At 38.0% G+C, this 139,862-nt stretch overlaps 3 protein-coding genes, 3 long non-coding RNA genes, 1 other non-coding gene and 1 pseudogene across 11 annotated transcripts; 4 read left to right on the forward strand and 4 right to left on the reverse strand.

Moving 5' to 3' along the window:
* Positions 1-19,590: 19,590 nt before the first annotated feature.
* Positions 19,591-20,738, forward strand: LOC147549041 (uncharacterized). Its single transcript, XM_086668187.1, has 2 exons — positions 19,591-20,293; positions 20,338-20,738. The coding sequence occupies exons 1-2, from the start codon at positions 19,591-19,593 to the stop codon at positions 20,736-20,738; spliced, it is 1,104 nt and encodes a 367-aa protein (XP_086524313.1).
* A 4,851-nt stretch (positions 20,739-25,589) lies between these two features.
* Positions 25,590-27,356, forward strand: LOC147549042 (uncharacterized). Its single transcript, XM_086668188.1, has 2 exons — positions 25,590-25,671; positions 26,908-27,356. Exons 1-2 carry the CDS (start codon positions 25,590-25,592, stop codon positions 27,354-27,356), a joined length of 531 nt encoding a protein of 176 aa, XP_086524314.1.
* Positions 27,357-65,354: 37,998 nt separating this feature from the next.
* Positions 65,355-66,312, forward strand: LOC147549043 (uncharacterized). Its single transcript, XR_015237957.1, has 2 exons — positions 65,355-66,106; positions 66,197-66,312. It is a non-coding gene; the product is annotated as an uncharacterized LOC147549043 (long non-coding RNA).
* Positions 66,313-67,174: 862 nt separating this feature from the next.
* Positions 67,175-69,097, reverse strand: LOC147549044 (uncharacterized). The gene is made up of 3 exons (XR_015238154.1): positions 68,789-69,097; positions 67,762-68,659; positions 67,175-67,684 (listed from the first exon to the last, which is right to left on the reverse strand). It is a non-coding gene; the product is annotated as an uncharacterized LOC147549044 (long non-coding RNA).
* A 7,768-nt stretch (positions 69,098-76,865) lies between these two features.
* On the reverse strand, positions 76,866-95,926 carry LOC147549045 (uncharacterized). Of its 4 annotated transcripts, XR_015237325.1 has the most exons (21): positions 95,590-95,900; positions 93,998-95,365; positions 93,799-93,897; positions 93,068-93,135; positions 92,510-92,950; positions 91,563-91,958; positions 91,334-91,419; positions 89,777-89,867; positions 88,330-88,401; positions 88,195-88,239; positions 88,028-88,107; positions 87,621-87,676; positions 86,910-86,953; positions 86,407-86,448; positions 85,754-86,307; positions 84,485-84,512; positions 84,271-84,361; positions 84,048-84,099; positions 83,926-83,974; positions 83,542-83,843; positions 83,195-83,448 (listed from the first exon to the last, which is right to left on the reverse strand). It is a non-coding gene; the product is annotated as an uncharacterized LOC147549045 (long non-coding RNA). The 4 variants fall into 4 exon arrangements; XR_015237326.1 differs by lacking the exons at positions 83,195-83,448; positions 83,542-83,843; positions 83,926-83,974; ... (3 more) ...; positions 85,754-86,307; positions 86,407-86,448 and having other exon boundaries at positions 86,492-86,953; positions 88,195-88,401; positions 91,334-91,409; positions 91,563-92,950; positions 93,068-95,926; XR_015237327.1 differs by lacking the exons at positions 83,195-83,448; positions 83,542-83,843; positions 83,926-83,974; ... (8 more) ...; positions 88,195-88,239; positions 88,330-88,401 and adding an exon at positions 76,866-77,536 and having other exon boundaries at positions 91,563-95,926.
* Positions 95,927-105,650: 9,724 nt separating this feature from the next.
* Positions 105,651-106,253, reverse strand: LOC147549046 (uncharacterized). The gene has a single exon (XM_086668189.1). It carries the CDS (start codon positions 106,251-106,253, stop codon positions 105,651-105,653), a length of 603 nt encoding a protein of 200 aa, XP_086524315.1.
* An 11,001-nt stretch (positions 106,254-117,254) lies between these two features.
* LOC147549047 (uncharacterized) lies at positions 117,255-121,091 on the reverse strand (annotated as a pseudogene). Its single transcript, XR_015237396.1, has 3 exons — positions 120,337-121,091; positions 119,549-120,085; positions 117,255-119,512 (listed from the first exon to the last, which is right to left on the reverse strand). The product of XR_015237396.1 is annotated as an uncharacterized LOC147549047 (transcript).
* LOC147549048 (small nucleolar RNA R71) lies at positions 120,517-120,623 on the forward strand. The gene has a single exon (XR_015239028.1). It is a non-coding gene; the product is annotated as a small nucleolar RNA R71 (small nucleolar RNA).
* Positions 121,092-139,862: the final 18,771 nt, after the last annotated feature.

Here is a 139,862-nt window from a genome sequence, read left to right on the forward strand (position 1 = left end):
GTGATAAGAGAATAAAGCAAACAAGTAAAATAAACTAAACTAAACAATAAAAGTAAACGGGCGAAAGAGATTCGAGAGAAGAGTCGAAGGAACAAGAGTCGGGAGACGGTAAGACTCGATTCGGGCAACAAATAAGTGAGAGAGGTGTCGAAGTCCGGGAATCCATAATGATAAACCTACGACTATGTGTAGTCCGATTTGATGTGTCGAGGTACAATCGATATTCGACTCCTAAAGTAGATGTCTCTAAGTACTATGTATATCCGGAGATCATACTTAGTCAAACAAACGTCTAAATCGGTTAATCCCGAGTCATCGAAAGTGTCGTCTAGTCGCCTAACTATGTGAAGTGCTTGACAAGACACATGAAAATACGATCAAAACGATAATCGAAATAAATGAACATCAATTTGTAATCAAAACATCAAATCATATTAAACATAATCACGAATACATCACATTTCATTTCATATAATCGACACACTAAAGTTAGCTAAACATGGTGATTAAATAATATATTTCGAGGTAGAGGTGGGAATCAGTTCGGGTCAGTCGGTATCGGGCTCTAATTTCATCGGATCGGTTGGTTTCAGACATAAAATGTTGGTGACCACCTATTAACTCGGGCGGTCTTGGACTGTCACTTTCAAGAATTATTTGTCCATTGAAGACCGTTTATTTTGTCCAGCCACTCGAACACCGGACGGTCTCGGTCCAGACATTCAATTAAAATTTTGTAGAAACTTAAAAATATGGTGATGGTGGTACCCGGAGTTGGAGCGGGAGAATAAGCATATGCACATATTCTTTGGTGGAAAAAAAGATATCACATATGTTATGGGATTTAGACAAATGCCTTTGACAGATCTAGATAAGATCATAAGAACAAGCACATGTAAAATTTCGTTGGGAAAAAGTAATGAATTTTTTTTTTTTGTAGGTGTAGTGTGAAGGTGTGGAGCAAGGGCAATTTTGTGATTAAGGTTATTTGCACGACCCATTTTCTAGGTGTTAGTTATCCCTTAAATAAAGGAAGAACTTAGCTGTATGTCTGTAACCAATTATGGGCGTAGTGAAGGACGTGTATTAGATTCTCTTGTATCTAACGGTGAACAAGCTCGAGCCCACACCCCTCTGTGTGAGCTCGAGCTCATTAAATCACGGCCCCGTTAAAGTCTTCTGATTTATGCCAAAAAAAAGAGCCGTTACTTACCCTTAATTAACGAACAGAGCTTCTATGTTTCGTTCTATTTTTTCTTGCTCGTCTGCAAATCTCTTTCTCTCTCTCTCTCTCTCTCCCTTTAATCTACAGTGTAAATTAGGGTTTTGTGTGAATCAGATTTGAACGCTACAAGAAAAGATTAGTTTGATTAGGGTTTACTGGGATCGAATTGGAGAAAGAAGGAGTCGAATCAAACAAAAAAAACCCTTGTTCGTTGGCTGGATCGTAATTTTAATTCATCCTTTCTTCTCTAAATTCTCCGTCGAGTCTTGGCCAGATTTTGCAACTTACAGAAGCGGGAGATCCGGTAAGAACAACTCTTCTATCAAACTGCGAAGGTCTGCCAAGCAATAGATGACAAGCATCCATTGGAATGACATCACAGATTACCTCATCATGGTAGTTCTTCCCAATAGAAAATGAAATTGCTACCTGTTTAGAAACCTACAACTTGCTTCCATTGGTCAACCACTTCAGCTTGTAAGGTTGTTAATGCTTTATAGTTGGCAAACTCAGCTTCTCCACAAGTGTACTAGATGCCACATTAGTACAACTTCCACTATCAATGATCAAACTGTAGACTTTTCCTTTGATTGTGCACCGACTCTGGAAAATAGCTTCTCGTTGCTCTTCTTCTGTATTAGGAACAAAATGCAACACCCTTCGAGTCACCAACAATTCTCCTCGATCAGGTTGCTCAATGACTTCATCATCTTCCTCATGAACTTTCTGATCAACAACTTCTAAATCATGAGATTCCTGCTTTAGCTCTTCCTCAATCTCCTCAATTTCTTGAGTTGTCATAACTCTTCGAGTAGGACATTCAGCTTGAAAATGCCCAAACCCTTAACATTTAAAGCACTTCTTCTTCAAATTCACATCCATAGGCTTTGATGAATTCTGAATTTCTGTCTTTTTGCTACTGCTACTAACATCACCTTTAACAACTCCTTTTGAAGACGAAACAACACTATAGGGTCTGGTGTAATACTTATTTCTCGTCTTAATGTGCTTCTCCACCTTGAATTTGCTTCTCCACCTTGATTGCAAGCTTTTTTGCATCATCAAAGTCCAGAAAGGTTGAAGCTCGACCTTGGTTGAAATCTCATCATTCAAACCATGTACAAAGCGTACAATAGTCCCCTCTTGGGGTTCTTGAATATCACAACGTAATTGCATAAGATCAAACTCCCTTGTATACTCTTCTACTGTCTTCTTCTCTTGCTGCAAGTGTGTAAGCTTTAGGTACAAATCTTGTTTGTAATCGTCGGGTAAAAATCTCCTCTTCATAAGTCATTTTAGCTTCTCCCAATACCTGATTCTAGTCTTGCCTTCTCTTAAACGTTGCGACTTAAGAGTATCCCACCAAAGGCTAGCATAACCCTTTAGCCTTAAGGTTGCTATTTTGTACTTCTTCTCATCATTATAAATATTATATTCAAATGCACGTTCCATTGATCTTAACCAATCTAGAAAGTCATCTGGATTTAGAATACCTCCAAAATCAGGAAAATCAACTTTGAATTCTTCTTGCTGAGTGTGTTGTTGATGTGGTCGATTAGCTCTTCTTCTCCCACGTCCGGAACTATCGCTATGATCATCATTAGAACTAAGAGAAACACGTCTGTCTTCATCAGAAGATGAATGGTTATCTCCAACACTTTGTCTTTTTGGCTGCGCTTGCACATTCATGCCATTAAAAGCCTGAACCATTTGTTGCATTTGCTGCCTCATTTCCTCCGTTTCTCTACCAATACGCTCAGCGTATGCTTGGTCGAGAGTCAATCCTCTTGGAAATTCTATATTATCAAAACAAGGGATTTATAATGTCACTTGATACAACTTGAATTATAAGCTTCTGAATTATAATTTCACTCCACCAACCTGAATTAGAGCTCTGATACCACTTGATGCGTTTTCCCGGAAGCGTGAGTACGGAGTGAAAGGGGAGTATCGTAACAAAGTAACCAGGAAGATCCGGATCACCACACTTTGATAAAGTTGCCACCACAAAGTGATAAAGAAACCGGTTGAGCTAACACCAAACCTAGATAAAGTTGCCACCACCAGATGATAAAGACGCTCGAAATCCACCACCAATGGCTCTTCCAAAACCAGAGGATAAAGGAGTTGATCTAAACAGATCCAAAGTCACAAAGACTCTATAATTTCCAATTCAATATTCTCTAATTTTTCCATTCATAATAAGCCTCATTATATAGAGGAGAATACATTAAATGGGGAAATAAAAACTAGTCTAAATGCATAGAAACTAGATACATTGGAAACAACTTAGTTTAAATGCATGAATATAGAAAGACTAGACTAAACTTAATGTTGATTAGTAAAACGCAAATGATCCTGCAAGTCTTCGAGAATCTTCTTTAAAGACCATAATTAGCCATTTGATTGGTCCAACTTTAGTAAAGTAACGCTCGAACCCCGGGTAGGAATATCGTCGTATCCCAGCGCTGCTTGTTCCAGACCTGTTTCATGATCCAGAGCTGTTTGGGTCAACTCGGGTTGATCTAGCTCCGATGCTCCCGCATCATAGGGTTCCATATTTCTCTGTTCTTTCCTCATTGTTAAATCTAAGGAATCCTTTTTTAGATTTCTTAGTATCCAAAATAATCTATCGTAAACATGGTGCTAATGCGTAACTAGGAATGAACTGTTTGAAGATTAAAAGATGGTGAACCCTAGTTGTAGAAGATATTATGGCAAAAAGAAACTCAGTCCAATTGGAAAACTGAACTAAGGGATGGTGGTCATCTATTGTCGTTCTTTATCACCATTGCTTCTCTAATTTGCCTATGATACATAGAGTACACTGACTTTTGATTTTAGGGTTGACGTGAATTTGGATATTTCGTTATAGGTCACCTGCTCATAATATTTTACGGATTATTACTGGTTCTGAAGTATAATTGAAGTTAGACTAGTTTTGTGCCTTATTTGCCCTAGCATGAATAACGCACCCCGGTGACCTATTTCGCAGTCTAAACTCTTCCTGAATTTTTAAATTTTGAGAACCACATACCAGTCTTCGTTGTAGAGTTGTCGAAATGATGTCAAGGGCCTAGGCTCAGAGATGGTTTTATCCACCAACTTTTCAAACTTACCTATTAATAACAACCTAAACCCTAAATGGTAAGTTATGTTATACGTACTGATGTAATGATGTCTTAATTTTAATTTTTGGCTGCTGAAAAAGAATAAGAAAAGAGAGCGAGGCACAACTCTGATTGTTATTTTATTTGGTAATTGTTTGCACCAGGTTACTACTGCATTCTGATCATGTATTTGACTTTCTTTGTTAGGGTTGTTAAAGGACTGTGGTGGGTGATGTGACACGAAAATATCACATTTGGAGAGCCTAACTTAGACTAATTAGTCCCTTTTCAAGTGTTATCAATAATATTTTATGTGTTTTTCATGTTAGGTACCTATTTTGGAGTTAAACATGTAAATCGGAATACAGGAAACGAATTGTCACTATCATTTCATGTGTCGAAAAGAGAGAAAAAGACTTCAACCAAATCAAATGACAAGAAGAGTCAAAGACGAGTCCAACGGTGAAAAAGGAAGTCCATTCCGAGTTCGGACGGGGAAGTTGTGAAAGAAAGAAGTCGAGGTTCGGTCTTAAAACAAAGATTCTATGAAGGCACCCCCCTTGATTTCCAAGTGTAGATTAAAGCCTAAGTCTAAAACCCAAGAGCCTAGATATGAAGGAATAAAACCCAAGCCCAAAGAAGATGAAAGAAGGAAGAGATTTTGGAGGCACCCAATGGACCCAAGTTTGAGTCAAAGTCAAGGTTGACTAAGTCTAGGGTTTGAGTCAAATACACTATTCATCTTCTTCCTCATTCATCATTGAACAACCAAGAAAGAGAGAGAGAAAAAGAGGCAAGGGGCTAGGGTTCTTCATCACCAAAAGAAGAGCTTGAAGAAAGAGGGAAAAAGAGAGCAAGAGGAAGGAGGAGCCGGCCCAAGCATAGGCCGGCCGAGCAGCAGCTCGGGCTGCTGCTCGAGCAACTACCGGAGCACGGGATCTGCAGCACGGGAAGACAGCCGCATGCAGCAGCTGCAAGACACGCGCACACGAGCAGCAGTTGCGGGAGCTTCCTCAACAGCTCGGGTGGAAGCTTCTCGGTTACTCGGGCGTGCACGGCTGCAGCTCGGACGGTACTAGGGACGCGCACACTTGCACGGGACAGCAGCTCTTGGTTCGGGACAGGGTGCTCATGGCCGGATCTTCAAGCTTTTGGCCGGAAACACACCCAACTTGGCCGGATTTTTTATGACTTTTCCGGCAACCTTTTTGATCCGAAACTTTAGGGCTTTTACTCCCCATGTCTTGATCTATCTTCCCATGTGATTTGATTTGATTTTGGACTACAAATTTCTAGAGAGAGAAAGCTAGGGGTAGCTTTAATGGAGGTTGTGTTCTAAATGGAGAAGATGATGGTGGTCGCTATGGGGAACCCAGAATTTGGTAAGGGGAGATCGGCTGAACCTTAAAGACTCATATTTTCCGACGATCTTAGCCTCGAACCACATCGAAAAAGGGGGATTCTCTCATCATCTTCTTTCCATTTCTTATTTAATCACCATGTTTAGCTAACTTTAGTGTGTCGATTATATGAGATGAAATGTGATGAATTCGTGATTATGTTTAATATGATTTCATGTTTTGATTATAAATTGATATTCATTTATTTCGATTATCGTTTTGATTGTATTTTCATGTGTCTTGTCTTGTCATGCACTTCACATAGTTAATAGACGAAACGAGGTATTCGATATCGATCGTAGTCTAAGTCATAATTTCATGTGTCTTGTCATGCACTTCACATAGTTAGGCGACTAGACGACACTTTCGATGACTCGGGATTAACCGATTTAGACGTTTGTTTGACTAAGTATGATCTCCGGATATACGTAGTACTTAGAGACATCTACTTTAGGAGTCGACTATCGATTTTACCTTGACACATTAAATCGGACTACACATAGTCATAGGTTTATCATTATGGATTCCCAGACTTCGACACCTCTCTCACTTATTTGTTGCCCGAATCGAGTCTTACCGTCTCTCGACTCTTGTTCCTCCAAACTCTTCTCTCGAATCTCTCTCGCCCTCTTACATTGATATTTTAGTTTGTTTTACTTACTTTATTTTCTTATTGCTTATTCGATTATAAACCTCACATTTCCTTCTTTTATTTCCGCTTTTGTTTAAGTAAGCCTCTAATATCTAGACTGAGGGATAAAACCCTTCGATATCCAAACTACCTTCCTATCCTTGGATCGATCCCGGCTTTGCCGGATTACTACTTGATACCTCCGCTTGGGTGTGCAACCTTTTCGGGTGCATCAAGTTTTTGGCGCCGCTGCCGGGGATAGGTTTAGTAGTTTAGATACCGTTTGTTGTTTTGTTCATTAGTTTAGTGTTATTTGCTTTTTAGACGTTTTTGTTTTGTTCGTTTTTGTACTTTCTTAATTTCATTTTCTTTTAGGTACCATTATAAGAAAAGAGCCAAAAAGAGACATAAAAACGAAGGAAAAGGAACGAATCGAGAGGCTAAAGAGGAAAGACGAACGAAACGAGAGGAGCACTCGATAGTATCACATTCTATCTCATCCTTTTTTACTTGTGTGTGATTGTTTAGTTCTTTAAGTGTTAGCTCCCATTTTGTGATCGTGTGTTAGTATCCTTGAACATTGTGAGATCATGGCAAGTTGGTCATTTGATGAGAATGACCTTATGCGAACCCTTTCCAACACTAGTCGACCATCTACAAGTCAGGACTACTCAATTTTTTATAGGAATGTTACGACTAGTGATAGGAATAGGCGAGTTGAGTCTGACCAACCTAGGATGACCATGGGTGAATATCGACGGATGTATGGAGTCGGTCAGACTCGTCATGAACATGGTTTTAGGGATTATGAGCATGAGGGTAATCAACCCCGTAAGAGTCTTCGAGACTATCGACAAGAATTTGGGATGACCACACCTTCATGTATGAATTTGTCATTTGATGAGGACCGTAGTTCTATTAGTATTGATCGACCACGTCGAAGTCTTCGTGACTATCGACAAGCATATATGAACGGTTCATTTAGTGATGACAATTCTCGACTCGATGATTCCACTCAAAGAGTCGAGTCTAGGTATCTACATGAAGGTAGTGGAGAAAGGACCATGGAGACCATTAGCCCGGTTTGTGCTATTTGTGCGAGCTTAGACCATTTGACCGACTATTGTCCCATGATCCGTGTTCCGCGAGAGTCTTCGTCTAGTTATACTCATGTGCCTTATTACGAGGAGATGTCTGAAGAGACTCTCCAATTAGTTTTAGAGTACCAAACTAGATTCAATCGAGAAATAAAAGAGATCACGGAATGGATTATCAATATTGTTGATAGAATCGAGTCAGAGCCTATCATCGACGAGGAAGGGGTTTGCGCATCCCAAACTCAAGAGGAGACTATGAATGATGGTGAGGGTAATACACCTAACTCTAGTCTTAAGTTAAATGTCGAACAAGCTCCTGATAGACCCTTTGAGATTGAATTGACCGATGACCCTCATTGCTCACTCCCTCAACCATTGTCATCTCACCATAATAAGACTACACTAGATTTTGATGTTCAGGATGATAGCTCTACGAGCAAGTTTGGGGATCACACGATGTTGAACTTTCCAACTTTTACCACTTGTGATTATTTGGATGAGTTATGTAGAATGGAAGGTGTTATGCCTAACTTTGAGGCTCCCGATGCCTTTAAGGATGTCGATAACATAGTAGTTGAAGAGATAGCGAATAGCTTGTTGGATTATTTATCTAAGGAACTTATGGACCTTGACTTGGTCCCCGAGCCTATTGCCTTACCCTTAGAGTCTAGTTCGACCTTCCACGTGATCTCAGACTCGGCTGTTGACCCCTTCTGGGACACTTCAGACGACTTCCCTGGCATGTCTAGGGACTTAATGGATATTCTATCCACTAAGCTTGAGGATGACTTCTTGTCTTCGACTGACCTCCTCCCACTTCACTTATATGTCGACCCTTTTGACGACTTTTTAGTCGTCGCCCCTAGCATTTATGCGTACTTAGTGGACCGTGCATCCACTAAGTTTGGGGATGGCTTCTTTTCGCTTTTCGTCTCACTTGCACGTTATAGCTTGTATATATTTGTGAGACGATTACCATGTATATATAGTTTTCTTTGGGTTGACCCCCAAATCTTTCGTCTTTTGCTATATGATCGTTAGGCCGACTAAGATGGTCCTTGATGTTTGTGGGTAACATCTCTGGAAACCCTCCGCGAGACATAACTCGTGCTCTTGTGTGAAAACAAGATAATCAAAGGCTAATTGCATAGCTCAATGCAATCGTGTATACCCGCGTTAGTGGTAGAGTTCTATATGGTCATGTTTTTTATGTGCTTCATTCTCATTATATTTTTGGATATTTTAGGAGCATCTCTTATATGTTTTACTTCTAAGGCGTGGTTTGTTCCAAGTTTGGGGATGGCGCGAGCTTAACATTAACTTGGAACCTCTTTATACATGAGCATTGGTAGTATCATCCTTTATCTCCTTCGGTTATGGTAATATCTCTCCACTTTTCTCTTTAAATTGATGTGCCTCTTTATCTTTTGGTGAGTGTATGCTTAGAACATTGAGGACAATGTTAGTTTTAAGTTTGGGGATGCGGGATATGGCCATAACCAATGCATGACCATGGGTTTCAAAGACAAAAGGGTTTAAATTAGCCAAAATTTGAAAATTTTGAACATTTTGAGTAGATTTGCATGTGATTGTAGTGATGGTTTTAAGAATGTTGATGCATATGTGTCGAGTTAATGAGTTTTGTGATTGCTAATGGTCTTTGCATGAAAGTCGAGTCTTTGAGTGTTTGTGTCATAATATGGGAGTAACATCTTAGTGAAGAAGAAACATCTCTAAGAGACCTAGAGTAGTCATTAGTGGAGACTTAACCCATGTGAGAGCTCAAAGCCTAAATTGTCCTTCGAGTGTACTCTTCCGCGCTAACTACGAGTAGAATGAAGAGCTACTCAACCTCGTAATTATTAAAAGAGCTCATTTGATCTCGTGTGCTCAAATTCCTTAGCCACTAGGAGTGACATTAGGATAGCGAATTAACCTTGTCCTTGTAGTCTATGAAACCCGATGAGAATGCCAACTAGAGGGAGGCGGATACTCCATTACCATCATCATCTTATATCCCGAGAATGAAGACATGAGAAGAAAAGAACGAAGAATGTCAAAAGCAAGTATGAAAGAAAAAAAAAAGTTGATTGCACGAATATAGTATTGAGTGAGTTATGTTTGTTTTATGTGATGTTGTGTTGTGAAAAAAAAGTGAAAAAAAATGAAAAAAAGAAAGAAAGAAAGACAAAAAGAAAAAAAAATGAATGATGAATAAAGTTGTTTATGTTATGTTTTGAGCATGTTAGCTCTTTTGTGTGAGTGATGTGATTGTATATATGTGTGTTTGTGTGTATGTTCATGAATAAGTATTCGAAGCAAGAAACGAATGTGGAAATGCTTAAGAGGTTCTATCATGAAAAGTTTGACATTCTCGGGAATCCACCATCATCATCCATTTCTAGTATCTGTTAACCTTTCGAAGGCATTCTTAGAGGGTAGAATGGGTGAGAAGGGTGAGTGAGCTTCCTCACTCCGTTTAGTGGCTAATTCCTTTTCGAAGATCATTCGTTCCAAAATGTTGTCCTCACCCCTTTTTGTGTGTTGAGTCCATGTTAGTGATCACACTCACACATACGAGCGAACCATTCTTGAGTGATTTCATATTTAGAGTGTATGCCCGTGAGGCCAAAGTCGAGGCGAAATGTACTAACTTAGGAATCAAGGTTTTGTGACTTCGGGACATAGATGTTGCTCATTATGGTATGGCGCTAGCACTTTAGGGTAAGATCATTAGTGAAGGGGTCTTTAGCTTTTACAAGAACTTATTTACTTGATTCATTATGTGTTGACATGCTTAAACCCTTTACTATATCAATCATGCTTATCTATGATTTCGACGTTGGGCCCTTGTGTATTTGAAACCACGATGTTTGTGGGTGTCATCTATGGAAACCCTCACGAGACGACACTCGTCCTCTAGGGGCAACCTAGGGGTTTAACGGCTTGTTGCATACGCTAAATGCAATCGGGATGCCTCCGAAAGTGAGTTAGGCTTTTATTTTGTTTTATTTGCTCGAGGACTAGCAATGTTTAAGTTTGGGGATCTTGATGTGACACGAAAATGTCACATTTGGAGAGCCTAACTTAGACTAATTAGTCCATTTTCAAGTGTTATCAATAATATTTTATGTGTTTTTCATGTTAGGTACCTATTTTGGAGTTAAACATGTAAATCGGAATAAAGGAAACGAATTGTCACTATCATTTCATGTGTCGAAAACGAGAAAAAAAGACTTCAACCAAATCAAATGACAAGAAGAGTCAAAGACGAGTCCAACGGTGAAAACGGAAGTCCATTCCGAGTTCGGACGGGGAAGTTGTGAAAGAAAGAAGTCGAAGTTCGGTCTTAAAACAAAGATTCTATGAAGGCACCCCCTTGATTTCCAAGTGTAGATTAAAGCCTAAGTCTAAAACCCAAGAGCCTAGATATGAAGGAATAAAACCCAAGCCCAAAGAAGATGAAAGAAGGAAGAGATTTTGGAGGCACCCAATGGACCCAAGTTTGAGTCAAAGTCAAGGTTGACTAAGTCTAGGGTTTGAGTCAAATACAATATTCATCTTCTTCCTCATTCATCATTGAACAACCAAGAAAGAGAGAGAGAAAAAGAGGCAAGGGGCTAGGGTTCTTCATCACCAAAAGAAGAGCTTGAAGAAAGAGGGAAAAAGAGAGCAAGAGGAAGGAGGAGCCGGCCCAAGCATAGGCCGGCCAACACACTAGGCCGGCCTAGCTTTGGCCGGCCGAGCAGCAGCTCGGGCTGCTGCTCGAGCAGCTACCGGAGCACGGGATCTGCAGCACGGGAAGACAGCCGCATGCAGCAGCTGCAAGACAGCAGCTCTGGAGTTGCTGGACGCGCACACGAGCAGCAGCTGCGGGATCTTCCTCAACAGCTCGGGTGGAAGCTTCTCGGTTACTCGGGCGTGCACGGCTGCAGCTCGGACGGTACTAGGGGCGCGCACACTTGCACGGGACAGCAACTCTTGGTTCGGGACATGGTGCTCATGGTCGGATCTTCAAGCTTTAGGGCTTTTACTCCCCATGTCTTGATCTATCTTCCCATGTGATTTGATTTGATTTTGGACCACAAATTTCTAGAGAGAGAAAGCTAGGGTTAGCTTTAATGGAGGTTGTGTTCTAAATGGAGAAGATGATGGTGGTCGCTATGGGGAACCCAGAATTTGGTAAGGGGAGATCGACTGAACCTTAAAGACTCATATTTTCCGACGATCTTAGCCTCGAACCACATCGAAAAAGGGGGATTCTCTCATCATCTTCTTTCCATTTCTTATTTAATCACCATGTTTAGCTAACTTTAGTGTGTCGATTATATGAGATGAAATGTGATGAATTCGTGATTATGTTTAATATGATTTCATGTTTTGATTATAAATTGATATTCATTTATTTCGATTATCGTTTTGATTGTATTTTCATGTGTCTTGTCAAACACTTCGCATAGTTAATAGACGAAACGAGGTATTCGATATCGATCGTAGTCTAAGTTATAATTTCATGTGTCTTGTCATGCACTTCACATAGTTAGGCGACTAGACGACACTTTCGATGACTTGGGATTAACCGATTTAGATGTTTGTTTGACTAAGTATGATCTCCGGATATACGTAGTACTTAGAGACATCTACTTTAGGAGTCGAATATCGATTTTACCTTGACACATTAAATCGGACTACACATAGTCGTAGGTTTATCATTATGGATTCCCGGACTTCGACACCTCTCTCACTTATTTGTTGCCCGAATCGAGTCTTACCGTCTCCCGACTCTTGTTCCTCCGAACTCTTCTCTCGAATCTCTCTCGCCCTCTTACATTGATATTTTAGTATGTTTTACTTACTTTATTTTCTTATTGCTTATTCGATTATAAACCTCACATTACCTTCTTTTATTTCCGCTTTTGTTTAAGTAAGCCTCTAATATCTAGACTGAGGGATAAAACCCTTCGATATCCAAACTACCTTCCTATCCTTGGATAGATCCCGGCTTTGCCGGATTACTACTTGATACCTCCGCTTGGGTGTGCAACCTTTTCGGGTGCATCAGTGGGAGGTACTCAATTGCGGCGACACTTTAATGGTAATTATGCTTTAAACTTCAAGCAGGTGTAACTACTCATACTTTAATATTTCTTTCCCAAACTGAAGTTCTAGACTTACAGGAGGATAATGGTTTGCTGATAACTTTTTTTTTTTGAAAATTCAGCAGACTTTAAGGGGTCTGAATCCAAATACAAATCAATTCTTAGAAAGGACCATGCCTTTACTAAGACAAAAAGAATAGGCATAGCAGCCTCCCTACAGTCAACATGGTTGCCCCATTTACACCCATACAACACAAGAGCCATTCACAAACATATGAATGTAACAACAGTATAATACAACAATTATGTTGTTCGCATTCTAATTTTTCCCATTCTATCATCATATACTATATTGTTCAGTTCATCACCAAGTTTGCTGATAACTTTTGGTATGTATATTACGTAAATTATTTGTTTCAGATCAACCAAATGCTAACTATTTTCTCAGCTGCCCATCAGATTTTCTGTGGTGAATTCCTATTTTTCTGTTGTTGTTCTTACAATATCTGAAAACATGTGGTGGTAGTGGATGTAGTTCCTTAAAAATCTCTTCATTTAAGTTCCAAGTTTTAAAAACTTGTGCAAAAATATATTCTTAATGACTTCTTATTAGTACCAAGTCTTGAAAAGTATTTGTTTTTGGTAAACAAAGAGTTATTAGTGGGCCCATATTGTCCTCCATTGTTAGTTAGCTACGCTTTCAACACTGGACCATGGTGGTTACTGCACCACTTCATGAGTTGCGCGAGCATCATTGTTAGCTAAGTTATTGCTATTGCTACTTGAACGATGGGGGATTTTGAGATACCTTTACATTTTCTAATAATAACTTGTTTGAGTTTCGAAGTCAAAAAATGCTTATTATATGAGTTTTTACTAATTCATATGTTCTGAAAGTATCTACTCGTAAGCAAAATGACTTTTTTTTCGTTAGACCTGTATTTTCCTCCATTGTTGGTATTGCGAGATTTTTTTACACTGAACCATGATGTTGACTGGTTTATTACACAATCTCCACCATGAGTTGCGTGAGCAATATCGTTTGCTACACTAAGTTGTCTAATAATATACTTTGGTTCCTACTTTGGTTCCTACATTTAGTTGTCTAACAATTCTTGAGTTTGGAAATGAAAAGTTCCTAATGAGTTTCTACTTGAAAAGTATTTACTTTTGGTTAACAAAAAGAGTTTTTGTTAGGCCCATATCATCTTCATTGTTGGTATTTTAATTATGCTATCGACCCTGAGGTGTTGACTGGTTTATTGTGCCATCTCCACCACGAGCAGTATTGTGAGCTAAGCTAGTGGAGCAACCATGGGGGATTTGTGGTTCATGTATTTTTTTCTAATAATTTTTTATTTTAGTTTGGAAAAAAATAGCTTATTGAATGACTTTCTACTGGTAGTAAATTTTGGAAGTGTCAACTTGTAATATGAATATATTAAAGAGGAAAAATATGTACAAAAGGGGAGGCTACGAAATCGGAGACTCTCACGACATCCAGGTTTCCCAGTTAGCAACTACATCGCAAAAAGAAATTGACTTAAAAATAACAATTCTTTTCGCCCAAAAGTAAATGACCCCTTTAACATCCTCGACAGTTTTTTTCTCAAAAAGAAATTGATGCTTAACCTTCTGGGGTTTTCTGGTTCTTACCGTTTTTTCTATCAATATTTTTTCTGAGTGCGGAAGCAAAAGGTTGCTTATTGTGTTTGCTCGGATCCTGCATTATGTCTTAGAACTTGCTCATAGTGAAAATGCCATAATTTTCTGCAAAACTTTTTCTGTTTATGTAATTTTGGGTTGTAGTTGAATGGTTTTGTTAGAAGTGACTCGAATATGGATTGGTATCGAACCCGGTTAAACATACCGAAGCTTGGACCAATTAGCGGAGTTGATTACTGAGACAGAGCTGGTATGTGAAGCAGTGCTCTGAGGCAAAGCTGGACTCCGAGACAGAGCTGGAATGCGAAGCTAGGCTTATGTCGGTGATTAGTGTTTATTCGTGTATAATGTCGGTTGTAAAGAGTCGGTGAGGCGGTGGGATTAGGGTTTAGTGGCTATATAAACTAAACCCTAAGGAGATATCAGTAAGACACAATCTCACAAATCTCTTGTGTAAACTTATTTGCTTATCATAGTGGAAATCATCGCGCCGTTGTCGCCGTGGAGTAGGTCTCACCAACCGAACCACGTAAATCTATGTGTTCCGTTCTTGATTGTTCTTTACTATTCCTATTGCTTGTCTTGGCTTACTCGTATTGTTCACATTAACCCCGGGCACAACAAACTGGTATCAGAGCTCTGGTTTTGAGGTTTCTGTGGTGGCGAAATACGAGATAGAGAAGTTCGATGGAAGTAATGATTTTAATCTTTGTAAGATTAAGATGCGAGCAGTATTAGTTCAACAGGGTCTCCTGAAGACGTTAAATGGGAAGGCTGCACTCGCTAAATCACTTTCAGAAGCAGAGAAGGAAGATCTCATGGAGAGAGCTCGTGGTCAGATTCTACTCTATTTGAGCAATGAGGTCTTGCGGGAAGTAGCGACGGAAACTACAGTCGATGGGCTATGGAGGAAGCTGGAGACAAGGTATATGACGAAATCTCTAACTAATCGTTTGTATCTAAAGAAGAAATTATTTAGTTTACAGATGTTAGAAGGTGAATCGTTGAAAGACCATATGGATGAACTCAACCGAGTATTCTTAGATTTGGCAAACATAGATGTCAAATTCGAAGAAGAAGATAAGGCAGTACTATTGCTTGCATCCCTGCCTCCATCATATGAAAGCTTTGTTGATTCTTTTATGTCTGGAAAAATAACTACAACCTTTGAGGATGTTAAAGCAGCACTGAATTCGAAGGAGTTGAGACGGAGGTCAATGGAAGAAAGCAGCTCAAGTGATGGTTTGGTGGTAAGGGGAAGGTCGCAGCATGTGGTCGATGGGAAGGGTCGTTCTCGGTCTAAATCGAAACAAAAGAAGTACAGATGCTTCAACTGTAAGATGGAGGGACACTTCAAAAGGAATTGTCCTGAGCTTAGGAAGAAGCCAGCAGGGGCAACAATCATCGAAAAAGATGATGGTAGTGTCTTGGCAATCATTAAAGAATGTGATGAAGTTATGGTTCTGGAGATCAATGCCTGCTTCGCAGAAGATAGGTGGATTTTGGATACTGGTTGTACATTCCATGTATGTCCTCATAAGGAATAGTTTTCTACTTACACAGTAATTAATGGTGGTAAGGTGTTAAATGGGAAACGACGCTCCTTGTAAGGTGGTTGGAATTGGTACTGTTCAGATCAAGATGCACGATGGTGTTGTGAGGACTATAACAGACATCAGACATGTTCCAGATTTGAAGAGTAATCTAATCTCTTTGGCAACTCTGGCTGATAATGGTTGCAAATATATTGGTGAAGGTGGTGTTCTTCGGATTTCTAAGGGGAGTCTTACAGTTATGAAGGGGTTGAAAAAGAATGGTCTATATGTGCTACAGGGTAACACAGTTACCGAATCTGTAACGGTGTCATCATCAGACAAGGAAGTTGAGACTACCAAGCTATGGCATATGCGACTAGGGCATATGAGTGAAAAGGGGATGGCTATACTGAGCAACCAGGGTTTACTCTGTGAGCAGAAGGTTGGAAAGCTAGAATTCTGTGAACATTGTGTCTTCGGGAAGCAATGTCTGGAAAAGTTCAGTACATCGGTTCACAATACCAAAAGAACTCTGGATTACATCCATTCAGATCTTTGGGGTCCCTCTCGAGTCAGCTCACATAGTGGGGGTAGATACATGTTAACCTTGATAGATGATTTTTCCAGGAAAGTATGGGTCTACATATTGAAATACAAAGATGAGACATTCGTCAAGTTCAAGTAGTGGAAGACCTTGATCGAGAAGCAGACTGGAAAATCGATCAAACGCTTGAGGACTGACAATGACATGGAATTTTGCAGAAACGAGTTTGTAATAGGTTCTGTGTAGACGAAGGGATAGTGAGACACCATATGGTCAGAAAGACCCCACAGTAGAATGGGGTGGCGGAACGTATGAACAGAACTCTATTGGAACGAGCTCGTTGTATGCTTTCAAATGCAGGGCTGCCGGAGGTGTTTCCAGATGTTAGCCTTAGCAGGGCTGGAGCGACGATGGCTCAGAGGCGCTGAGCTACGATGGTGGCAAATCTAAGTCAAGAGGAGCATATTCAAGTCAAGGTGGAGAATTGTTAGAAGTGACTCGAATATGAATTGGTATCGAACCCGGTTAAACCTACCGAAGCTTGGACCCATTAGCGGAGTTGATTACTGAGACAGAGCTGGTATGTGAAGTAGTGCTCTGAGGCAAAGATGGACTCCCACACAAAGCTGGAATGCGAAGTAGGCTTATGTCGGTGATTAGTGTTTATTCGTGTATAATGTCCGTTGTAAAGAGAGAGTCGGTGAGGCGGTGGGATTAGGGTTTAGTGGCTATATAAACTAAACCCAAAGGAGATATCAGTAAGACACAATCTCACGAATCTCTTGTGTAAACTTGTTTGCTTATCATAGTGGAAATCATCGCGCCGTTGTCACCGTGGAGTAGGTCTCACCAATCGAACCACGTAAATCTCTGTGTTCTGTTCTTGGTTGTTCTTTACTATTCCTATTGCTTGTCTTGGATTACTCGTATTGTTCACATTAAGGGGCACAACATGTTTTTTGCCTGAAGAGCTCTCCTTTTAAACCAAAAACATGGTTCTATTCGAGATTAATGTCGGCAATCAATTTCTTTTTACGGTTGGCTCGTGTTTCCAATTTAAAGGTAAATGTGCATGTCACAATAAGCTATCGAGTGATGTGGGAGGATATTGGATATTTGGATCAGTTGGATTTGTTCAAAACTTCCCGGGCAATACTAATGTGTTGTAGCTGTATGCATATACTTGCATCTTTTTCTTTCATTGTTTACGGGTAACCTTCTATTATTTTATTTTGTTATTTGTACTTCTAAACAAATTTGTGATTTTAGTAAGTTCTTGTTGAAGTCAGACTATTAGCAATTATGGGTTTCAATGCTTGATGCATTTTGATAAAGGGTATGAATTCAATGTTTGTTTTCTTGATATCCAAATGGCCGACTCCATAAAACTAAAAATAGTTCACATGGTAGTCTTAGTGCACGTTTGATTCCTGAAGAAATGGCGAATTTCGTTGAAGATATTTAGTCCTTTACGTGGTCGACACATTGAAAGGGATGTTTCCTACCAAATGAATGACAATATAACACACAAAACCTTATTTGTATAGTCTTGTTATAAGTAGAATTATTCACTAACAGGTTATAACTTATTTGCATTGTCTTGCAATTATTTGTTGGAAAGTAGTTGGGACCTCAAAAATGCAATCATTTGTCTCGAAATTGTCGTTAGGCACTAATCATTTCATGGTTATGTTTGTTGCGGTGATGCTTGTATATACACTTGCACTCATTTACGGGTTCCAATTTCACTGTTCTTCCCCTCATTTCCTCTGATAGAGTTTGTTACGTTTTAAACCGTCGAGTCGATGTCTCTTTCTCTCTCTCCTGTTATAATTTTTTTCACTACTACTGCATCCTTTCTCGATCATGAAAATGACTTTCTATGTATTTTTTGCTAAGGTTGTTACGGGACCTTGGTGGACTACCCCGGGATGGAGGGACTCAGTTGCGCGCGACACTTCAATGATGCTTATGCTTTAAACATCAAACAGGTGGAACTACTTAATATTCCTTATCTAAACTGAAGTTCTAGACTTATAGGAGGAAGGTGGGTGACTTGTCAAAATTAGAAAATATCTGGAATGCAAAATTTTCAAGGGTGAAAAGTAAAAAAAAATGGCCGCAACTGTGGGTAATAAAGAAAAATCTCAGAATAATAAAAATTTTCTACAAAATTGACTTTTTATTTCTATTTGTTGCTATAGGCTTCCAATTTGGAGTTAAAAATAAATAAATTTTTAGAATATCTCATAAAATAATTTAGAATGAACTTTATAAACTTAAGCAAAATCTTTTTAGGGATCTAAACCCTAAAGTCCTTCTAAGTGTTTCTTCTTTTCTTCATCTTGTTCTCCAAAGTTTTGTTTTTTAATCAGTAAACCATAAAAACATAGAGAACAAGCCTAATATGTTTGGAAGTGATGAAAAATATGTTTGTAGAGCTCAAAATTAACTGATTTCTAAGGTTTAGAATGTGTTTACCTCTCTTGGGGGATTAATGGATGAACAAACTTGTTTTGGACGTCCCATGGAAGATATATTAGGAGCTTCAAGAGATTTTGTTTGAGGATTTCTAGGTTTTAGAGTGTTTTTCCCTCTTTTTCTCTCTAACTTTGTTTAGAGAAATAAGGGTAGTAGGGGTTAGAGATTTGGGGAAGATAAGTAAGAGAAGTAATGGAGAAGAAAGAACAAAAAATTTGGCTAGAAATTATGGAGGAGATGAGATGGATGAGTTTTTTTGTCAAGAAAAGAAGAAAGATGAGATGGATGAGTTTTTTTGTAAAAGGGGGTTAAGAAAGGGTTGTCCTATGTCCCCCTATTTATTTGTTCTTGTTATGGAGGTGTTCAATGTGTTGGTGCTCAGGAGGTTGGCTTAAAGCAGGTTTAGTTTGCACCCTAAGTGTTTTAGGCTTGTGGTTACCCACCTAGCTTTTGCTGATGACTTGTTGGTTTTCTCTGAGGGAGACATGAGCTCTGTAGAGGCCTTACATGATTGTTTGAATGATTTTCATGCATGTACTGGGCTTAAAGTAAATATTGGGAAAAGTTCTTTCTTTACTGGTGGTCTGACTAATGATATTCTGAGTCAAGTAGTTACTTTCTTAGGTTTTGAGTCTGGTTCCCTTCCTGTTAGATATCTTGGAGTGCCATTGGTGTCCACAAGGCTAAAATACTATGATGGTTTGCCTCTTTTGGATAGAGTCAGAAACAGATTCAAGTCTTGGAAGACTAAACTTCTTTTCTATGCTGGTAGAGTGGTGGTCATTAAGTCTATTTTGTAGAGTATGGTGTTGTTCTGGTTTAGTGTTTTTGATCTTCCCAAGAGGGCTATTAAGGAACTTGATGCTATGCTTAGTAGGTTTTTATGGAATGGCGCTGGGGATGATTTAAAAAGAGCAGCCATTGGTTGGAGTAAAGTCTGTCTGCCTTATTCTGAGGGTGGTCTTGGTATTAGGAATCTAAAACTTCTCAATATTGCTTGTTGTTTAAGGCATATGTGGGATATTTTTAGTTCCAAGCAGACTCTGTGGGTGGCTTGGGTGAAGGCTAACCTCATCAAGAAGAAGGAGTTTTGGCTTATGGGTATTCCTGCCTCTTCCTCTTGGGTATTGAGGAGACTGTTGCAGTATAGAACCTTTGGGCTGAGATTTGCTCTTCATGTTATTGGCAATGGTAACTCTACCAAACTTTGGAAGGACAATTGGCATCCTTTGGGGATCCTTGACCAGTTTTTTCCTGACATTTTTAGACATGACAGCAAGTTACATGCTGAGGCAAAGGTTAGTGCCTGTATTTCTAATGGACAGTGGGTGCTTCCTTGGCAATTGACCGAGTTCATAGAATCCTTTGCTAGTTTACTCCATGATGTTCCAATTGATGAAGGCAGTACAGATTTTTTAATCTCGAAGGCTAGTGACTCAGGGGAGTTCTTTTTGAAAGAAACTTATGAAGGCCTGAGGCAGGTTGGTGCCGAGACTCCTTGGCATGGTTTGGTTTGGTTTTCCCATAACATTCCTAACACAACTTTATAGCTTGGCTAGCAGTGAAAGGTGGTCTTAAAACTAAGTGCAAGCTTCTCTTTCGAGGAATTGAGATAGATCCTTCTTGTTTTTGTTGTGGCCATGGTAGTGAGGATGAAGATCATTTATTTCTTCAGAGTTCTTATGCTAGCTTCATTTGGAGGAAATTATTTCACATGCTTGGGCTTATTAGAGTGAGCAAGGGAGATTGGAAGGAGGAAGTTGCCTCGTATATCACAGTGGTGAAGGGGAAGGATGGGATAGCCTTGTTGGGTAAGCTTGCTTTTTGCTCCTTCATTTACCACATTTGGTGGGAGAGGAATCAGAGGTTGCATAATAATAAACATTTAAGCAGAGAAGCTGTATTCCATCAGATTGTTTTGGATGTGAGATTCAAGGTGGTAGCAGTTTAGTGCACTATGGCTAATAATCCAAGGAATAGACAGTTAGCTTCTTCTTGGTGTGTTGATTTGTGCCTTGTTCCTCCTAAAGTGGTGGAGTGTCAGCGGCAAGGCCCTGAGCCAGGCAGTGTGCTTATCAACACTGATGAAGCTTTCTCCACTACTGAAGCTGGGTATGGTTGTATTCTTAGGGATTCTGCTGGGGTGGTTATTGGTGTTGCTCATGGCAAGGCTGTTCCTAAGTCAGTTATCTGTCATGAACTTCAAGCTATTGAGTTGGGGCTGAGATTGGCTCATAATTTTTCTTTGCCTAATGTGCTGATTGCTACAGACTCCAAGTCTGCTAGAGCCTTGTTAGTTGCTGATGTTCCTAGGCCTCCTTGCAAGGTCAAGAACTTATACATTAGAATCAAGGTGTTGATGGGTTGTTTCAGAGTTGCACTATTCAGCATGTCTATCGAGAAGTTAATTGTGCTGCTGATTGCCTGTCTAAGCACTTGCCAAGCAGTGGAGAGAGGATTCTTAGTGCTGATGAGCTTCCTTTGGAGCTGCTCCATATTATTGATGAGGACAGGAAGGGTACTATTAGAGTTAGACACAAATGATTGTAATATCTGCTTTTGATCTTTCTTTCTTTTGGGCCTGTTGGGCTCTTTTAGTTGTTTTTGAGCTAGGGGTGAGTTTCCTCCTAGTGGGATTGGTTGATTTTTGCTTGTAGTTCTTTTTTGTGGGTCAGACTCCCTTCGCCTGCTGATTATAGCAAGAAAAAAAGATGAGAGGAAGAAGAAAGAGGGGGAAAGGACTTAAATTTTTTTTAAAAAATATTTACTTAAAATTGATTTTATGAATTGTAAATATTTTCTGTATGCTCTGTTGGAAAATATTCATAGATTTTAAAAAGAAACATGGATTCCCTAAAGAATTTATTCCCCAAAGATTTTCTTTATTCCCCAAAGTCGCGGCTAAAAATTAGCCAAACACACACTCTTTTGTTGTCGGCAGAGAGTCCCGACTGACTCTTGGTCGGCTACGGCGGACAACGACTCTCTCTTCTTTCTCTCTTTCTCTCTTTCTCTCTTTCTATCTCTCTGTCGCTTCCTCCTCTTTCTCTCTCTCTCTCTCTCTCTTTCTGTCTCTCCCTCTTTCTCTCTCTCTCTCCATCGCACTCCCTGCTTCTCTCTCTAAAGTTCCCTTCGTCCGGATCTGGAAGAACCAGATCCAGAAGAAGCAAACTCGTCTGATTTTTGAAACTTCTCCTCTAGAAATCCAAACGAGCTTCCGTCAAAGGGGACGGCCCCTTCGTCGGAATTTACAAAGTGCGAATAAGAAAAAAAGAGGGAGAAAGGAAAAGAAAAGTGAAAGAAGAAGAGGAGACGAACTTGCTGGTGGAAATCACCGGCGTCAATGGTGGTTGACGTCCTAGTATAATGGGGGTCGCTGGAATTTTTCGTTGAGGAAGAAGAAGCTGAAAGGTTGAAGTGTTTGGAGGAAACAAAATGTTCCAAAAAACTTTTGTTTCCACCCAAAACTTTGTACCCCGAATAATTTTCTTGTTTCCCCAAATCACCGACCTACCATAAACTACAACTTGTGCAACTTTCTTCCGTCTGAATTACATATATTCATATTTTAAAGAGGTTCTGCAAAGTAAATTGACTCTTGTTATCTGGGTATTTATAACGGCCATATTCACGAACCCGTTACATATACCTAAATGTAGCTTCACATTGGGCTCAACTTATGTGGGTTGTTGGTGCCAACTTATTTGGGTTTTATGACTTTTGCCTTCTCTCGGCCGTTCACAAATACATGTATGATTGTTTGTGTTTCTGAAGTCATTACAATAGTGAAATATTATAATGATTTATCGGTGTCATAACATCCCGAACTAAGAGAAAAAAAAACACCAACCTTTTACGTGTTTTTTTCTTTGGTAAGGACCCTTCCCACAAGCCATCATAATAGATTTTATATGACGACTTTTTAGTCGAACCGTTATACATAGGTTATTAGTAACAGTTTGGTTGGGTCTGTGATAAATAACCTGTACTATTGACTATCATTTTTGTAGTGCAAAGATAAAAGTAAACTAATGGGTAACCTTAGTTCAAATCGTAATACTATTTTATCAAAACATAAAATTTTAATATCTGTTTATTGACTATCATTTTTGTAGTGCAAAGATAAAAGTAAACTAAACGGCAACCTTAGTCTCGAATCGTAATACTATTTTTATCAAAAAAGAAAATTAACATCTGTTTTATACATTGAAACTCTAGATGTGATCACTCTTTCAACATATCATCACCTCTCCCACTGAAGTCATACAACAAATTCTTACTTTCCCTCGAATAAATCAACATTTGAACAAATCTAAACGGAAATTCTCGCCGCGATAGCAACCTCCTACCCATCCTTTTTTAGAAATTAATGTAGATGCTTCCTTTACAAATATTAACAGTTGCATTGGCATCAACCTAACTTTTCATGGTCATCATGCAAAATTCATCGAAGCTAAAGCAAAAACTATGCGAGCCCGTTCGAGTGAGGAAAGTGAAGCACTAGCAATTCTGACAGGTATTCAATGGGTAAAGAAATACAACTACAAGCACTTCATTATCGAAAGCGACAATCACAGCATCATTCAAAATCTGACAAATCACAGGCATACAATTCAATGGAAATCGATGAATCATATACAACAAATAGAGATACTCCTGCCAAATTTCGACAACATCAGATTTACACATATTCCTAGAGACCAGAATATCCCAACGAACAGACTAGCAAAATGGGCTAGAACAACTCAAGCCACTAGATTTTGGAAATATATCCCTAATATTATATCCAATTTGTATTGTAATTATACTCTACCTACTTAATCTTATTATCCATTTCAACAAAAAAAAAAAAAAAAAAAAAAATGAAGTAGGAATCCCACAATTCCAACTATTTAATAATGAAAAAAATACTAATATTTAGAATAGAGGCTCGTTATAATCGACCTTAACAATGTTTCACAATTATTAGAGGCACACACACTATGCAAAACCAAAAATCAACTTCGCCCTATAACCGACAGCGAAGTAGAAACCAAACCAAATTATAGTGCATATCCATAAGTAATTAGATATATTTTGTTTTTCAGAGATATTGTCAAGGTTCATTAAAAGAAAAAACTACTACTAGTTCCATATAATACATCTGAGGGCACAGATCTATTGACAGAAAGTGTTTGTAGGTATACATACTATAAAATCAATCCAAACGAAAAATACATTTTGATGACTTCTAAATTTATAAAGTCTTTACTTAACCATCTATGTGGGATATACTTATTTTGTCCCATTTTATTTGCTCATTGGGGAAGTCTTTACATATATTTTTGTTCATTTCCTTCATTGGATATGTTTGTTTTCTTCTAGAAATCTAACAATTCCACTACTTCACTAAACAAACTCAGCATTCACGACAAACTGTAAAATGTGCAATTCTGATCTTACACCAGTGTAATAAATGAAGAATGAAATTTCATTTTGTTTTTGAAGAGTTAGAATAGAATAAACTGATCAGACAACGTTCGTTTTACTTTAGGACAGATTGAAATCTGACTTTAATTCACTTCAGATGCCAAATATGTGTTTCACCTGTCTTATCAGGAAACCTGATTCAGATTGATTTCAAGATCACTTGAGTGACGCGTGCTAAATTCAGAAGAGTCACCTTTAGACAAAATCAAAACCCATTGTCACACTTACTACTATAAATGAGAAGTTGCCAACCGACTGAGTACAAATTAAAAGCTGGAAACAGTAATAGCAGCTCAGAGCATATATACTGAAGAGAAGAACAATTAACCACCTAAAAGATTTTCTGAACAGTCATTTCTAAGAGAAATTAAGCTAAAGAAAAATGACAGACTTCTCAAAGACAAACTTCTACAACAACAACAAACTACTTAGGTGTGTGGAATATCCTCCTCCTGATGATGCATAAAATGTCCACACGTTGACTAACGTCAAGAAAGGACCTGAAGTCCAACGGGTCAACCCGACTTCAGACAAATAGAATGGCTACACTTCGTTACCTACACCCATAACTGGGAGGGCAGCCTAAGGTATAACCCTATTTCGTCCTCGACACGAACAGATCGGCCCTGGGGTCTTTAAAGGAATGAGGGGGTCCTCTCTAGAAAGAAGAGCTCTGGTGCTCTCCAGCTTCATCCTAAGTGCAAAAACCCTATGGTAACTCATCTCTGCTTGCTAATGATTTAATGGTTTCTATGAAAGGGGACAGGGGTTCAACTATTGCTCTTAGGGAAGTTCTTAATGAACTCTATACTTGTATTGCTCTAGCTGTTAATTGCAGGAAGATTTCAGTTTTCTTCTCTTGTGTAACTAATGAGAACAAGAGTTTATTGCTTCACTTTTTGGGGTTTCAAGAAGGCTCTCTCCCCATTAGATACCTTGGGTTGCCTCTTCTATCCACTAAACTCTCTTATACTGATTGTGTTCCTCTCATTCAGAAGATTTCTAGTAGAGCCCAGTCTTGGAAAGCTAGATATCTCACTTTTGCTGGTAGGTTGCTGGTAGTGAATATTGTCCTTAACAGTATGTTAATCTATAGGATGTCTGTGTTTGTCCTCCCAAAAAGAGCTTATAAAGAGATCAATAGCATTCTTAATAAGTTCATTTGGTCTGGTATTGAGTTGGTCTCTAAGAGAACTACAGTTAAATGGTCTGTTATGTGTTTGGCCAAAGCTGAAGGGGGTCTAGGCATCAAGGATATTGAAACTCTGAATGTGGTTATGAATCTTAGGCATGTTTAGGATGTTGCTTCCAAGAATGACACCTTATGGGTTAAATGGGTTCAGCAAAACCTTGTGAAGCACCAGAACTTCTAGCTTATGAAGACTCCAAAAGACTGCTCTTTGTGTTGGAGAAAGGTGCTTGAGAGCAGAGGCTGTGCTCAGCAGTTTGTCTTTCACATTATTGGTAATGGTGAAGGATATGATGCCTGAAGTCTGAAGGAATGGTATCCTTCCGAAGGAGTGTCCTTCGACCAAGGATGCAATGTGTGCAATTTGGCTAATAGGATCTTAATGACCTTATTCGGAAGATCATTAGTCCGGTCCAATTAGGGGTCGTAATGCTTAGCTAGAAGCCAACTACGATCGTCGAATCAAGAGTTGATTCGCGGCTAACATAGACCGGATCCTACAAGGGTTACACAACAGAGTAATGATTTGAACGGAGAGAATTGACTAGATGGATAATGGCAAATAAGTGGATTGGATCCGTTATTGGTAAGTCCTGAAAGATTCGGAGAAGTCCAAAGAGATAAACATGTCCGGGCCCAAAAGGGAGGTCCGGAATGGCTTTAGGGAGGCCGGCCATGTGATGGCCGGCCCAGGCAATGGGGCCGGCCATGTGATGGCCGGCTAGGCCCTAAGTGGGCCGGCCAAGGAAGCCCAATGGAGGGTAGTTTGGGTGTTGCCTAATAATTAGGTTTATGGAATCCTAGTCTGAGTCTAATACCTCTTCTAGGGATTTCTATATATACCTAATTATACAACCTAAAGAGGGAGACATACAACTGAGTGTCTGAAAGAGTTTCAGAATATACATCTCAGAGAGAGAGAGAGAAAAGGAGTTTTCTCAAGTATCTAGTCAAGAAGAAGGAGTTCTTCATCTCAACCTTCAAGAAGGTCCTATCTGACTGAAAGAAGGGAGTTCAAGTCATTATTCGGTGTCTCAAGTAGAGGAGCTACACTTGGAGCTCTTATCTTCCGAATACTGGTCGGGATTTAGTTCGTGGGAAAGCGATTAAGAGGTAATCATCTTTCCAATCTAGTTCATTGGTATGTTCATGTATAGATCCTGGAAACTAGTGTTAAACGTATGATGTTTGAGATTCCGCTACCAACACTAGACAATTAGGTGTATGAGATACACTAGGTTATTCCCCTACAAATGGGGCTAACACCTCCTTTTGGGCAGATAATTGGCATCCTTTGGGGCCCTATCTGAGCTTTTTGAGCCTCACTTTAGGTACCACTCATTTTTAAACCTCCATACTGTCAACAACCTTTGGTCCGAGTGGTAAGAGGTATAGTCTTCCATCCTAGAGGTCAAGGGTTCGAGACACGCTGAACAATTAAAAAAAAAACTCCATACTACAGTTGCTGATTTTATTAGTGATGAGGAATGGAAAGTGCCTGAGTTCTTGTTTTATGAGATTCCCACTGTATTTTCTAGTCTCCATGAGGTCCCTTTGCAGGTTGAAGATATGGATAGGGTGGTTTGGAAGGCTAATACTAAGGGAGTTTATTCTCTTAGGGAAACCTATGATGCTCTTAGGCATAGGGGGTCAGAAGTTATATGGAAGCATCTGGTTTGGTTCTCTAAGTGCATTCCTAAGCACTGTTTCATTACATGGCTTGTCTTGAACAGAGGTCTTAAGACTAGGGAGAGGCTCAAGTCATGGGGTATGCAGGTGGAGGATACTTGTGGCATCTGTGGTTTGGGTAAGGAGTCTGAGTATCATCTTTTCTTTGCTTGCAGCTATGTTGAGGAGGCTTTGGCTTTTGGGTGCTTTGGGATTTCAAAGGCAGTGTTTGCATCCTGTTGAAGCTGAAATTGAATGGTGAACTACTCATTTTAAAGGGGAGTCTCTTGGTGCTTATGTGGGTAAACTTGTGCTAAATGGATTCTTCTACCATGTGTGGCAGGAAAGAAATCACAGGGTCTTTAGAGGTTAGGCTAAACCCACTGCCTCAGTGTTTAACCTCATCATGGATGAGATTAAAATTAAATTCTCTGCTTGGAAGGGAAGGTTTGAGGATACTGAGCAGAATTTTACCTTTGCTTCTAAATGGAATCTTAATATTAAGCTTGCTAGGCCTCAGCTCAAAGGTCATAAGTGGGAACCCCCTCCCAGAAGTTGGGTCTTGATTAGCATTGATGGCTCTCTTGACTGTAGTACTGCTGGTTATGGAGCTGTGCTTAGAGATGAACATGGGAATGTCTTGACCTTGGGTGCTGGTTCAACTCCTATTGCTATAGTGGTTGTGCATGAACTGCAAGGGGTTGAATTTGGCTTGAGACTAGCTAAATCTAGAGGATATAAGCAGGTGTTAGTGGCCACTGACTCTATGACAGTGTGTTTATTGCTCACTAGCTTTGAGAAGCTTGCTCCTTGGAATGCTTGGTTAGTGTGGCTGCGCATCAAAAAGTGGTGGGATTCTTTTAGTCATTGCAAGGTGAAGCATGTAATTCGTGAAGTAAATCAGGCAGCTGACTTTTTGGCCAAGATGAAACCTGATGGGGAGGTTGAGCTAGATCCTTCAAGTTTGTCTCCTGAGTTGTTTGTTATTGTGAGAGATGATTCTAGAGGCAGAGTGAGACTTAGGAAATTTTGGGACTGATTGTATAGTGTTTTCCTGTGTTTTTTTTTTGTTGTTTTCTTGCTTGTTCCCTTGTTTTGGGTCTGGGCCCTTTAATCCCTGCTCATCAATGCAAAAAAAAAAGTAATAGCACTGTTCCTCGCCGGGAGCTTTGGAGGGACCTTGATTTTCTTATAACAGGTTCTGAGGCTCCGTGGCTAGTGCTAGGTGACTTCAACACCACGATGCTAGCAAATAAGAAAAGAGGTGGTAATAACTTGTCATCTCAAGGTTCCAATGAGATGTTCGACTGTGTTACCAACTTGGGACTGTTCGATTGTCTATATACAGGTTGTTTCTTTACATGGTCGAACAGGCAGATGGGAGATGCTAACATCAGTACCAAGATTGATCGGGCTCTTATTAATAGTGGGTGGCTGAACTAGACTTTCCACCCACAGGGGATTCAGATGACTCTCCCTTTATCATACCGCTTGCTGCTCCCAACTTACATTGAGGTACTCCGTTTCGGTTCTTTAATGCCTGGACGGAGGTTCTCATGTTCAGAGATCTTATTGCTGAAGTATGGAAGGTGACAGGTAGAGGTAACCCGATGTTTCTTATTGTGACAAAGCTCAAAGCTTTGAAAGCTCGGTTGAATGAAAGGAAGAAAGATCGGTTCAATGGGGTGACGAATCAGGTAACCACTAACCGGAATTTTTTACATTCAGTGCATGTCCGATTGCAGGTAGATCCAACAAACCCGATTCTATGGAGGCAAGAGAGTAGCTACTGAAAACTATAGCAATGTTGTTCGGGGTGAAACAGCTATGCTCCGACAACGTGCTAAAGTTGAATGGCTAACTCTCGATGACAACAATACAACATATTTCCATAATTCCATCAAAGAGAGGAGGTCTAGGAATGCTATAACCCGACTCACCAAGGAGGACGGTTCGGTGGCAGAGGACCAGGCGGAAATTGCTACCATGTGTGTGGATTTCTATCAGAACTTATTTGGTCGAGAGGATGAGGATAATGAAGCATTGGATTACATATCTAATGTGGAGTTCTCACACCCGCTCATGGAAGCCGAAGGAGCTATTCTCACTATGAGGGTGGCCAAAGATGAAATATTTGCAGCTTTAGAAACTAATGGTTCTGATCGATCGCCGGGCCGGATGGGTTTTCTTCCCACTTTTTTAAGGCTTGTTGGGGGGATCGTGGGAGATGACTTTGTGGATGCTATTCAGAATTTCTTCAGCTCTGGAAAACTTCTCAAAGAGGTAAACTCTACATTTGTGACTCTTATTCCTAAAATCAATAATGCTACTTCAGTGTCAGACTTTAGACCAATATCTTGTTGTAATGTGTTACACAAATGCATTACCAAGATACTTACTATTCCGCTGAAGGGAGTCATTTATTCGATGATTAGTCCGAACCAATCAGCCTTTATTTCTGGCCGCACGATTCAGGACAATATCATGCTAGCCCATGAGATTGTTCGGAATTATCATCGACCCACTGGTCTAGCTCGGTGTACGGTTAAGATTGACCTTAAGAAGGCATATGACACAGTCCGTTGGTCTTCACTATTCTCAATCTTTGGTAAGTTTCATTTTCCAAGGATTTTCACAGAATGGATACAGGCCTATGTCACTATGTCTAAGTTTTCTATTCTGGTCAACGGTGAAGCCCATGGTTATTTTGAAGGGAAGCGGGGTTTACGGCAAGGCTGTCCGATATCTCCATATCTATTTGTTTCAATGATGGAGGTATTTTCAGTTCTTATTGATCGGGAGGAAAGAGCAGGTCGGGTTCTGTTACACCCTAAGTGTCTAGCTCCGAAAGTTACTCACCTTTGTTTTGCAGACGATCTCATGGTCTTCTTTCGAGGAGACACGGGTTCGGCTCAATCTTTAAAAGGTGTTCTAACTGGATTTCATTGGGCGACCGGGTTGCAGGCCAACATGCTTAAGAGTACCATCTTCTTTGCTGGTCTTACGACTCAAGGTTAGAGTGATACCACTACCATCCTGGAAGTCGGCACTGGTTCACTGCCTATTCGATACTTAGGTTTGCCTCTTATATCATCTCGTCTCACCTATAGTCATTGTATCCCATTGCTTGATAAAATTAAGGGACGAATCCAATCTTGGAAGAGTCGTTTTTATCATTCGCGGGACGTGTTGTCCTCATAAAGGTGGTATTGAATAGCATGTTGTTTGATGCGGGAGCATCAGAGCTAGATCAACCCGAGCTAACCCAAACAGCTCTAGATCATGAAACAAGTCTGAAACAAGCAGCGCTAGGATACGATGATATTCCTACCCGGGGTCGGAGCGTTACTTTACTGAAGTTGGGCCAATCAAATGGATAATTATGGTCTTTTGTGACTTTAGATCTGTTTAGATCATTTCCTTTATCCTCTGGTTTTGGAAGAGCCATTGGTGGTGGATTTCGAGTGTCTTTATAATCTGGTGGTGGAAACTTTATCCAGGTGTGGTATTAGCTCAACCGGTTTCTTTATCACTTTGTGGTGTTAACTTTATCAAAGTGTGGAGATCCCGATCTTCCTAGTTACTTGTTACGATTTTACCTTTCACTCGTTACTCACGCTTCCGGCGCATCAAGTTGTATCAGAGCTCTAATTCAGGTTGGTAGAGTGAAATTATAATTCAGAGCTTATAATTGAAGTGGTATCAAGTGAAATTATAAATCCCCTGTTTTGATAATATGAAATTTCCAAGAGGATTGACTCTCGACCAAGCACACGCTGAATATATTGGTAGAGAAATAGAGGAAATGAGGCAGCAAATGCAACAAATGGTTCAGGCTTTTAATGGCATGAATATGCAAGCACAACCAAGAAGACAAAGCGTAGGAGATGACCATTCATCTTCTGATGGAGAAGGACATGTTTCTCTTAGTTCTGATGATGATCTTAGTGTCAGATCTGGACGTGGGAGAAGGAGGAGAGATAATCGTCCACATCAACAACAACATTGTCAAGAAGAATTCAAAGTTAATTTTCCTGATTTTGAAGGTAATCTAATCCAGATGACTTTCTTGATAGGTTAAGATCAATGGAGAGGGCATTTGAATATAATACATATGACGATGAGAAGAAGTATAAGATAACAACATTAAGGCTGAAGGGTTATGCTAGCCTTTGGTGGGATACTCTTAAGTCGCAACGTTTAAGAGAAGGCAAGACTGGAATCAGGTCTTGGGAGAAGCTGAAACGACTTATGAAGAAGAGATTTTTACCCGATGACTACAAACAAGAGTTGTACCTAAAGCTGACACACTTGCAGCAAGAGAAGAGGACTGTAGAAGAATATACAAGGGGGTTTGATCTTTTGCAATTACGGTGTGGTGTTCAAGAACCACAAGAAATGACTATTGTACACTTTGTACATGGTTTGAATGATGAGATTTCAACCAAGGTGGAGCTGCAACCTTTCTAGACTCTTGATGACGGCAAGAAGTTTGCTATCAAGGTGGAGAAGTAGAACAAAGTAGGGAAGAAGCAATACACCAGACCCTACAATCTGATTTCTTCGTTTCCAAAAGGAGTTGTGAAGAGTGATGTTAGTAGTAGCAGCAAAACGCCAGAAATTCAGAATTCAGCAAAACCTATGGACTTGAATTTGAAGAAGAACTGCTTTAAGTGTCAAGGGTTTGGGCATATCCAAGCTGAATGTCCTAATCGAAGAGTTATGACAATTCAAGAGATTGAAGAAGAACTAAAACAGAATTCTCATGATTTAGAAGCCGTTGATCAGAAAGTTCACGAGGAAGATGATGAAGTCATTGAGCAACTTGATCGAGGAGATGTTGGTGATTCGAAGGGTGTTGCATTCTGTTCCCAATACAGAAGAAGAGTAACGAGAAGCTATTTTCCAGAGCCGATGCACAATCAAAGGAAAAGTCTGCAGTTTGATCATTGATAGTGGAAGTTGTACTAATGTGGCATCTAGTACACTTGTGGAGAAGCTGAGTTTGCCAACTATAAAGCATCAACAACCTTATAAGCTGAAATGGTTGACTGATGGGAGCAAGTTGCAAGTTTCTAAGCAGGTTGTGATTTCCTTTTCTATTGGGAAGTACTACCATGATGAGGTAATCTGTGATGTCATTCCAATGGATGCTTGTCATCTATTGCTTGACAGACCTTGGGCGTTTGATAGAAGAGCTGTACATGATGGGTACAAGAACACTTATTATTTTCGTAAGGATAAGAAGCATATTACATTGGCACCTTTATCACCTACTATGTGTGCTAAGTCTGCAGTAAAGAAATGCAAGGAGAACATGCTTTGCTGGTGGTTGAAAAGAATGAGCTGAAGTGATTTCTCATCCATTGATGCTGGAATTGATGAATGAGTTCGGCGGTAACGTTTTCCCTAAAGATTTACCACCCGGACTACCTCCAAACCGAGGTATTGAGCATCAAATTGATTTACTACCTGGTGCACCTTTACCAAACAGACCAGCTTATAGATGTAATCCAGAAGAGGCCAAGGAGTTGCAGAAACAAGTGCAAGAGCTGATTGATCGAGGGTATGTCAGGAAGAGCATGAGACCATGTTCTGTACCAGCTTTGCTTGTACCAAAGAAAGATGGTTCGATGAGGATGTGTGTGGACAATGGAGCTATTAACAAGATAACTATCAAGTATCGTTATCCTATACCCAGGTTGGATGACATGCAAGATGAGCTGAATGGATTAAGATATTCTCAAAAATTGACCTAAGGAGTGGATATCACCAGATCAGAATGAAGGAAGGTGATGAGTGGAAGACTGCATTCAAGACGAAGAATTGTGTTTCTTGGTTATATTATTTCAGATAAGGGCATTTCAGTTGATGAAAGCAAAGTTGACGCTATAAAGAGTTGGCCAGTTCCGGCAACCCAATCTGATGTAAGAAGCTTTCATGGACTTGCCTCATTCTATAGACGCTTTGTGAAGAATTTCAACACTGTCGTGGCACCTATAACCGAATGCTTGAAGAAGGACAAGTTCGAATAGAGCAGTGCTGCCCAAAAGGCATTTGAAGTGGTAAGACAGAAGCTATGCGAAGCACCTATTTTAGCACTTCCAGATATTAATCAAGTGTTTGAAGTCGAGTGTGATGCTAGTAGAGTTGGTATAGGAGCTTTTCTTATCCAAGGACAACGTCCCATAGCTTATTTCAGTGAGAAGCTTATAGGAGCACAAAAGAACTACTCAACTTATGACAAGGAGTTTTATGCTATTGTAAGAGCTTTGACTCATTGGAAGCATTATTTGAGGCTAGGTCAGTTCGTTTTACATTCTGCTCATGAGGCACATAAGTTTATAAACAACCAGCACAGGCTAAACAACCGACATGCTAAATGGGTAGAATTTCTGCAATCCTTCTCATTTGTGTCAAAGTACAAGGCTGGAAAATTTAATATTGTTGCTGATGCACTCTCAAGAAGGTATGATGTAATCTCTATTCCGGATTCTCGAATTATGGGATTCGATTTTTGAAGACTTTATATGATGAAGACTTAGACTTTGCTAAAGTCTATAATGAGTGCAAAAAGGGAGTTACAAATCAGTACCATTTGCAAGATGCGTTTCTTTTTAAAGGGAACCAGCTCTGCGTGCCAAGGAGTTCTGTTCGGGAGTTGCGGATTCGTGAAGCACATGGCGGATGTCTTTCTGGTCATTTTGGGATTAACAAAACATTGGACATTCTTCAGGATCATTTCTATTGGCCCAAGATGGTAAGAGATGTTCATTCAATCATAGAAAGATGTGCAACGTGTCAACAGATGAAGAGTCATTTCCAACCAGGTCTGTACACCCCTTTACCTATTCTGGTACAACCATGGGATGATGTGAGCATGGATTTTATTGTGGGACTACCAAGAACTCAAAGGGGAAAAGATTTTATCATGGTGGTAGTTGATAGATTCAGCAAAATGGCACATTTTATTCCTTGTCACAAGACTGATGATGCTAGTATGGTTGCTGATTTGTATTTTAAGGAGGTTGTACGCCTTCATGGTATTCCTAAAACCATTGATTCTGATCGTGATTCAAAGTTTCTAAGCTATTTTTGGAAGACTTTGTGGAGATTACTTGGTACTAAGGTCCTTTTTAGTACTTCTTGTCATCCACAAACTGATGGTCAAACAGAGGTGACAAACAGAACCTTAACTACTCTTTTTAGAGGCTTGATAAAGAAGAACTTGAAGGAATGGGATTTGAAGCTAGCTCAAGCCGAGTTTGCTTATAATAGGTCAATAAGCTACACGACAAGACGTTCACCTTTTGAGATCGTGTATGTCGTAATCCACTTACTCCCATTGATTTGATTTCACTACCTTTGAGGTCGAAGGCAGATTTTGAAGCAAAGGCAAGGGTAACTACAATGAAGAAGCTACATGAGAATGTTCAAGCAGAAATTGAAAGAGCCAATGAGAAGACAAGAAAAAGGCCAACAAAAACAGAAGAGCTAAGTCATTTGAACCAGGTCTGGTCTGGGTACACCTAAGAAAGGAGAGGTTTCCAAACAAACGCAAGTCGAAGCTGATGCCAAGGGCAGAGGGTCCTTTTAAGATACTTGAGAAAAAGGGTGATAATGCTTACAAACTAGAGCTTCCAGGTGACAATGGTGTTTCGGCTACATTCAATGTAAGTGATCTTTCTCCATATTTTGAAGATGAGGAGCTATCAGATTTGAGGACAAAACCTTTCCAACCCGGAGAGTCTGATGCGGGAGCATCGGAACTAGATCAACCCGAGCTGACCCAAACAACTCTGGATCATGAAACAGCTCTGGAACAAGCAACGCTGAGATACGACGATATTCCTACCCGGGGTCCGAGCGTTACTTTACTGAAGTTGGACCAATCAAATGGATAATTATGGTCTGTAAAGAAGATTCTCGAAGACTTGAAGAGCCATTTACATTTTATTAATCAGCATTAAGTTTAGTCTAGTCTTTCTACATTCATGCATTTAAACTAAGTTGTTACCAATGTAACTAGTTTCTATGCATGTAGACTAGCTTTTATTTCTCATTTAATGTATTATCCTCTATATAATGAGGCTTATTATCAATTAAAAAAATCAAAAAACGAATTTGAGAAACATAGAGTCTTTTGTGACTTTGGATCTGTTTAGATCATTTCCTTTATCCTCTGGTTTTGGAAGAGCCATTGGTGGTGGATTTCGAGCGTCTTTATCATCTGGTGGTGGAAACTTTATCCAGGTGTGGTGTTAGCTCAAGTTGTTTCTTTATCACTTTGTGGTGACAACTTTATCAAAGTGTGGTGATTTGGATCTTCCTAGTTACTTGTTACAATTTTACCTTTCACTCATTACTTACGCTTCCGGCGAAACGCATCATTATTATATTGGGCAGCGGTGTTTGTTATTCCCAAAAGAGTTATGAATGATATCAATCCCATCTTTAGTAAGTTCCTGTGGTCTGTGGCAGATATGGGGTGTAAGAGAGCTCCCATTGGCTGGGAAAGCCTATGTTACCCTACTGATGAAGGGGGTCTTGGTTTTCGTAATATCGAGGTGTTGTTCGAGGCGTCGAATCTTCGGCATATATGGGACTTGGTTAGTGGTAAGACGACTCTGTGGGCTGATTGGGTGAGAAATAACCTTATCATGGATCAGCATTTCTGGACTTTATCAGCTCCGAGTACTAGTTTTTGGTGTTGGCGTCGGATTCTAGCCAGCAAGCTGACTGCTCAGCGACTCATTTTCACTTCTTTGGGGGATGGTCATGACACCAGATTCTGGACTGATTTATGGCATCCTCGTGGACTTCTTTTTGATGCATTTGATGAGACGCATAGATATGATTCACATTTTCATTTAGGTGCACGGGTTTCTCACTTTATTGGGCCGCCAGGCTGGATTGTTCCTACTCATATTGCAGTTATGTTAGGAACTATCAAGGTCGAGGCTAGAAAGGTGGTGGTTGATTGTACTCTTAGAGATGAGGTGATAGCTAGCCAGAATGGAGAGTTTACTCTCAAAGATACGTATGAAGCAATTCAACCTAGACGAACTCGGTTGAACTGGACTTCCTTAGTATGGGCACCGGGTGGTATACCTAAACATTGTTTTATTACGTGGCTTGCCTTTCGAAGACGCCTCAAAACCAGATCTCTTCTGGCAAGTTGGGTATGGTTATAGACACTACATGTGTATTCTGTGGAGAGGATGAAGAAACGGATTTCCACCTTTTCTTTGGTTGCTCGGTAACAAAGAATATATGGGAATCGCTACTACTGAAGATGGGATTTCCAAGAGTGTGTGCTATTGATTGGGAAGAGGAGTTACAGTGGTGTATTAACCACTTTTGTGGGCTTTCTATTGTTACCCGAGTGGGTCGTTTACTTTTAAATGCATATGTCTATCATATTTGGAGGGAGCGAAATAACAGGGTATTTAGAAGCAATGTCATGTCACCGGGGTTGATTATCCACACTATTTGTGATGAAGTACGGATTAAACTGAATACCGTTACCAAAAGGTTTGAAGAAATAGAGGAGAACTGGAGGACTATTGATTGTTGGAATCTTACTATTTCTCTTCAGAAACCGGTCTATACTTCTTGTAAATGGACTCGGCCGATGATAGGGAAATACATGATTAATACTGATGGGGCACTAAATGAGGTGGATGCGGGTTATGGAGTTATTATTCGGGATTCAGAGGGGGATGTTGTTAGGGCAGCCACTGGTCAGGTTGATCGACAGACTATCTTTATACACGAGTTGCAGGGTGTTGAGTTGGGTCTGGAGTTAGCGATTGGTGCCGGGTTGCAGGAAGTTGAACTTGGTCTCGATTCGATGAATATCAAGTTACTTCTTGCAAAACCACATCTGAAATTATCATGGAGAGCGAGGCGTTTGTGGAAGAGAGTTCATAGGCTTCGGAGCTAGTTTCGGAGTTTTCGGGTGTTCCATGTCTATAGGGAAGCCAATCAAGCTGCTGATTACTTGTCGGAGATGAAGCTCGGCCCGGGTGTCAATCACTGGAATATTAGTCACTTACCGGTGGAATTAGTTAACATTGTCATGCGGACTCCAGAGGGACAGTGAGAATGAGGAAAGGGTGGGGCTAATGTAATGAAATGAAGTAATTTATGATTTTTTTTTTTCCTGTTTTTTGCTTTCTTAGTTCATTGTATTCGGTTCGGGCTTCTCCCGCTTATCATTATAAAAAAACTACCATGGAGGGCAAGCCATTTGTGGAAGAGAGTTCAAAGGCTTCGGAGCCAATTTTGGAGTTTTCGGGTTTTTCATGTCTATAGAGAGAAGCCAATCAGCCTGCTGATTTCTTGTCGAAGATGAAGCTCAGACCGGGGGTAACTCACTTGAATATTAGTAAACTTCCGGTGGAATTAGTCAATATTGTTAATGCGGACTCTAGCGGAACAGTGAGAATGAGGAAAGGGTGGGGCTAATGATATGATGTAATTTGATTTCTTTGTTGTTTTTTGATATTTTATTTCTTTGTATGCGGTTCGGGCTCCTCCCGCTTATCATAATCAAAAAAATTTTATCCAAGTGTGGTGTTAGCTCAATCGGTTTCTTTATCACTTTGTGGTGGCAACTTTATCATACTATGGTGATCCGGATCTTCCTAGTTACTCTGTTACGATACTCCCCTTTTACTCCGTACTCACGCTTTCAGGAAATCGCATCAAGTGGTATCAGAGCTCTAATTCAAGTTGGTGGAGTGAAATTATAATTCAGAGCTTATAATTCAAGTGGTATCAAGTGAAATTATAAATCCCCTGTTTTGATAATATGAAATTTCCAAGAGGATTGACTCTCGACCAAGCATACGCTGAGCGTATTGGTAGAGAAATGGAGGAAATGAGGCAGCAAATCCAACAAATGGTTTAGGCTTTTAATGGCATGAATGTGCAAGCGCAACCAAGAAGACAAAGAATTGGAGATAACCATTCATCTTCTGATGAAGACGGACGTGTTTCTCTTAGTGCTAATGATGATCATAGTGTTAGTTCTGGACGTGGGAGACGAAGAGATAATCGACCACATCTACAACACACTCGGCAAGAAGAATTCAAAGTTGACTTTCTTGATTTTGAAGGTAATCTAAATCCAGATGACTTTCTAGATTGGTTAAGATCAATGGAACGTGCATTTGAATATAATATTTATGATGATACAAAAAGGTATAAAATAACAACCTTGAGGCTAAAGGGTTATGCTAGCCTTGGGTGGGATACTCTTAAGCCACAGCGATTAAGAGAAGGCAAGACTAGAATCAGGTCGTGGGAGAAGCTAAAACGACTTATAAAGAGGAGATTTTTACCCGACGATAACAAACAAGATATGTACCTAAAGCTTACACACTTGCAGAAAGAGAAGAAGACAATAGAAGAGTATATAAGGGAGTTTGATCTTCTGCAATTACGTTGTGATATTTAAGAACCACAAGAGAGGACTATTGTACTCTTTGTACATGGTTTGAATGATGGGATTTCAACCAAGGTGGAGCTGCAACCTTTCTGGACTCTTGATGATGCAAAGAAGCTTGCTATCAAGGTGGAAAAGCAGATTAAGACGAGCAAGAAGCAATACACCAGACTCTATAGTGTTGCTTCGTCTTCAAAAGGAGTTGTTAAAGGTGATGTTAGTAGCAGCAACACAAAGACAGACATTCAGAACTCATCAAAGCCTATGGATGTGAATTTGAAGAAGAAGTGCTTTAAATGTCAAGGGTTTGGGCATTTCCAAGTTGAATGTCCTAATCGAAGAGTTATGACAACTCAAGAGATTGAGGAAGAGCTAAGGCAGGATTTTCATGACTTTGAAGTTGCTGATCAGAAAGTTCATGAGGAAGATGATGAAGTCATTGAGCAACCTAATCGAGGAGAATTGTTGGTGACTCGAAGGGTGTTGCATTATGTTCCTAATACAGAAGACGAGCAACAAGAAGCTATTTTCCGGAGCCAGTGCACAATCAAAGGAAAAGTCTGCAATTTGATCATTGATAGTGGAAGTTGTACTAATGTGGCATCTAGTACACTTGTGGGGAAGCTGAGTTTGCCAGCTATAAAGCATCAACAACCGTACAAACTGAAGTGGTTGACTGATGGGAACAATTTGCAAGTTTCTAAACAGGTTGTGATTTCCTTTTCTATTGGGAAGAACTACCATGATGAGGTGGTCTGTGATGTTATTCCAATGGATGCTTGTAGTCTATTGCTTGGCAGACCTTGGGAGTTTGATAGAAGAGTTGTACATGATGGGTACAAGAACACTTAGTCTTTTCGTAAGGATAAGAATCACATTACATTGGCACCATTATCACCTACTATGTGTGCTAAGTCTGCTGCGGAGAAATGCAAGGAGAACATGTTTGTGGGTGAAACCAAAATCATGAAGAAGATGGGTAAGGGCAAAAAGGTCTTTGCTTTGCTGGTGGTTGAAAGAATGACGGAGCTGAAGTAATTACTCATCCATTGATGCCGAAATTGATAAGAGAATTCAGTAATGTTTTTCCTAAAGAGTTACCACCTGGTCTACCTCCAAACAGAGGTATTGAGCATCAAATTGATTTACTACCTGGTGCACCTTTGCCAAACAGATCATCTTATAGATGTAATCCAGAAGAGGCTAAAGAGTTGCAGAAACAAGTGCAAGAGCTGATTGATCGAGGGTATGTCAGAGAGAGCATGAGTCCATCTTCTGTACCAGCTCTGCTTGTACCAAAGAAAGATGGTTTAATGAGGATGTGTGTAGACAACCGAGTTATTAACAAGATAACTATCAAGTATCGTTATCCTATACCCAGGTTGGATGACATGCTAGATGAGCTGAATGGATCAAAGGTATTCTCAAAAATTGACCTAAGGAGTGGATATCACGAGATCAAAATAAAGGAAGGTGATGAGTGGAAGACTACATTCAAGATGAAGAATGAACTGTTTGAATGGCTAGTCATGCCATTTTGATTATCCAATGCACCCAGCACTTTCATGAGACTTATGAATTAGGTCCTGCGAGACTTAATTGGAAATTTGTTGTGGTCTATTTTGATGATATTCTTGTCTATAGCAAGAATGAAGCCGAGCATGCTATACACCTCAAGGGAAGTTTTCAAGGTGTTGAGAAGAAACAAGCTACATGCTAAGACAGGGAAGTGTGAGTTTTTTACTTCTAGAATTGTGTTTCTTGGTTATATTGTTTCAGATAAGAGCATTTCAGTTGATGAAAGCAAAGTTGACGCTATAAAGAGTTGGCCAGTTCCGGGTACCCAATCTGATGTAAGAAGCTTTCATGGACTTGCCTCATTCTATAAACGTTTTGTGAAGAATTTCAGCACTGTCGTGGCACCTATAACCGAATGCTTGAAGAAGGACAAGTTCGAATGTGTTGATGTCAAAAATTGGCTTTCCGTTATATCCGCATGAAAAGGGAGTTGATGCATGGCAGCCTCCGTTATGATCGAATATTTTGTCTAGATGATCAGTATTCATTTGATTCCCGATCCTTATCTTAGAAATCTGAGGGGAAAACCTGCAAAAAGAAAGAAAACCGCTCCGACGCTCAAGCGAGTCAGATTGCTCTTTACAGTAAAAGAATGAATATTGAATGATCCTTTTGGGGGGGTGGAGTCAGTTAGGCTTGTTCAGCTTACCTTGAAGAAGATGATATGAGACCCTTTTATAGGCCGAATTAGGGTTTCCCTTCGTAGTTATCCTGTATCTAGGATAAATAGAAATATCCTAAGTTTAAGGATATTTCGTAGATATCCTGCCGAGGTGATAGATCTTCATGAAGACATTTCCTCCCTTAAGACTCTTGAAGCACAAGCTTGCTTAAACACTTCCAGATCTGTAACCGACTGAGATCCTTCTGGAAGATTCTGGATTAAGTCGGTAGATCGCCTAGCGCTGCTGCCTCCCCAGTTCTGGGCGTGAGACATTGGCCGGATCTGTTTGGACCCACCTTACTCCTCTAAAGACCCCAGGGCTGATCTGTACATGCCGAGGGCGTTACAGGGCTGGTTTCCTCTAGCCGACCTCCCAGTTAGGGGAATATGCGGATTGCCAAGGATTCAGCGGTCCTGTTGCCTTAAGCCGGGTTAACCCGTTGGACTTCAGGTCTGATATTGACTCTTCAGACGTTAGTCAACGTCTGGACATTTTTATGCATCATCATGAGTCCCACCACTCCTTAGTCGAGAGTATCGAGACTGTGGAGTAGAAGTAACTCTCGTGTTTCTTAAACAGTGAAGACCCTGAAGACAAAAGGGTTTTACCTGGACCAGAGCTGTTCCGTGAAGCTCGGTCTTCTTTTTGATTTCTCAGAGCTCCGCATTCCAGTGGTAATCTGGACTGAGTTGTATAGAATATCTTCTGAGATTTCCTTCACTATCAGTACTGATCCAGTTTCTCTTTACCTGGCTGCTTGCGCCAGAGCTGTTTCGAGAAGTCTTTTTTCCCACTAGTGCTGATGAGGTTTTCCTTACGGTAGCTGTATTTGCTAGGGCTGATTGACGTTGGGAATTTTCCTGCAAACACGCAACATTCTGAATTAATGCTGAACAAACTAATATTAAACTTTTCCAAAATAGAAAATTATAAAGATGTTAATAGGCTAGCAAAGAAGATATATAACAGTGATTAAAAATCGTTAAGGAACCATGTGGGAGCTAAGTGGTAACATTCAAATGTAGTTTGGTTTGCATATAGGAGAGGCGATGACCTATATGACCACTACGAGACTAAAAGTTATGTCCAGGAGAATTGTTTATGGGGCAAGTCCTTAAGTTATCGTGTCCGAGAGAAAAATAAATAATCATCATAAAATTAGGTAATTAATCTAAACGAGAAAGAAACACTTCCTGATTGACGTGCTTTTGTGATGAACAAGATACCGTTTTCTTTGAACCTCTTTTTCTGCATAATAATTCTAGCTTCAAAAAAGGGGGTTAGCGGGTTAGTGTAATCCTAAGCTTACTAATGCAAGTTCCCTAGCTTACTACGCATGCTCCGGATGACCGCACCTGCATAACAAGGAAAAGTTAGACTTGTTCTATCATAACCTAGGCTTATTAATTCCCTCTGCAAAATAGAACCCAAATTAGCCCTATATAAAAAGTTTTGAGTACTTCCTGAGTCTGGGTTCTGCCCCTGGTTGTGGCTTTCGCTCCCAGGGTGGTTTCCGTCGGTTTTGCTCAACCTAGTTTAGCTTGGACTTCTCCTTGGACCTCTAGTTGTAGCTTGAGCTACCAGAGTTGGTTTCGTTGGCTTGAGCACAACTAGTTTAGCTAAGACTTCTCCTTAGACCCCTAATCGTTGCTTTCGCTACTAGGGCTGGTTTCGTTGGCTTGAGCATAACTAGTTTTCGCCGGGACTCCTCCCGTACCTCTGGTCGTAGTTTGGGCTACCAGAGCTGTTTTGCCTGCTTTCGCCTGACAAGCTTCACAAGGACTTCTCCTTTTCCCCTCGGTCACCTTCGTCAGGGTTGTAGTTTAACTAAGGCATCTCCTTGGGATCCTCAATGGGGACCACGTTTTACTCGAGTAAAGATTTTAAGTTTAACTAGGACTTCTCCTTGCGAGGCCTCGGGTCGCAGCCGTGACTACCGGAGCTACCTCATTTGCCGACTTGAGCCGATCAGTTTGACTAGGACTTCTCCTTAGGACCTTGGTGAAGGGTCAGTTTTACTCGAGTAAAGTTTCAGTTTAACTAGGACTGCTCCTTAGGGCCCTCGGTTGTCGCCATAGCTACCGAGGATGTCCTGTCCCTGGTCGTGGATTTCGCTAGCAGGGTTTTTTTTAAATTAGGGTCCTTAGTCGCTGCTTTCGCTACCAAGGCTACCTTTTGGGTCTCCTGGTCGCAGCTTTCGCTATCAGGACTACCTTAGGGTCCCCCGGTTGCAGCTTTCGCTATCAGGGCTACCTGCTCAGTCAGAGCGAGTTTAACTAGGACTCCTCCTTGAGCCTGCGTAAGCAAGGCTATAGTTTGGGTGTCTGAGTGGTTGAGAACCGTCAGGGCTTTTGCATTAGGGGCCTGCTTCTGCAGGACTTACATTGTTATACTTCATGGGGAGCCTTCAAAGCAGGGTTTATGTAGACAGTTGTGCCTGACTAGCAGGACTTAGTCTGTGACTTTTTCGAGGCAAAGTCGAGTTTGTGCCTAACAGAGTAGGGCTTAATATGTGACTTTGTCGAGGCAAAGTCGAGTTTGTGCCTAACAGAGTAGGGCTTAATCTACAATGAGAATATGTTATTGAATTCACAAAGTGAATTTGATATGTATGTGTACCTTAATGGCCCTTTTTGGGTCCTTTCGTCGAGACTTTCTTTAAGTATTCAACATTCTTCGATTGAGGTAAGATGTGTCCTCCAACTGAGACTTTCAGTTTCTTCTTCGAGTTTGCCGAGTTGAACTATTTCATCCTTTGAGTCTGCCATAAACGGTTTCAAAGCAGTCATTTAGACTTTCAGGAGTTGTTAATTTATCATTAGCTAACAACGAGAAGATCATTGTATAGACTTAAATCATGACAACACAAAATCATGTATTAGGTGTGTTAACCTATTTGTGTCATTGACGTATTTACTTGTTTCATATCATGCAAAGTTAACATGGAAAATATTCACATATACTTTTCAGTTCATGTAATAACAACATGGTTCGTATGACAGATAGATACTCAGTCGTTTTAGAGTTATATATAGATACTCAATTGTTTCAGAGTAAATCTAATATATTCCAAGTCTATTTCAAACATAGAGCGTGTATGTTCATGTGACGTCAATGAATTGTGTCTTGCATGTTTTGAGTATAAGTACTCTTTTGAGCTTTCTAGCATGCATTGTACTAGTAATATAGCATGTAGCATGTTTAGTTTGTAGTGGCAGTCAGTTGTCTACATACTTCATCGATGAGTTCATATGCATTGGATCGTTCCTACTTGTCATTGTTTTCAATGCAGCATATGCATATATACCCCCCTTAGTTTGATTTTTAGTGAGAGTAATGAACTAATTATCAAACTAGAGAAGTATAACCAATATCAGTAAGAGTTACTTTCTGTTTTCATGTCCTTGCTCCGTCACTTTTGACATGAGACCTTTGTCTGAAGAGTTTTGCAATGAGTGAGGAGTTCAGTCTTGCATTTTCGTCGGAGTTATTCGTCTTTTTGTGTTTAGAGTGTCCTGCATAACACCATCCTAAAAGAAAAATATTTAAGAGTTTTTTTTTTTGCATTGATGAGCAGGGTTTAAAGGGCCCAGACCCAGACACAGAAACTAGCTAAAAGCAACAAAGAAGCAAAAAAGCAACAAAGAAACAAAAAAGCAAACTATAAAATCATTCCCAAAACTTTCTTAATCTCACTCTACCTCCCCTGTCTTCTTCCACAATCTTACTCAAATCAGGAGGCAACTTGGTTGGGTAAAATTCAACTTCACCACTAGGCTTTCATCTTGGCAAGGAGGTCAGCTGCCTGGTTAACCTCCCTAAAGACATGCTTCACTTTGCAGCATTGAAAGGACAACCAGAGTCTCTTAATTCTCAACCAGATAGACCAAGCATTCCATGGAGGAAGCTTATCAAAGCTAGATAGCAGCAAAAACACAGCCATAGAATCAGTGGCAACAATAACCTGATCATGCATATATGACTTAGCCAATCTCAACCCCAGCTCCACCCCCTGAAGTTCATGAGCCAAGACAGAAATAACAGAGCATGAACCAGCCCCCAAGGCCACAACAATACCAGCCTCATCCCTGAGAAGAGCACCATAGCCAGCAGCCTTCTTGTCCAAAGAACCATCTGAACTGAGAAGAACCCAACCACTATGAGGCCAAGACAAAAATATTGAAGAGTTAAAAGACTTTATATTCTTTTTTAGAAGAATCCTGATCCTGTGCTCCCGTTAAGGAAAACTAAAGAGGTTCTCCTGTTTATATTCAATACCGTTATTCGGTAATGAAAGTTGTTTCTCTAATCCAAGCTTATGAGTTTTCAGTCGGGCTAGACGTTATGTCAGCTTTTCACCGGTTGATAGCTTTATAATATAAGATAATTAAAGCATTTATACTTATTAGAGTCCACGCCAAGATATTAAAGTCAAAGCTCATGCTTGATTCAGCGATTTGGTCACCGAGTCAGTCGAATGATAAAGTTTCGATTTCGCACAAGTTGTGATTTTTTTCATCCAATAAGTTTCATGTGCTAAAAATCCATTCTATATGATGATTTTGGGGTTTTACCTCAAAATCGACCCCCCAGATTGTAAAAGAAACTGTAGCAATATGAAACTGTACCAAACTTGTAAGGTTTTGCTGTGAGGAGAGAGAAAGTGACGCGAGGAGAGAGAAAGTGGTGTTTTCTAGGGTTTTTCTGTCTGGAAAGCTTGCTGTCCGGTTTGGTTTAATCTCTGGCTATGAGTGAACCTAATCTGCGTGATGGAAGGGGGATAGGGGAAGGATGTTATTTGCTGGCTGGGAATCGTTTGCCTAGTGAAGATGAAGAAGATGAGATGGAAGAAGAGTCTGAACCATGTTCAAATGATAAACAATCAAACATGGAACAAGAAAAATCAGACCCTGTTGGTCTTCGATTTACAGCAACAGCTAAAACAAATCTGGTTAGTTCGAAACCTTCTACACGAGTTAATAATTCTAATGCTCAAGCTACTGTTAGTGTTCTTGAGGGACGAACTAGTGGTGCTGTTGGGAATCGTTTGGTCATGGGAAACAATCGTTTAGCAGATTCAATAAAAAACAACATGTTCGCTAGCGTTCTTTGAAACCCTAACGCTGGGATCACCATGAACAAAGAAACTCCGGCAAGGCAACAACAATCGACGGCAACAGTACCACTGCATGAAACCGGTATTAGGGTTCCGATAGGCAACACAAGTACTACTGCTGCTGGGGCAGTTCCAATTGCTGGCCCAGAGAGGGTGGGTGCCTCCAAAAAGACGAACTGGACAGACCTATTCAGTTCACAAAAAGCACCCACGGGAGCTACTCTTAGTTATATTGCACCTACTAAAGTGAATGGTCGTTTGGTTGCTAAAGTTAAGGTCTCGGACTTCACAAATGAGATCAAATCTTTCGACAACATTCTCATTGGCAGTTTTGTGGGTGAGAGACTTGCTTATGGCTTAATATACAGTGTCTTAATGAAGAAGTGGAATCCGAAGGGTGAGATGAAGCTAACTGTCCTTGGAAACACAACCTATGTAATACATTTCTCGTCGACTGAAGATAGAACACGGGCACTGGATTTCGAGCCTATATTTATAGCAGGGAGACTCTTCGTAGTTAGGCCATGGAGATTTAATATCGAAAAAGAGTTGCAAGAAATGCGAACTGTTCCACTTTGGGTTACATTGCGTAATATCCCTCTTATCTCTGGAATTCAATAGGAATCTCACACATTGCTAGTGTGTTGGGGGTTCCATTAATGCAAGATAGCCGATCCGAATTGAAGGAACGAATGGCATTTGCTCGGGTTTGCGTAGATTTAAGGGTTGATACTGATTTACCTGACGAAATAAACATTTGTGCTGATTATGAAGGCACGGAGCATGAGGTTTTGATCCAAGTCGAGTACTCATGGAGGTCGGCCAAGTGTGGTACTTGCCAAGTGTTAGGGCATGATGACGAAATATGTCCAAAGCAATCAAAACCCAACAAAGATGTTGGTGCAAATGTCGGGGACAGATTGCAACCAGATTTGATAAGCAGGAGGTAAACAAACCGAACCATCGACTGGGCACGAGAGGGCAGGTTCCGGCTAACCAGAAGCCTAATGACCATGAACGACATGATGGTACTCAACCTGATCGAAGAAACGGTTCTGGCCGACAAAGAGGAGTCAGGAAACGACTTGCTATGGTTAATGCTAGAGATACCACGTCACAAGTGTTGGAAGAGGACCGGCAAAGAGAAAAATGGTGGTCGGTGGTTCTTTCAAAGTCTAATGGTTTCAAAATAGGAGCAGGCCCCGTGGAGAAACCTGACCAACAACGACTTAAGGTGGCAAGACGAAATGATAGGTCACATGGTAACCCATTGTAACAGGGACTACTCGCAGGTAATGCCTTCTCGGTTCTATCTAATTCTGAAAATTTAGAATCAAATGTTTCTGGCCGACTATATGAGAATGAATCCATAATGAGTGACCAGAATTACCATGAGGAGGATAATGTTGAGAAACCTAGACCACAGACAGTCCCAAACTTACATGCTACTGTTTTGAGATCAGATTGTCGTATCGAGACCCCCAAGGAGGTCGAAACATTATCCCAATAGTTTAATGATAAATCTCGCATGTTGGAATATGAGAGGTCTTAATGACACTCTCCGTATGAAGAGTGTTAGCGATTTTGTGAGATTGAATCGTATTGGGTTGTGTGGTTTTTTAGAAACTCATGTCCAGGAAAGGAATAAGACTCGTATTCAGCGTAGTCTTAATTATAGCTGGACCTTCATTGATAATTATGTGGTTGTTCCGAATGGACGGATTTGGATTGGATGGGACCCGAGTAGGGTTGATTTCACGGTGTCCCATATTGGAGGACAAGTTATTGCAGGTGGAATTCGGTTCTCAGATGGTTCGGGTTTTCTTTTAGCAGTGGTGTACGGAAGCAATAGTACTGTTCATCGCCGGGAGCTTTGGAGGGACCTTGAGTATCTCATGATGGGTTCTGAGGCTCCGTGGCTAGTGCTAGGTGACTTTAACACCACGATGCTGGCTAATGAGAAGAGAGACGGTAATAGTCTACCATCTCAAGGCTCTAATTAGATGTTTGACTGTGTTACCGATTTGGGATTGTTCGATTACCCGTTTACAGGTTGTTCTATACATGGTCTAACAAGCAGATGGGTGTTGCTAATGTTAGTTCCAAGATTGATCGGTCTCTCATTAATAGTGGTTGGTTAAACTGCTTTCCCTTAGCTAAAGCAGATTTTCCACCACCTGGGGATTCAGATCACTCTCCTATTATTATTCCGTTTGCTGCACCTAATATACACCGGCGTACTCCGTTTCGGTTCTTCGATGCCTGGACGGAGGATTCCACGTTTCGAGCTTTTGTTGTTGATGTATGGAAGGTGTCAGTATGGGGTAATCCGATGTTTCGTATGGTGATAAAACTCAAAGCTTTGAAGGCTCGTTTGAATGACTGGAAGAAAGATCGGTTCAATGGGCGACGAACCAGGTAACCATTAACCGGAATTTCTTACATTCAGTGCAGGTCCGATTGCAGGTAGATCCTGCTAACCCGGTTTTACGGAGGCAAGAGAGAGTAGCGATTGGAAACTATAGCAATGTTGTACGAGATGAAACAGCAAGGCTCCGACAACGTGCTAAAGTTGACTGGCTCACTCTCGATGACAGCAATACAGCTTATTTCCACAACTCTATTAAGGAGCGGAAGTCTCGGAACGCTATCACTCGACTCACTAGAGCGGACGGTTAGGTGGCCGAGGATCCAGCGGAGATAGCTAATATGTGTGTGGACTTCTATCGGGACTTATTTGGTCGAGAGGACGAGGATAATGAAGCATTAGATCCCATAAATAATGTGGAGTTCTCACGCCCTCTTACGGAAGCTGAAGGAGCTCTTCTCATTACGAGGGTGACGAGAGATGAGATCTTTGCTTCCTTACAGACTATTAGTTCTGATCGATTGCCGGGTCCGGATGGGTTTTCTTCCCATTTTTTTAAGGTGTGTTGGGACATTGTGGGACATGATTTTGTGGAAGCTATCCAGAGGTTCTTTAGCTTAGGAAAACTTCTCAAAGAGGTAAACTCTACTTTCTTAACTCTTATTCCTAAAATAGATAATGCTTCTTCGGTGTCAGATTTCAGACCGATATCTTGTTGTAATGTGCTGTATAAATGCATTACCAAGATTCTTACTATACGGTTGAAGGGAGTTATTTATTCGATGATCAGCCCGAACCAATCAGCCTTTATTTCTGGCCGTACTATTCAGGACAATATCATGCTAGCCCATGAGATTGTTCGGAATTACCACCGACCAGACACCTCGGCTAGGTGTACGGTTAAGATTGACCTTAAGAAGGCGTATGACACAGTTCGTTGGTCTTCCCTATTCTCAGTCCTTGGTAAGTTTCACTTTCCAAGGATATTCATAGAATGGATACGGGCATGTGTGACGATGTCTAAATTCTCGATTATGGTTAATGGTGAAGCCCATGGTTATTTTGATGGGAAGCGAGGTCTACGGCAGGGTTGTCCGATCTCTCCATATCTGTTTGTGTTAATGATGGAGGTATTCGCGGTTCTTATTGATCGAGAGGAGAGAGCAGGTCGGTTTCTGCTACACCCCAAGTGTCGAGTTCCGAAAGTTACTCACCTTTGCTTCGCGGACGATCTCATGGTCTTCTTTCGAGGAGACGTGGGTTCGGCCCAGTCTCTCAAAGGTGTGTTAACTGGTTTTCATCGGGCGACGGGGTTGCAGGCCAATGTGCTCAAGAGTACGGTTTTCTTTGCTGGTCTTACGGCCCAAGGTCAGAGTGATATTACTAGAATTCTGGAATTCGGTATTGGTTCTCTTCCTATCCGATACTTGGGATTGCCTCTTATATCGTCTCGTCTCACATATAGTCACTGTATTCCGCTGATTGATAAAATCAAGGGACGAATCCAATCTTGGAAGAGTCATTTTTTATCGTTCGCGGGGCGAGTTCTCCTCGTAAAGGTGGTTTTGAATAGTATGTTACTATATTGGGCAGCAGTGTTCGTTATTCCCAAGAGAGTAATAAATGATATCAACTCCATCTTTAGCAAGTTTTTGTGGTCTGGTGTGGATATGGGGTGTAAGAGAGCTCCCATTGGCTGGGAAAGCCTTTGTTACCCCACTGACGAAGAGGGACTTGGTTTTCGTAATATCGAGATGTTGTTCGAGGCGTCAAATCTTCGTCATATATGGGACCTGGTTAGTGGTAGAACAACTTTGTGGGCCGAGTGGGTGAGAAATAATCTCATCAAAGATCACCACTTTTGGACTTTATCAGCTTCAAGTAGAAGTTCTTGGTGTTGGCGCCGGATTCTAGCCAGCAAGCCGACGGCTCAGCGACTCCTTTGCATTTCTCTGGGGGATGGTCATGATACTTATTTCTGGACTGATTTATGGCATCCTCGTGGTCTTCTTTATTATGCATTTGAGAAGACACAAAGATACAGTTCTCACCTTCACATAAATGCACGGGTTTCTCAGTGTATTGGGCAGTCAGGATGGGTTTTTCCTACTCATATAGCAGCTATGTTGGGGACTATCGAGGTTGAGGCTAGAGAGGTGGTGGTAGATAGTACTCGCAGAGACGAGGTGATCTGGATGTCCAGCCAAAATGGAGAGTTTACTCTCAAAGAAACGTACGAAGCAATTCGGCCCAGAGGAACTCGGTTGAGCTGGACTTCCTTAGTATGGTCATCGAGTGGTATACCCAAACATTGCTTCATCACGTGGCTTGCCTTTCGAAGACGCCTCAAAACCAGATCTCTTCTGGCTAGTTGGGGTATGTTTATAGACACAACCAGATCTCTTCTGGCTAGTTGGGGTATGTTTATAGACACTACATGTGTTTTCTGTGGGGTAGATGAAGAAACGGATTTCCACCTATTCTTTGGTTGTTCGGCTACGAAGAATATATGGGAATCGCTATTACTCAAGATGGGATTCCAGAGAGTATGTAATGTCGATTGGGAAGAGGAGTTACAGTGGTGTCTGAATCACTTTGTAGGGAATTCTATTGCTGCCCGGGTAGGTCGTCTGCTTTTAAATGCCTATGTCTATCATATTTGGAAGGAGCAGAATAACAGGGTATTTAGAAGTAATGTCATGTCACCGGGGCTGATTGTCCACACTATTTGTGATGAAGTGCGGATCAAGCTGAATACCGTTACCAAACGGTTTGAAGATACCGAGGAGAATCGGAGGACCATCGATTGCTGAAATCTTATTATCTCTCTACAAAAGCCGGTCTATACTTTATGTAAATGGACTCGGCCGGTGGCAGGGAGATATATGAGTAATAGCGATGCACGGAATCACCCCTATAGCCAGCTGCAATTAACCAACGGGAATTGCCTAAAATATGGGAATCTCTCCTTTACAGTTATCTCTTTCTTTCTCTCTCAACCGTCCTCTCTTGTTTAACCATTATAGTAAGTCGAGAGATTGAGATTGAAGGCTGGAAAGGCAAGAGAGAGAGAATCATGAAGATCTTCTCTCAAATTAGTATCTAAAACAGAGAAATCTGGATAGAGATGATATGATATTAATCTAGAGAGAGGATTGATTGATCCAGTAGATTGAAGATAATATTTTGATGAAGATAGAAAGAAATCAGAGAAGATAACCAGAGAGAAGATTTGATAGTAGAGAGGATTTGATTGGTATACTTAAGAGAGAAATATATTTTCAAATGGAAGAAAAGATTGAAGAAGATGGATTCGGTTTAGCTAAAGAGAGATTTGGAGATATCTTCTATCTTCTGGGATCACAACTATTTATATAAACAAAGGACAAGAAGAGTGAGGAAAATATCTCGGTTGGGGGTAAAAAAATCAGCCTCTCGAGCTCACCAAACCAGGAAGATCAGAGAGAGAGAGAGAGAGAAAGAGACAGAGAGCATTTTTTTATCATCATCTTCTTCTTCTTCTTTTGGTTTTTCTTGTATTTTTAGTGAGAGAAAGGGAAAACAGAGAGAGAGAAAGAAAGAAACAGAGAGTTAGAGAGAGAAACATAGAGAGATTCAAAGAGAAATGTATTCATGATCATAAAATTTGTTTTTTGGTTGATTTCATCAATATAGTTTCCTTCTTTTCAGTTACATTAGATATAGAGAGAGAAAGGAAGAGTTATATTAGAGAGAGAGAGATTACAGAAAGTTAGGGAGAGAATTCAAGTGGGGAAGACGAGAAAATCCATGGGAAACTTATTTTGCCACAGAGAAATCGTTTTCGAGAAGATGAGAAAATCGATTTCCCTAAGGGTCTGTTTGTCTGTAAAACAGTAAAATCAGAAGGAAAACTGCTCCTTAGGGTGCGTTTGGCTGCCAGACAGGAAATCAGCAAGAAAAGTTCTGTTTTCCTTCCATTTTTCTCTCGTACTTTTCGTATTTATTTTAATCTCGTATTATAACTGAACATCTAATCTAGGGCTAGGATGAAACCATGTTCAATCTTTTAATCGGGGTTTTAACGAAAACATCTCCCGGAATTAGGATAGTTCATTATCCGAAATTCTGAGTTATAAAAAAAGAGATTTAATTTATCTAATTATTGGTTCTTCAACTGATTGTATGTGGTGAATTCAGAAACCTTAGTCTCTCTCCCATTTCACCTCCCCCCATTTGAGTTCCTTGTATCATTTGTATTTTCTTTCCGTAATTTTATTTTAATATTTTATTCATTTCAAAACCAAAACCAAATCATTTTAAAATCTTATTACTTCCCAATTTCTAGAATAAGTTTAACTAGTCTCTGAGGAACGAACCGGTCTTTCCGGAAATATTACAACTTGACACCCGTGCACTTGCGGGTGTAGACCTATTTAGGAAACTTTCTAGGCCCACCGTTAGACATGAGTCGATTAATGATGAGTCGAAAAAAGGCCAATCTTCCAAACACTTTCTGGGATTTATACTCAAACACGGTCGTTCTTCCTACCTAACCACATTCCGTCGATAGCTGAAAAGACACCATAAGAGTATGGGATTGGAATGGTTCCAAAGAGGTCTTTTTCTCAAGGTCTAGAGATATGAAACTAACGTAAAAGGTTATCGAGAACCAAATTGTCATATCAGACAAAATATTTTATGCGATAAAGAAATACTAGGGATTCTTCCACAAACAATCAGAGAATAAGGTAGTTGTTGCTCATGATGGTTTCTTGCTTGAAATAAGAGTTATTTCCAAGAAGACAAGTGGGAGAAATTTAAGATATCGAAGAAATTCGATCTGAGCATGCAACAAACAGACAGTGATGTATGAATGTCAATAATCGAATTAGATTCGCAAGAGAACCCTCAAGAAGTTGAGAGCGTCTCAAAGTTGTTCAAACCCCTTTTAGACCTTAAAGGCTCATAGATCTGTCTCAGAGGATTGGAAACATGCTGAAGAAGAAAATGAGCTACCTACACAGAAGTTGTGACAGAATCACTCCAAAATATGGCTTAGAGCCATAAGATCAGAATGGAATCCACGTCTGAAATCAAGTTCGGAACTTGATCTATTTGCTTAGAGGAATAGTTCCTGTTAAGTACAAATAAGTTTTTCATAGTAGAAAAACAGACAGGGGTGGAAACATTGGTGTTTCCCAGAGCAAGACTAAGAAAGACAGTCTCAGAATTCGTGGTATAGACCACGAAAAGACCATCTCTCATGTCACGAGGCTTAAAGACCATACTGATCAATCACTGTCAAAAGAATGTGTACATGACACATTCTAAAAACTGGTGAAAATTGCAAGCTTCAGAAATCCGTCTATGGTTGAAGCGGGCAAGTAGGAGTAGGAATCTTCGCTTCAGCAAAGTAACCAAGAGTTGGTTTCTTTGAGAATGAAGAGAAATCTTGAATTCAGGAAGTTCAAGAAGGTTAGCGGGAGTGACCCAGTTTTCCTTGGTCCGCTATGTAGACGACATACTAAAGATTGAGAATAACATTCTGATGCTAAAAACAATTTAGAATTGATTTAATAAAAGGACCACACACAAAGGTGAAATGCTTTTGGGTATCAAAGATCTATGGAGATAGATCGAGAAGATGATAAGAGTTGTTCAAAGAAAAGTTCTTGAAAAGGCTAAATGAGAAAAACTCAAGTAGAGTATTTCTACCCAAGTCTCATGGCACACAGCTTAGCAAGACTCAGCATCCCAAGGATTCTGATGAGCAAGCATGAGAAAGATGGTTATGCTTAAGGCATAAAATCGGTCATGTTGGACATGATTAGCATTCGCCTCGACATCTCAAAATACTTGGAGTATCTATGGTCGTCACCAATCAGATCCAGATAAGCTGATCTGGATTGCACAAAGTTCTTGAGAAGAACTTGTTCTCGGTAAGAAAATAAAAGGTTGAAAAGTTATATGTTGCAAACCTCCAAAATAAGAGACAATATTGACTTGGAAGAACGGGAAGCTGGAAGGGTTCCAAGCGAAGACTGTTGAAAACTTTACAAATAAAAGAAAATAGTCAAAGCTTGAGAAGCTTTAATTTAGTATTGGAATACTAAAGTTCATAGCCCTTTTATGGGCTTCCTTGGCCGGCCCACTTAAGCTCCAACAGGCCATGAGATGGCCGGCTCCTTGCTTAGGTCGGCCATCACATGGCCGGCCACCTTAAAGCCTTTCTAGGCCTCCCTCTCGGGCCCGGATGTGAGTGTGTGTGTTCGGACTCCTTCGAACTAATTGGACTTACCAATAATGGATCCAATCCACCTATTTGCCAATCTCCCACTATTCAATTCTCTTTGTTCAAACCATCACTCTTATGTGTAACCCTTGTAGGATCCGGTTTATGTTAGCCGCGGATTACGAAAGTGATCCGACGATCGTAAGCGACTTCTAGCTAAGCATTACGACCCCTAATTCGACCGGACTAGATGATCTTCCGAGTAAGGTCATCAAGATCCTATTCGTCAAATCGTACGCATTGACATCTTGGTCGAAGGACATTCTATCCATAGAATACCATTCCTTCAGACCAAGGGAATATATCCTTCAGATAACGGTCGGGATTTCGCCACTCACATCATCTTGCTTTCACTTCATAATGGGTTCAGTCAGTTCAGAAGGTACTATAATATGTATGGATGGGATAAGTCTGTGGAGGAACTACACGCAATACTCCAGACAACCAAGGAGAATATTGCAGTGAATGAACCAAAGAAAGAAGTTCTAATGGTTCAAAAGGATAAGGGATTCAAGAGGGACGGGAAACAGAAGAACAAGAAGAAGAAGTTTGGCAAAGGAAAGAAGAAACCTGTTGCTAAAACCAAGGGAGTTCTTGCTGATTCCAAGTGTTCCCACTGTGATGGCACGCGCCATTGAAAGAGGAACTGTCTGAAATTCCTTGAGGACAAGAAAAACGGAACCGTGAGTTCTGTTTCAGGTATAATTGTTAAAAGTTAAAATTGAATAAATTCCCCTTAAAGGTATATGATACCTAATGCTCATAACATTTGGAATGACTAGAGCAAAAGGGAGTTAAATATTCAATGAAGAGGAGATGAACCAGTCAAAGGCGAACGAGGCAAGAGTTGTTGAGGGAGCTCGAGAAGGGTTATAGTCTTCTTTAGGCATTTACTTTAATTAGTTTTATTTTGAGACATCATCTCTGTAAACTAAGCGTTATGGAGAAAGTAAAGTATTTAGGTTAATATTTTATAAAAAAAATGCCTAGTTAACTTTTAAAACATTAATACCATATGATTCAACCTAGTTATTCTAATCTAGTCATATATGTTAATTAAGACACGTCTTAAGTAACAAATTGACTAGATCATCTTTCAAAGAAAGATGAGTCAACCAATCATGAAATCTTATATTTAGTATGAGATGATGACTGATCTGACTAGAATAAACTAAAAGAATACACGATGAAAGGCCTGTTCAAGGAACAAGATCGAAATCTAGTATGGAATCAAACTTGACTATTAGAATTTGATAAAAATCAAACTCTAAGTTAAGGCGACTTTCTAAAAAAAGTTGTAAAGACTACATCCCTTTAGAAGACATATCGTACTTTGTTAGACAAAGATCGATCAGATAAGTCATCCGAAAAGTTTTCCAAAACAAATGTGTCCATATAAATTGCAAACCCAATAAACCTAAAATCTGATATAGCTAAGAAGAGAAATCCACAAGAGTATGGAATTTTAGAAGGTATTCTGAAATAGTCTTTTGTGTCTAAAAACGTTTCTTTAAAGAAATAAACGGGGTTCTTCCCCACAACATCGGAACACAATAAGATTGTTGCTCTCGATGGTGTCTTCCTTGAAAGATATTTTTCAAGAAAGCCAAGTGGGAGAAACTATCGAATTTGATTCGAACCGAACAACAAGTGGGAGTGCATAGAGACTCTTCACAAACTAGTGGGAGTAAGTGGAAACTCTCCGAGAAACTTCTTAAGAGTTAGGAAGGTTTCATAAAATTGTTCCAAACCCCGAGTGAGCCCTTAGAGGACCCACTCAAAAGCTATAGCAGAAATCGGACTATGAAAATTAGCTAAGAGCCAAAAGATTGACTAACACAAGGAGAACGGTAAAACTCCTAAAGCTGTTAAAGTAGGCAAACCAAGACGAAAGTCAAGAGATGCACTACAAGTAAGAGTTGGTATCTAAACATTCAAGAGAAAATTCAAAGAGTTTGTTTTTCTAAGAAGAATGAGTTAGAATCTTTTAACAAGAAGGTAAGTGGGAGTAAATCAAGTATGTTTTTTGTCCAAGTATGTGCGACATATAGAAACTGAGAACAACATTAGTTATGTGATGGTATACAATCTTATCCTGTACATCAGTCTAATTATTCAACCATATAAGACAATCAACCATAAGAACATGGTTCAAATGCATCTTTCAGGAACTTACACCTTCAAAGCACATTTCCTTCCAAGGAAAAGTACTATTTTAGTAAAGGATATTTACTAATATGAGCAATGTAAACTTAACGAACACATTGCCTTACAATGAAAATCAGTTTTTTGTCCGTAATATGAGATTGCGCTGTCATATTCAGTATTGTTAAGATCTGAAAGCAGATAAATTATCAAGATTAGACAAGCACATAAAAAGAAACGAAACGAAAACTGAGGAATCAACTTCCTAGCAAAGTAAGAAGGGCGGTCGCATATTAACTTCAGTCTGTTGTAAGATGTATAAGGAACTAGTAACAACTCAATTTCCCTGGATGTATAAAAAATAGAAACAAGGTAAATAAAGGCAATTTAATCCTAGTTGCACAATTAGAATCCATAGAATTTCCACAAATCAGAAGATACCTTCTCAGCAATGGCTGCAAATGGTCAGATTTTTAACCAATATTTGAATGTCAAATATATGCAGTCGATCAACGAAGTGGATTTCAAAGCTACGCAGTCAATCAATAAAAGTGATTTTAAAACTACAGAGTCCAGTAAATTATTTTGGAGGATTTTAGTATTAGGAAAAGCAGCAGACGAGATAACATGTTTTGACCACTAATCAGTATTATCAATCCTAGTATCTACATTCAGAACTCTAAGTTAATGGTCATGCACAAGATTAAAGTCATTCCACCTTAAAAGTATTTGATCATGTGTTGATTTTTTCATTGAGGAGATTAGAGATTTATCCTTGAGGGAACAACAATATGAGTTTGTTTATCACCTTTCTAAGGTATAAGCTCGCTACAAACATCTCGTAACCCTCATCCGGCAAGAAGAACCAAACATCAGCAATGAAGAGAAAGAAAACCACAAATAATAACCATAATCACCCCTGCAACTCCTCACAACCTCATCTACAGATATAACTAATCTAATAGTCTATACATCGAGCAGATTAGTTGAACTATGTAAAATGTAATTTGCCACAATTTGTGTTCATCTAAGTGGTGCAGTAAACATGTAAAATGTACATATAATATGAACAACCAAATGTTAACAATGAAGATAAGGCATTCATACCTTGAACTCTAGAAGTTAGTTTCTTGATTGTTAATTTGTTCCCCATACCTACTAAAAGTATGACAATTAACCGTCAGCTTCTTGGGCTCACAGATCTACTTAGTATATGCAGCTTAACTGTCAACTGCTTTATTATGATAATTGTTGTACATGCCAAGCCAAGTGATAGACCCCGTAAAACGGGTCTGAGTTAAGGTTGATCCTAGACGAATTCGTGGGTATAGAAGGTTCGATCTTAACCTAAACTTATGTTACATGTCAATTGGTCACTGCTAATACAAGCGAGTCAAGGTAAATATGATTACTTTAAGACTCGTAGAGAATTGTAACAAGATAACTTGAAACTCAGGTTGCGTGTGTTTTCCTCTATAACACGCTACTCCTAAAATAAATCAGTTGAGATAATAAATGTTTTGTACACTTGAGCTAAGCTTCCTTTTGGATCAGTTTGAGCCCTAGACAATCGGGACCAAAAATTTTGTCATGTAGAAAAACAGAACCCTCGTAAAACCAATTGTTTCTTTTACTTTGAGAAACTTTGGCCTACCCATCACTATTTATATGAAGTATAGCCACGCCAATTTGTAAAAAATATAATTAACTGAAAGAAATCGGCAGAAAATGGACCGCTTGAGGTCAATGCTCTAATACAGGTTGGTTCTCGTCAAACCGATACTCCTGTTTGATTGCCACTAAAATAACTATGACTGTAATTCCCCCAAGTTTTATTCTACATGAACATGTATTAAGTTATGGATTAATTGAATTTCGCCATGTGGATTACGAAAGGATATCGACGTCTGATCCTAGGAGAAACAAATGTGTATTGATTTACTTAATTAATGAAGACAATAACTTTGAAGTGTAGAACCTAAAACGGAAGTTTGGTTTCTTACCTCTGTTATGATCTCCCAACGAGCATCTTGTAGACTGACGAAACAAACTAAATGTAAGAGTGTAGAGCACACAGTCATTACTTGAGAAGTTAATTTCCCGAAAAAATAAACAGTTAATGCTAGATTTTAGATGAAAGTTTCTAGATGATACATTAATCAAAAGTAAAACATACCTTGAATTTGTAAGTTTGTATAGAAAAAAGTTTCTTTTAGCTCTACCCAAGATTCATCCTTACTCACCATCTCTGTACATTCTACATCAATCAAAGGTACCAAACTAAACTCCATAGCAATTCCTTGTGTTAAGGGTTATTTCCATCGACATACACAATCCTGGTTGGAATTCCACCACTACCGCCATCTTTATGTGTTAAGAAGGTACTTCGTGTTAGAATACGTAATAGGATTAAAAAAAAAAAATTGCTGCTATCGGATGTTTAATCTGAGTTTGGTTACAAGGATTAGTGAAAGGAAGAGGCTAGAGAGTTCTCGGGCTGCAATTTTGTGTTCAGTTTCTTTAGTTGATGGGTTGCCGTTTTAAGGTTACAAGTTAAAGCTTCAGGTAAAGGTGGGTAGTTTCTTTAGTTGATGGGTTGTTGTTTTAAGGTTACAAGTTAAAGCTTCAGGTAACGGTGGGTAGTTATACCTATTCAGTGACGGTAGTGGAGCACGCCTCTTTAGTCCGGATATCAAATTCACAACTAATAACTCCTCAAAACTCCAAAATCTCCGCCATTTTGAAATCCATCTGTCCCAATCAGCACAACCCGGTATACACACAAATTCTAATAACTGGATGTGTTACAGATATTAATAAAACAACAGCAGGGGTAAATGGATGCAAAACACCAATTGAAATTCAACAAGTACAACAAAATATCTAGAGATTTGGTAGCTTAACCATGTATCAGCTTTCTAACAGGCTCGTCATCAATGAATATTGCATATTTAATTTTAGTATAACATTTAGATGTAGAAATGTATCCTCGAACAATTTTCAATACGCAGTAAAAGTCACAACATGAAAGAAAATTGAAGTACAACACCAAACCAACAGTGGAGCAAGGAGATGATAACTTCAACAACGAAAAATAAACATTAGCAGCCAAAGGAATGAGAAAAACGATATAATATTAGAAGTCTTGAGAGAACTTCCTGTGATTCAAAAATCTAATCCCTATAATATCCACTAAGCTACATCATAGACTCGAGAGGCAAAAACTAGGAAGAAGATGTCATTGAAGGAAAACTGATTGAATCAAAAGGATTTGTATACCTTGAATCGCCGACAACTGCTTCATTCCAATACCTCTTCGAAAAAATTGGCTCGAAACATCACCCAGAGTTTCGGACAAGTCATGAGGAAATTAGTAAAATATGCAAATGACTAGTCTGACCAGAACCACTAGTGGTACCCTTTAGCTACATATCTTGACCTTCATCGTGAAAATATTACCTGCATTACAACTTAGCTCAAGATACTGAAACTTAATAAGGATACAGGAAAGCAAAAGCTAACTGAAAAAGTCACCACAATTCCTGAACCCGAAAATGGTATGTTGTCATAAGAGTAGCACAAACCAGCAGTAGCTTCCCGGCTTCCATGCGTACAAATATCAGTAGAAATGCTGCGTACGCATCCACCTTAAATCTTAATATCACATTTCAAAAAGTGGCAACTTTCAACCTCACCGTTTTCAAAGTAAACAGTATCTCAGACTCAGAGGTTAACTCTGTTATCAAAGAGGCTACTGATATAACAATTTTTCCATGCCTTTGTAGACTACTAAATTTTGGAATGAAACGTTCTTTCAGGTTCTGCAGTGTGATTTTACAAAGTAAGCATAAATCCACAAAGTAAAAGCCCAAAAGTTCAAATATTATGTTAACCAATTTATACAATATATATATATATATATATATATATATATATATATATATATATATATATATATATATATACTTCTTTGTACTTTTCTGCCTGTGGTGAAGAACTAATATTTTACATGAATAATTTAATAATTTGTCAAGTCTGTTTAGAAGTTAAACCAAACAAGTAAAGTGTCATTTCATGAACAAAAGTTAAGAAAGCTTCAAATTCAAAGGCTACAACATCGACACCTTCATATGCACCATTGCTAAGTATGAGTTTTGTACGAGAAAAAAGAAGACTAGAAATTTATCAAAAACAAATAGAAGTACCAAAAAATAATAATACCCTTGTCGTGGCTCGAACCAACAATGCCAATAAATTCTGGAAAGACCAATAAACATATCCAAGATTGATTACTATGAAAATGTGAATATGAAGCTAAAGAAATTATTTTTACTTGCCCAACTCAACCCGCAGAGGGGCACATTCACAGGAAACCAGGATATGAGATGAAATCAAATTCAGAAGAGAAATAAAAACAATCATTTTTTACTTTAAAAAACTTTTATATTTCTAAACTTTTGCTCCTTGCTTGACATCCTAACTTTCTATATATTGTGTAGGTTCCAGTAACAACAAACCGTGAACCTAACATATATGTTTACTCTAGCTTTATCAAAATTTGATGTTTTCCTCAATAAATCAATTGTGCAATCTTCTGCGAATTCAGAAATAGTTTCTTCTCAAGCAAGTATCAAATTGTTAGCCTCGGAACATCGTTAAAATATCCGGGAGGTAGAAGTTTTAGCGTACTATCCCTTTTTTTTGCTTTTGTATGATGGTGGAATGTTATCTAATATCCGATCATATTTATTAGAATTATAATTAAAAAAAAATAACTTTCCAGCTATTAATGAATTAAGTTCTGAGAACAGTACTATCATATGAAAATACGTCTAAAGTAAAAGTACCATTCCTTAAATTAACAATAAAAAAATTTAATTCATATCGTAATCCACTACAAAAATTAAATAGCATGGCAAAGCAATTTGTGACAAACAGCATGTCATAAGCAATTTATGACAAACAACATGACACATCAAATATACTATTGAATCTTCAAATGGTTGCTATAATTGTAGGAAAAGAACATAATATAAGTTCTTAGGTAAAATTTAACAAAGGTGACTTTGCATTTTGCACCATAAGTGCAATGTCAAAACTACACTAGTGCAGCTTCCAGGAAGCATTAGCAACTGGAAGTCTGCAGCTGGAAGAACAACTGGATGTAAGAGTTCACAAAAAAACAATATGAAAGAAAGTGTACAACTAAGGCATGCACAAATTTAGCAGTGTGCAAGGACTGCACTACCAAGCAACCTAATTATGTACCACTAACTTCTCCATCAGAAACGTTTGTTTTAAACATTGATCATATTATCATATGTTGTTCCCCGCTGAGGAAAGCGAGGTCTGATCCTTGGAGAAACAGACATGTGATGATTTACCGAAATAATGCAGACAATTTCTTTGAAGTGTATAAGAAAAGAAGAGTTTGTTTTCTTACCTCCATCATGATCTCCCAGCAAGCATCTCGTAGACTTCAGCTAACGAAACAAACAAAATGTAAAAGTGAAGAGCAAACTAAACTCCGTAGCAATTCCACATCAATAAATAGTACCAAACTAAAACCCGTGGCAATTCCTTGTGTTAAGGGTTATTGCATCGAAATCCACAATCCTGGCTGGAATTCCACCACTACCGCCATCTTTGAGTTATTAGAAGGTTGTATTGGGTTTGGTAACAGGATTAACAAAACGATTGCTGCTTTTGGAGGTTTAATCTGAGTTTGGTTACAGGCTTATTGAAAGAAGAAGCTAGAGAGTTTTGGGCTGCAATTATTTTTTCATTTCTTTGGTTGATGTGTTGTGGTTTTAGTGTTAAACCTATTCAGCGGCAGTAGTGGCGCAACCTCTTTAGTCCGGATTTCAAATTCATAACTGATAAATCCTCAAAATTCAAAAATCTCATCCATTTTCAAATCCATCCCAATCAGCGCAGCCACACAAAGATATTAGTAATTGGATGTGCTACATACATTAACAAGAACGACACGAGCAAATAGATGCATAACACCAATTTATCAGCTTTCCAACAGACTCTTCATTAAGGAATGTTGCATTTAGTAGAACGGCATGAGCAAATAGATGCATAACACCAATTTATCAGCTTTCTAACATACTCTTCATTAAGGAATGTTGCATTTAGTAGAACATTTAGATGTGGTAAAGTTTCCTCAAACAACGTTTCACTACGCAGTAAACTGTTAAAGTCACATGTACAGAAAATTGGAGTACAACACCATACCAACAGTGGAGCCAGGAGATGATAACTTTAACAACGAATATAAACGTCAGAAGCAAGCCTGGAAAGACCCGATGGTGTATTAAAATGTTTGGCTTCCAACAAAAACCACACTATTATGCAAAATTGAGTTAATGTTGAAGGATAATGAGTTATGTTCAAACAATTACTTGATACCCATTTTTGTAAAACGAACTTGAACAAAGAACGAACATCTGTACGTGGAGAACATTTCATGTGATATAGCTTAGTATAACTTAAAAGTTTAGAAACTAAAGAGGAGTTGGTTTATTACCTCTCAATGTCATGAGCTGCCTACAAGCATCTCGTCGGTCTCATCTAACAAGAAGACCCGAATACTGGAAAATATTTATCAACACCCTCCTCTACTCCACAATGTTTCCTTTTCATAGTCTTCACAACTACACAGCAGAGGAAGTTGTTCAGCGCAAACAAAAAGAAATACAGAGAAAATTAACCGTTAGTTTTGTCCTTTGCCAAGCACTGCTTACAATTTCTAAAATAATAAAGTTTTGTCCTGATGTCTTTTCCCAAGCAACAACATTTACAATGAGACCTTTCCATTTGTTATTGATGCGAGGCGTACTCCATTTGGCATGTAGTCTATTTATTCCAAGCTCGACATCTCCAACCAAGACTTGGGTTTTATTTTTGCCACTAACTATTAAAAGTTTAAAGCTACAAAAATTAAGAAGCTTTCAACAATTGTACATGTTCCATAAGGCACTATAGTATAATATATTAAGAAGCTTTAAACAATTGTACATGTTAGAATATATAGTTAGTCCCACATTGTTCAATTGCTTAAACTTTTCTCTTGTACTACTCCTTATAAAGATCTTATGTAATAGCTATGAGAATCAATACAATTATACAATTTCTCTTTTCTTACAAGGTATAAGAGCTTCTAGGTTTCTTTCTTGGGTTAGTCGTTTATAGTCTTCCGCTAACCGGCGGCGGTAGTCCCATTAATGACTACCGTCTGCCGGGCTTTTATCGGTTTTTGTTCAAGTTTAGTGTTTTTTTTTTCTTTCCAATAAGAGTAGTTCTTTTCTATTGTTGAGATTTAATCATTCTTCAGTACTTTTCTCAATAGTATTTGAAGATGATGAAGATTAACAAGAAGATGAAAGATCCAAACAGGAGTGATTTGTTGAAGAAATCACATGATATACTCTTCAATGATCTCAAGCATTTCAAATGTCAAGTCCTCCACAACATCAAATCTATGTGTATCCATAGTCCATGAAGTTATATTTTGAGAGAAATTGGAAAACTATTAGAGAGGGGGAAAAGAATTCATGGAATACTTGTTAAAATAGTTATATACCCCATGTTTATCTTGAAACTATACTTATAGTTGTCCGAAAGCTTGATTTCCAATATGATGCACATGAATTGTTTGATAGAATGTATCAAAGAAATCATGCTTATTCTCAAAGATGGTTTTCTTTTGATGTTTGAAAACATGTTTGTGGGTTCCTTTATGGCAAAAGAGTTAATCCGCTTCGTTGATTTGCTCATACTTCATGAGAATTCTCAAATGTTTGTTCCATTAGTAATCTACTTGGTTCCATTAGTTTTTTTTTCTATAAGATCAAATGAAGAGGAGATAAGAGAAAGAGTATAAATGAGGAATTGAAGTGGAAAAGATTAAGAATGGTGATAGCTAGTGGTTGAAAAAGGATAAATAAGATCAAAGGTTTGCATTTTATATGGCGTAAGAGATATAAGTAGTGAAAACAAATGAAAATAATATAGTCAAATTAACCTTATATTTAGGCCATATCATACCATTTTATATAGAAAAAATTAAAATAATATGGTATTACCAATTCCACTCATGCTGAGGGTTCATAAAAGGGAAGGCTTCTGGAACCATGATAACACAATCACACGTGCTCTTAAGGAATGTGTTAGATTTATCCTCTATGTGCATTGTGCATATTCATTAGATAGCATCACACTTTGTGAGACAATCACAGAAAATTTGGATGTGTTACATTTAACTTCTAAAAAGACGAGATAACATGCTTTGACCACTAATCAGTATAATCAATCCCAGTATCTACATTGAAAACTCTGAGTATCTGAGCATGCACAAGATTAAAGTCATTCCACCTACAAGTATCTGACTGTGTGATGCTTTTCATTGAGGAGATTAGAGGTTTATCCTTGAGGGAACAACAATATGAATGCATAAATGTTGGTAAAAACATCTCATACGATATAGCTGAATACAGTGACAAGCTAAATATGAGTTTGTTTATTACCTTTCTAAGATATAAGCTTGCTACAAACATCTTGTAACCCTCATCCGGAAAGAAGAACCAAATAATTAGCACCGAAGAGATAGAAAATCACACGTATAACTGTAATCAATATCATCCTTGCAACACCTCACGACCTCATCTACAGATACAACTAATCTAATAAATAGTTTGTACATCGAGAAGATTAGTTGAACTATGTAAAATGGAATGGCCGCGGCTTTGGGGAATAAAGAAAATTCTCCGGGGAATAAATTCTCGAGGGAATCCAGATTTTTTTGAAAATTCTCCGGGGAATAAATTTTTGTGGGGAATACATAATACAATTTTTTGAAAGTTCTCCTCCATCTCATCTGTTCTCTCTGCCACTTCATCTTCTCGACACCTCATCATCTTCTCCGGCGAAAGTCACCGGTTGGCCAATTTTCCGGCCGGCGACCTTCAAACATAAAAAAAAATTATTTTTTAATTTTCTCTCTCCTCTCTCTCTCTATCTAATTTTTTTTTTCCTTTTCTCTCTCTCTCTAGAACAGATCTAGAGAGAGAAGGTCTGTTCTCCAAGTATTTATTCAGTGACCTCGACCAGGACTCTTTAATGGAGTAATGGCTTCCCTTCTTCTTCAACCTCTCTCAAACTTAATTTACCATCAAACCCTTTGCTTCTCCAGAAATTCCATTCATACCCAATTTCTCCTGCCTCAAAAGATCCACAAGAAAAACCCCATCTTCCTCAATAGACCACTCAAAATCTCATTTGTACTTGCAGAATCAGGTTCTCCTAAATCAATTGATCAAAAAATCCAAACCCTTCTTAAAGAACAATCAATTGATCAAGAAATCCAAACCCTTCTTAAAGAACTCTCTGTAAGCTAACCATCCCATTTCTAGGGTTAGGATTTGTTTAATTTTCTGTTTAACATAAATATTGAACTTTTTCCTTTGTTTGTTTTGCAGGATAGTTTTGCACTTCCTACAGATTATTTTGCTCAACTCCCTAATGATCTTCGTCTTGATGTAAGTATGTTTAGGGTTGTAAATACTAGTTTTGACCTAATTGATGGTTTTTTTTATTTCTGATTGTGAGTTTGGAAATGTGATTTGGGAAATTTTGAAGCTAAATGACGCAGCTTTTGACCTTTCTAATGGACCTGTCTTTGATGAGGTTCGTGTCTGTTCTCAAAAAATTTTAGAGAGAGAGAGAGGAGAGAGAAAATAAAAAAATCTTTTTTACTTATTTATGTTTGAATGTCGCCGGCCGGAAATTTGGCCGGCCGGCGACTTTCGCCGGAGAAGATGATGAGGTGTCGAGAAGATGAAGTGGCAGAGAGAGGTGATGAGATGGAGGAGCCTTTTTTATAGCATTTTCTCAAATTAGAAACCCCTTAGCAATAAAAAGAAACATAAAAAGTCAATCTTATTTGACTAGTTTTAAGAATTTTCTTTATTCCCCGGAGAATTTTCTTTATTCCCCAAAGCCGCGGCCAATGGAGTTTGCCACAACTTGTGTTCATCTAAGCGATGCAGTAAATATGTTAAATCTACATATAACAATGAACAACCAAATACTAAGAGTGAAGATAAGGCATTCATTACCCAAGAAGTTAGTAAAATGTCATATGAATTGTATTCCCTAAACCCTTTAGCTTTCATATCTTGTCCTACATCATGATTTTGTTTCTTGAACACTCGAGAGTATTCAATATCATGTGTTGATTTTGATTAAGAAAAAATTGACTAAAACTCACCATATTGAAGAACCAGCAGTTGCATCGGGGCACAATCATATAATCCTTTTTGAAGCTGAACAAAGAGTTTTGTCTTCTTACCTCTGTTATGAGCTCCCAACATGCATATTGCAGGTCATAGATGACGAAACCAACCAAATATTAACAGTAAACTGAAAAAACTCCTAAGAAATTAATTTTTAGGGAAATTAAACATGTTTCCACATGGATGAAACTGCAGGGTTCCTACAAAGTATAACTATTTCCAATCTTTTCGTCTACATAGCATGTAATGGTTATTTCCCTTCTTGTTGGGGGTTTCACTAACAAAACATGCAAATATGCAGCAAAAATACTGTATTTCTGATTTGTCATGCTATAGCTTGGACTGGAATTTCAAGATCGACATGCTAAACAAAACTAAACACATAACTGTTTTCTCCAACAGAAAATTCTCTACTGAACTTGTAATAAAGCTTAAAGACAAAGTTACATAACAATTCATTATTCTCTCCAAAGTAAAATAATATGAATCAACCAAAGGAAGAATAGAGACATAGGTTACTGACCCGCTTCTCTAGGTGCCGCGCCTAGAGCTATGGCTGTACTGCTATAATGCACTTGGTGCCCCCTATGGTATCATATGTACCACAGCCACTTTGGACCGAAATGGTCTCAGTAAATTGGCATGTTCAATAGAGGCTAATCACCTAATTATCTACATTACGATTTGAAGTTAGAGATGCACGAGAGAGTTATAGTGCAAAAGCTAAAAACAGCGTTATGTTTTCTGACCTTTGTCTTGAGCTCATAAAAAGCATATAGGGCGCCTCAGCTGCCGACACAAACTAACAGTAACAGTAACAAGAAAACATTCATTACCAGAGAAGTTAATTTTTCAGATAACTAAACATGTTTGACCACTAACTTGTAAAATTATCAATCCTAATATTGACATTATAAACTCTGAATTTATGGCCTTGCACAAGAGTAAAGTGATTCCAACCTAAAAGTAATCAATATCATGTGTTGTTTCGTTGAAAGCAGCGTTTCATCACTAGAGGAACGCAAACATGAATGCCTAAATGTCCCTGAAGTACAGTTTCTATGGTGTCGTTGAATATAACTTCAATGTTTAGAAGCTAAAGGTGAATTTGTTTATTCCTTCTAAGAGTAAGCTTCCAGCAACATCTCGTCCTGTTATCTGTCAAGAAGAACCAAATATTAGCATTCAAAGAGAAATAACGGAATAAATATATGTTTCGTCATAATCTGTACAGGCGCCTTCAAAGATAAAGTCCTTGGTCGTCCAGGCTATCCGATTAGGAAGAAGAAACAAAAGACAGGACACAAATATGTCCTGACGCCACCCAAACCTCAATATGTATTACATTGTTAACACTTAACAACATGGGTTCCAAGCGACCGTGAAATCATAAAAAGAAAGAAATCTAGCCCTTTCTTCGCCTCTCAACAAAAAGAAACAAAATTCTTTTGGAATTAGTGGATAACGAGGCATCACAGATCCAAATCTGCCAATCTGCTTATCCCGAGCTACCAATCTGCCCTTGAAAATCTGCCTTTTCTTCGCCTATCCCGAGCTACCAATCTGCACTTAAAAACTGCCTTATTTCTCAAGATCCAAATGCACCAAAAGATGACGAGGCATCACAGATACAATTGATCTACCAGTCTGTACATCAAGAAAATAGGTAGAATTTTGTAAAATGGAATTTGCCGAAGTATGTGGGCCTCTAAGCAGTGCAGGAAATCATTTGTAAAATGGAATTTTCCAGAGGTTGGTAATACTAGGTAGTCATACCTTATCAATGATGGTGGTGGTGTAACCCTCTTTCATCGAGATCTTAGAATCATAGCTAAGTAGCTAAGAACTCATCCAAATATTTTAGTTCCTCCACCTTTGAAGTCCACCCCTCTGGATCCTAGATGGCCGGTATACACAAAGATTGCAAATTTCTCCAGTTGCACGTGCTACCTGATACATTTTTACATAATGTCCTCCTCTTCAGGACACCTTTCCCACATCCGCACTACTCCTTCATCTCTATATTATTCGAAGATGAGAGGAGAATCCTCCTGAACACAAGATAACTTTTCAAACGTAGACTGTATTAATATGGCGAAACACAAGATTAAACTGATTTCACCCTAAGATTATTTGACATCAGTATTATAGAAATACAAATCTGAATGCACCAAATGTACCTAAAGAAAAGTTCCAAGGTCAATATAACTTAAGGCTAAAGAACAACCTCCCAACGTTATGAGCTACCCAAAAGCATCTCGTCAATAAGAGAAAGAATTAGATACTTTATTGAGACCTCATTGCAAGCGGAAGACGTGAAAGGGATGTTATACCACTGGAATAGGAATCTAAAACGGTCGACAACTATATCGTTCCATGATTTTGTTTTCAATTGGGAAAATATTACGTAATAACATATACACCCGCCGTATAATGTTGTAGCCAGAGTTTCAGGACAGAGTTTTTATTCTTAATATTAATTCAAATTCAAATCATTCAAAAACATAAACGATAATTGTGATTTATGCACAATATTCTACACATTTTTCCCCTCTCTTTCTTAATCTGCTGCATACTATGTAAGAACATAAAGATATATCCTTTTGTAAAGCCAGTACAGTTGGATTATTAGAGAAGAAGTGCTTACCCTAATTCTCTTTATTTGCCATAGAATTTTGAGTTGCCTCCTGATCTTGTAGCCTGTGCCCTGTGTTTTAGGACAGAGTTTTTATTCTTAATATTAATTTAAATTATTCAAAAAAATAAACGATAATTGTGATTTATGCACAATATTCTACACATTTTTCCCCTCTCTTCCTTAATCTGTGTTGCATACTATGTAAGAACATAAAGATATATCCTTTTGTATAGCCAGTAGAGTTGGATTATTAGAGAAGAAGTGCTTATCCTATTCCCTTATTTACCATAGAATTTTGAGTTGCCTCCTGATCTTGTTCCTTAATCCTTTTGTAGTTACACAAAAGCGATCTATTGTCGAAATATATCCTTGTTCATGGCACAATATCAACACAATCTCCATCACCATCCTTAGCACCTCCTTTTCTTGATCTGTACACGTTGATCTATCTTTTGTTTTAGTAAATTTTTGAAGCTTTTTTTTGAAATTTTGAATGAATATATAACGAATATTTATTTGACATACATAAGATATTTTAACTGGTTTTCAGTTTATTAGTTCCTCATATACTCAAAAGTCACTCCTGCAAACCTGATACCAGCATTGCATTTTTCATGTATATATATATATATATATATAACAGAACAGTTATTTTCAGTACTCAACCCAAGCATTCTGCTATCATTTGTAAAAGCATAAGAAAGTGAGCATGTACTCTGCCTTCATCAATGTGATATCCTCGTTTTCGGTAGTTAATCTCCAACGAACAATTACATCAGTTACCAAACCGCCTGCCTCGATACATAAAATATATATATATATAACAGAACAGTTATTTTCAGTACTCAACCCAAGCATTCTGCTATCATTTGTAAAAGCATAAGAAAGTGAGCATGTACTCTGCCTTCATCAATGTGATATCCTCGTTTTCGGTAGTTAATCTCCAACGAACAATTACATCAGTTACCAAACCGCCTGCCTCGATACATAAAATAAACCCATATAAGATAACAACGTGGTCTTCTGTAACAAAACAGTTAAGTTTTTCAGTAGTCAACCCAAGCATTCTGATATCATCCGTAAAAGCATACAAGAAAGTGAGCATGTACTTTGCCCACGTAAACATCAAAGTGAGCTCCACATCTTAGGCAGTTCGTCTGCAGCGAATATTTACATCACTAACCAAACCACCTGCCTCGATATATAAAATAAACCCATATAAGATAACAACATGGTCTTCCGAACTTTGAAGTAGAGAAGTTTTTTTTTTTACTAAAATGACCAACCCCCCATTAGCAATATTTTGTTATTACCAAAAATAAACTGCAACATATGAACATCTTAAAATATTATTCCTCTAACATGAATAAAAAACCGAAGGCAGATTTTAGTGGAACTCCAAACAGAGATATATCTTCCAAGAAAAAGTTTCCACAAAACACCAGTTATCTTCGAACCTAAAAAATAACACAAAGGAGAACCCGCATAAAAATGTATAGCAAGATTCTTAAAATATGGCATGCTAGAAACTAAAGATGACATTTAATCAAGGAATGAAACTTCCCGAAATTTCACCGAAATTTCGCGAAACGTTTCCTAAAATGAGATTAGGTGCACGAAATAACACTTACAACTATTTCCTGCATAGTTTCCACCGACATAATCGAAATTTCCACCGAAGTTGTGGGAAATATCGAAATTTCCACCGACATGATGGAAATTTCGACCGACATAGTAGAAGTCTAGCAAAAAAACCGGAGAAACTAATACTAGAAACATATCCATTTCTTCGTCTTTTTCATCTTCATTTCTCTTGGATCTTTCTTGATTTTTATGTTATGTTTTCCATGTTTTTTAAATCTATTTGAATGATTTACGCCTTGACTTAACTGCCTAAATTGATTTTATCTTAGTAACACCTCTAATATAACTGTGTAATTGACGATACCTTCTCAAACTAACATAGTTTGTTAATTATTATCAGTAAGAATGTTATTTTTTGGATATTATAGCCAAAAAAATTATTCAATTTACCCCCGGAAGTAACTGTGTAATTGTTAATACTCCCTCAAATTAATAGATAATGTTAAACATCATTTTTATGTTTCATTATGGTTTAATAATCTTGTTATACATAATTGCATCATATTTCTATCATTTCTGTAGATTTGTAAGATTTCCACACTGACCGAAACATTTCTACGAAACGTTTCCACTTTTAGACCGACCGAAATTTCCACCGAAACCGAAATTTCATTCCTTGCATTTAATAGTATTATTTTCCCGAGAAAACATGAGGAAAACGTAAAACAATAATCTCTTTCCCACTTCAGGCGATGGACTGAGATCGATACAACCACCTTAAAACATAAGAAACTCAAATTAAAAAAACTTCGTCCAGATGGACCACGTCATTTTCAGCATAATCCCTAGTCCTAGAATACCTGGGATCAGATGAGTGCTGAATATGGGAAGCAGACGTCCCCACAAACACAAAAAAGCCCCTCCATAACAAAAAAAAAAACCATTGACCTCACTAAGCAGATTGTTTAATCTGGACACAGATAACACAGCTAAAAGAGCAGGATTCATGTATCTCCTACAAATCAGGAAAGAATAACCGGACAGATAACAATTTTAGAAATTTAGGTCACCTAAACACGACACTTAAAACTGAAAAAATAAAAAGCTATATCCTGATGACTTCCAACCAATATAATAGCTGCATCCAGTGATTCCCAGTAACTCTGACAAGGAATACTTTCCATTTTCTAAAACCACTCTGACAACTTTTTAGAAACAAAGTAACAGCTATCAGCGTTGTCGAAAACTTTGGGCTTCAAAGCGAGCTGTCAATCCGAAAATAAATGTTACCAATTTCAGTAACTTACTTGGCCATAGTTCTTGAGTAACTGTTCCACATAAAAAAGGAACAGTGCCAAGGGAAAACTTTTTTTCCCTGTGATAAGCAAAAAAAAAAAAACGTAGAAAAAAGTGCAAACCTATGATTAGCATAAAACTAAAAACTGAAGAAGGGAAAATCATGAATGACCAACGCGAAACCATTAGGGAAACATATGATAACGCCACCAAATGAGTTGAGAGAAGCGGTTCACTCTCGATCTACATGAGCCAAATATCGATCCCATCCATCTCAAAGAGTACCCCTAGAAACCAAACCAAATCTTCAAGCAAATAAGGAGTCCCTTCGGTAAAAACAAGAAACAAAAATAAGGACCCACAACGATAAGAAATTTAAAGGAAACTCCAACAGGAATCAGCAAGTCGAAAAACAAATATGAACCCACAAATGGGTGCCCAGCAGAACACAGAACTCCAAATTTTCTCCTTGCCTCGTCAAACGATGAACTTAGTAGTCAGTACTGATTACTAAACATCAGGCGGAAAAAAAAAATTAGATTATCAAATAAAATTGTATGGATTAACTTCCTCACAAACAACTTAAAATAGAAACTCCCTCCAAAGAGACCAAGTCACATTTCATAATAATTCCCAGTCCTCAGACAACCGGAACGAGTGACTGAATCTGCAAAGTAGACATCCCCAGCCACACTTTGTGCATATACTTACCTCCTGAATAGCAATCAAATCAATAACCCGTTATTGCTTTAAACTGCCATCACAGCAAGCACTGAAAGTGATCCTTTGATGTTATCACGCACAAAGAGATAATAAGATCGACATTGGAATCATTATAAGGTCATTAAAAACTAGTTGTCGATGAACTAATAACCCCTTCATTATCAGATACAAACTTGAACCCTATTTGTGATTGAATCCAGTGACAATAAAAATTCCCAAAATTGAATAACTATGAAATTTGCAGAAGTAATCAACTGATCAAGAACGAAAATCCAACCAATATTAAACTACGCCTAATTAGAGAAACACTAAAAGAATCAAATTTAGATGTTCAAAACGCACACCAAAAACAACAGAACAAAATTAACTACCAAACACTAGATTAGTCGAAAAGAAAAACAATGGCATGGCGCTATCAAAGCACAGGAAGCATAAAACAAATTTTTTTTTTGCAGGGAGCATAAAACAAATATCCCCCACAGGAAGATAACTTTCATCTAAATAACCACTTAAACAAGAATACATAATTTAGAGAGGGAGTTCAAGAGTTACTAGTTTCCACCAGGAGATTAGCCGATTTTTAGTAGCTAACACACCATAATGCTGTAGAATCCCAATCGCCCTACAACTGACCCAGTAAAAAGCCTACACAAAATAAATACCCCTCTTAATAATCAACTATAAATTAAAACCAACTTCAGAGAACCAAGAATTCTGCACATGTATCCAAACCCTATAAAGCAACGGACCAAGATGAAGTCCAAGACACGTACACCAACTAAGCAACTACAGGACAGAAAAAAGTTAGAAGTATTCTCCAAATGGAAGTCAAGACAAAAAACTCCTTTCATCCGCAATTAACTTGAGACGGGAACCCCATTTAAGAAGATAAACTAACTCCTACATACACGAGTACAAGGAGACGTTGTCCTAGAGTAGGCAATAAAGAAAGGGTCCAGGCGGCATGTTAGGAACAATCTGTTAGAGAAGATCCCTCACTGTTTATGCAAACTAGAAACTACAAGAGAACAAAAGAAATTTAAATGGTACTGTTATACCGAGGCCATAAGCGGAAGATGGAAACTAGATTTTTGAATATCACAGATTCCTGAAAACTATTTGGATAGGTAATTAGGTATTGACACCCTTCTACAGCGAATACATATGCAACAAGATAAATCAGGAAACCCTTCAGAGGAAACTAGACCGACTCATCTTGAGTTGGTCCAAGTTGTAAATCTCTGGAAAACATGAATTGATTTTGGTTCCGTTAGTTATAATTTCTCTAACAAGGACAAAAATCAAAGAAGCAAGTTCCTCAATAGAGAAAGGGTCTGCGTGACATGTTACGGAACGAGATGTTAAAGAAAATTCCTCAATTTTTATGCTAGCTAGAAATTACAAGAGAACAAAAGAAATTTAAATAGTACCGTTATTCCGAAGAAGGTCATAAGCTAAAGACCCATACAGATTTATAAATATCGCAGATTCCTGAAAAGACTTGGATAGGTAATTAGGTATTAACACCTTCATACAGAGAATACTTGCGTACCAAGATAAATCTAGAACACCCCTTTCAGAGGAAACTATAACGCGTCTCCTTGGAGTTGGTCCGAGTTAAAAATCCCTGGAAAAATTCAATTTGCTTCCGTTAATTGAATGAAACAAGCTAGAATGGCTTTTAAACCCATCACCTCTTTAACATTAACATGGGAAAATAAGACTAGACGTCCCGTCATAGAGATGTCTACGAAAGAGAACAAAAACAAATACAAATACGTACATCAATTCAAGAAGATATGAACAAAGAAAAGAAACTGAAAGAAGAAAGTCTAATTAAATAACCTCCTTTTCAAAAATAAAAAGAACCTAGCCGTCAGATGGATCACAATTGAGAATCTAGAGTACTTTTTCAGTATTGTAGGCTCCTGAAAAAGTATGAAGTAGATTCATTGTTTCTATATTTTCATAACTAATACCTTCATAAAGCAACAACAAGGAAGAAGACTTCTATGTGACAATAGATGATAGGAAATCCCGCATTTCACAAAACAATGTAGTCTCCCTGGAATAATAAGCACGATTCTCACATCCTTGAGAAAAATAAATGAACTTATCATGCTTCTACAAATACCTCTCGAACAAGTATAAAAATTGAAAACGCAAGAGAGAGAGAGAGAGAGGGAGGGAGGGAGGGAGAGAGAGGGAGAGAGAGAGGGAGAGAGAGAGAGAGAGGGAGAGGGAGAGAGAGAGAGAGACCCCTACCATTATTAAAAAAAAAACTACTTGGTAATTGAAAAGGACGGAACTTTAAAGGCAAACTGGCTTACATCTCGAACAGGAAAATATTTTTTACGAAATTAAATTAATGTCTCCCCGTAACACCAGTCATCCTCGAAACCTGAAAAAGGAGTTCATCTGATGTTAGGGAATGGAAAGATAAAGTAAGATTCTTAGCTGAAAACTGATAAGTAAATTCCAAGGACTTGAGAAAAGCATGGAAAGCTGGTCTTCGGGTAGAACTATGAACTAAAGAACCAAGATAGCAAATAAATCCTCTTTTACAACAACAATCAAATTGCTTCTCCAGGTAGATCCTATCAAATAAGTAAAAAAAGCTAAGAGATCGACATTATTTATCCCCTCGAAATGAGAAAAAAGTGACCAGATTGAGTGGAAGAAAAGTGAAAGTGAAGATGAGATAATATTTACACAATCAAAACAAGAAAACAGATTTTAGAGTGAGAATTCAAGTGTTACTCTTTTCTACATGGGGAGATCATTTGATTTTTAGAGACTAACACTTCCTAACGTTGCCCCTATAAAAAAAGTGAAGGAATAGCTAGCTATAAGTCAACATTCGAACCTGATAAAGAGCTACACAAAAAAAAACAAATACGTCTCTTAATAATCATAACAAGAAAGCAGATTTTAGAGTGAGAATTCAAGTGTTACTCTTTTCTACATGGGGAGATCATTTGATTTTTAGAAACTAACACTTCCTAACGTTGCCCCTATAAAAAAAGTGAAGGAATAGCTAGCTATAAGTCAACATTCGAACGTGATAAAGAGCTACACAAAAAAAAAAACAAATACGTCTCTTAATAATCAGCTTGAAATAGAAAACCCTTACGAATCTACGCGTTTCAGTCCTTACAAAACAATCGACCAAGATGAAGGAAGTCCAAGACATGCAAATGAAAAGACACCTAACAAACTACAAAATGTACAGAAATGTCTAGAGGTAAACCCATATGAAGCTTGGACACGAAAGCCGCCACCGAAATGAAACTTGAGAAAATTGACTTCCCTCTGTAAAGAAAGACTCAATTCTCCTAAAATACCAGCAATTAGGAAAAGAGTCCAGACAAAATGTTAGGGAGTGAAAGATCGAGCATATTCCTCAATTTACGCAAGCTAGAAACAAAAAGACAGAAGAAACTTAAGTGATACTATTTCTCCCGGAAGGTAAACAAGAGGTTGACGGGATACCATATGTTTGAATGTGACAGATTCCTTAAACGTTTGGATAGCTAATTACGTAATGACACCCTCAACACCCTTAGAGAAGAATTATACATTATAAATCAGGAAAACCGCCTAAAAAAGGAATAACTTCTCCAACAAAAATAAAAACCAAAGAAGCTATGTTCAGAGCCCCTTCACACAGGTAACTTGACAATGTTCAACACAATCCTCCTGGCAAATCAATATACTATGGCTGAATAGGACTGACCATCCCATCATGAAGATCCCTGACAAGCAGAAAGAACATAAATTATGTCTTAAGAGTTCAAGTAGACCTCATGAAGAAAGAAAAAGAAACTAAGAGAGGGAAGTTCAATCAGAAAACCCACTTCGCAGGAAACAAAAGAACTTAGTCCTTAAATAGAACACCACTATGACACGAGAATACTGATACTTTAGGTACTGCGGAAGATTCATTGTTTCTGTATTTGCATAACTAGAACCTTTTTAAACCACTAATAAGGAAGAAGGAAACCCCCCTCAATTCCAACACAAGGAAATGCCTCCGTGGGAAGAGTTCAATTCTCACATCCCTGGAATATCAAATGCATTTGCACACTCCAACATAATCCTTTAACATGGACTAAGAGGTAAACTTCATACGCCACAAAATCTCATCTAAGAAAACGTCTCCACTAGACACGAACTCGTCCTCGAAACCAAAATATAACATAATGTACGATTGCACATAAATAACACAATGTATGGCGCATGAGAAACACATTGGACAGCTGATCCACGGATATTGCATATTCCTGAAAGTATAAAATAGATTAAATGTTAGCGATATAAATAGGTAAACCCTCATAGAGAAGGAAAAACCAACGACAGGGAAGAATCTATGGAGAACATGAGACCCCCCCTGAGAGCAAACCAAATCACCTCTCCTTTGATCAAGTCCAATCCAAAGATCCCAAGGAAAAAGTCAAATGGATTTTGCATGTTTAAATTATTATTAATCTAACAAGGATAAAAGTTGAAGTAAGTTAAAGGGCACCCCTTCAGATACATCACGATTAACACCTCATAGTTGACCTACTAAACACACCCGATCACAAATATATGCTTCGGACGAAGGCAATATCATAAGCCACCGCCTTCCTCATTGGAATACAGGGAGATTAACAATACAAAATCCATCAAAGAGACCCCTAAGGAAGAAAATGAAAACTGAAGTGACCATTTTTTTCATTTAGAAGGATCCCCTCAAGAAGTAAGAACTGAGAGGAGAACGATAAACTAGACAATCCCCTGTAGAGCCTTGTGAAACTTAATTTATTGCATATTTCAGTATTAGCCTTCTGTGACTCTTCTACTTCCACAGTTTGTACAGTTTTAGTACAGATCTCTCTCTCTCTCTCCAGAAGAGAAAGTTTTATTTTGATAATTCAAAGAAGTGTGATCCTGCACAACAACTAAATAAACTGTTATTAGTTTAAACCACCTTCACAACAACTATTGAAGGTGATCCCGATGTGGATCTTATCGTGCACATAGCATGACAAAGTAACATTCAACAATAAACCACAGTTGTCCTAAAATACCAAGCACTAATAAAAGGGTTCCATAACACGTTAAGGAATAGAATGTAGAGCAAATTGAGATATCCATATAAAAGATCAAATTAAAGGTTAGATGCTCAAACACAATTTACAATTGAAAGTATAAAGTAACATAGAAATAAAATATACATATCGAGTTATGAAGCTCCGTAAACGTGAAATCCCTTCGAAATGTCTTTTCAGATCATCAACCAGAGTACGTAAGTTCACAATCTCCAAAAGGGATAGGAACCATCAGTGGTTCAAAAAAAATGGGTTGAGCAGTGTTTGGCATACATTTAAAGGTCAATTTAATCCCAATTGAGCAACACGATCCACACATTTAAAAGGCCTATCAGTAACAAGGTCTTGTTCCCCTAAAACTAAGCTAACTTTTATATGCCAGTGGCATAAGTCCTACCTACAAACCTGCATTATCAAGTACGTATTCTTTCATCATGAACAAAAATTTTCTAGTAGAATTTGAAGTTCCAAAGAATGAAACAGAGCGTACCGAAAAATAAATAAATCTGAATAAGACATACTCACTTCATACCGATATAAATGCAACAGAACCAAGCATGAGAGCATTAAGAGCTTCAACTTCGAACTAACTCGATAAGGGCAACTGACTTTTATGAATCTCTTCCAAAAAAAATTCTTCGCTGGAAGTAAGTGGATGAAGTCATCCATAAATTTACTAAAATATATCGATCGAGTAAATAAAAACAAAATGGTAATCTCTCATTAAAGAGTAGTGTAGTACTTCAACACGTAACTTATAGTGACTCCGCATGCCTAGTACCTACAAAGTATAGACTGTTACATGAATTACAGATTTGATTACCCAAATGTTCAAAAGCTATGGATATTTAATGCTTAAGGACATGTGAAAATTTTCGTTAAAGAAATCCCAAGATCTACAAGTTATATTAAAGTTACAAAAATAAGTCATCAGTGCCTTGATCACTTTTAAGCCCAAAACATACAACTAAAGGCATGCATAAGGTGGGCAGAAAGAGATGAACTAAGATGAACTATAATTATCAATATCATTACAAGGAAAATATACCGGTGACCACCATAAAAGAAACCTTATTGTGTGGCGGTTTGAGTCCTACCTACTACTTTTTCTGAAACTGCATGTTATGCCCTTTACTTGGTGAAACCACGCCAACAAGCCTTTACCATCGATGAACTCCCACCTATGTTATCCGGAAAGTTCAAACAAATTCGAACACACACACAAGAAGATCATCTTTTACTTTATAAATATGTAAGTTAATGACTTTTGTCTTCAAACCTTACCACTACAAGTAAGACACCGTAAATCATTAAAAAGGGGGAAAAATCACTTTACTCTTACTGCTTTCCAGTGTATGACTTGACAAACGCCACCCATTGTGATTTTTCATGCTTCAAAACCTCAACAAGACAGCTATACAAGAAAAATATACCAGTACATGAAATGCATTTTAACAACTAACAATGAGAAATCGTAGAAAAATATCATAATTAAAGAGTTTTCAGATGCTGAAACAACATTTACAAGAGGAAATATAGAAAAACAATATATATTAGTTTAAAATATGCCAGGAATAGTTTAGTTTAACATCCAAATGTTGTCGATATATGTCAGGACTCAGGACCCAACTGCTACCAAGAAAAGCAAACCTTGATTACTAATCTGACATATATCATAGCAAAATCTGCAATCTTATCATGTAAAGAAATAATATTTATAACTCATGCTGGATAAACTGATTAGTAAAGCATATAAGAAAATCAAGCACAAGAAAATGGTGCAAATGCGTCTCTTTGAAGCTTGCACCTTCAAAACCCCATTTACTTGTCTTAAAGAACCTTTCCAGATGCTTTACAACGAAAAGTACTATTTCTGTATAAGACATCTAATAGCACGAGCAGTGCAGACAAACCCAACAAATTCCATGAAATGGAAGCATGCCTTCTTGGTAAGAGCTGAAAGGAGTCAGACAGATCTTTTAAAACGCGGATGTCAAAGCTATGCGGTCAATCACTAGAGATGGATCTCAAAGCTATTGCGGTCAATCATTAGAAGTATATCACAAAGCGATGCCGTCCAACTTATTTCCTTTCGCGATTTGTTCATCAAGAACCAGAACGGACTTTACAATGCGTTTGCATGAACGATTATGTGAATGAATGCATAACACCGTAACAAAATCGAGTACAAGGGACATTCAAACACTTCAACAGGTCGTGTTGGTGAGAAAATACACAAACAAGCAGGACAAGAACAAATACAAGAAAACACACAACAAACATCAAACTTAAACACAAACACAAACACAAAAATAAGAATAATCCCAATTGCAAGAACAAACACAAAGCGAACACTCCTAAAAAGCCAAACATCAAACACAAAACAAACACTTGTACAAAGCCAAATACCAAACACAAAGAACACTTATCCAAAGCCAAAACTTAAACACAAATACGACAGCATCAGCAACAACAATAACAATATCAACAACAATAACAATATCAACAACAAAACTAATAGCAAAAGCAAATAGCAAGACATACATAAATACAAAGCCAAAAAGACAATACACAAAGAAACTCAAACAAGCTCAAACAAACACAAACCGAAACGCAAAAACAAAAAAAGGAAAAAAAAAACACAGAAACAATGGCTGACAAAAATATCACTTCACATATCAAACTGATAGAATAAGTCAGGCTGTAACGCGAGATGACAGACTTTCCGAGTCTAGTATACCAAAATACCAAAGCATATGTTTTTTGCAGCTTACACAAATTTAAACATGAAATCAACTAGACGATTCCAACTGCAAGGTAGCACAAATGGAAACAGGATGCAGCATAAATCATCTCCAGAAGGTCGACCAAAATAGACCACATATATGATGTTAAGCCTAAGATGTCGAAATATAATGTGCATATCGAAGTTTACTACCTTTTCGAGACAATCAAAATCTCTGCAAAAGTAATATACTTCGAATATTTGTTTAAATCATCATATTTGTACCAGGCTGAATGAGGGTCCCTTAAGGATACCTGAATATTCAATGAAGGAAGGGATTGCAGATAATTAGTCCACAAGCATTAAAACTAAACGCTTGCTTAGAAATATGGATAAGTAAATGCTTCCAAAATACAGGGGTCAAACGGTATTAATAATCTTACAAGGTACATGTTAGGTTAATCCCACATTGGTTGTGGAAGGGGCATGGGGTGTGTTAATAAGTGTGGGAGAAGCCTTACCTCTTGAGCTATCTTTTGGGGTAAGAGAGGCCCAAGACCACCCAACACTGGTATCAGAGCCCAGGTAATAACAAGTCTCGGCCCAATAACTATTGAAGTTAAGAGTCAATGTGTGAGGGGGAGATTGTTAGGTTAATCCCACATTGGTTATGGAAGGGGCAGGATGTTTGTTAATAAGTGTGGGAGAAGCCTTACCTCTTGAGCTAGCTTTTGGAGTGAGAGAGGCCCAAGACCACCCAGCAATGGTATCAGAGCCCGGGTAATAACAAGTCTTGGCCCAAGAACTATTGATGTTAAGAGCCAATGTGTGAGGGGGAGATTGTTAGGTTAATCCCATTGGTTGTGGAAGGGGCATGGGGTGTGTTAATAAGTGTGGGAGAAGCCTTACCTCTTGAGCTAGCTTTTGGGGTAAGAGAGGCCCAAGACCACCCAACAGTACATACATTTGGATGGTCAGTTTAAATCTAATTTAGCAACAAGACCCACTTATTTAAATGGTAGTCTTCTTCCTGAAACTAAACAAGTTTATGACGCTCCCCGCTCCGTAAATATGAAATCCCTTCAAAATATTTGTTTAGTTCATCAACGGGAGTATGTGAGTTCACAATCTCCAGAAAGAATAAGAACCATTAAACTTTTCAAAAAAAAAAAGAATAAGAACCCATTAATGGTTCAAAAAGACGGGTTGAATGGTGTTTTATAACCTCTTAGGACACATACATTTAAAAGGCCTTAAATATGCCAGCGGCATAAATCATACCTATCCTTTTGTTCCCCTTTGTTCAAGTCTATGACAAAGCACTTGGTTTCCGCACATCACTCTATGTAACCTAAAAGTTCCATTATCATGTATGTGTTTTTGATCATGAACAAAAAATTCTAGTAAAGTTTGAAATTCTAACGAATGGAAACAGTGTACTGAAAAGGAATTAAATCTGGACCATACAAACTCACTTCGTACAAATCCTAAATGCAACAGAACCAAGTTTGAGAGCACTAAGAACTTCAATTTCGAACTCATTCAATCAGGGCAGCTGACTTTCATGCACTTCTCTTTCAAAAAAATCTTCGCTGGAGGTGAAGTGGATGAAGTCATCTATAATAATATTAAAATATATTGATCGAGAAAACAAAATCAAAATAAAAGGTGTCAATCTCTCATTCAAAAGAGTAGTATAGTACTTCAGCACATGACCTACGGTGACTACTTATGCCTAGTAGCTACAGACTGCAAAAGTTGATACAGTGCTTTCCGCTGTATGACTTGACAATGTCATCCGTTGCTATTTTTCATACTTCAAAACCTCAACAATGCAACTACACAAGAACAATATGATGTTCATCAATACATGAAATGGACTGCAACAACTAACAATGAGAAATTGTAGAAAATATCAAAATTGGAGGATTTCCAGATGCTGAAACAACATTTAGAAGGGGAAATATAGAAAAACAATATATATTAGTTTAAATATACGAGGAATATTTTAATTGAACATCCAAATGTTGTCGAGTATATGTCAGGATCCAGCTGCAACCAAGAGATCAAACCTTGAGTACTAATCTGACACATATCATAGCAGAATTTACGATCTTATCATGTAAAGAAACGAAATATATAACTCATGCAAGCCAAACATCTTACTGGTTGCATATATTACATGGAAAGTCAGTTAAAACCTAATTGAGCAGACCCACACATTAAAATGGTAGTGTTCTTCCTGAAACTAAGTGAAACCTTATAAGACAATGGTATAAGTCATACCTATACTCTTGCTCTCCCATGTCTAGAACTCAAGCAAAAGCACCCCATTTCCAGCACATCACTATATTGAATCCTAGAAACCGCCATTATCCTGTCATATACAGAAAAATGGATGTGTTTTTTACTCTATGGTTAATGCTTAAATTAACTAATGAATGAAGTACAGCTCGAATAAAAAGCATACCCAAAAAAAATATCAGGTCTAACAGTAAGTGTTACATCAGTTTTAAAAATCGTGAGAACCAGTGATGCAATTGTGTTGATAACTTAATGAACTTCTAGCAACCTCCACTGGGAGTCTTTTGAAGTGTTCGTAATTAAGCATAACAGAGAAGCCGATCAGCATGCTTTAATCCAATCTCTATAAGCTTCAATGAACTAATATCATCTATTGTTAACAAGGGGAATCTCCGAAAACTCTGGTAGAGCTCTGGTAACTCGTAATCGAATCCAGGAATTAATCTGTCAATACATCGAGTGAAACATCTGAAGACAAATTTAGTGCTTAGTTCATCATCAAGACTCATAATAAAATAAACAAAAGTTGTAAGGTTCATTTTTGAGTTACCAAAGATCGTAATGAAAGTTTTATTGAAAGATTGTCTTGTCCCGAGATTCTCATAGCAATTCACAACCAAAAGATCCATCTTAAATAGTTGACCAAAAACATACTATAGTTAAACTCAAGACCTCGATCCTACCAGTCTGCCGCAATATTGTTGAGATCTCCAAGCTGCATGACCTAATCAAACAAAAGAACTTAATAAAATAGGTCATCAAAGTTATTATACTTTGGACACATATGCCGTGGAACATTTGTGATTACAATATTAAATCTTTTTGACTGCTGCTCAAAAGAACAAAATACACAGAAATCTTATAGCAATAAGTGAATCCAACTATACTCATTTACCTCTTAAGCTTCCTAGAAGTGGCTCTTTTGGTTACAGGGTGACCAAATTTCACTGGCACTTGAGAAATTCGTGTAGCATGGCTAGATATAACTTGTAAAATGGCCAAAAAAACAATTATCAGATCCTTCCATAACCTGCATATTGCTTCTCGAAAAAAAACATTTGATTACACATCCTAATAAAGAGACGAATAACATAAAACACGAGAATTACCCATTAAGAAGAACACCAGGCTCCCGAGGGTCCCTTCCAGGGCCGGCCCTGACTTTGTGGTGGCCCGAAGCGAAGTCTAAAAATGAGGCCCCTTGTATTACCATAAATTCAAAATTCACTTTAAACCCTCGTGAACCTAGGCAACCCTTAGCGGCTTTGCCCCTTTTATTAGAAGAACGATTAAAATGAGATATCTCCAACAAAGATGGTCATTCAGATTTATCTAAGATCTTAAATTCTCGACATCCTGAGAAAAATACGTTTTGTTTGTAAAGAGGTTTACTATTTCAAAGGGTTGAAAATCCTAGTGTTTTTGCAACTCTCATTTGATATAACTTCAACGCAAGAAAAAATTACGGGAACGATGAAAAAAGCAGTATTTAAGTTAATTGTATTTTAAAAATATAACGGAATAAAAACTATGACAACCTTAATATATAATAATAATAACAATAACGATAATGAACACTAACGAAATAAACATAGTGACAAAGTCAAAAAGAAAATTCATAAAAGAAAAAAAGGAAAAATAACAAAAAACAATAAAGCTACGTGTCTACTACAAAGTTATATTTTTTTTGTTCCGGTCACAAAAAATGATAACTAATATTGTTATACCATAACTATAGGCATTCACGTAAAAGTATAGAGATCTATTAAAGTACCATAAAGTAAATAGGGTAGCTCATATTCTAACAAAATCCGCTCATGCTAATGTTTTAAATGAAAGTAAGGACATCTATCAAATTTCAAGTTATGCAGTAATTCAGTTGGAGGCATATTGTTTCAACATTGATTCAAATTCAAGTAGTTAATAGGTATTAACCTCTTTCATAAATTCTCCCTAAAAAAAGAAGTGGCTCTCAACAATAAAAAACCTCTTTCATAAAAAAAATAAAAATATAGAGAGATGAAAATTGGCATGGGGGTTAGAATTAGTGACCTAGATTGAAGGGATAGATAGGAAGTAGAAATGGAGAGGAGCCCGGAGAGATGCACAATCACTAACTTGTTAACAGAGACATGTGTCAACATTCACAATGTTAGATTTAATTTTTTGAAAAAGTATGGTGGGGCCGCTTGTTGAAAAGATATAAAAAAGACAAGGTCCCTGCATGTTGAGGCGCTCTCACAGTTAGTAACGAGATGGGCCCGGGTTAAAAATATTAATAGATAGGAATAGTTATAGGCACTTTCTGTGAATATGTGGCCCCCAAAAGTTTGTGGCCCAAAGCGAGGCATTGCTCGCTTTGGGCCAGGGCCGCCTCTGGTCCCTTCAATGTTAAATAATATCAATTACATTCGCTTCTTATTGGTTGCTACATACTGGTTTAGAAAACGAGAAAGGGGAAACATAAAAACAAAAAAAAAAGGAAAATTAGTCAACCAAAAAACACATAATGACTGGATCACTAATTCGTGATTGTGATCTCTGCTGCATTAATAACGTGCGCCTACAGCCAAGACGGAGAGGGGCAGGGGGGAGGATTTCCATATGCCAAGACTGCTTTTAGGGAAATTCTACAAGCCCATCTTCACTTGGTAAAAACGTTTACTAAGAACAAAAATTTGATAAAGCGCTAACCTAGACTCTGTTAAATCTACATCACATTCTCAGTTTCTTGTTGGTATTGGTTAATAATAGTAGTTCTTGTTATGTTTCTTTCCATCGGTGTGAATATGTAATATCTGAATGCATAAATTAATTGCTTAGTTGAACAATAATCGAGAAATCTATGATTGTCATCTACCATTATTCATCCATGGTGAAAGAAAAAGCTCTAAAAGGAGATGAGATGGGAAACAAGAAACAAAATTTCCACCTACAATAGCGCCACAATGCTAGATGTCACTCGCTGTGAGGTTGAGAAATCTAATGAGAAAAAACAGAAAAATGGACCCTAAAAACATCAATGACTTACCAATCTTAACATCAAGTATAGATCTGATTGAATCTCTTCCACCTACAATAGCGCCATAATGTGTTTTTTACTGCATGGTTAGTGCTTAAAGTAACTAAAGAATGAAATACAGCTCTAACAAAAAGCATATCCAAAACTTTAGACATTGATTGTGAAGACCGGCAAGACCTTGAGTTTTTTTTTTTTTTTTTAACTTTGAATGAATTTATAAAAGAAACTATGTATGTACAAAGGTGGGTCTGGCCGGTCATGGGATCTTTCACGATATCCATGCCTCCCAATTAACTACAATATCTAGAAATGTAAAGCTTTTACATGACTGTAACTTTCTCGACCAACTGAACATTGTACCCTTGATGTCTTCTATGTCTACTTTACTTGATAAGTTCATTTCCTTGAAGATCTTTTTATTTCTATCTTTGTTTTGTTTTGTTATGAATGCATTCCTTATAGTTCATGTGACATCCACAATTTTACACACTAAAGATGAGTTTGTCTATTACCTCAAAGTTGTGAGCTCCCTGCAAACATTTAGTCCTCATCAAACCTGCAATGTCAAACAACCTCATCCAATAAAAAAGCTAACATAGCAGGTTGTACATCGAGCAAACTAGTATAACTGTGTGAGATGAAATTTGTTGTCGGTGGTTGTCATCTAAGTGGGTAGCATGACCTTATAACAATGAACAACCAAACACTAAGAGAAAAAGTAAACATTTATTACCTCATAATTTAATTTTTCGATTGTGCCTTCTACCTACTCAGAGTATAAGAATAATAGGGAATGATGTTTACTTACTCCTCCGAAGCATTGTACTTTCTAGCATTTGTTTCTTAGAATCTACACCTCCTTCTCTGCGAATCTTCCCTCTTGGGTTTTACGCAGCAAAAACCTTGTATTATGGATCAATTCGCTAGATTTAGATCAAAAGTAACCACATATCTTTGAATACGTGGATTGATGCCTCCTCAAATTGCTTCTTTTTTAAAATACATTTAATCAAGTTCCAACAGTTTATCATTGTCTGTAACTAAATATCTAACTTAACCACATTAACCGCCTTCCAACGCTATTTAAATTCAGGTAATTTTGATATATAATAAATGGAAAATAAATACTGCCATATAGGCAGTTCTTCTCATACTGAGGGTTCACAAAATGGAAGGCTCAGGGGACATGATAACAAAGTCACGGTTTATACTTTCGTAGTTACCTTTAAATAGCTCCACCATAGTCCCTCAAGCAACCAGCATTGTACTCATTTTCATACTAACACAAGGAAAACAGTAAGAATGTGATGTAAGCAAGCAGCGAAGAACAACGTAAATCATAAAATGGAGTAAATCCAGAAGCATACCTAGTCAGAGTAACTCTTTTTACATTAAAATTTTGATACGCAAGTTAAAGCATATGATAAGAAAATGACAATTAAAAATACAAATAACAAGCATATATTCTTTCTAGTAGATAATAATATCAAACTAGTAGAATAAACTGCTATTACAAATGTCCAATCTTCACGAGATGAAAAGAATCTCCTTAACATATATCTCTTAGTTGCCTTGTTTATCGTAAACTAATGTTATTGCACATGACAATATAATAATATCAATTTAATACCTTCACAACGGCCTAATGGTGGTTCTCGCAAACCTTCCTACCGAGATTCCATTACTATCACTCTGTCACAAGCCCCAAACCTTCCAAACACACAATACATAAAGAGGTGGTAATGATTTGTGGGACACAGAAAAAGCGAGATGTAAGCACAAAATAATTTCCTTTACCTTTTTGATCAAGTAGTCACGATCAATCAACCACAGTTTCTACGACTTTCCAGTAAGCATCGAGCACGTGAGTTTACAATCTTAAATCAGTAAGAGAAGAAACAATATCCGAGCATTTCCACTAGTTAAACTTACATAAATAACTGACTCTAGAGAAGTTGCAGGATAGAACTCTGAATTCATTATAATTCCGCTTAGCAACTCTTGCTGGTGAAAATATAAACAAAACCATTAGTGAAACATGGCAAGAACATATGAAAGACAAAAAAATATCAACCAATTATCTCCTTCAGTACACCATTTTTCAAATCCATCTTTGTAGGAGCACCAAGCAGCTGGGAGCCTGGGATTGATATTCTCTGATAGCGCATTTCAGAAGTACTCACTAGCACTTCTCCACTTGAATTGAACAGATCTCTAAGAAATCATCCCATCTCGGACCTGAATAACTTGTGACAGACCATTTTCCTTCAAAAGTTTTTGTGTTTAAGTATGTGCGGATGTTATAGTGAGCTATACTTGGAAGAATTTTGTCAAAGCACAAAAGGGCCGATACCCAAGTAAAGTAAATAATTTATCATCCTCCTAGTTTCTTCTCTTATTCATTATTAACATTATTAACAGCAAATTTACGAGTGCAGGAAGAAAACAACATGTTCTTAGTTTCCCCAACAACCAAGATACTGAGAAAAGGTTAAACGACAACGACATTAAATAACATCACATATACGCTACAAAAAACTCAGATTTGAGTCCCCAAAATGAAATTGTTCTGCTGTATCCGGTATCCAGTGCTATTGGGATCTGAAAGACAGATGGATTATCAAGATGTATAGGCACATTAAAACCCATAAATATTCCACGAGATGAGAACATACATTCTCAACAAGAGCTGCAAGGAGTCAGATCTATTAACATGCTTAAATAAACCAGTAACAATCAATTGGATGTCGATTTATGCATTCGATCAATAGAAGTGGATTTCGAAGCTACGCAGTTAATCAATAAAAGTGATCATTCCTTTGTAGGATTTTAGCATTAGGAAAAGCAACAAATTTGTGTTTGCATGCATGACTGAAAGAATTCATGTGTGAAGTAAGAAAATAATAGTGAGTGAGTCCCAACAAGAACAAAAGAAGTTAAGAACAAGTGTTTGAAGCACCCAAACATTTGTAATGGTCATGTCAGCAAGAAATAAACAAATAAGCAGTTCAATAATACATACGTGCATGCACCTCATCCAGGAACAATGACAAGGAAACACACAAACAAGTACAACAAAAATACAAGAGACAAACACAAAAACAAACTCTGAAATACAAAACAAAAACTTAGACAAACACAAACACCAAAAACGAACACAATCGCATTGCAAACACAAGCAGAAACAAACACACTTCGCCAGTCCTGGAGGTTGTAGAGGGTCAAATGGTGGCTTTTCTTGTTAGGTGACACATACGATTAAAGGGCCAATTTAATCTTAATCAAGCAACAAAACCCCAATACATTAAACGCCTATTACTAACAAGGTCTTCTTCTCTGAAACTAAGCTAAATTTAATATGTTGGCGTACATTTCGTACCTATCCTCTTGTTGCAGATTGTCCAGTACTCTGCCAGAAGCACCCGATTTCCAGCACATCACTCATTTTACGCTTAGAAACCCGCATTAACCTGTCATATAGAGAAAAATGAAGTGTTTTTTGTCATGAACAAAACCTTAACTGCATGGTTAAAACTCGAAAGTTCTACAGAATGAAACATGATGTATCTAACAAAAAATAAATCTAAGCTATACAAAACCTTAACTGCATGGTTAAAACTCGAAAGTTCTACTGCATGGTTAAAACTCGAAAGTTGATACGAATCCTAAGCGCAATTGAGCCAAAGTATAAGGGCATTGAGAGCTTCAACTTCGAAATCAACTGATAAGCAAAAAAAAAATCTGATTTGAAGGTAAGTGGATAAAGTTATTAATAATAATACTACAACATATGAATCGATAAACTAAAAACACCAGTTGCTATTCTTCCTTTCCCATTTAGGAAACTAGTATAACACATAACCTATCAATGAGTTTCCATGCCTATTACCTAAAATTGAATTTTATATCTAACCTTATCAAGTTAGTTGCCCAAATTTTCAAAATAAATGCAGATATCATGTTTATAAGATTGCGAAAACTTTCATTTGTAAGATTGCAAAGATATGAAAAGTTGAAAACTATATTATTAACAAAAATAAGTCAGATCCATACAAAAATCATTCTGCAACTCGAAACACACAAATATAAAGATATACATACCCCTTTTGCACTAGTAGGACTGGACACTTGCTAGTCATAATTAAGCAAACCCCCAAACCATAGCTGAGGTTTCCTTTTTTTCCATTTTACCTTCTAAAGTCTAAACTTATATCAGCTCATGACATGCATAAGGTTGATAGAAAGAGATTAACTACGATGAAAAAACCTAAACAAAAATTTATATATGATAACCATAAAAGAGACGTTATCGTATGAATGAAAAATGTGAACATTATAAGCAGCTAGTGAATTCAGAAACAAGTATAACAACACCATTGTGAGAAAATAAAAGTGGCATGCCCTTTACGGTTTCTGCAAGTGTGTGGTATGCACTTTCTGCCAGCAAGAACTTACTGTCAATGCACTTGCACAAGGTTGATAGAAAGAGATTAACTACGATGAAAAAACCTAAACAAAAATTTATATATGATAACCATAAAAGAGACGTTATCGTATGAATGAAAAATGTGAACATTATAAGCAGCTAGTGAATTCAGAAACAAGTATAACAACACCATTGTGAGATAATAAAAGTGGCATGCCCTTTACGGTTTCTGCAAGTGTGTGGTATGCACTTTCTGCCAGCAAGAACTTACTGCACTTGCACAAAATATATATGATCACTAACAGAGAAAAGAAAAGACGAAATTTTCTTAGTTTCGTCAACAACCAAGAAACTGAGAAAAGTTTACACAACTCAGAGCATTCAATTACAACAAATATACACTTCCATTAATAAGATTACTTGTGTTATTGAGTTCCTAATTGCACAACAAGACCCACACAGTTAAAAGGCCCTTATAGTTGAGACATATAATTGTAATATATGTCATACCTTTTCGCTTGCTCCTCTTTGTCCACTGTCCAGGACTCAGCGATTCCCATTTTCCACTCTCTTTAACCCTACAGACCTACATTATCCTGCCATACTTAATACATGGATGTCATTGATCATGGATTTTTACTGCATGGTTAGAATTAGAATTCAAACACAAAGCATATCTTATGTTTTTAAAAATGAAAAGATTCACTCATCAGCAGTATTTACAAACTGAGAGTCGTACCTTCAAGAAGTTCATTGATGAAGGCGGTAGGGCATGATTTAGCAATACTTCAACAGGAAGGCAACTTGGTTCTTGCTAGCTCTTGTTTCATCAATCGGGCAATCTCGATCAAAAGCTACCAGTTCAGCAGTGTGTTTGTCCTCTTAAGGAGACCCAATTTCGACGAACAACAAATCCTCTTTCAGTTCCCCAAACCCCACTTTCTGCTTTACGATTCAGTTTATCCTTGATGTTTTTCCAGCACAGAAATAGATCTAGAGAATTTGCAGACAAAGCGATCTTCCTACGTGCTTCTAAAGAATTTGTGAACAAAGTGATCGCCGTACATGAATCTAGATTTGGTGAAAATGAACAATGGAAATAGCCTAAGCTCAACCGTTATTCATGAACCCTATACTGAAAGACCAATATATCGTTAAACTTAATGTCCAGGTACACTTGCCATATATGTTGGGTTTAATTGTGAACAGAAAAAATGCACTCGCTGGGGAGACTGAAACTTAATAGGGATAAGAAAACCAAACAGACTCGAAACTCACCATAAATCATGAGTCTAGAAGATGGGATTTTGGTCATAAAGCACAGAATTAACAAGCAATGATAGTGGATCTTCCAAATTTTCTGGCATCATTTTCGTCGAAGCTCCACCTTTTTCTATCTACAAATCTTCCATGTTGGATTTTCATCCGACAAAACATGTAAATGCACAAAAATCTTCCATGCTAAGTAAATGCATACCTTCAACTATGTTGATTATTATATTCCAATGCCAAAAACCTTTTTTAATCTATAATCATTTTTCTTCCAACTTTTCTCCACTAGAAAATTCTTTGATGAACTTTAATTAATCTAGAAAGCAAAGATTTAACCTCCCGTTCTTTTGTTGTCTAAGGTGAAATAATATAGATCAATCAGAATAGATAATAGAGAGATAGAATTAGTGACACCTTGCTAGTGTGGCGGCTAGGGCTTCAGTCCCCTGTAATCTTAATCGAATGCCACTGTCACAGGAGATGGATGCAGTTGTCCATAGTTTCAGGACTGCCTTCAAGATTGGGGATTTCTGGATGCCTATAATGGAGGCGTCCCCTCTGGAGGGGAAATCCTTAATCTTTGTCGGTCAATTAAAAGTCTGGATGCGCCGTCCTCTGTCCAAAATCTCTGCAAGTTTTCTTGAAGTTGCAGGCCGGGTCAACTGAAAGTTACTAAAAAGTCTACCATTAAATTACAAGTTATCCTCAAAAGAGAGAACCCATTAAATAAATGACGTGGCAATAGTTTCCCCTCTATCCTTCGACAGATCATCCCAAATTACTGCAAGGGGCAGAGCTTCTTGCTCCAATCCTGAAGCTACATATTTGATTACTTCTGAGTCAGTGCAAGAACCCCTGCAGTAAGGTATCACTTAATTTCTTTAATGGACTCGAAAAACAAGGCATCAGTTTGCCTAATATGATAATTAGAAAGGCCGATAAAGGATGAAAATAAATTTCATTTTATTTTACATAGAGAAGTTCCTTTAATTGCCACATGCCCACATTGTACTCTTCACTCTGTACAAGCATCTGGATGTCTGCAGTTGGAAAAAAAAATGCCTATTAACATTTTAAATACAGTAATATTGGAAATTGTGACTGAAATTGGGGTGGGCTTAACTTTATTCTCTACTTTTCTTTTCTTTTTTTCTTACTTTTTCTTCCATCAATTTAGCTTGAAGTATCATTTGGACAAGTTGTAAAGACATACTAGTAAAATATGCAAATGAACAATGAACAATAGCATGACCTCAAGTATCAGCCATGAACCCTTTTCCAGAGAGACTAGATATATCCTTCCACTCAATGTCAGATACACCTATAATATATGTTGACCTTCATCTTAAAAAAATGCATGCACTAAGCCAGGAGACTGCAACTTATTAAGGAAAAGGAACCAAAACTAACTCAAAACTCGCCATAGTTCATGAACCAAGAAGATGGGATTTTGGTGATAAGCGTAAAACAAACAAACAAACAGTTGCATATCTGAGATATCCTATAATCCCGTTTGCATTTGATTTATGTTGTGAGCAAATTGCAATTCCTCTAATGTGTTCACTGGTGAAAACAACCACATATTAACAGTGAAACTGCAGGGTTTACAAACCTCAGCATGTTTCAACTCCATTTGCAAGGACAAAATAAAGGAAACATTGATTACCTGAGATGTTAATTTTTGGAATATTTTACCTACTTACTATGAGCATAACAATGATTAATCCTCCAAAGGCATTGTCTTTCTGACTTCAGTGAAGCTCCACCTCTTTTGTCTACAAATCTTCCTTGTTGGGTTTCATCTAACAAAACATTAAATACATAAACTGTACTATTAATTGATCATGCTAGAGCTCAGATCGAAATTTGAAGATGAATATGATAAATAAAAGTAACGCATACCTTTGAATGAATCTGTTGATTATTATATTCCGATGCAAAAAAAATGATTTTGAATCTATAATGATCTCTCGTCCAAGTTTTTTCTACTAGAAAATTCTCTGGTGAACTTTAATGAACCTACAAAACACTTCTCTACATGTGTTGCCAAGGGAAATGAGTGTACTGCTATAATTCACGAAGTGCCTAATATGATAAGTAGAACAACCATTGTTCGACTTGCTTCCATAAGTAAGAGTATGTGCTTCCGACATGATTTGTCACCTACTTGTTGTAACCTGGCTTCCAAGTGTTCAACGATCCATGAAAAGAGATGTCTTTGAAAGTTAACTAAGATTACAGGTTGTGGCGCCAAAATGTCTATCATCAAGCTATTGGTAGTTTTCAAAAGCAGACTCATCAAATGAATGACGTGGCAATAGTTTCTCCTACATCCTTGGTTAAATCACCATAATGTATCTTAGCTTTGTACAAGTATGGAGGGTTCCGGAGCTGAAAGAACTAGAGAGTTTAGGTCCTTGGGAGTCCAAGAGAAAAAGAGTTCAACTTAGTCTTGTGTTAACAAACTCATGTGAAGAGTGAAATTTGAACCCTAAAATGGAATATATATAAGTGAGAATGAGCTGAACAAAACGAGTTCAAATATGAAATATGAAAATCCTAGGTTGCAATATAACGACATGGTGCAACCTAATTACATACCAATAACTTTATTTGGGTATAGATAGGCGCGTCCAATAGATGCTTATCACTTAACTATATACACTACAAAGTTATAAGATGAGTGGAACTTGCTCGAGATTAATTTATAATAGTAAAACATGTTCATGTGATGAGATCTTGGGTCAGGAACAATGAAAGACGATAACGAAGTCGAAAACCCAAAATTGGTTGGTATGATGTGTTACTCTCCGTTGAGGTGACCGAGGGTTTGATTCTTGAAAAAAAAAATACCAAAATAACACGGACCCTAATTTAAAAGTGCAAAAACTAAAACAGGAGTATGTTTTCTTACCTCATTTATGATTTCCCAACAAGCATCTCGTTGGAATGAGCTAACGAAAAGAATCGAATATTTACAGTGAAGAGACACCGTCAATTAATGGAGGAGTTAACCTTCCGGAAAACTAAACAAATTTTGATATGGACGAATTTCTTATTTTGAGAAGTTGATGTCTTGATTATTCCTCTTAACTACAAAGAGTACAACAGTGCTCGTGGCCGATCTTTACTTGATTCTCCAGAACTCATTGTACTTTCTGACATCAACTTCTCATAAGTTTACACAATCATGAACAGATTAACCAAAAATGTAACTTCCTTAAGATGGACATTAAGCCTAGATCCAAGCTTTGATAAGTAACATAATTCCTGAAACAAAAACCCTACTTCCATGATGGATCAAATTTTCCCCTTTTTCAGTATAGAATAATTGCTTTTTTTAGGGTTCCGCATAGAAATTGTAGCAACGACAAGAAAAAGAAGAGATCTAAGAATTTGTTTCTGAAAAGGAATCAAATCACATAGAATGGTTGCTTTTTCTAAGCAAAACACAATTTTAAGGCAAAAGTTAAGATAAAGGTTTTAGAGATTACCTCGACCATACGTACCCTATTATTGACACCGCAATCCAATCGGAGTTGTTAATTCCCCCAATCCAGATCCAACAAATCCTTCAAATTTTTTGACACAAAGCAGAAATGAGTACAGAAATTAGGGTTTTTAAGAGTTCTCAACAAATTTCATCATCTCTTTCAACTACAAGAAGTGGAGAAATGGATTGTGCAAAGAAAAAAAAATTGAAGACTTTCTATCCGTTAACAAGCAGAGAGGAAATGTGGGTTTTATTATCGAAAGGAAAAGATCTTGTAATCTGGTTTTCCACCAGTTGAAACTAAAATTACCCAACGGCTAGTTTTCAAGATCATTTTTTTTGGTGGCCAATACGCGGACAACCGTTTTTCTTATATGGACAACTATTTTCGGGACTGATGCGTGTCAACTATGCTTGATTTAGTTGACTTTGATTTAATAAAGGGACAACTCCATAAAGTCTTAAATACTAATAATTAGTAACTTGTGGACTACTAACAAAAATAATAGTTAAAGATTGAAAACCTAAACTGTCTTCTTCTTCTTCATCTTCTTCCTTCTTCTTAGTCTTATTCTTCTTTCTTCACTTCTACTAAAAGTAAACTGTAGTTTCTACCAATTTTTTTATCAAACCCTAGATGGATGAAGAAGGCAAAATCTCTTCTTAGTCTTATTCTTCTTTCTTCACTTCTACTAAAAGTAAACTGTAGTTTTTACCATTTTTTTTTTTTTATCAAACCCTATATGGATGAAGAAGACAAAATTCCTCAATCTGCACCTGAACAAGTTTTTCCGGGCGTTTCTATAATAGGCATTAATGACATTGATGAGGTAAAACAGAACATAACTTGCGACGAAAATCTGGCAAAATCGGACAATTTTCCAGATTTTCTTAGCAACTTAGCTTCTGTTATGCCGTATTTTCGGAGAAAACCGACGAAAATATTGCATAACAGAAGCTAAGTTGCGACGAAAATCTGGCAAGTTTCTGATTATGCCAGATTTTCGTCGCAAGTGATGTTCTGTTATGTCATATTTTTGCACAACCCGAATTACCAGATTCATCTTCCTCTTCACCATCGTTTTCAGAGTCGGAACCAACAGATCCATCTTCGTCTTCCACATCTTCTCTAATTTTCTCTGCCATCAGTACCATCTTCTTCTTAGTGGTTGGTTTTAGAGTTTTAGGGTTCTAACCTTTGTCTTTGGGGAGATTCTACAACAACTCCCTTGCCTTTGTTTGATGCCATAACCACCAATATTTCTCCAAGGAGTTTCTCTCTCTAGAAATTTGGGTGATGATGAAGAACAAGTAATAGAAGAGATGAAAACTAACCTAGGGTTTATGGAGAAAGAGAGAGGTCATCAAATATATACATCTGATTCTAAGAGGACTTGAGTGAAAATAATAGAGAGTTGTCCCCTTAGAAACTGATGTCCATATAAAAATTTAATTTTTTTGCGTTGTCCACATAAGACAGTTGTCCATATAAGAAAAACGGTTGTCCGCGTATTGGCCACCTTTTTTTTTTTTGGGTTTTGGTATAGGAAGAGCATTAGATACGGAAAGTACTCTTTTTTTTTTTTTTGAGATACATTGTCGTTACAATTGGCATTTGAATACATCCCACTCAAACTTCTAACATGACCTGGCCTATAGCCAGGCAATCTCTAACATAACCTGGCCTATAGCCCAACTAGATAATGGCCTAAAGCCCAACTACACTACCACATTATTTATACCCTAGTAATCCCAATTCAAATAACCAAAGATTCCACCTTCTGGGATTTGAACCTGGGACCTCCAGGGGTTTCTGGAGTTTATGTCAACACCTTGGAACCACTTGGGCTACCAACTGTTGACGAGAGTACTCTTTTTAGAAAAGGGAGGGATAAACATTTTTTTTTTTTAAATATCCTAAATTTGTACTTTGGTCCCTCCTATCAAACTATTTCGGACCAAAAGAGAGAAGAAAGTATATCCTCCTGTTCCACCAAAAACCTTCGAGAGTCTTGTTCGACAAAAATCTTCGAGAGAGAAGAGAGAATCCTGTTCGACCTAAAACCTTCGATCAAATCAAAGAGAGAGAAGGGAGATAAACATCCTGAAAAGGAGAAAAGCCCTGAATCTGTTTGATTCTATAAAAAAGAGATATATAGAGATAGAAACCTAAACCCTAGATGATACGCATGTCCATAGAGAGTTTGTAATTCTTGTTATTGCTTGATTTCTCCATATATTTTTAGGGTTTTAACACTAATTAAAGTAACTTTTGAAGATTTCAAGTATCAATATTGCAATGAAGAATACAAACAAGGATGTAACTCGAAAAATATATAAGCGACATTTACATAAAAGAAATTTCGCTTATCATAAATAAAAATTCATGAATACCAACTGAAAATTTTAAAAAATTTCGGCCAGAGCAGTTGAAAAAACAGACTAATTTCAGCCATCTCGGACGAAATTTATTACTATTTTCAGCAGGACCGGCCGAAAATTGTTATCTTTTTCAATTGACCCAATCGAAATTTGTCATTTTTTTCAGCTGTTACGACCGAAATTTGTTGTCTTTTTCAGCCGACCTTACCGAAATTTGTTGTCTTTTTCAATTAATCCAACTGAAATTCTTTACGAAAAAACGACCTAAAATCCTAAAATGTTTGTTCAACCATAGAGGAAGACAAGAAAATGATATTTCTTTACCTGAGACATATTATCTTCATTATAAATGTTTTTGTTTAAGTCGATATCTTCGTTTAAGTCAATGTCCTCGTTTAAGTCGATGTAGATTGCTTCCTTCTTCATTAATGGTGGTTCCTCATCCATGACATCTTGAGGCATCATTAAAAGCTCTAAACTAAGACTATAGTGATGGTAAACTTTGTAAGTTTTTTAATACTAATGGTGGTCTTGATAGTAGTGACGATATTAGGGTTTGGTTGTTTTATGTGAGAGAAACAACAAGTGCATAAAATATTACATTTACTATTAATTTTTATCTAAGTCCTTTTATTTTAGCACTATTTATTAAATGATCCTTATAACGCCCTCCTTAAACTAATTTGGTAAAGGAAGAGCAAATACATAAATTGACCTTTCTAACGCACTGCCTTTACTAAATAGTGTTCTTCCTATACCAAAAGCCTTTCTTTTAATTGCGTTTTTTTTTTCTCAACATCATTATTTCATGTTTTAGGATCGTAACTAACTGTTTCTCTTTTATTTCTGAGAAGGTGCTGTTTGTTTTTTTTATAAGGGTTTGAATCTGAATTAGCTAAATCTGAACTGGCTGAACTGAATTAGCTGAATTAGTTTACCAGTCAGATGTTTGTTTTGTATATCTGAATCATTGAATCTGAATTGCAATTTTGACTGTTATACTCCATAATAAACTTTTTAACCAAAGAATCCTTATTATTCTTTTTTAACCAAAGAAAACCCTAATACTCTTTCTCTTTTCATGGCTGTCGTTTCTCTCTCCATCCCCAACGAATTCTCTCTATCTCTCTCTCTCTCTCTCTAAAAGATCAGTGGTGTCTCTCTCTTTCTTGAAGAAGAAGATCAGATGGTATCTCTCTCAATGAAGAAGAAGTGCAGAAGCTATCTCTCGAAGATCCGACAAGGGTTGACACCTTTTTGTTTAAGATTTTAGGGTTCATAGATCCGGCGGAAGTTCTCGTCAGATTCGCTTCCTCTCTTACCCTCCACCGGTCACTGTATCTTCTCCATTTTTACAATGATTTACTTGTCCGAAGCTAAACATTTCAAATCTAGATGAGACTAATAAGCTTCAAACTTCCGTTAACAATATTTCGAGTTTACAACAGATGCGAAGCACATCTACTTGAAGATTTTTAGGGTTTAGTTTTTGTTTAAATCCTAGTCGGATCTGTGAGAAGGTTTCTATTTGTAATTCAAACCAAGAAAAACCCTAAATGATCGGTTGGATTTTTTAAACTAATTGCTTAAAAACTTCAATGGATTTATTTGCAACAGAAGAAGACAACTTTAAGACCTAATTTGAAGTGTATTGCGTCTGGTAGTGGGAAAAAACAAAGAGAGGAAGAAACCCCCCAAATTTTTGAGTACACCATTAAATCTAACCTTTTATTGTTTTATTTAGTTATTTTTTATTTTTTTATGTGTGTTGTAATGATATTCATGATGTTTTTTAGGAGTTTTGTTGTTTGAAGAACACCCTGTGGTCGCACCAGACTGCAAGGACTCTTGCACCACAGTACCGTGGTATCTAACCGTAATATGTGCCATTTACGGCTTGAGCCGACTACACTCTTCAGCCCATTGCACACCCTACGGTCTGATCCCACCATAGAAAATAAAGCTTCTGAGTTTCATTTTTTAAGTTGTTTGCTTTTATTTATCTATATGTCCCATTGTTTGGCGTACCTTTAGTCATGTCTGGACATGTCCCGCCAATCGGAAGTTGGAGAAAGAGGGGGGAGGAAGCTAGGAAAAAGCAAAGGGTCGACGACTCGACCACTGAAGTGGTTGAGTCGTCTAATCCAGCAACATGTACGTGTTAGAAGAAGGTGACAATATTTTATGTGATTGCGTAGCTTAGTATACCTTTAGTTAGGTAAACGTTTCTTGTTCCTAAGCACAAGTGAAAGTGCCCGAATAATACTTAGAGTCTAGGGTCTTAAGTAGCCATTGACGAATCGAATGATGAGATCATGATTCGAGTGGGAGTACTCAATGGTGGTTCAAGGATAAGAATCCGTACGAACCGTAGGCGAACAAGTAATAACCTAAAAGACAGACCCACATAAACTTTACATAATAAATCATAATTGGTTATGCCTGAGTTCACAGTAACGCAACTTGATCAATTACGTAAAAAGTCCCAAAAAGAATTTTGAGTAAATGCCTACCTAGATTAAGACACCTGTTGTCCCTTGTTCATCGATGGTGGGTCGGCCTTCAGAGTGCCATCTTTTACCTTGGGACAATACGGGTAGATCTATAGCAGAGATCTACATTTCTAAATGGTTATTCTCAACGAGTCAGCAAAAGGGTTTTGGATTTCGAGGCAAAAGGACAATTTTGTCAACCAAGAATCATAGGAGTATGATCAGTAAGGAGTTACTCACCCAGTACGATGGATTAAGGGCAGTGCCTTAGTACGCTTAATTCCGGAGGAATGGGATCTTGGAATTATATTATTCTTAGGGGACAACAAATATAGAATAATATAGGCATACAGAAATTATGTCAGGATAACAAGTTTAAATCACTTCGCGTTTCTTACATGTAGTTTAATTATGACAACCAAAGAATCCTTCAACATCCGTTGGCTACTAAAGAAAGAAAAACTGAACGGAGATAACTTCATAGTATGGGAAAGGGATCTGGAACTCGTTCTCAGATCAGAAAACAAGGCAAGCATTCTGGACACACCACTTCCGATAATCATTGAAGATTCGACTGATGAGGAGATAGATTCGGAAAGAAGTCTCCGAAAGAAGGCTGAACCCGTAACATGCCTTATGTTAGCAACCATGGAACCTAATCTTCAGGATAAGTTCATTCACATGGATGCTTACACCATAATTCGACAACTTAGGAATTTGTTCCAAAAGAAGTCGAGGATGGAAAGGTATGAGACTTCAAAGGCAATATTGGATATGCGCCTTGAGAAGGGAAAGCCTGTAAGGCCACATGTTTTCAAAATGATTAGTCATTTTGAGAAACTAGCTCGACTTGGAGTCGACCATTGCCGAGATTTTGCCACACATGTTATCCTGCATTCACTTCATGATGGGTTCAGTCAGTTTAGAATGCACTACAACATGAATGGATGGGATAAATCTCTAGAATAACTACACATTATGCTCCAGACAGCCGAAGAGAATATCGCAGTGGTGGAACCTAAGAAAGAAATTTTGATGGTTCAAAAGGAAAAGGGATTTAAAAAGGAAGGAAAACAGATATTCAAGAAGAAGAAGTTGGGCAAATGGAAAGGCAAACAAGTTGCCAAAAACAGAAGTGCCCAATCTGATTCCAACTGTTTCTACTGCAATGGCATAGGCCATTGGAAGAGAAAATGTCATTCGTGGAAGATAAAAAGAACGGAAAGGTGGTTTCCGGTTAAGGTAAAATATATTAAAAGATGCCTACTAAACTTTTAAAGAATTATACCAAAGAATCCAATTTAGTTATTCTAATCTAGTCAAACAAATTTGAAAGAACATGGATAAAGCTAAAAGTTGAGTGATCTCGTATCCCTCAACGATAGTTAATCATGTTTCAAACAAATGTACTTGACAAGATCTCAAGAGTCAATTACTCACTAAAAGCTAATGTTAGACATAAGAAAGTGATTAATGTGACTGGAATATTCTAAATACTAGATTTAAGGAAGTCTTGGAGACTAAACCTAAATCAAGTAAGGATCAAATCTGACTAAAAGATTATGATAAGATCATAAGTCTAAAAGTCATAAAGTCTTCCGAAAGCAAAAGTCTAAATGCACAAAAGCCATACCACTAAGACCTAGAAAGCTATAGTGAATAAAAGGATTCCATACGAATATGGATTTTAGAAGAGTTCTAAAATGATCTTTTATTCTAAGTCTAAAGACCTTTAGACATAGAGCCTTCAAGCAAAGAATAACGGGGTTTTTCCACAAATCATTGAAACACAATTAGATTGTTGCTCTCGATGGTGTCCTATTAAAAAGAAAGCGTTCTTTGATAATCGGACAAGTGGGAGGAAATAAAACATTCGAAAGAAGTTCGAATAAAAAGAGCAACAAATAGGAGTAAAGAGTTACTCGCTATAATGGAAGTAAGGAGTTACTTGCCATAACGAGAGTAAAAAATTACTCAAGATGAAACCTCTTAAAGAAACTAAGAAGGTATCTCGATCATTGCTCAAAACCACGAGTGAGTCTTAGAGAAGGTTCACAGAAACTATAGCAAAACTACTCTGAGTTTAGACTGAGAGTCTAAAGAGATGAGATCTAAAAGGAGTGAGGCTCTAACATTCGCAAAGAAATTTGATCGGATTCACACTACAAAAATCCGGAGTTTTCGTAACGACTTATTGTAACGGCCCCGGTGGATGCCGTTACAACAAGAATTTTTTATAACGGCTCTCTCCAATAAAGCCGTTACAACTAACACAAAAAACTGGCGCCACTTTACGCGCCTATAATTGGTGTTTTAAGACAAGAGACGAGGGTAAATTTATTAGGGCATCACAATCTATGTCAATAGATTAAAGTGATGAAGAGACTCATTTCAAAAGAAGTTTTGAAAGAGATCAAGAACTCTTGGAGAAGAGTTTCCACCCATCTCACATGAGACCTGCCTAACGAAACTCAGAATTTGGAAATCCTGACAAGCGAAAGCAGAACATGAGAGAAATACTTATGTCAGGTAAACATAAGATCGATCATGGAGATGATTGATGTTTACCCGCACATCTAAAATGTACTTAGAGTACAAAAGATGTCGTCACCCATGAAAGTCAGAGAAAGAACCGAGAGTACTGAGAGCATTCAAAATTATGTCTCTAAAAACAGAAGTTGAAGAAAGTCATAAAAGTAATCTTCCAAAAATAAAGATAAACATCTTTTAGGAAGGGCGAACAGATGAAAAGGAGTTTTCGTTTTCATGCTGAGAGTCGTTGCTAACTCTACTAGATAACAAACCAGAATTAGAACTTGGGAAGTGCTGATTTTAATTCAAAAAACTGACATTATCATAATAGCTTCCGAAGGAGTTCTAAAGCATGATAATAATAAGCGAAGTAAAAAACATAAACTAAACTGTCACCTTAGAACGGACATGGAAGATGAACGGATCTAAGGAATTAGGATTAAGGAAGAAAATCCTAAAAAGACTTGTAAAATTGAGAAACGTAAAAGAGTTTACGCGGTGCTCCATATTTAAAAACTCAGTTTATTTCGTCGTCTAAATCATGGTTTAGAATTTAGATGACAGTCTAAAATAATGGAGTGTTCCAGGTAGGTTTATTAGATACGTGATCTAATGAAAGAAACCCTACTAAGTGAACATAGAAGCACACCATTATAAGAATCCCTAGTCCAGGTCATTGGTTGGACAACAATGACTTAAGAAGACTAGCATGAGTGATTGACGAGATAGCGCTGTTTCTTGGGCTATGGGATTAGGAGTATTCAAAGTCAACTTCATGGGTGTATAAGTTGATACACTGGAAACCCGCCAAGTGAGAGTACTTCGAGAGAAGAAGTCATGAGATGTCATAACTCTCATTTAGCAAATCGGAGAGATTCCTCAAAACATGAGTACCCACTCAGTTTGTGTAAGGAATGTCGAACTTTGGCACCGTTAAACGCCGCGCCGTAAAAGGAGGTTATAAAGGCGGATTGCTGGGGGAGACAGGATAGACATGAAATTGCGTGGGAGTACAAGAATGGAATATATCTTCCTGAGTAAAATCAGGATAAAATATCTCTGGGCCACTTGATGAGAAAAAATTGGAAAATGCATGGCCATGCTCAAATGGATTAAGAGTTAATCATTTGGTTTGACAGTTTGTTCTCGGAATCAAGAAAGTCTGATAAGTATGACATATCAATTAAAATATGAAAAGACATAGGAATCAAGCATTCCACTTGTTCTAAGTACAAGTGAGAGACTAAAAGATATATTCCCTTGGTCCGAAGGAATGGTATCCTTCTAAGGGATGTCCTTCGGTCAAGATGACAATGCGTACGATTTGGCGAATAGGATCATATTGACCTTATTTGGAAGATCATTAGTCCGGTCGAATTAGGGGTCGTAATGCTTAGCTAGAAGCCAACTACGATCGTCGGATAACTTCGGTAATCCGCGGCTAACATAGACCGGATCCTACAAGGGTTACACATAAGAGTGATGGTTTGAACTGAGAGATATTGACTAGATATAAAGTGGCAAATAAGTGTATTAGATCTATTATTTGAGGCCAAAAGGAGTTCGGAAGAGTCCGGACAAGTGTACATAACCCCGGGCTAAAAAGGGAGCCCGGGGGTGCCGACCATGTGATGGCCGACCTTAGGAAGGGGCCGGCCAGCACATGGCCGTTAGACCCCTTGTGTGGGCCGGCCATAAAGCCCATAGAGGCTTATATTGGCCGGCCACACATAAACCCTTTTAGGGTTTCATGTGGGACACAAAAAGATATGTCTTGAAGGAGATATTTTAGGAATCCTAGTTTGGGTCAAATACCTTCTCTATGGTCCCTACAAATAGACCTCCTTAAGACATAATTATGGACGACGAAAATCAAGAGACAATTCAAGAGTGCTCTTAGAGAGAAAAGCCAAAAGAGAGAAAAAGAGTTTTCTCGATTATCGAGTCAAGAGGAAGGTGTTCTTCATCTCAACCTTCAAGAGAGTTCTAGGTAACTCGAAGGAGGGAGTTCAAGTCATACACTCGGTGTCTCGAGTAGAGGAACTACAATTGGAGTTCTTGATCTTCCGAATCTTGTCGAAATTTTGTTCGTGGAAAAGCGATTAAAGGTAATCATCTTTCCATATCTAGTTCATTGATTAGTTCATGTATAATTAGATCCTGGAAGTCTAGTGTTAACATTAGATGTTTGAGATTCCGCAATAAACACTAAAAAAGGTGTGTTAGACACATCTGTAACCCTACACTTTGGCCTAATGGCTTTATTAAAAAAGGAAAGATAGTAGGGGTAGTGATGACCTTTATTTTTTAGCTCTGCATATCTGCTGTCGGGTCATCATAGAACACTTTGTCTCCTACAATGGTGACTGGATTAATTTCTTCTTGCTCGGATCCCTGGGCGGAGACGAGATAACATTTCCCAGGATATTTTCTGGTCTCCCCTGACCGTCCCGATGAGATTCGTTCTCGGAATTGGGAACTTCATCATGAGGTGGTTCATGGAAACTATTGCTCCTGACTCTCTCAGGAAGTTTCTGCCCAATATGATGTTATAAGCATACATCTTATCGGCGATTGTGAAATTTAGCATTATCGCCTTTGCTGATTCTCCTTCGTCGATCAGTACTGGCAGGGTCGCTATTCCATCTGTTTGGACCTAATTGTCTCCGAATCCTGTCAAGCAAGATTTATAAAATTTGGGATGGCGTTCGCTTACCCCGAGTTTTTGGAAGCACGTTCGACTCATGACCTCTGTGGAGCTCCCCGTATCGACTAGAATGCGTCCTATCCTCCAATTGGCAACTACGACTGTTATTACCAGCGGATCTGCGTGAGGAGTTATTACCCCGACCAGATCGTCATTTGTAAAGACAATGGGTGGAGTTTCCATGGCAGGCTTGATTAGAAAGACTGGCCGGCTCTTTGCTTCGTTGGCATATCTGCGCTGCTCGCCTTTGGTTGTTCCTCCGAGGGCAGGTCCTCCTGCTATGGTATTGATATTCCCCATTACTCCGGTGGACCCATCTGGGTATTTGTTTGCTTTTCTAGAAGTAGGGCCCTGCCCGTTGGTTTCAGATCCCGATCCAATTCCTGCCCTGTTTACTGGTGTTTTGTTTCGGTATTCGTAGGTTCGCTGTTCTTTAGGGATGTACTTATCCAGTTCTCCATTTCTTACCATCTCCTCAATCAGATTCTTGAGGTGCCGACAGTCATCGGCCTTGTGGCCGTAGCCTCTGTGGAAGGCACACCACGCCGTCATATCTTTGGGTCCGAACATTCCTCGGTCGTCATTGGATTTGGGCCGTTCAGCCTTTCCTTTCGCTATCAATACTTGCAAGATTTTCTCCCTCCCTTTCATTAGGGAGGTGTAGGTTGTGAAGTCAACCCTGGGTGTCCTGCCTCGCTCTCGTTCCCTAGGTAGCCTGGCTTCCTCCCGTTCTCTTTTTCAGGGGCGTTCACTTTCGTAAGGAATATCGGCCACCTCCTTCATCCGCAAATAATTCTCCTTTGCCCTGATAAACTGTTGCAATCTTTCTATCAGATCTGCGAGGCTACCTGGCTTTCTCCCGAGATATCTTTGATTACGTCATCCTATCTGAGACCTCTCTGCAAGGCGACAAAAGCGATGCTTGATTCCAGGTCGGGAACCGGTACCATAAAGTCGCGAAATCTCTGCCAGTAGCTTGCTAGAGTTTCGCTCTTTCCTTGTACCACGTTGAACAGCTCGTCGGTTCCTCTCTTGATACTGGTGCTTCCTCAGAAAGCTTCGCAGAAAGCTTGGGCGAGCTGGTCAAAAGATTTTATTGACCCCGGGGCTAGCACTTGGTACCATGCCTGAGCTGGTCCTTTTAAGATGGCGGCGAATACCACACACCATATATTTCGGTTGGTTGTACACAAATTCATCCTCGCAAAATAGTTGTTGATGAACACTCCCGGGTCTTCCACGCCGTGATAGTGTTCCAGCGTGGGGCACTTGAAGTTTGCTGGTTTTTCGGATTCCAGTATTTCCCAGCAGAGAGGTGGCTTCCGAATTACTGTCCCTCCCCAGAGTTTGTCTTTATCTTTTTCTCTTTAGTTCCGCTACCTGGTGTATGAGCAACTCGCAGAGGGTGGGGTCGTCTACGCACCCCTCGCCTATCCCAGCATTCGTGGGGGTATAAGGTTCGTCTGGGTTTTGCCCGCCTTGTTCCCTCAAGATACTCTTCAAACGCATCTGGTCGCCTGGTTGCAGAGTTAGGGTCTCAGGTGCGTAGGTGTCGCCAGGCAAGAAGATCCTTCTCGCGAACGTCCGGAGCACTTCTTTCCTTTCATTGGGTGTTGCAGCCTTCCTGGCTATCTCAGCTTTGCGGAGGCTTTCCTCCAATCGTTTTGCATCCTCGTCCCTTCGGAGGTAATCACTCTTGAGTTGTTTAAGTTCAACCGCGAGCTCATCTGCGCTCCGAGATCTGTGGGGTGTCCCACGTGGGGTGTGCTCGTCTGAAGACATGTTTGCCTGAAGAGTTCAGGAAGTAGTTAGTTCTGAAAAAAGTATTGAGTAAGGTTCGGATTACCGAATCTGGTTATTTGCTAGAGAGATCCCCTCCTTCTAGCGCCAAATGTTGATGTCGAAAATTAGCTCCCAATTAATCAGCCTGAAAAAGGGAGCAGATGCATGACAACCTCCGTTATGATGGTATATTTTGTTTGGAGAGGAGAGATTCCTCTGTTCAGCTCTGCTTCTCTCTGCTCCTGTGCTCCGACTTTGTTTCTCCGCTCCTTGCTCCTTGCCCCAGTTCCTCACTCCTTGCTCAAGCTCCTGGCTCTTTGCTCTTGTTCGTCTGTTCTCGAGGGGGAAAGCCTGCAAAGGGTTCGAAAACCGCTCCGACGCTCAAGATAGTCAGGGTACTCTTTGCAGTAAAAGAATGAATATTGATTGACCCTTTTAGGGGAGAGTTATGAGAACTCTGTTTTGGGGGGTGATCCTTCTTGGTATGAAGAAATCGTATTTTTGGGAGAGAGAGTGTGTTTTTCCTCCAGAGATCGTGTCCTTTGAAGGACGATGTGGAGGGCCATTTATAGGCGAAGGTAGGCCGACTGTGATTAGTGGCGATGGTGAGGCGGTGACCGTCAAACCGTAATAGAAGTTACCTCTTTTGCGTATCTAGGTTTCTGTTCGAGTCTATCCCGGATCTTTGATAAGGGAAAGTTCCTAAGTTCAAGGATACTTTGTATATATCTTGCTGAAGTGATAGACTTTAAAGGAGAAGTTTCCTCCTTTAGATAGGTGGAGTCCAATCGGGCTTAAACACTTCAAGGTGTGTAACCGACTGAGATCTTTCTTGGAAGTCCGGGATTAAGTCATTAGGTCGCGCAGCGCTGATATCTTCCCAGTTCTGGGAGTAAGATATCGGCCGAACCTATGGAGACCCCCCTAAGTCCTTTAGAGATCCCAAGGCTGATCTATCCATGCCGAGGGCGTTTTGTGCAGAGCTGGTTTCTTCTGGCCGACCTCCCGGTTGTGGGAATGTGTGGTGGACCATCAGGGGTTTTAGTTGTCCTGCTGCCTTAAGTCGAGCTGTTCCGTGAGACTTCTGGTCTGATCTTTGACTCTTAAGACGTTAGTCAACGTCTGGACATTTTATCAATCATCAGAATGGGGTTTTAGGATATATGAAACATATTAGATGACAAAACTCACAACTCGTGCGAAATTTTTTGTGTCACAGTTTGGTTTAGTATCTTATTTCTGACTTGTTTTCCAATTTGTGGGGCGAAATTGAGGTAGAACCCTCGGAAAATCATATATAATGGATTTTTAAGACATATGAAACAAATTGGATAAAAAAAACTCACAACGCGTGTGAAATATTTGTGTCACAACTTGGTTAAGTTTACTATTGCTCGGGGTTTGTTTCCAATCAGAGGGGTCAAAATTGAAGTAAAAACCAAAAAAATCATACAGAATTGAGTTTTAGGACATATCAAACATACTGGATGATAAAAGTCACATTTGGTGTGAAATAGTTTGGTGCAGTTTCCTATTGCTAGGGTTTCGTTTCCGATCAAAGGGGTCAAAATTGAGGTAAAACGAAAAAAAATTATATGGAATGGACTTTTAGGACATATGAAACATATTGGATGAAAAGACTCACAACTCGTGCGAAATAGTTTGTGTCACAGTTTGGTGCAATTTTTTTTTTGAATTGTTCAGCTTGTGCCTCGAACCCTTGACCTCTAGGTGGAAGATTATACCTCTTACCATTCCAACCAAGGGTTGTTGGCACAGTTTGGTGCAGTTTTTTTTTTATAATGATAAGCGGGAGAAGCCCGAACCGATACAAAGAAATAAGAAACCAAAAAGGAAAACAGCAAAGAAATCAAATTACATCATTACATTAGCCCCACCCTTTCCTCATTCTCACTGTCCCTCTAGAGTTCGCATTAACAATGTTGACTTGTTCCACGGTAGTTGACTAACATTCAAGTGAGTTACTCTCTGTCCGAGCCTCATCTTTGACAAGTGGTCAGCAGCTTGGTTTGCTTCCCTGTAGACATGAAACACCCGAAAACTCTGAAATTGTCTTTTAAGCCTCTGAACTCTCTTCCATAAACGCGTCGCCCGCCATGGTAATTTCTGATTTGGTTTTGCAAGAAGTAACTTGATATTCATCGAATCAAGACCAAGTTCAACTTCCTGCATCCCAGCCTTAACTTGGCCCGTGGCTGCTCTAACAACATTCCCCTCTGAATCTCGAATAATGGCTCCATAACCCGCATCTACCTCATTCAGGGCACCATCGGTATTAATCATATGTCTCCCTGTCATCGGCCGAGTCCATTTACATGACGTATAGACCGGCTTTTGAAGAGAGATAGTAAGATTCCATCGGTCAATTGTCCTCCGATTCTCCTCAGTATCTTCAAACTGTTTGCTAATAGTATTCAGCTTGATCCGCACTTTATCGCAAATAGTATGAATAATCAGCCCCGGTGACATAACATTGCCTCTAAATACCCTGTTATTCTGCTCCTTCCAAATATGATAGACATAGGCATTTAGAAGCATACAACCCACTCGGGCAGCAATAGAAGCCCACCAAAGTGATTAATACACCACTGTTGCTCCCCTTCCCAATCAGCAACACATACTCTCTGAAATCCCATCTTGAGTAATAGCGATTCAATATAATCTTTGTGACCGCACAACCAAAGAATAAGTGGAAATCCGTTTCTTCATCTCCCCCACAGAATACACATGTAGTGTCTATAATCATACCCCAACTAGCCAAGAGCGATCTAGTTTTGAGGCGTCTTCGAAAAGCAAGCCACGTGATGAAGCAATGTTTGGGGATACCACTCAGTGACCATACTAATGAAGTCTAGCTCAATCGAGTACTTCTAGGTCGAATTGCTTCATACGTCTCTTTGAGCGTAAACTCTCCATTCTGGCTAGGCATCCAGTTCACCTCATCTCTAAGAGTAGTATCTACGACCACCTCTCTGGCCTCAACCTCGATAGTCCCTAGCATGGCTGCTACATGAGTAGGAAAGACCCAGCCTGACTGCCCTATAACTGAGAAACCCGGGCATCTAGATGAAGGTGAGAATCATATCTATACCCCTCCACGAAAGCATCATAAAAAAGACCCCGAGGATGCCATAGATCAGTCCAAAAATTGGTATCATGACCATCCCCCATAGAAGTGCAAATGAGTCGCTGAGCCGTCGTCCTGCTGGCTAGAATCCGACGCCAACACCAAGAACTTCTACTCGAAGCCGATAAAGTCCAGAATTGTTGATCTTTGATGAGATTATTACTCACCCACTCAGCCCACAAAGTCGTCTTACCACTAACCAGGTCTCATATATGACGAAGATTTGACGCCTCGAACAACACCTCGATATTACGAAAACCAAGTCCCCCTTAATCATTGTGGTAACAAAGGCTTTCCCAGCCAATGGGAGCTCTCTTACACCCCATATCCACGCCAGACCACAGGAACTTACTAAATATGGAGTTGATGTCATTCATTACTCTCTTGGGAATAACGAACACTACTGTCCAATATAGTAGCATGCTATTCCAAACCACCCTTACGAGGAGAACTTGGCACGCGAAAGATAAAAATCGACTCTTCCAAGATTGGATTCGTCCCTTGATTTTATCAATCAGCGGAATATAATGACTATAGGTGAGACGAGACGATATAAGAGGTAAACCCAAATAACGGATAGGCAGAGAACCAGTACTGAATTCCAGAATACTAGTAATATCACTCTGACCTTGGGCCGAAAGACCCGCAAAGAAACTGTGCTCTTAGTCACATTGGCCTGCAACCCCGTCGCCCGATGAAAACCTGTTAACACACCTTTTAGAGATTGATCCGAACCAGCGTCTCCTCGAAAGAAGACCATGAGATCATCGGCGAAACAAAGGTGAGTAACTTTCGGAACTCGACACTTAGGGTGTAGCAAGAACCGACCTGCTCTTTCCTCTCGATCAATAAGAACCGCGAATACCTCCATCATTAGGACAAACATATATGGAGAAATCGGGCAGCCTTGCCGTAGACCTCGCTTCCCATCAAAATAACCATGGGCTTCACCATTAACCATAATCGAGAACTTAGACGTGGTGACACAGGCCCGTATCCGTTCTATGAATATCCTTGGAAAGTGAAACTTACCAAGGACTGAGAATAGTGAAGACCAACGAACTGTGTTATACGCCTTCTTAAGGTCAATCTTAACCGTACACCTAGCCGAGGTATCTGGTTGGTGGTAATTCCTAACAATCTCACGGGCTAGCATGATATTGTCCTGAATAGTACGACCAGAAATAAAGGCTGTCCTGTCCCTGGTCGTGGCTTTCGCTAGAAGGGTTGTTTTCGTCGGCTTGAACTCGACTAGTTTTCGCCAGGACTCCTCCCGTGCCCAAGTCGTGGCCTTAGCCACCAGGGCTGTCTTCCTCATTTTAAGCATGAATAGTTTCGCAAAGACTTCTCCTTATACCCCGGGTCACCTTCATCGGGGCGGTAGTTTTATCTAGGACTTTTCCTTGGGGATCCCTAGGGACCACGTTTCACTCGAGTAAAGAGTTGAGTTTAGCTAGGACTCCTCCTTGTGAGGCCTCGGGTTGCAGCCGTGGCTACCGGAGCTACCTCTTTTGCCGACTTGAGCCGATTAGTGTATCTAGGACTTCTCCTTGGGACCTTGGTGAGGGGTCGGTTTTTACTCGAGCAAACTTCAGTTTAACTAGGACTGCTCCTTAGGGTCCTCAGTTGTTGTCGTAGCAACAGAGGCTATCCTGTCCCTGGTCGTGGCTTTTTCTTAGCAAGGTTGTTTAAATTAAGGCCCTTGGTCGCTGCTCTCACCTACCTAGGCTGCCTTTAGGTCCTCTGGTCGTGGCTTTCGCTGTCAGGGCTACCTGCTCGATTCAGAGCAAGATGAGTTTTATCTAGGACTCCTGCTTGTATAGCGTTTTATGCTAAAAAATATTTTTATTTTATAGGTTAAAATATGTAGCTAGTAATGCTACTTCTTTGTGAAGGATATATTCCCTCGGTCCGAAGGAATGGTATCCTTCTAAGGGATGTCCTTCAATCAAGATGACAATGCGTACGATTTGGCGAATAGGATCATAATGACCTTATTTGGAAGATCATTAGTCCGGTCGAATTAGGGGTTGTAATGCTTAGCTAGAAGTCAACTACAATCGTCGGATAACTTCGGTAATCCGCGGCTAACATAGACCGGATCCTACAAGGGTTACACATAAGAGTGATGGTTTGAACGGAGAGATATTGACTAGATATAAAGTGGCAAATAAGTGGATTGGATCCATTATTTGAGGCCAAAAGGAGTTCGGAAGAGTCCGGACAAGTGTACATAACACCGGGTTAAAAATGGAGCCCGGGGGTACCCATAATGGAGCCGGCCAACACATCGTCGGTTAGACCCCTTGTGTGGGCCAGCCATAAAGCCCATAGAGGCTTATATTGGCTGACCACACATAAACCATTTTAGGGTTTCATATGGGCCACAAAAAGATATGTCTTGAAGGAGATATTTTAGGAATCCTAGTTTGGATCAAATACCTTCTCTATGGTCCCTATAAATAGACCTCCTTAAGACATAATTATGGACGAAGAAAAATCAAGAGACAATTCAAAAGAGCTCTTAGAGAGAAAAGCCAAAAGAGAGAAATGGAGTTTTCTCGATTATCTAGTCAAGAAGAAGGTGTTCTTCATCTCAACCTTCAAGAGAGTTCTAGCTAACTCGAAGGAGGGAGTTCAAGTCATACACTCGGTGTCTCGAGTAGAGGAACTACAATTGGAGTTCTTGATCTTCCGAATCTTGTCGGAATTTTGTTCGTGGGAAAACGATTAAAGGTAATCATCTTTCCATATCTAGTTCGTTGATTAGTTCATGTATAATTAGATCCTGGGAGTCTAGTGTGAACATTAGATGTTTGAGATTCCGCAATAAACACTAGAAAAGGTGTGTTAGACACATCCGTAACCCTACAGTGGAATCACGAGCCGGTTACATGAACCTATCTTTGACTAGACGAATAAGATTCGAGCTTGAATGACTATAAAACACCATTGTTTAAATAAAGATTTGAACATGAAAATCAAGGTTTTTGATGTAGATTCAATAGCCTAATACACTAAAACTTTAGTTTTCGAAAACTAGTTTTAGGGTTTTGAAATTTAGCAAAAAAGGGTCAAAACCCACTGTTTTGATGATGAAAATCATCAAAAACAGTGAAAAACAGCAGCTGAACCATGAAGGAACAGCAGAAAAATCGAGGGACAACAAGAAAATAAGAGGAAGATGAAGTCTGTCCTGGGCCAGACTGGCTTGGACGCGTCTGGCCAGTCGCGTGCACCAGGACGCGTCCCAGTCCGTCTCGGACTGGGATTCCGAGATTAGTCTGAGACGCGATTTTCTTGGCCGACTCCTAGGACGCGTCCGACGCATCCCTAGCATCTACGAACTCGGACAGATGCCTCTAGACGCGTCTGTGACCAAAGGACGCGTCCAGATGCGTATGTGGTCCATGGGACGCATCTGGCCTAGGGCCAGCACGCGTCTACCCGAGGGACACGACACGGCTCGGAACGTACCGAGCCTGGTCCAGACCTTGACTTTGACCGACCTTGGTTCATCCTTGACTGGTCAAAGGTCCCTTGACCGAGTTTGACTAGGGTTTGACTAAGGGTTTGACCAGGGTTTGATCAAGGACTTTGACCAAAGGTCTGTCCAAGGTTTTACCAAAGTTGACTTGGGTCCATTTTTGAGTTTGACTCTCAGATTTTGGATCTTGGCCCGAGTGGGAGTTTTTCAAACTTTTTCTCCGAATTTCAAACTTATTTTTTCGAAATTAACCCGGGCGATCGGATGACCCAAACAGAGTTTTTCCTAGAATCGATTTTGGAAATCATTAAGGAAGAAACATAACATGTTATAAGTCCGTATTTTACGAAAATAGACTTAGAACTCACGTTAGACATAGGAATGTCACAATTTCCCACAATTAGCTATACGAGACATAGCGAACCTAGAAACGAAGCTAGGATACATACTTTATCTTATATGATTGTCATATTTCTGGATGTATGTATATTTTATGTGATTGCGTAGCTTAGTATACCTTTAGTTAGGTAAACGTTTTTTGTTCCTAAGCACAAGTGAAAGTGCCCGAATAATACTTAGAGTATAGGGTCTTAAGTAGCCATTGACGAATCGAATGATGATGTGATATCTAGTGAACCTAAATACTAGGCTAATTAGATCAAATTAAAACTCGCAAGTGTACGAACCGTATGTAAATATGGCAAGAATTACGAGGTCGATCCCACGAAGACTTGTTTGGAATTAAATCTAAACCTAAGATTAATTAATAAACTAGGAAAGTAGATAATTGATTTTGAGGATAATTTTAGAAACTATGCATTGAAATTTAAGAAACAAAGAAAATTGTGATGGAAATTATAAGTTGGTAAATCTAGGATATTGGAATTCACCACTAACAATTATATTTAAATCTAATATCTAATTCAAATTATTATCTCTCTTTTATAACTCAAAAATTGTTAGAACTCAATCTTCAATTTTCGGAAGATAAAACGATAAAGAACCTTTTTGTAATTAACTAAACCCATAACCCACTTCACTTAAAATATCATGCAATTAGGAACCAAGTTGTTAGTTTCTTAGGCTAACCGAAGTACGGCTAATTCAAAACATTAAAGCACATGAGAAAAGATAATAAAATAAATACGATATTAAAATTTAAATACTCAAGTTAGGGTTTCATCCGTTATCCTAGTGGGAGAGTTAGAAACCCATGAATATAAGACATGGTTGGATTAATGATAAGAGAAAAAGAATCAGAGAGAAAACACCTTTTTTCGCCTTTTTTTCCTTCTGCACAGCCAAACAGGACCTTAGGGAAAATTATTTTCTCGTCTTCCCGGAAACGATTTCCAGGTGAGAAAATAATTTTCCTTCCCTGGTTTTTCTTCTCCTTCTCTGTTTTCTCTTATTTCTCTTTCCAGACTTCTCTCTTTCTCTCTCTAAATAAGCTATGAACTCTCTATAATATGTATAACCGAGTGATGATAAATAAAGAAGAAGAAGAAGATGATAATGGATTTATAAATTTGATTCAATCTTTCTCTCTCTACAATATCTCTCTCTCTCTCTCTCAACTCTTTCTATCTAACTCTCTCTTTCTCACTAAGAGAGGAATTAAAAGAAGAAGAAGAAGAAAAGAACAGAAACTTGAAGATTTCTCTCTCTCTCTCTAGCCCCGGTTATAACTTTTAATGGTGGAGAGATGATCTTTATCACCCCGGCTTTTCTCCTTTTATAGCTGTTGATAAGTCGGCTTCCCTCTTCAATTCTTTCCTTTTCTTTCTCTCTTTCTATTTCTTTCTCAGTCGGTTGGAAAGATCGAGTCTTGGTGGAGTCGGCTTTGGTTTGAAATTTAGAAACAGCTCTCGGTTATAACAGGAAGGAGAAGAAGAAGATGATGATGACTGCTGTTGGGAATTGCTTGGTGTACTCCTGGCCGTGCCCGAATGTAGCCCGCTTGACTCTTGGTCCATTGGATTTGACCCGAACTTTGACTCGCTATATTTTACTCATCCGAACTCCGATTTGACTTCCGTTTTCGCCTACGGGTTCGTCTTGGATTCTACTTTCCGTCCGAGCACTAATAATGATCATGAAATCAGAATCAACAAATGACCAAAATACCCCTAGTCTGCATTTCTCCGACTTTTATCCGTTTTGCGCACATAACTCTGAAAAAGGTACCTGAGTAGAAAAAGAGGTAATTCATGAGAGTAACTTGCCCTAGATAGACTAACTTATCCAATTTAAGAGACTAAGATGGGACATTTTCATTTCTCATCAAACATCCCCAAACTTAGATTTTGCTAGTCCTCGAGCAAAACAGAAAAATAAAACTAAACCTAATTCACCACTTTCGTAGGGAATCACGATTGCACTTAGCACGTGCAACAAGCCGTTAAACCCCTAAGTTACCCCTAGAGGACGAGTGTGGTCTCGTGAGGGTTTGCAGTGAATCTACCCACAAAATTCAACATTTCAAAAATCAAGAAGGGTGTAAAAATACATGATTCCGGACTTGTTTATTCAAGAGATTTTTGAAGGCTAATAGAAATGCAATCTAAGTCAATCAAACCATCCAAAGCTAAAAATCCATTCACTAGTAATCAAGACTCTAAGTGCATGTGACAAGCCATTGTGAATATCATTTTGGTTCTGAACAGACAAGACCTCGATTACCGTCTTAATACATTTCGCCTCGACTGTTGCCTCACGGTCATACACTCAAAAATTAAAATCGCTCAGAATTGGTTCACTCAATGTGTGAGTATGAGTATGAAAGAAAACTCAACACATTATAAAAGCTGGACTAGAATTTATGATGGACGACTGATCTCATGGAAAGGAAACAACCACTAATATGGGATGGGGAAGCTAACCTACTCTTCTCACCTGATCTACTTTCTAACCTTGTTTTCTAGAGGTCAATAGACACTAAAGATGAAATAGAACTCCTGAAAACTCGACTTCTTCAAATCTTCAAGAACTTTTTCAAGGGATAAATACTTAAATCAAACAAACACTTTTCCTTCTTTTTCCTTCTTCAAGGGATAGCCATTTTTTCCTTTTTCCTTTTTGTTTTTTTTTTCTTCTTTTTTTTTTTTTCAAGGGCTAGTCACTTCAAGAACTTTGTTTTTTTTTTGTTTTTTTTTTCTTTTCACTTTGACTTGACCTTGATTTTGATTTGATTTTGATTTTGACTTGATTACTTCCTTCTTGAGTTCAATTCTCTTTATTTTCACTTTCATGCCTTATTCTCAGGATTCTAACTGGTGGATGAAGTTCCTATTTTCCTCTAGTTGACACAGTTATCAAGTTTCTCAGACTACAAGAGAAAGGTTCGCATTCCTGATGACACCCCTAGTGGTTGTGAAATTTAAACTCAGGAGATCATCTGAGTTCTTTTTAGTATTGCGAGGTTGAGTAGCTCTTCATTCTACTCGGAATTAATGCAGAAGAGATCACTCAAAGGCTAAAAGAAAGGCTTATATTCTCACACGGGTTAAGTCTCCACTAATGATTAATCAGGTTCTCTCAGAAGTGTCTACTCTTCACCTATCTAACATTCACATGGCCGGTGCACACACAATTTCAAGATTCAACTTTCATGAACAAACCCTTAGCAAACAGACAGTCTAACCAACTAGACTTTATAACTATTAACAAACAAAAATAACTAGATTCACAACTCTAGAAAATTAAAAAATTTGACCCTTTTTAATTTTTGAAATGAAGGACGAAAGTTCAATCCCCATCCCCAAACTTAAACCGAACATTGTCCTCAATGTTCTGAAGACTATGCAAAACAATGGAATGAAGGAAAGATATTACCAGATTCGGATGTCCTATATTTGGGTTGCCTCCCAAAAAGCGCTAAGTTTAACGTCTTCAGCCAGACGAAACAGATGACTTGAAGAAAAGAAAAATTTACTATAGACCTACTGGATTCCGGATTAGTGACTCCCCATAAAATAATAATCGAAAAATCTGAGGGTCGACCCAAAATACACAATCACCAGTGAGGCCCCATAAATTCTCCTCTATGAAATAGTATGACAAAATAAGAGAGTCTTTCAGGGTGAAGATACCATCCCCAAACTTAGATGATTGTAAAATCACTAAATTTGCAAAACAACCTATAGGACTCTCCATAAGACTTGGATTTATACTCAAATTGGGAGTTTCTAAAATGGGATCATTGGGCTTTTCCATCGAACTAGCCACTACATTGGGTCCATGCTCCTTAGGTTTCAACTCAGGTAAAGATTCGGACAGACCTTCTAAAATTTCTCTCATTATCGGGTCATCAGTGTCCTTAAAGAACTCTAGGGCTTCACTTACATCGAGTGAGTCGTCACTCATTTCCCTTAGCCATAGTTCATCTTCCTCTTCATTTTTCTCCAAAACAATATCATGGGTAAGTGGAGCAGAAGATTTAGGCACATGAGATACTTCAGACTCAACTCTTGGTTCCTCTAGAAGTGGCTCAAGTGTCATCTTAGAATCAGCAATAGACTTAAGTGGTATCTCTGTGGTTGGCCAAACAATTGGCTCTGACTCTAGTGCAGTATCTATCTCATTACTACTACCCTCATCATCAATATCTAAACCCAACAACTCTAACAGAGTCTCTAATGGGTCCCTTACCAAAGTGGTCGGTAATGCATCCTGAACTAATAAGTCTATCAAGTTCAACTCATTAAACTCGTTTTCCTCATCAGGGTGAAGTTTGGCACTAAAAATGTTCATCTCTACTGTCATATTTCCAAATGACAACCTTAGAAGACCACTTCTACAATATATGACAGCATTTGATGTAGCTAAAAATGGCCGACCTAGTATCACTGGGATTTGACTATTAGAGTTATGGACAGGTTCTGTGTCTAGGATAATGAAGTCAACAGGGAATATGAATTCCCCAACCTTAATCAAGACATCTTCAACAACGCCACGTGGGTGTCTAGTAGAGCGATCTGCTAACTGAAGAACTATAGAAGTTGGTTTGATCTCTCCTAATCCCAACTGTAAATACACGGAGTACGGAAGAATGTTGACGCTAGCACCTAGATCCAGTAAAGCACGTTCTACTTTAAAATTTCCTACGGTGCAAGGTAGTGTAGGGCTTCCTGGGTCCTTGTACTTTGGTGGGATTTTATCTTGAATGATTGAACTAACCTTCTCAGTGAGGAAAACTTTCTTATGCATATTCATCTTACGCTTCCTCGTGCATAAATCTTTTAGAAATTTAGCGTAAGCTGGGACTTGTTTAATTGCATCTAGTAATGGAATGTGAATGCTAACCTGTTTGAATAATTCCATTATTTCCTCAAACTGAGACTTCTTCTTTGACTCTACCAGTCGTTGAGGATACGGGGCTTTAGGAACATAGGGCTCAGGTACCACAGGTGGGTTCTCAGGCTCAAGGACCTTCTCGGGTTTTCCCCTAGGGATGTTGGTTGGTGAGGAGGAGGTTTCAGAATCTGATTCACTATCTTCAGGCACTCCTACCTTATTGTCAACTACCCTACCACTTCTAAGGGTGGTTACAGCATTAGCTTGTCCCATTGGCTGTTTTCCTAGATTACCTTTTGGGTTTGGTTGAGGTTGGCTAGGGAATTTACCTGGTTCCCTTGCACTTAGTGTATCTGCCAATTGACCTATTTGTGTTTCTAATCTTTGAATGGACTGAGCTTGGGAGTTCATCATCTGAGTTGTTTTTTCTTGGAACCGAGCATTACTCTGGGCGAGTAGTGATAGAGATTCCTCTAAAGACGATAACTTTTGTTGAATAGGAGGGTTTTGTACAGTTGGTTCTTTTGGAAAACCGGGAGGAGTAAGAGTATCCTCAGATTGAGTGATATGAGTTTGTCCGTTGGACCATGAGAAATTAGGATGCTTTCTCCACCCTGGGTTGTAGGTGTTAGAGAATGGATCAAACCTTTGTTTGTTCTCATACCTTTGGTTCTGATAAAGAGCATTGGCTTGTTCATGCTCACTAAAGAATAAGGTGCATCGGTTACCCGTGTGTGTAGGATCTCCACAAACCGAACATGGGTAACTTACTGATTCATTTCCTACACTCATAACCGGATTTGGTGTGCCCCTAGACTCGACAGAAGATTTTTGTTTATCTATCTCAACGGCTTCTACTCTTTTTGCTAAATCAACAAAAGCTGGATGGGATTCTATATGGTATATGCCCCCTTGTTAGCTACAGTCCTCCTAGGCTCTTTAAAGGGTTCCCATTGGGGAGATTTCTCTGCCACATCAAGAGGTATTCCATTGCCTCTTCTGCTGTTTTATTCACGAATCCACCATTACAGAATGACTCAACCATGGTTTTAGTTTGATAATCTAGTCCATCATAGAGAATCTGGACTAATCGTATTTTCTCGAAACCATGGTGAGGGCATTGTAAGAGTAGATCGTTAAACCTCTCTAAGTAACTACTAAGGGACTCTCCATCTTGCTGCATAAAACCTGCAAGATTTTGCCTAATGGTAGCGGTTTTGTGTTTAGGGAAGAACTTTTGAAGAAAAGTTGTAGTTAACTCTTCCCAATGACTGATCGACTCGGGTTGCAAAGCGTGCAACCACGATTTAGCTTTTTCTTTCAAAGAGAAGGGGAACAACCTCAGTTTTAACTCATCCTCAGACATATCTCTATATTTCATGGTTGAACAAATCTCCTCAAATTCCCTAATATGGTGATAGGGGTTCTCATTTTCCGCACCACGAAAAATAGGCAACATTTGGATCATACCCGGTTTTAGCTCAAAATGAGCTGTGGAGACAGGTAACTGAATACACGACGGACGACTAGTCCTTGTGGGGTACATGTACTCTCTTAGGGTTAGCGGAGCATTCTCAATCCTATGTTGATCTATGTTCTCACCCATTTCTTCAACTACTTCACTTCCTTGATCTCTTTTAATGAAACGACCTAGGTGATCACGAGGTCTAGGTGGCATAAACTAACACGGACGGAAGGAACTACGAAGACCCTAGGAAGAAGGAAAATCACAATCAAGCTGACTCAACCAAGCAACCTAAACAGAATCTAGCAACAAGTTATTAGACGTAGATTTAGTGAATGGCTTGTCAGATTTGCCTAGTAATCTAGACAGCTCCTATTTCGCCACAACACCTGAACTTTGACTGTTATAAAGGTTACTCGATCAGAGTAGTCGGTAAACAATTCTCCAGGAAGACAGCCAACGATGAACGTTGTGATAGCCGTCTTCCTTCGGCAAACGTTTCCTCTTCTCGAGGCGGCCTTTTTGACAAGAATTGCTTACACACTTTCCTCTGAGAATGCCTAGATAATAATCAAGTTCCCGAATTGTTTATGAAGATCCTATGAGCTCGATACCCTAAGGTCACTGTCTAAATCAGATTTTAATTATTAACGAGGTTTGGGATCGTGAATGTTGTTTCCTAAATGGGCAAGAGAACGGTGATGAAATCCGAACTCCTATCTTGTAGCTGGGTTTGTGCCCTTACTAGAATGCTTACACTAAACAGTTCGGCAAAACAATGAGGCACACGAATTCACACAATTACCCACTGACAGGAGATTCGTGGGTGATTAGAAAAAGTTACCTCTCTTTCCAGACGCACTTTGCAGCTATCCCGAACCACTCTTGCTAAAATCTGTAAAACAATCTCAAATAACCCGAATTTAGCAAGTTCAAAAAAAAAAAAAAAAAAAACAACAAAGAAAATATTTTTGTAAATTTCTATTTTTAGATATATATATATATATATATATATAAATATTTTTTTTTTAGAAAGCAATAAATTCCTAAATTAACTAGTCTAAAAGTCAATTCCAAATTTAGAAATAATTCCTAAGAACAAATCCCCGGCAGCGGCGCCAAAAACTTGATGTGATATCTAGTGAACCTAAATACTAGGCTAATTAGATCAAATTAAAACTCGCAAGTGTACGAACCGTATGTAAATATGGCAAGAATTACGAGGTCGATCCCACGAAGACTTGTTTGGAATTAAATCTAAACCTAAGATTAATTAATAAACTAGGAAAGTAGATAATTGATTTTGAGGAGAATTTTAGAAACTAAGCATTGAAATTTAAGAAACAAAGAAAATTGTGATGGAAATTATAAGTTGGTAAATCTAGGATATTGGAATTCACCACTAACAATTATATTTAAATCTAATATCTAATTCAAATTATTATCTCTCTTTTATAACTAAAAAATTGTTAGAACTCAATCTTCAATTTTCGGAAGATAAAACGATAAAGAACCTTTTTGTAATTAACTAAACCCATAACCCACTTCACTTAAAATATCATGCAATTAGGAACCAAGTTGTTAGTTTCTTAGGCTAACCGAAGTACGGCTAATTCAAAACATTAAAGCACATGAGAAAAGATAATAAAATAAATATGATATTAAAATTTAAATACTCAAGTTAGGGTTTCATCCGTTATCCTAGTGGGAGAGTTAGAAACCCATGAATATCAAAGACATGGTTGGATTAATGATAAGAGAAAAAGAATCAGAGAGAAAACACCTTTTTTCGCCTTTTTTTCCTTCTGCACAGCCAAACAGGACCTTAGGGAAAATTATTTTCTCGTCTTCCCGGAAACGATTTCCAGGTGAGAAAATAATTTTCCTTCCCTGGTTTTTCTTCTCCTTCTCTGTTTTCTCTTATTTCTCTTTCCAGACTTCTCTCTTTCTCTCTCTAAATAAGCTATGAACTCTCTATAATATGTATAACCGAGTGATGATAAATAAAGAAGAAGAAGAAGATGATAATGGATTTATAAATTTGATTCAATCTTTCTCTCTCTACAATATCTCTCTCTCTCTCTCTCAACTCTTTCTATCTAACTCTCTCTTTCTCACTAAGAGAGGAATTAAAAGAAGAAGAAGAAGAAAAGAACAGAAACTTGAAGATTTCTCTCTCTCTCTCTAGCCCCGGTTATAACTTTTAATGGTGGAGAGATGATCTTTATCACCCCGGCTTTTCTCCTTTTATAGCTGTTGATAAGTCGGCTTCCCTCTTCAATTCTTTCCTTTTCTTTCTCTCTTTCTATTTCTTTCTCAGTCGGTTGGAAAGATCGAGTCTTGGTGGAGTCGGCTTTGGTTTGAAATTTAGAAACAGCTCTCGGTTATAACAGGAAGGAGAAGAAGAAGATGATGATGACTGCTGTTGGGAATTGCTTGGTGTACTCCTGGCCGTGCCCGAATGTAGCCCGCTTGACTCTTGGTCCATTGGATTTGACCCGAACTTTGACTCGCTATATTTTACTCATCCGAACTCCGATTTGACTTCCGTTTTCGCCTACGGGTTCGTCTTGGATTCTAATTTCCGTCCGAGCACTAATAATGATCATGAAATCAGAATCAACAAATGACCAAAATACCCCTAGTCTGCATTTCTCTGACTTTTATCCGTTTTGCGCACATAACTCTGAAAAAGGTACCTGAGTAGAAAAAGAGGTAATTCATGAGAGTAACTTGCCCTAGATAGACTAACTTATCCAATTTAAGAGACTAAGATGGGACATTTTCATTTCTCATCAAATGATGAGATCATGATTCGAGTGGGAGTACTCAATGGTGGTTCAAGGATAAGAATCCGTACGAACCGTAGGCGAACAAGAAATAACCTAAAAAACAGACCCACATAAACTTTACGTAATAAATCATAATTGGTTATGCCAGAGTTTACAGTAACTCAACTTGATCAATTACGTAAAAAGTCCCAAAAAGAATTTTGAGTAAATGCCTACCTAGATTAAGACACCTGTTGTCCCTTGTTCATCGATGGTGGGTCGGCCTTCAGAGTGCCATCTTTTACCTTGGGACAATACGGGTAGATCTATAGCAGAGATCTACATTTCTAAATGGTTATTCTCAACGAGTCAGCAAAAGGGTTTAGGATTTCGAGGCAAAAGGACAATTTGACACACAAGTGTGAAATTTGTCAACCAAGAATCATAGGAGTATGATCAGTAAGGAGTTACTCACCCAGTACGATGGATTAAGGGCAGTGCCTTAGTACGCTTAATTCCGGAGGAATGGGATCTTGGAATTATATTATTCTTAGGGGACAACAAATATAGAATAATATAGGCATACAGAAATTATGTCAGGATAACAAGTTTAAATCACTTCGCGTTTCTTACATGTAGTTTAATTATGACAACCAAAAAATCCTTCAACATCCGTTGGCTACTAAAGAAAGAAAAACTGAACGGAGATAACTTCATAGTATGGGAAAGGGATCTGGAACTCGTTCTCAGATCAGAAAACAAGGCAAGCATTCTGGACACACCACTTCCGATAATCATTGAAGATTCGACTGATGAGGAGATAGATTCGGAAAGAAGTCTCCGAAAGAAGGTTGAACCCGTAACATGCCTTATGTTAGCAACCATGGAACCTAATCTTCAGGATAAGTTCATTCACATGGATGCTTACACCATCATTCGACAACTTAGGAATTTGTTCCAAAAGAAGTCGAGGATGGAATCAATAAGATGCCAGAGAAATATAATTCTATTTTTTGGAGAATTTATTTTTGTAAGTATATTATTGAATTTTTAAAATAAATAAAATGCTAGAGAAATTTGAGAATTCTGTTATACCTAAGAATGTCTATAGAATCAATAAGATGTTATCGAAATAATAATATTATTGTTAACCTACTTTTAACATTTTCATAATTGATGCTAATATGATCAAGAAAATGCTAGTAAAATACTGAAAATGTAGCAAAAACAAATGCAGTTTATATTTTGTATGAGAACAAGATTATAGTGATAGCGATTTCAAATTCACTGTGTACGAAAAAGTATTACATTTCAAGTTTGTTGTTATAATAAGATAACTTTTTTAACAAGATTCTAAATTTAATCGGCATATATACAATTTTCTTAACAATTTTCAAAGAAAAATATGTTTTAGAAATGGAATATCGTAAATATATTATTGAAGGATTTATGTGGTAGTAAAAAGAATATACATATTATTTATGAAGAAGAACAACAAATATAATTACAGACTCTAACGATCAATTTAAGACGGACATACCTCACAAATGAATTTGTCGATGTCTAATTGGATTGAGGTAGAGATAAAAAGCAAATCACAAATTCACAATTTCTTCAATTTCAAAGAACATAGAGTTAGAGAGAGAGAGAAACTCGTTTTAGGTAAACCACGATTGTTTTGGTAGGTTACTTTAGACACATATAAGTTTCGAAAATAAATATTGACAATAAATATCCACCATAAATATTTTTCTTAAAATTTATGGAAAGAATAAATGTATTAACTCAACCATTAGAAACTTTTAATTTACCAATGGTTAAAATATATTTACGAAAGAGTAAAAATGGGAAGAAATAAATGACTTAATGCAAGGGGCCCACTAAATAGTAAAATTTTGGAAATATTTTCCATTTTCTGTTTATTTTGGTTTTATATTATATAACGATTTAGAAGAGGATATATGACTAATTCCCCCCCCCCCCCAGACTCAAAAATTCTGAACATAATATTGAAGGATTTATTTGGTTGTAAGACAATATATATATTATTTATGAAGAAGAACAACAAATATAATATATTTATGAAAGGGTAAAAATGAGAGGAAATAAATGGTTTGATGCATGGGGCCAACTAAACAAGTAAAATTTTAGGTTTATTTTCCATTTTCTGTTTATTTTGGCTTTATATTATTTAATGATTTAGGAGTGGATATATGACTAATTAAGGATCAGGAGATCAGATTGGGAGAACAAGGCCTAAAAACCATTGTATAGATTTTCCTTCATATAGGCCCGAAACTAAATTAGTTTAGCTAATCCATTTAAAAAAATACGAGATCCTATTGAGCTAAGCATTATTTTGATAATGCATCTCATAAGAAAATACGAGAGCTTATTGAACTAAGCAATATTAGTTTAGCTAATCCATCTTAAAAAAAATTGTGATAATTAACACCCGAAACTAAATTTTCCTTCATATAGGCCCAAAAGCATTCAATAAGGTATCCAATGCAGATTCAATTAAGTTTATGTAGTTTATACATGGTTCCTAACATGTCACCGAGAGGCAAGAGCAGTGGTTTCGACATTTATGTAGCTTCCAAGAACCAAGAGCCAATATACTAAATTAATTTAGTATTAACTTACAGTATGCAAATAATATATATATTTTTTGTAAACTCAATCAGATCATAAATACGAAAGGGAAGAGACACTAGGTACATGCTCTTATCAACAAAATATAATTCACAATACATACTATTCTAGAGGCACCAAAACGTTTACACGGTAGATACTACTAGACAACGTCAGCCACGTGAGCCGGAGGGCCGGGGGAGGGAGCAAATGGACAGAGGAATAGAATTTTTCATATGCAAAACTCACCATGGAACAATCCAAAATACAAATACCATACATAAATCAATCCAAAATATTAATTCCATATGCATAACAGTTCGCATACCAATCCAAAATATTACCTGCTCAGTCTCCTGTGAATGAAGTTACAGTCTTTCGCTTAGAGATGTCACCTTGTTAATTTCTCTTCACCGTTCAAACTCTTCTAATACAACTTTCCACTGAAGATAATAAATTTATGAATATTCTATTTGTTGCATTTGTTTGCATTTCAATAGATAACCTTTTTGTTTTCCTTCTGGTATTAGTTATTTAGCTCATTATGCAAGTTAACGGGTGAAACTGAGAGAACGGTGAACGAAAAGAGAAGTACCGGCATAAAAGCTCTACCTGTGATTCATAGCCCTAAAGATTCTCCGAGGGCAGAAATCAGAGAGATAGACACGAGAGCACCATTTGCTTCCGTCGAAGCTGCTGTTAGATTATTTGGTGAGGGAGCTTTTTTCTGGTTCAGGGGAGGAACCTGCCGTTAAGAAATCGAAACTTCCTCACTGAGGTATATTCTCATGTAAACTACCAACCAGGTGCCATAGTGCTAAGACTACCAACTAGCAAATATTTACACGAGGCGAAAATCATTTTGAGAAAATAAGATGTTTTTGGTTTACTTTTAACCAAGGAATTAAATTTCGAAATATTTCGGTCGAAATGACCACAATATTTCCATGCCTCTCGAAATTTCTATGGAAACCAAAACAAGTTTCTCTTAACAATGCTATGTCAAGGTAATAAATTTCAAAAATATTTCGGTCGAAATGACCGAAATATTTCCGTTTCCATGCCTACCCAAACCAAAATTCATTCCTTGCTTTTAACCAGTCCGTAGAAGATTTTTGAATATTTTTTCATCGAACATTTTAAGCTGGTACTTCGGTCTCTCTTTAAACCTTTTAGGCAGAAGCACCGATGCTTCAAAATGGCATTTAGTTTGACAGAATTCTTAAAAGATTATATCATAAGCTCTGAACTTCTGTATATGTTTACTTGGCACACAAAGAACTGAACAAGTTTAAGGAATGTTGAAACTACCAAGGCTCATGCACTGGTTGAGCTTGAGAAAGCTAAAAGAACCGTCGAGGATCTAACAAGCAAGCTTAACACAATAAACGAGTCTAAAGAATCTGCAATAGAGGCGACAGGAGCGGCAAAACCTCAGGCTAAGCAACTGGAGATCACGACTATTGACAATTTCATAAATTCTAATAGTGATTGGGAATAGGAGTTAGATAGTGCAAGAGAACAGTACAAATCTGTTGTTTCTGAACTCAGTGCTACAAAACAAGAACTTACTAAAACCGTCAGGATTATGTGGCATCCCTGTTTGCTGTACTAAAATCCAAAACTAAATAGCAGTAGAAACTCAAGCACAAAGTTATAGCATTTTTACTATTAGCATGTTGTAAGATATCCTGCATGACCCCAACATGGTTGTGGAAATAGAAGTTTACAATGACAGCTTCCTCTTGTGAAACTTACTCAAGATTTATAGCATAAAATTCTTGTAATTTGACACCTCTCTTATAAGTGAAGTTATTTATAGTCCCTCACTATTGTATAACGAACACAGAAATACTATTACAATACATACTATTCTAGAAGCACCAAAATGTTTACACGGTAGATACTACTAGCCAACATCAGCCAAGTGAGCCGAGGGCTGAGGGAGGGACCAAATGGACAAAGGAATAGAATTTCTCATATGCAAAACACATAATGGAACAGTCCAAAATACAAATATCATACACAAATCAATCCAAAATATTAATTCCATATGCAGAATAGTTCGCAATACCAATTCAGTACATACTAATATTAAAACAATGACCACACACACACACACACTTATATATATATATATATATATATATATATATATACATCCGAAATACTAACTCGATACATATCACTCAGGACAATCACTAAAAGTTCCAATATGGATACACTATAATACACCAAAAATATGGAAATATTGGTTTGGATATACTACACAGGGAATCATTTTAAATTTGCACATAGATACCAAGTATATATACTAAGACTTTGTCTGAAGAATTTCATATCAAAACATACAGGAATAGAAATACCAATACACAATAATAATATGTATATCCACTCATTCAATCAAACACCACCAATAAAAATCATTCAAAGACAGACAGAGCACATCAATAGTAATTATTAAGCCCATTAGGTCATGGGATCGAGTCTCGGTGGAAGCAGTTTTCCATCAAGATTTATCCCTTGTAATTTAGGCAATATATAAGGTAAATATTGTAATAAAAATGTCGGGTTTTAGGCCTCTTTCATAGTGTCGGGCTTTAGGCCTCTTTCATTATGGTTTAAATTAGGTGGTTATCGTGCTCATCACATCTTCATGGCGTATCAATGCCTTGTAACGACTAACGTAGATCGTAGTCGATTTCTCAAAAAAAAATAGAGAAAAACTGCCACCAGAAAAAAGAAACATACGATATAAAGGGAGAGAAAGAGAAAGATTAGTGATATTGCCTGCTTAGTCCCCCTGTTGAATGAAACTATAGTATTAAGCTTAGAGATGTCACCTTGTTAGTTTCTCTTCACAGTTGGAACTTTCTACTGAAAGTAAACCAAAAAACAAATTAGCTTCACAAGATTTGGTTACCTATAGAAGTTTAGAAACTCAGAAGATGATTCCAATGGTCTAAACTACCACCATCCAACATCAGAAATCACTACAGCTGAAATTAGTCAGGACATAAAACCTAACAACTTCATAAACAAAACAAGTTGTTTTACTTATTTAATAGAATAAAAAAAAATCCAAAGAATGTATTTGTCCGTATTTATTTGACTTCAAAGCTATAAACGAGAGCATTTTCCACGATGACGATTACCATTGGAATGTACCTTAGGAGCCTCTTAAAAGCTGATTTTTATATTCTGCTAAACATATTTGGATAACCATATTTCATGATATGAGTGAAAGAATATCGTAAACGGTATATGTGAATGAATAATGTACCTCAATATGTTTCCCGTCACAAACTTCAGTCTTAGGGCAGTTTCTGCATGTCCACGTATCCATGGGTGTATGGAATTAACCATTATAAAAGGGTGTATGGAATTAACCATAACGACTTTAGATCCTTTGATAATGCATCTTACAAGAATATACAAGCGCCAATATAAATCTTCATTTGTTTAGTTTTGCAACCCACCATCAAAAAGCTTTTTTGTGACATTTAGCACCCAAAACTAAGTATTCCTTCAGATGGACCAAAAGACGGAAACTGAGGTAAGTTTACCCGGTTCAATCTAAGTTACTAACTGTTCCTGAAATGTATTAAGTAGGAAAGAGTTAAATTGTTTTGACATTATCATGCAGCTTCCAAGATTAAGAGCTGCATGAGCCTTCAAACGACTAGGTATTTCCTATTCAACAATTTTGTTGTGTCATCATAAGCCCGACTGAGGCCCCCGAATACTATGTCGCTTGTAGTCATATTGTTCAACTTTTTGTGCACATACGTTCCCTTGGGCCATGTCGGGAATAAAATTCAGCCTCAATATATTTTCCTCACCTTGTTATTTAAACAGTTATGAATTAATTGAAACCATCCATCAACGACATCTACCTCGACGGTGCATATTGGAAGTTTATAAGAGAGCCTATTCAACTAAGTAAATCTGGATTCATTTACTTCAGCTAATCCAACATCAGAAACTTTTTCGTGGTTAGCACTGGAAACAAATGGACCCAAAAGCATTCAAAAAGATCACAAGAGATAAGTAATTTTGACATTATCATGTAGCTACCAAGACTCAAGAGCCTCAGGAGAAACTCCAAGAGTCATTCAACAGCTATGTATGTCCTGTTCAACAACTCTGTTGTGCCCATATCATATGCCCTAGTCAGGCACAAATACTGTGTTAGAGATAAAGATGGATCACTGTTTCTCATCTTTTTTGTACTCTGTAGGAAAGCCTCCGATTTTTTCCCATGTCAGGCATAAGATTTGGACACAATATACGTTACCCTAACTGTTTGAATGTTTACTTCATGTGTTTTTTCAACACAATAGCTAAAGCTATCAATGATTCAGTAAACGAAATTGAATCAAACAATCGAAAATATACACCAACAAGCAATTCTTACATGTACAAATATAACAATGTAGCGCACCAAAATGCTACTCGAACAACCACATGATTAGAAAAGACACCAAAGTTTTATTATTTTTATAAGAACTACTCAGCTGATAATTGCAAATACAGAACAAAAGGAGATACCAAAATACCAATTTGGTAGATGCACCTACAAACACAATTATGCACAGTGCACTCAATTATAAAAACATACTTCACGATAAAAAACTAATTCTACAAAAAAAAAATTCTAAAATACAAAATACAACTGCGCACATAAATTTTATGAACACAAAGAAGCATACGAACACTTAATATCGTAGATATGTTACTAAAACAATTGCACAAATTTAACGAATCCCAATACTACTTTAGGATAAACTATTCAACTAATGACGAAAATACAAGATAGCTAATTGTACAATACATACTATGATACTAATACAAAAATACTAATTGTAGAAACAACAAATGTTTAGTTGATAAATACTACTGGACAACCCAATAATAGAAATGTAATTCACACCCACAAAAGACTAATTGTCAAATACAAAACATTCCAAATAACTTCATAAATAATACTCAAGTCTACAACCAAACATTCGCACAATGAAACAGTCTGAAATACAAATACCATACACAAAGCAATCCAAAATATTAATTCCATGTACAAAACAGTTCGGAATATCATTTCAGTACATACTACTATTCAAACCATCGCGAATATAAGTATAAAATAGGAACGAAATACTAACTCAATACATATTGCTCAGTCCAATCACCAAAAGTTTCTATCTGGATTCACTACAACACATCAAAATATGAAAACTATTGATTTGGATATACTACACAGGCAATCATACTAAATTTGCATGTAAATACGAACTTAACAAATTTTGTGTACTACTCGGTGTACTCGAAAACATCATCCAACTGTAATGCACACCAAAAATACTAATTTTATATGGTATTGCAATCATATAAAGAATCACACAAAAATACCAAATAAAAAACATACAGAGATAAAATACTAATATACCGTACTAATATACATACTACTCATTCACACGAACACCAAAACATTGTATGAAGCACCAAGGAAAATCATACAAAAAATGGAGCACATAAAGACTAATAACTAAATACATGTAGTGAAAGTACTTTCACATATAACATATTCACATATTAAATTAGAGAAAAGACTACCACCTGAAAAAGATGAACATAAGAGAGAAAACGAGAGAGAAAGATTAGGGATATTGCCTGCTCAGTCTCCTCTGAATGAAGTTACAATCTTTAGCTTAGAGATGTCACCTTGTTAGTTTCTCTTCACAGTTCGAACTCTTCTAATGCAACTATCCACTGAAGATAATAAATTTAAGAAAAATAGAACCAAAACATACCAGGGTAAACCCAAGATAGATGAATTTTATTATTTGATCACCAACTTGCAACTAACCTTTCAAGCAAGCCACAAGTGGAAGTTAATGCTTCAATAAAACTAGTTAATTAGGTTTACGTTTGCATCATGAATTAATCATGATATAGAACCTACCAACATACAATATCAGAAATCACTACATCTGAATTAATCATGACATAGAACCTAAAAGCTACAAATGAGAGTATTTTCCACTACCATGAGTACATGATAGATGAATTTTATTATTTGATCACCAACTTGCAACTAACCTTTCAAGCAAGCCACAAGTGGAAGTTAATGCTTCAATAAAACTAGTTAATTAGGTTTACGTTTGCATCACGGAAATAAATATATTTCATGATAGAAGTGTAAGAATATCAAAACGGTTAAAGTGAAAGAATAACGTACCTCTCAATATATTAGGTACATTCACCAACAAAGATGCAACAATAACCCATACGACTGTCAAGTTCAACGCAATGAAGTTAACATCCACAAGGTAAAGAGATCCTGATACCTCTAAATAACCGTTGATTTAAGGACCAGGAGATCAGATTTGAAGAATAATAATATATGAAGGCCTAAAAACCATTGAAATAAATTATTAGTTTTTGGTAATAACATCTCAGAAGAAAATACGAGAACCTATTACTAAACAATATTAACTCATTCAGTTTAGCTAACCCATCATAAAAAAGGTGATAATTAACACCCGAACTAAGTTTTCCTTCAATAGGCCCAAAAGCGTTCAATAAGGTATCCAATGCAGATTCAATTTAGTTTATGTAGTTTATACATGGTTCCTGACATGTCACAGAGAGGCAAGAGCAGTGGTTTCAACATTTATGTAGCTTTCAAGGCCCAAGAGCCCAATGTACTTACACTGTGCAAACAACCTTACTGTTAGAGGATCCATGGATGCCTGATGGGCTACACTCTTCCTCCTATAACAAGAAAGTTCTTTGGAAAGATATCAGCTACTTTTCCTAAATCCACGTTGTACCGAAGCCAAAATAGGGAACATTACAAATATACTGAAAACTACAGTAATATTCCAGTGAAGATCCACTCACTGATTCACAGACAAAACAAGATGTGAGAAAAGGTAAATCTTTCGCACAAATTATTTTGTACCGAGAATATAAGAACATAATTAAGGACAACTATGTACAAGTCATATTCATAAGTCATGTTTGCTGAACTAAAATCCAAAATTAAATCGCAATAGAAGCACGAGCACAAAGTTATAGCATTTTTAGTATGAACATGAGCATGTTGTAAGATATCTTGCATGACCCCAATATTTTCGTGGAAATAGAAGTTGCTTACAATGACAGTTTCCTCTTGTGAAACTTACTCTTGTATGAGTACAGTAATCACTCTACCCAAGATTTATAGCTTAAATTCTTGGAATTCGACACCCCTCTTAGAAGTGAAACTATTAATCTAAAATGTCCCTCATTATTGTTTTCGGTTTTATTAAATCCACCACGTCACTCCTTAGTACAACGACTCCAACCATATACCCCTGCTTGCCCTTTGTTTGTCTGTCTAGTTAAGCTTTGGTATTTTCTAAAAGGGGGGGGCCTAAATACTTCCGCTACTATATCTTTTTCCAACGGAAGTAACAGAAACCATCATCGTGTAATTTAGCAAAGAACAATATTGTAGCCATCTTCTCAACATCCATTAAAAGATAATCACGGCAAAAGATAAAGTGGACAATAACATTATTTTGATTGAGTTAACATATAAACCAATTACATGTTTGGCCTTTTAGCCTAACGTCGTAGTGCATATAGAATTATTCTTTTACTTACAAGAATTAAATGTGCTCAAAGTCGTTTAACCTAAAAGAGAGGAATTTACCCCTCCAAAGAAACTAATGAAGTCAGTTATTTGTTCAATGCTTCAAGAAAGTAAGAAAAGCTAATCAAATTTGCAAAAGTTGCTGCTGAGTCTTAAGATCACAAGGAAATATGTAATAAGCATATAACATTACCACGTGCAATATGACAAGGGAAATACTATTCGAGCATTAAAAAACAAAGGAGAAAAATCAGATAAAAAATAAAATAATTCAGACAACTACATTTTTAAAAGTTAGGACCCACTTGAAAGACGATCTTTTATCCATACCCTATCAAGGCCCTTCATATGGTATACAAATACTAGTTTCATCAACAATGTACCCCGATTCACCTATAATAGGCATTCCAACAATTAGGGGTAGGTCTTAGAGTGAGAAGTAGATTCTTCTATTAGTCTATACAACAAGAAGTCGTGGAAAACAAAAGCAAATACTGAACTCTATTATTATATCAGCAAAATAATTCAGGCCAAAACTAATTGTGTTTTTACTATGAGCATGTTATAAGATACTTTGCAGGGTCTCCCGTTTGTCATCGAGAAATAGAAGTTCATAGCTTGCTATCAGTGAAGTTATGCTTGTATAAGATTTTGAAATATCGACACCCCTCCTAATAGTATAAAGCTATTCATTTTTTGGGTTAACTAATCCACCAAATCAGTCAGTGCAACAACTACTTGTTAGACAATCAAACGTTGTAGATCTTGCTGCCCATTTTCATTATGTCAGACTCTGGTTTGCTAAACATGGAAGCGTTTCATTTCAAAATTTTAACCTAGCCCTAAACCAGAAAAGGTCAGCCTCGTTGAACCTTGGCCCTTATCAAAGGATTAGACAAATATTATTACTTTATCTTACCGCAACTTTTCTTAATTTGCATCTCAGCGACTCCAACCAGTTCTACAAAGTAATAAAATTTTGAAGTAACGACGAATATAAGAAATTAGTTGAGGGAGTGAACAATATATATATATATATATATATATATATATATATATATATATATAACATAACTAGCTGAATAACATGAAATGCTTAACGAAAAAGTACCAATAACATAGTGTCAAATGGGTAAAGATTTGATATTGTACCTGCAAAGCTTTTCCACAATAATTTGCCCCGAATCACCCCTAACTTTGTCATTAACTTTTTTGGACTGTGTTGGTGTATCGGTTTCCAGAAAAATGAACTCCAGAGCTTAAAGCATAACATAACAATTGTCTGAGACTGCTTATACGTGAAGGGCTTGCTTCAAATATAGATTGTAATCCATTGGTGTCACCCAAAGAGTAATCAGTAATGCAAAAAATTTAACAAAAAAAATTGCGCCATGATCATATTTATATGCATGTCTTAATCTTCGGGCCTTGTTCACAACCTAAAACTTATTATCTCATTTTCTTAATTTCAAGAATATTTTAGGGCCTCAACAACGTTTACAACATATAGATCCTTACAATGCATCTCACGAGAACATATGCGAGTCTATTCCACTAAGTAAACTTGACTAATTTAATTGACACCCGAAACTAAGTATTCCTTCAAAAGGAAAGGCAGTCTGTAAGGTAGGTAAGTTGACCTACTTCAATTCAGTTTTCATAGTTCATAAATGGTTCCTTTGAATGGACCCAAGATCATGTAGCTTCCCAAGACTCAAAAGCCTCATGAGCAACGCTTGAGCGTTCTAGCCACTATGTGTTTCCTATTTTACAACTCAGGCCCACGAATACAGTGTTGCTAGCAGTCAGAAAAGAATAGTAACTCGACAGTCAGCACAAGAGCTTTTGGGTCTGTACCGAGGCCATGTTAAGCATCAGATTAGCCACAATAAACTTTTCGTATCCTAGTTTTTTTAACTGTTATCATATCATGGTAATTATATTTTCTACTATAAATAGTTTTAATTCATTTACCCTTCTTATAACTCTAGATGGTGAAAAGTCTGCTTCACCAAATTTCTCATTTCAGCGAAACATTCGAAACCAGTGAGTTGCTACAAGACATGCTTAAAATTTAACGATTATGCCAAAAACGTTCTTTTATGTGCATATCAATGACTAACCATCTCGAACAAAGTACTATAGTTTAGGCTTAGCAGAAAACTCATGATTGTGTTTCTTTTTTTATTATTTGCAGGATAATTCGAAAGACCTAAAAACTAAAACCAACATATAGATCTTTCAATAAAACATATGAGACAATTAAACAAGTACCTGGTAATAGTAGAATAATAAGGTTGTCTGAGTTCCTTCCCAAACAGAAAACATGAAAACTAAATGTCAGTAGAATTCCAATACATTCCTTCCTTAGTGAAAAAAAATGAATCTCCGAGCTTGGCTTAAATCTTCAGACTTCGATTAGACAAGGGTGCCTGCCAACCATAATTATTAAACATGAATCTTGGAGCATCACGCGTAAGACCATTTGCTAGTCATTACGGCAAAGTATTGCCAGATGAGCTGGGAATATATTATGCATTATCCCACATTACTAGGCAACTTGCGGTCATGTAAGCATTTCAAGAACATCTGCCAAAGCTGTTGCAGACTCTAGATTCCCTTGCATAAAGACAAACAAATCATCTGCAAAGCTTAGGTGAGTCATGAGTGATCACTGGATTATGGCACTTGGGATGAAGATGAAATTTACCTTCCCTTGTAACAAGAGAAGATTTAGAACTTCCATAATAACAACAAAAAGGTAAGGAGACATGGGACAACCTTGTCTCAAACCTCTCTTAGCATGAATATATCAATAAGAGCATCCCATTCACTAAAATAGAAATCTAGCCGATAAAATACATGAGAAAACCCATTGGGTAAATTTTTCAGGAAAACTAAGTAACTTCATAACCGTCATGAGAAGACCATTCTACAGTATCATATGCCTTTTGGATGTCAATTTTTACTGCACATCTAGGTGTTCCATTGATTCTATGATGCCCTATAGTAAGTTCATGACCCAGCAATATGTTATCTTGTATCAGCCTACCCTCTAAGAAAGCAGATTGACATGGATTAGTCAAACTAGTAAACATTCTTCGTTATAAGAACTAGAATCTTGGTCACACACTTATAGATGACATTAAGGCAAGAAATAGGTCTGAATTCACCGACTTTAGAAGCATTTGGTGTTTTAGGAGTAAGAGTAACTAGAGTAGAATTGATCTCACCAAGTAGCTTTCCTGAAGCAAAGAACCTAGCCACAGCTGCAAACACATCATCTCCTACCACATTCCAGCAAAATTTGAAAAAACAGGCTGAGAAACCATCAGGCGCTGGTGCCTTATCAGAACCAATGGTTGAGAGAGCATGTTGCACTTCCTCTCTAGTTACTTTGGCAGTAAGCAACTCAGCCTGCTTACTGCCAAACATGGACTGATAATAGTCGACACACTCTGGAGCAATATCTTTTGTATTAGAAACTTTATCACCAGCTGCATTATATAAAAAAGAAATATTATTTCTAGCAAACCTTTCTTTCAGAGATTGATGAAAGAACTTTGAGTTACTATCTCCTTCTTGAAGCCATTGAACTCCAGAGTTTAGTCTAAGCATAGATTCTTCCATTCTTGAGAGTTTAGAGTATGCTTCTACAGCTTTCCTTTCCTTCTGAATTCGTTGTTCATTGGGTCCAATTGGATATAAGATTGAGCTTGTTCCAACTCCTGTCAAGCAGTTGAAACCTGTTCAAAAAAGTTATGAAAATGTTGCCTCTTCCGAGCAATCGGAGCAGCTCTAACCCTCTTAAGTTTGCATATCAATCTGTACATGGGACTACGGGAGTACCAGTGACTTGGATATCCCAAGCTTCTTTAACTAAGTCCAAAAAAACTTCCTTTTCAGTCCAACAGTTGAAAATTTTAAAAGGTTTAGGCCCAGTCTCTTCACCTTCATATTATGAGATAACCATGGGAGAGTGATCTGAAGTAAGGGAGTTGAGAAATTCAGCCTTAGCAGTAGGAAAAGAGCTAATCCATTCACTATTGACTAGGACTCTATCCAATTTTTCCATAATAGGTTTATCACCCAGCTGTTTATCACTCCAAGTGAAGTAATTTCCAGTATAAGGGCAATCAAATGCCTGAATAGATTGTACAAACTCCCTAAAATCAACCACATCACTAGGAGTCACCATTGCTCCACCTACTTTTTCTTAAGCTTCAAGCACAGTATTAAAATCACCGCAGATTAACCAAGGAAGTGTTACTGAGGCTGCTATTCTACAGAGATCACTCCATAGACTTCTTCTAGCCACCGTATCAGTAAAAGCATATACACAACTGCAAACAAAAGATCTACCATCTCTTAAAGTGATGGACACTGTTATACATTGGCTGGTCCTGTCAATTAGATGCACATCAAGTACACCAGAATCCCAAAGAATCCAGACTCCCCCATTTTGATCAGATATATGGTTAGTAACATATTGCCAAGAAGGTAAAGTTTTTTCTTTATTTTGTCCTTATTGTTAATATGCACATGCGTTTCAAGCAATCCTTAAAAACTAAGACTATGACTTCTTTTATTTCAAGGGAGTCATTCAACCCATTTATGTTCCAACATCCAAAATTATCCATTGCTACCGTTTATTATAGGTTTCATACTCTTTGATGGCCTACTGCTGCTAACAAATGTAACAGGTGGGTCAGTGATAGTACCTGCTAAAGCTCCCTGTTGATTTGCTGTCACAAAACACTCCAACATACTCATCTTGCTAGCAGCCTTCTGATCCCTGTTGATTTTGCCAATAGTATGTCCATCAGAGACCACAGCTACTTGTCTAATCACTGTATGGTCATCAGCCTCTATACCAACATCTTCATTAATTGGACTAGCAAATTTATTATTCCCAATAGTGCATCAGATGTAATTGGACTATCAGTCTTTCTATTCTGACCCACTGCAGTATTTTGCCTGCCCTTCCATATCCTTGAAACCTCAGTCCATCCCTCATTCTCTACACTAGAAGCCACTTTACCCGTTTTTTTCTGAGTGGTACTCTTAGGCACCCATTCTTGTCTAATCTTAGGACCATTTTGAAGTGAACAATTCTTAGTAGTATGACCTAGGATTTTACAGAAGGTACAAAATTTAGATTTCCAGCTATATTCAATATTAACCACAAACTTAGACACACCATCAACAAACACAGAAATAGAGGGTGGTAGTTCTTTCTCCATATTTATCTCAATACAAACTCTAGCATAGGATAGCCTAGACTTAGTTGCTGTTTGGTCATCAAGAAACAAAGGTGTTCCAATACTGCTAGCTATATAGCTCAATCCATTTTCATTTCAGAAATGCATAGGTATATTAAACAATTTTACCCACATAGGGAAAGAATTAAAGTTAGTTACCTCATTTTCAATGTATGGTCTCCAAGACCTAACAACAAAGAGTCTGCTAGCAATGGAGATAGGCTCATGCTGCAAAATGAATTCTCTATCTTCATCTAACTCAGTTTTGATGATGAACACGGCTTCACCATGGATAGTTAAAGAAACCTCCCCCTTTAATTTCCAGAGCTTTTTTTTTTTGAAAATTTTTAATTAATATGGGAGAAAAAGAATATAAGGGACCATACAAGGGGGAAGAAGAGGGGGAACTTAATCAATTACATACTTAAGATGCCCCCCCAATTCGACACAAAATCAAAATACGAAAAAGACCTGGTCCATCCGAGGGACCTACTCCAGTGAAAAAGAACACCCAAGACATCTTCCTCCGCTACCTTGAAGGCAGGGATGGAATCCCTAAAAATTCCTTCGTTTCTAGCCTTCCATATACACCAACATATAGCCGAAGGGACAAGGTTCCATAGACCTCTCTTAGGTTTCCTCACTGGAGCCTTCCTCCATTGAGAGATGAGCTGATCTA

This window comes from Eschscholzia californica, unplaced genomic scaffold, assembly GCF_041429995.1.
Source record: "Eschscholzia californica isolate CP2 unplaced genomic scaffold, dmEscCali1.0.p SCAF_3, whole genome shotgun sequence".
Taxonomy (NCBI): Eukaryota; Viridiplantae; Streptophyta; class Magnoliopsida; order Ranunculales; family Papaveraceae; genus Eschscholzia; species Eschscholzia californica.

What these genes read in the sequence shown, in the direction of transcription:
- LOC147549041 (XM_086668187.1), top strand. Translation starts at nt 19,591, where the DNA reads ATGGTGTTGTTCTGGTTTAGTGTTTTTGATCTTCCCAAGAGGGCTATT. An exon ending in TGCCGAGACTCCTTGGCATG is followed by an intron (nt 20,294 to 20,337) that starts GTTTGGTTTGGT and finishes ACAACTTTATAG; the next exon opens with CTTGGCTAGCAGTGAAAGGT.
- LOC147549046 (XM_086668189.1), bottom strand. Translation starts at nt 106,253, where the DNA reads ATGACGGCGTGGTGTGCCTTCCACAGAGGCTACGGCCACAAGGCCGAT.
- LOC147549042 (XM_086668188.1), top strand. Translation starts at nt 25,590, where the DNA reads ATGGGTTCAGCAAAACCTTGTGAAGCACCAGAACTTCTAGCTTATGAA. An exon ending in GCTCTTTGTGTTGGAGAAAG is followed by an intron (nt 25,672 to 26,907) that starts GTGCTTGAGAGC and finishes TCCATACTACAG; the next exon opens with TTGCTGATTTTATTAGTGAT.